The sequence below is a fragment of the Juglans microcarpa x Juglans regia genome, chromosome 3S (genome assembly GCF_004785595.1).
Source record: "Juglans microcarpa x Juglans regia isolate MS1-56 chromosome 3S, Jm3101_v1.0, whole genome shotgun sequence".
In the NCBI taxonomy this organism is placed as follows: domain Eukaryota; kingdom Viridiplantae; phylum Streptophyta; class Magnoliopsida; order Fagales; family Juglandaceae; genus Juglans; species Juglans microcarpa x Juglans regia.
Window position 1 is genome coordinate 3,318,873 of NC_054599.1, and position 117,630 is coordinate 3,436,502.

The window sequence follows — 117,630 nt, forward strand, 5'->3', positions numbered from 1 at the left end:
TTCTCAATTAATAGCCTTGTGAGGATTGTTGATGGAATTGATTGCATTTAGGGAATCTCCTTCAATTTCCCAAATAATAGCGCCTTGTATTTGCAAGTTGGTATAGAGGACACACTCTCTACAATACTAATATAATATGATTTGATTTACAAAAGAAGGCGCGGAGAGAGGAGAGGGTGCATCCTCCGTCCTGTCTTGTAAGACTAATCTCTAGCTCTCTCTCGACAAAGTACTGGTAAGGGATCATTGAATGTGGCATGCGGGTTCAATGTGGCATGTGAGTGACGGTGGTGGGTCTCAGAGGCTTAAAGCTATGGATGGATTGGCATGAGAATCAATTATTGAAGGTGCAAAGGGGGTCTGTACTCCTGTGAAGGAGTTGATTCTCTTGAGGATAGAGCATTCCATACTGAGTCATAAGTGGAGAGTTTCCTTCGTCACAGTACACCACCTTTTTTCTTTTCACATTAAAGTTTTAGATTGCTCAGACTTGGTTCTAGATAAAGTATATCTAAAATCTTGTGTCTAAGATAGGTGCGAATGACATTAACATGTTTGTAAATATGGCATAATTCTAAACTTAAAGGAGTCAGTTTTAAGTCTCTTTTTTTTCTTTTTTTTGATTAAGAAAAACATATATATTTAAGTTAGCTTCTGCACGTGTTCCTTCACAGATTCCCCATAAAAGATACCTTGTAGTCCCTGAGTTTTGTGCATGAAAAAGGCGAAAATAGAATAATTTTTCTCTTCTTTCTATGGAATTAGACAGATTCTCCTTAACGTGACTTTTCTTTTTCTTGGAATCCTACTTTGAAAATCAATGCAAAGGGCCAAGGCATCATCAGGAATTTTGAGAGGATATATATATATATATATATATATATAGAATGTTCTTCAGGAAGCCTTATATGCATGGGAAAATGGCCTTTTATTCTTGATCTCTTTCTCCATTTCAAGGAAATTGAATTGGGTTAATTTGATTTAACATTTGATTCCAAGCCTCCGTCATTGATAAAAGCACACGCATCCATGTCTGAATTATAATGCCATTTTCACATCGTGTAGTACTGCTGTGTTTACAATTGACTTCTTCCAATGGTGACCAAAGTACTGTGCTTTATTTGTCTCATTTGATCAGGACAAAAAACTCGGAATCATCAACAAAGTAGACTAAAAAACTTGATTTTATTAAAAGACAGCTCATCATCATCATATCCATTCATTATGTGTCTTTCCTTCTACCATTTGGTCAACAAAAGTGTTACTCTCACCAAAAGTTAGATATGGATTGGGTTTCAATAATTTTATTTTATTTTTATTTAATAATTAAAAAAATATTTTTTTACCAATGTTATAAAAAAATTTTAAAAATGTTTAAGAATATAAAAAAAAATGAAAAAAAAAGTTTTACTTTTATCGTGACCTGTCTTATCGAGACCCGTCTCATGCTGTAGCACTCCTTCTAACATTATTACGAAGTGCAAAGGGTGTAAAAACAAGAAATAATGACATTGTCGAGAAAATACTTCTAAAAATTGATTAGGCAAAACAAATTCAACTATGTTTTCATTGACTCATGAGGCCAGTTTGAAAAGTGCCAACCCCGCGCAAGTACCTGATCAATTATCGTTAGGAGGTCGAACCAAAAGCCTATTGTCCTAACTCTTCCATGTCTTATGTTTCCCTCCTTGTAGAACAATTGCAAACACTCTTTTCAAACGAAAAAAGGAAAACAAATCCAAGGCTCTTCCTGAACATGGTGGACTGGACAGCATGAACATCGGTGCCCATTTTATGGCATCATCTCAACGCCAGTTGGCTCATAAATCTTCCATTATACCAGTAAGAGATCATCAGGTGTTTGCTACAAAGGGACATGTAAGAACGATTGTTTAGTACTTACCAACAATTAATGTTTCCTATTCAGCAAACAAATTTTTCATATTGGCATTCATCTAACTGAAAGTGTACAAAATCGAATATTTAGTAGTTTGTGTTGTTTCCGAGTCATGCATTTGTTTTGTTGCCCACAAGCAAAGATAGTGTTGGAATATATATGTCATGGTGGCATGTGAATGTTCCTCAAAAGTAGTTTCGGTTTCTGAAACAGCTTAAATGTGCCCATTGTAACACCATACTTTGAGGCCTTTGGATTGAAAGTAAGGAGACAAGAAATAAGACCACAAAAGTAATGAGGATGCACATGTGTAAGTTTAAAACCTTATATCACCACACACACATAGAGAGAGGAGCAATGCATTCTAGATTCTGTCATCACTAGTAGTATTTGTTGATGTGGCATATTTTAAGCCACTTTACATATCAACCATTTAAAATATAACAATCAGTTAAATATGTCACAAAGCAAGTGTGACTGAGAATGACAACATTAAAGGATGCAAAACAACATGTCTCTTAAAGAATATAAATCCTCACTTATCTAATCACTACCATCAAGTGCATTCAAGTGTAAGTTGAGTGGTCAAGTAGCCAATGGTTTGGATGTTTGAGTCCCACATTGGAAAGTGAGTGGTAAATATAATCTTTCCGAACTAAAACTCGTTTACAAACCTTTGAATTAAAGCATTGTCCCAACATGTTATATCGAACCCTTCTCATGTACCAAATGGTATAGTCTGGCTTAACTGACAACTCGTGGTGGTGTTGAAAGGGAGAAATGCTAAATGAGTAAACACTAAACGACACTATCTTCCTACCCCTCGTCATGGTGCACATGAAGATAGTGTGGTGCTTCTACGCTATGATAGGAACAGAGAACAGAAACATCTATATTATCTTATGGCTATCCAATACTATTTAGTTACAGCCATGAACTAATAACATAAATGGTTTCTCCCAGCATTGAATGAAACTGTGCAGGGATTTCTCAACCCAACGTAAGCCCCATTGTCTCTGGTACCACAAAAAAATTATATGAAAAGAAGAGATAACACAGCAATTGCCCCAAATACGTAGAACCAAATTCCAGCTCCCAGCAATGCCTGCAATCAGATGTGAAATGATGGTGGTGGTGGTGGTGGTGGTTTAAATGTAAACAAATATAATCACAATGATATTGCTTACTGGTAGCACAACCACAAACAGACTCAAGGTTCGTCTACATTGGAAAAAATCTGAAATTCAAAACCATGGAGAGATGCTTTTTGCATGAACCCCCAGGTATAGGAGATAACAAGGTTTGGGAATAATGCTTCTATGTACGTGTTTCTGTGTGTGTCCATAAGACAGCACAATTTTTAAGGTAAAACATACAATTTGTATAATTAATGATCCCAACTAAAAGAGCATGGAAAGGCGGCAACGACAAAAAACAAGATTCTCTTTGGTGCCACTGGCTAAACCAGCTAAAGTATCAAAAACATGGTCACATTCTCAATCACATGCAGTAGATAGATAATCATGCAAGCCGACAAAGTGAAATCCCTGGTATTGCATCTTTTGGTAATCTTGATAACTGTATTTCTACTTATAGGATGAAGATATTAAAGGATGATGTTAACCCTAAAAGTCTAAAAGAGCTAATTTTGGCTAATAGAATAAAATAGGCACCTTCAAAGGGGAAAATGCAAATGTCTAGAGCATTTGCTCCAAGATCGACGAGCACTGCAATACTGAGCCCACGCCCTCTTAGGCATAAGGGGAAGATCTATGAAATCATTAGCCAACCAATCGGACCAAAGGATAAACTGCAAGACCAATTTCAAGAGTTGCATTGTTATGTGGTAAAGAATGAGAAATGAAACTTCTAAACCAAGAGGACATGAAAAGTTAATAATTGATTTTTTTTTGGATAAACTAAATGAAAACTTTCCAGATTTGGCTAAAAAATCAATAATCTGACTTGATCTACAGAAATTGTTAATTCTCCACCATACATGTGACAAAATGATATGATGGGTTTATTATCAAATAGTAGTTATTTTTCTTTTTGGCCCCGTCATCTTCAATCGTTTTCCAATTAAAGGAAAATTATACTATTATGTTACAATTGCAAGAATCAGCTCTATATCAAGGTACAATGGAGACAACTATGCAAGTTGTCAAGAGCAAAAAGTTAATGGCTTCTACCTAACTCGTATAGAACTCCCATTATCAACTATCTCATGATCATAAAGCTAATTAATAATTGCACTAACACCCAGTGCCAATCAAAAAATAAATAAATAAATAATGGCACAAAGTTCTACTTCACTGAAGGGCACACATCTCTCAATGCATGACCATTCAGCAGAAGGTGACAGATATGAGGATTGCCTTGTTACAGAGAGATGCATAAAGTGCTTGTGAACATAACCATCCTTTTAATAACACCCTCGTACGTTACATTTATATTGAAAATGCAAATGTACATCTCCCGGTTATGTGTTGTGACTCCACAGAAGGATCGCAGCCTTGATCAATATCAAATTTGATATTCTGTCCATATTGTCTTCCAAAAGTATATACTAAACCCACAACATCCAAGGAGGAAAGATGAAATTTAGACACTAGGAAATAAATAGTGTACCCTAGAGGCCTAAAAGATCATACTTCGATGCACTTTACTCTAATGAGGACATCCCTAGGTAAAATATTTGTGTTTCTATTATCTCTGCTTCAAAGCTGTTAAATAAAAATAAGTTGTTTTTAATATGTAAACCGGACAAACCTCCAAAGGCAGAAGACTAATGCAACTTTTTGAACCTTGAGCTTGGGGTAATCTTAATATTTGGAATGATGTTTATACATAATTCCAAACATTTGGAGGCAAAAACCTCCAAAGGTAGATTTTTCTACATAATTCTTTATGTGTTTGGTCTCCCAGTCGAGAATTTATGCACTAGGACCATGAGAGAGAAGACACCAAAAGTCCACTGTTGTTGAAGTGTTAAATAATATTGAAGAAATTTTGCATAACATTGGATAAATAAGGTTAACATGTAGATCCTGTTTCCTGGGAAGGGGAATTTCTAATATTGAAGAAATAGATTTATCACGACTTTGATGGAAGTTCAGGAAAGATTTGTACTACGAGAACAGTAAGGGGAATATGCCAATAATTTAACAGTAGCGGTAAGGACTGCACTACAATAACAGTCTTCACTGTTCACTAATGGAATCTGCCTCAAACAAATGCCAGGCATAAACAAGATCATGATCTGTATTTCAATTTTCACCAGCACATGTACACAAAATGATATTTTACACTGTGAATAGCATAAAACTGTTTCATCATGCAAAAGCACAAAATTTTGGGATGAGAATATTAGTAAAGAATAGAATAAATTTCTATTTACCTGGTAACACCCAACATACAAAAGCAGAGCAACTACAGCCTCAATGGGTACATCATCCAGGAAAAGGTAACATGACCCCAAAACGAATAAGGAGATCACCTGTTACAAGGAGTCTTTTTTTTTTTTTTTTTTATAAGCAAGCATTTCATAGATAAATTAAGTGGTTACTAGATACTAGATTCAATGGGGTGGGAGCTCCCAACAGTCATCCCAAAACAAACAAAAGCAACACAAGAAAAATAAAAAAAAGGGATCTAGAGCCAACAATTTGGCTCCCCACCCATTTCCCACAAAGGGGAAGCCGCTTGAAGCGGTTTTAATAGACTATAACACTAAGACTACAAGTCACAGTGGATTGGTGTGTGCTGCATTTTGCTAGTCTGGACTGGTTGAAGGAGACTTTCACGACCACTTCATCTTGATCCTTGGTTAGGGAAAGCAGGAACATAGAAAAGTAGCAACCGAAACATGGGTCGATTCGCTAGCGAACAACCGTCACTGGTTGTGGAGGCGCGTGTAATTCACGTGCCACTCTTGGCAAGAAGGTAAAGGTCGGATTTGAGAGATCCGAAGCTATTGGTCCCGATGGTGCCGCGTGTGGCGGTGTCAGACTCCCCATGGTTCGGCGAAGCGTGAGACGTACACGCCGCTCTTTTGGTCGATTTTCTTCTACCGCCCAACAGATCGGCTGCTGGAGAATCTAATGGTGGGGTCAGTGGCGGTTGTAGGAGGCCAGTAGGCAGTAGATTGGCACATCTTGGTGCTATGGACAGAAAACTAAAGAAAACTGGGAAAAAAACCTATGGACAGTTCTGGCGTAGGCCAGACAGAGGGAAGGAAGGAGGGAGGGAGGAGCCAAAGCTCCACCCCCCTTTGAGCGGAGAGGGCTGGGATGGTTGGGTCCTTTGGTAGAGAATACAATGCCTCTGGGATGGTAGCGAGTTTGTTGACTTTTATTTTCACTTGTAAAGGAGACTATGCATCATTGATGCTCCTAATAAGTCGCTCAGAGGTCCAATTTTCAAATAATTGGAACTCCCATGCCTTTTTCTGATTGGTAAATAAGATTTTATCGATCAATTGGAACTCCCATGCCTTAAACTCGCCTCTTTCGATTTTTCTCTTTTCTTTTCTTTTCTTTTTGAAAAGAAAGAGACCTAATTTTATCAAAAGGTTTAAAGGCAAGTAGTTTGAAATGGGGATCGCATGTGATAGACTGGACTAGTGATTTTCAGTATACAAGTCAAATGCTGCTTCCATTTATCTCAATGGTTTGGAATTGAGAATCGACGAACCAAACATTCATGTAGAGAAGTAAGGACTTACCATCCCAGAAACACCTCCAAGTAATAAAGGTCTCCTCCCAAGTCTATCAACAACAAGAACAGCTGCTCCAGTCATTATCAACTACACAACAAAAGAAAACATTTTCTTGAAAAAACATTAAGAAAAAACAATAACCTTATGTAATTTTTTTTTTTTTTTTTTTGGGGGGGGGGGGGAATGAAATATGATAGTGTATTCATAGATATGTTAAGAAATTCTAGTATAACCTCTCTCTCTCTCTCTCTAACATGATGTCTACTCATAACAGAAGATCAAGAGAACTTTTACTGTTTTCATATGATAAAAGAAAAATGTACAATAAATATCATCACTTATCATGTGATGAATGTCAAAATTAAAGAATTTACATATCTTCCACATACTAAGGGACAAAAAGTGGACATGATGAAAATTTATGGTAGTTTGAAATGTATACAACACCTCAATCATAAGTCAATGACTTATGGTTTCACCAAAGCTAGAGCCACTTCTACCTTGTATAAGCAACTCAGAATCCAAATTAATACATTTTTCTGATCAGTATAGAACACAAAATAAATCTGGATACTCCAACTTCCATTCGATATGGATTGAAGTATGAATAAATATATGGATGTTCCTACTTATCAAAAAAATAAATAAATATACGGATGGTCCAACACCTTCCAATTTTGGCAGAAATTCAGAGCTCCCTTGTATCTTTTACAATTATAATTGAATCCATGTCATAGGATTTTATCTGTACAAAGATGTAAATTAATGATTCTGCCCTTTTTCTTTAAACAAAATACTAGGACGCACTCCATCTTGAGAAAAAAAATAGAAATATAATTTGCACATGAGAAAGATAGAGGGTAATGGGTGGGCAGGGGCCCGTCTGCCCTGCCCCGCATAGAAGACACCTAGCGGGGGTGGGAGGCTGGCTGGGGAGCCTCCCCGGCCCCCGCTCCGCACCCCACTTATATATTTATTATTTATATATATAAATATATATTTATATTTTACAAATTGTATATATATATACAAATTGTATATATATATATAAATATATATTACAATTTGTTATATAGGTTGGCCTAGGAGGCCAATCCAATACATGTACAATCTTGTGAACAAGTATAACAAATTTAAAATTGATAACATAAAATTATGTTATCAGTTTTTAAATTATTTTTATATATTTTAATTTTAATTTACAATTTAAATTATATAATAATTTGGGTTTGGGTCGACCCATAAATAATTTTTCGGCCGAATGAGGCCAATCCCATCCCCCCCCCGGGGTGACCCCACCCCCGCATATGCGTGTATCACCCCTTCAGTATATGGATCTAATAGAAAAGACTTATGGTAATCTTGTAATAACAAAACTAGGGGTATTTTTTATATCTCATCTCTAATCATTCTAACAGTACCAATAACAACTTTCTCTACATCAGAAATGGATTGGACTAAATTGTATGCCAAATAAATCAAATGGGAAGGAGATCAATTTAGTTTATTTGGGCTATGCCTAATTAACCTTCTCTCTTGTATACTATCCATATACTTGGGCCATGCCTAATTATGAGGATCAATAAATTTTATTAATTATAAAAACTATATTAGATGATTAGCTATTGCAAGATTAATTCTAACATCATATTGTATTAGATAGATCCAAGTTCTTTTACCGCTTAAAAATCCACGTTCTTTTACACTGACAAAAAATTCATTGCGATTTTTCTTCTAAATACTCAACCAAATGGAGTTTTAACTAAAAGAAAATATGGCCACTTTCCCAAGCATCAAGATTTTCGTTTATTTTTGTTGAGAAGTCTCACACGGCTTAGAAACAAACTCATCCTGATCTTTATAAGGAGTTACCTCACTACTCCTATTAAGCCTTTTTGGGGAGAAATGAATGTTTCTATATAGTTTCAGAGCCAGGTTAACCTATGACCAATGATGGGCTTCTACGACCTACCCACGATGATGGTACTGGAAATACCAGCCCATACGTGAGGGGGCGTGCTGAGAAGTCCCACGTAGCTTAGGAACAAACTTATCCCGGTCTTTATAAGGAATTATCTCACTCTTCCTATTAGACTTTTTATGGGGAGAAATATGTATCTCTATAATTTCCCATGCAAAATTTTAGTCAGCACTCAGCAGATATCAATGTCATATTTAAAGGCACGAAAATTTTCAACTGCAAATCTCCAATAAAACATCTGTACAGAAGAGTAAAAATTGCGACAGAAGTCGAATGACTACTCACGGAAGGATTGTAGCAAGAACGGAATAGTGTTCAGAACCGTGAGCGCCATTTCTTGATGTTCTATCGTCTCATGCCCATTACAATGGAACAAGCACTTCGAATTCAGACAAGCTCCCAGTTTTCTCACACTTTGGGTTATTTTCTGGCACTTCTTTCAAGACACCCAAAACAAACCATAAATGAACAAACCCAAAAGAGTAATCCTCGAAACAAATTAGTGAAGGGGGTGGGGTTCTAGAGCATAAGGGAATTGATCGAAAACCTTTCCAAGAGACGTCAGCGTGAGCCGCTCAAGACCAGCCACCATGAAAATCCGATCTAAGAAATAGCGAGTAAGAAAGAAACTGAAAATTTGTTCGACTGAAATAAAATACAAGGAGTAGGAATTCGATACGAAAGAATCGAGAGAGATATTTGATGGCAAATAGTTTTACAAAGGAATGAGAAGAGCAGGGCTTTGTTTATGTACGTGGGATTTGACAAAGGGGTCTCATTCGAAAAAGAAAAGGGAGTTTGTATACGGTAGGCAGTTGGCCGTGGGGGACTAGCGAAGAAAATATGAAATGCGATCACAGAGAGAAGAGAATAGAGGTTAGAGGAGGCCATAAGAGTTCAGAGTCCAGACATGAGTGACTGAAGGATGTTTGGTTGGGTGACACATGTTTCGACGTTCTTTAATAATTTCAAACCAATTTATACACTGGTTTTGACCGTTGGGTTGAGATTCTTGAGATAGAGGGGGATTTATCACTGAGATTCTTGTGTAGATTTTTTCTTTATCATTACATTCCTTTTTACAATACAACTGTTAACTATTTTCATATATTTATTTTCTTTATAAATATCATTGAAATATAAAATATTTTTTAATTTTTAATTTTTTTATCTAATTATTATTTAATCATTATAATTTTTTTAAACTCTCAAATAAAATATAAAAAAAATATTATTTTTTTAAATAATTTTTTAATTCTATAATATTTTTATTCAAATTTTTCTCACTCATTTCTCACAACCTAATAAAATATCTACGTAAATTATTTTATTATTATTCACATATATACTAAAATCTTCTAAGTATCCAAACCGACTCTTAGTTAATTTATTATTTATTTTTCCAACTTGATTTGTCCATTAATTTAAATAAAATTACGTGTACTAAGCTTGTCCAATAAATTTTCTGTAGTTAATTTCTTGCCCGTTATATAGAAGCTCAAAATTTTGTTGATTTTGCTATGTAATTTTAAAACCATGATTAATCCAATCAATTGCCCTTGAGGATTTTAAATGATACTATAATCCAAATAAATTAACCTTGATTGTTGGTAATAGCACAATGAAAAATGATACACATTCTTGACAAAACTCCCTTAAAAAAAAAAAAAAACTATTACTGTTTAGTTGCAAACTAGTTGGACGGCTACCATTTTTCATGCTACACGCCTCAACAAAGTCATGGTGAGTGAGGTTCAAGCGATGCTGTACATGCACATTCTTGGCTAGCATATTCATGTTACGGGGTGGCCACACGGCAGAAATTGCAAGATAGAGAGAGATTGTTTTCATTTCTTGAAAAAATAGTTTTTTTTTTTAATATAATTAGTGTTCTAAGGAATTTTTACTTTTTGTCATAAAAGTTTATTCTTTCAAATTATTTTTCAACAAAAATAAATAATTATTCATCCCTTTTTGAGTTGTCATTTCGAAGAATATCTATTATTTTTCAGGAATAATAAAGGTAAAAGAAATTTGAACAAACAGATAAAGTAGTCGACATTTAAAGCCATTCCAGGTTTCCTGACTTCGATTTGCTTTAGGTTCTGGGTCATGTTTTATCCGAGAAGTCTCACCAAGGTTGGAGATCTTACCATAGGAAAAACCTTGTGCCTATTCTGTTACACATAAATCAGACGAATGCAATTTGAACAACATTACTACCAAGCTTGTCCTCTGCTACTTCACCAGCTTCTCTGTAACACTCTCTGGCATTCAACTTCATTTTCTTCTTTAAAGATCAAGGAGTAAAGCACATGGGATTTAATGAGACCCATACACTATTCAGTTAATTAGACCATTGGTTCGAATCTCTTGATTTGATATAATCGAATTTAAAAGCCTGGAGTTAAAAAAAAAAAAAAAAATAGATATATGCAGCTGATCCTCCATCTAATGATGTTCAGAAAATACTTACTTTACGCGTCTCTCTCTTTCATAATAACATTTTCAAAGTTCAAACGAGAACCCTTTGTCCAGATGGTCATTCAAAGTCACCATCTCATAGTCAAGTTTGTCTTAAAACAAAAATCAGAAAAGGGAATGTTTGGTACTTGACATTACTTTATGGCTGATAGAGCATGTACTAAGGTGAAAATGGTCAGAAGAACATTATTAATATATGAAAAAATCTATTCATCATCTATTTTTTCATCATCCCATGATGTGGCATTAGATGATAGGTTCACAAGTGAAATATAATAAATAGTATCCAATCATCTAATGCCACATCATGAGATGATAAGTAGCATTACTCTTTAGTTGATCTTCTGGACAAGGTCTTACCCTATTATTTCCTTTCACTAGAAATTGGACAATCGGATGCCTAAATACTATGAGCTTAGTCTCCTCATACAGCAAATTATGTTTCATTGGCACTTTGTTTATCTACTAGCTAAGTCTTCTCAGCAGACATACAAAACCTTTCTTCAACCAAGATTAAGAAAAGGACAACAAGGAACACAAAGGGATCCCACAATGACTTGCTCTATTCTTACTATGGAAAAAAATTAGTCATTTATTTTGGGCTAAGAATTAAAGGCTTATTTGATCTTTTTTTTTCTAAACAGTGAACATTCAAGGTAAAACGTCTGCCCTCTCATTGCTTCAGGAACAACCCCCCTCCCCCCACCACCCCCCCCCCCCCCCCAAAATAAATAAATAAATAAATCCATAGTCTACAATCTCGCATGTTTATAAAAAAGCACATGCGCGGATGTATATTGGTCTTCAGTTAAAAATATACTCAACAACATATGTCAATCGGTTCCATTAGTCAGAAAATGAAGTAAGATAGTTCACTGTCTTCAAATGAAACAAGTGCAAAAAGTTTCAAACCTTCCAAATGGTACAAGACATTTATTCAGGAACACGGGAGCAAGCAAACCCCCAAAGATTTCCAGGTTTTACTGAGAAAATGTTTTGTGTCGAAGGAATAGCTTAAGACTTTGTGGGTTGCCATGATTGGTACCTGGTCCACTCCCTCTGTCCTGGATTAAGCGCATGTCCCTTGGAATGGTAAATATATTCATCACCCTCTCCAGAAAAGTTTTCCTTGTGCTCAATCCCATACCTCTTTGGTTTTAGCATTAAAAGCTGAAAAAATGCATTCTTGGTTAAGTAAATGTCTCCATACAATCTATCATGTGAAGTAAAAGGGACTTGCCTCGTCCCCAGTGTGATCGGTTATGTAGTGGAGCCAACCATGCCATTCTGCTGGCACCTGAGAAGCATTGTAGCGACCCTTCTCTGCATATTCCACCCACCTATGTCGCCCTACAAAATCCCCCACAAAATCACAAGCTGTAGAAATGCATCGAGCAATAACATCGACTGTGGTAACCTATAAATGCCGGTACGCTTCAAATGCTTTTTTTTATACAAGTAAAACTAAAACTTTATTAATAGAAAAGGGCACAGCCCAAATACACAAGAAGTATACACAGAATACGCCTAAATACCACTAAGCACTAATGATGGAAGTATGCTTCAAATGCTTGTACAAAAAGATGAAAAGTTTCTTTATTACAGTACTAAATAAGCTCATGTCGACAGCGATAGCTCTCCCTAAATACGTGCACACCTAGATAATGCCAATGTTTTTGTACGATCTATGGGTTAAGGCATCATCCTGTAGGATAATTGCAAGCAACAGAGTAATTGCTCAAATTTCATACCCCTACTGCTTTTCTTCATTTCTTTCAAGGAGATCAAAGAAGCTTTAGTCCTAATACAATGGAAAAGGACCATATCCACAGTGATGGAATAGATGTTTGCCGTAAGAATGGTAATGTCGATATGGAGCTATAAAGAATATAAACAGCTTAAATCGGCTGCAGAAATATTAATAGCAAATAATACACAGCATAGTTCCCAATAAACCAAACCAGTTGAGAAATGGCTCCGTTTTTGGATGACCTACAAATACCAAGGAAAACACAATGCAAAGAATCCATATTCATGGCATAGCCATATGCACAGATGACTCTCTCAGTGGATGGGAAAAAAAATTCATGCTAAAATCTAAATTAGGTAACAAATAATAAAAAGAATAAATGCATGGCTCTTTCTTGCATTTGATTTCAGGTTAGCAACATAATAAAAAAAATGAATATGTGAGCTTCACAGGTTTGTGGCATATATATCCATGACATGACACAATATAACAACACCAGAAACAATCAGAAGAAACCCGTAATAACTGTGAAAAGGACCAATAGGTATCATAACTACACCAAATGTTATTGCAGTTTCCTCAGTATCTCCAGTGGTAATAATACTGCAATAGCAAGAAAGTGCATAACTGAAAGACTTAGAGAAACACTAACCACATTGAACATCAAGGTTCTCATAATACTTGTTACCAAATTTATCAACACCCACAAGCTTCGCCCCTATATTGTGGATTTTGGTTTGCCTGAATGCATTAAGTTAAAAAAAAAAAAATCAGACTTGCTGGAGATAATGACCTGTATTTTAATACAATTATATCATTTGACACATAGATTAAGAGAAGAAACAATATAAAAATGACAGCAATTGACAATGAGTTCTCAGGCTTCATGTGGAGATTATAGAAAAAAGAAGATAAAGACAACATTTTCAAAATAGATATCACAAATGTAATTATGTAAGAGAAGGCATAGTAGTCCATTTACTTATAAAAAAAATGTAAAAGAAGGCATAGAACTGCTGACAAGAACACATGGTGAAACTATGCCAAACAACTATGAAATCCTAGCACAAAATGGACAAGGCTGCCTAACCCGTGATTTCTCCTCATTCGTTAAGGCAGTTCATTGTTCATACAATCACCTTCTTGTTATAATGAACAATATCATATTGTATTTCAATCCTAAGACTGTTCTTGTGACAACTATTCTTGAACTAAACTTTGAAGAATCCTTACTTTCCCAAACTGCTTAGACAATCTTCCAGGTAGCACCACCCAAATAATGGAACTTATCAAGAGGCCAAGCATTTAGAGACTGAAATTCATAAATGAAATGTAAGGCCATATAAAATAAATAAGAAAGAAATAATTTTTCTTGTCAAGAAATGTTACGCCTCCCTAGACTAAGTCTCGTCCTGCAGCTCTACCTTCATAAATATTCTGATTTAGGGTGGTTTAAAAACATAAAACAAACTAAAATGAGTCGATGACTCGGTAAGAAACTCATCATAACGTAAACATACTTAACATAAGGTTTTCATAAAAAATACAAAATACAAAATTATGCTGAGAGCTTAAAATCATGACTGATCATACTGATGCTTATGTTATGTATGACTGATTTATCTGAATTAACTAACTGATCTGACTAGCCAACACACTTAACCCTATATACGAGGTTGTGCACCAGCCCCACGTCTCGCGGCCGTAAGAGGAGCCGCTAATAGTATTCTGGCATACTATGATAGATCACGCTTGAGTCCGTGGCTTGCACATCCACCCTAAAACTGCATTGTTATCATACATCTGAATGACCATCTAATTAATATTTATCTTACACTTGATTTTATGAAATCTTACGTGTCTTATGCAACGTGAGATGCATGAAATGCATAATACATACATAACTATAATATGCGGAATGAAACATGATGAATAACGTGCTTACAAATATCATGACATGCGTGGTACATAAATACTAACTTCCAAAGAAATTACTTTAACAATATAATATATAATTTGCTAACGTGTATTAATCCTAATTTATGATCAAGCTACTTACCTTGTAGTGTTGCTTCCTAAAATTTCTGACACAAAATCAATCATGGTGCTGATCTGGGAGGTTTATAGTTTTTTCCAAATGACATGCGGAATTGAGATATTTATAGAGAAATTTGGGAGAGGGTGACGATTAGTTTGAATTGGACTTAGTTAATACATGTAGTGACATTAGTCTGCTAAACACTCACTCGTAATCATCTACGAAGAGAGTTTGAATTTAAAAACATGATCTAGTAGTTCATTCAATATAGGATTGGCAGTGACTGAAACTGCGCAGGGGACTTCATTCAATGTAGGAATGGTAGTGACTAAGACTGCGTAAGGGATTTCAATTAGTGATGATTTTAAATTGAAATAAACTTCTAATGGCCGATACTTAAATTCTAAAAGGAGTCTGACTAATTCAATAAATAATAAATGAGATTTAACCTAGTTATTGAGCTTAATTAAAACTCATAATCAATCTCAATAATTTATCGTTCGTGGGCTTATCCAATATGGCCCATTAAATATAATTTAGGCCTCGGGCCCAATAAAAATTATTAATATCTCGACCTTAGAATTATTGGGCCGAGTCATTACAAGAAAGCTTCTTTCAAAAAGTTCTTCGACTCATGAAGATTCAGCTCCCGCCTTAACCCATGTGATAATGAGGGTACATCACCAGGTCTTAGGTTCAAAAACTTCAAATCACTGTTGCAAATGCACTATAGCCCAGGGAAATTCAGACAATAATGCTTCTTGGTCAAAATGATCTATTGAAGAGTGAGATAAGAATTTTGTGAACAATAGTAAGATAGTTTGTGAATGGTAATGAAATAGTTTGAGTTAATGTTTTATGGGGTTTTAGGAAATGAGAGAGAAAAAGTTGAATAAAAAATATTATAAAGTTAAAATATTGTTATAATATTATTTTTGTTTGGAGATTTGAAAAAGTTGAATTGTTTTTTATTTTTTGTTTGAAAGTTTGGGAAAGTTGAAATAATTAGTTTGAAAAAGTTGTAATGATTAGTTTGAAAGTATTTTTGTTTGAGTGATGTTTGGGAAGAAGATGGGATGAGAACTTTGGAATGGAAATTTTTTCCAAACAAGCCCTAAATAACTAATATGACCAAAGTGTTCCCAACAAAGATAAAAAGAGAACCATATTGAAATAGAAAGTATTCTATTAGTACTTTGTTTGGGGTTGGATTTCTCCAAATGACTGACTAGATCACATCCCCCAGCCCCAACTGTGAAGACCTAAACACTTGTTGTTTTCTAGCGACTTTTAATCTACAGTCAAAATAGGGCAGCCAACATTGTACAATACATTCCTCAACATGTTATAATCTCTTTTTGAAATTATTATATCTAATGCAACTTGGAATATGAAAAGTATAGTATGGCATTATTATGAGAATCAAACGAAATTTTCCTGACATGGTTCTTTGCTCCACTAAGCACAACAATCCAAGAAAATTTCAAACCACATCTAGGTTTATACTCCAAATAGTTAGGACACACCTTGTACTGAACATGGCTTTTTGCCTATTCTTTTATTAATATACTTTTACTAATTAAAAAAAAAGGTTTATACTCCAAAAAAGATTAGTCAAGGTTATAGTCAAGATTAGTCAAGGTTGGTCAATGTAAGACTTGACACTTAATGTACCTTTATCACATCTATTAACCTCTATCATACTTCTTCCCCCCAATGTGGAACTTAGTGGGGCATTACAGATAAAAGTTATAAGCAAAGACCATTCAATTGGCAGATCTCTACTTAAGAAATATTTATAGCTAATGATAATTAGGATATGAACAAACATTGTGCATGGGATTGCTAAATCCTTTAATTAAGAAAATAAATAAATAAATTTTATACTAAAAGTCCCGCAATTTAACTCACAAAAGGTTTCCATCTGAAAGGCATTTCCTGCAAAATAAAAAAATAACATAAGAAATCAGTCGGCGATTTCAAAGATGAATATTACAAGGGAGCAATCGAACAGCCAATCAAATAATTTAAACAAGCATTTCAAGGAAGAATGTGAGGCCTGAAGAATAGAACAAACTTGATGAGATAATCACTATTCAGTAATAATCAATTATGTTGATTCACTAACAGATGATCTCTACATCCACAAACAAATAAGAAAACCATAGTCATTCGATAGGCCTCCATTGGTTATGCATAGAATTGTGTGCAAGACTGCAAGTAAAATTTTACATTTTCAGGTTTCAAATTCTTGATTCCCAGGAATTGAAATGCTTACTCACAGCCAGTAAGCACTATAAAGTTACAATATTTTTATGTTTCATGGGCTCCCAAAAATACACAAAGCTTCAAATACTAGTTTCTTTTCATACCCTGCATTTACCAAAAAATAAATGGCAGACTAAGAAATTTTACTCATCGGTTTATCATTTTTCCCTATATTTTAGTTTCTTTTCCAATGATTTCTTAGCAAGAAAAAACTACTCATGCAGGAGAGTGAGGAGACCAATTTCTCCATTCACGCACCCAAAGTTTCGTAGCTGAGAAAATGCCGGGAAAAAACAAAGCTGACCGAAGTTTCCAATAAAAGGAGCTTCTTTCACGGCTCAATTTCTATAATTTAACCCCAAAATTAATCAACAACTCAAAAAGCCGAATTCTTATTCTCAATCTGTTCCGGCAACAGAAACAGAAACCATTTCCGCCAAAAGGTAAAGGCAGAGTAAGACCCAGATATTTCACATATAACAAAATGGATAGATCTGAAAACAAACAGATATTGGATTGGTACTGAAAAATAGAAAGAGAGGATTTTCAGACAATGAAGCTAACGACGAGACTTTTGTCACGGAAACTAAAGTGAGAAATCCTTACGCAATAGGATTAGATAAAAGAATGAAACACTTACAAGTAGCCTTCTTCCTTGAGCTCTCTCAAGAAGTTGCCCACTCCTTTCTCCCTGATCCCCTTCATCGCGTTCTTCACTACCGACCACGCCATCTCTCTCTCTCTCTCTCTCTCTCTCGCTCGCTCGTGTTTTCTTTGCGAGTTTAACATTAAATGGAAAATTGAGTGACTTCCTCAAATGGGCCGCTTCGGTTATGGGCTTGAAAGTTCCTGCCAGGGTCCGGCCCATCTTATATCAGTCCAAAATATGTACTACATTGACTTCGGAGTTCGGAGTAAGTCCAGGTTCGAGTCTCCGGATCCGGGCTAGATATGGCTTTTAGGCTTGAATAATGCTACTTTATACTCTTATTTTATCTCTTTATTTTGATGGATTATTTAATTTTTTTAATTTTTTATTAAATAATGACTATTGATTTTTTATTTTTTAAAAATATTAAAAAAATATAAAAAATCGAAAGAAAAAAATAAAAAGCATGAATTTTGCTAGATATTGCTGGCCGGCCGACAGCCTAGCATTGCGCTTTAGTTGGCTAAATATACGTCACGTGGCAGTTTCTAGTTGGCTAAATATACGTCACGCTAAGGTCCCTTCTCTGTTTCAATTGAATCGAATAAATAAGTCGATGCGAGATCTTCGTCCCAATCTGGAGAGAACGGTGCTTTCTTTAGGTAACTCAATATATTAAATTTTCGTTTATTTTGTTGTTATAATCTGGTCGTTTAATTTCTAAATATATTGGATTTGATATGTGCTTTTCTTGTGTGGGGCTCGAGTTCTCTGAAAATTCCCGAGTTAGAACTCGATTTAGGGTTTTGTGGATGCGTGTGGTTATTGAAAAACTGAAAGAAAGGTAACAACCAAATACTAGAAAGTTTTGGGGGTTTTCTGCTTTGTGTTGATGCCATGGGATTTTAATTGATTTCGAACTATTATGTATGAGCTTTGAAATTACTTTAAAAAAAAATGTATGAGCTTTGAAATTGTTTCTATTTTGGATGTTCCAAGTCTCAAGTGTTATTTTCATTAGCATTATTTCGCCTCGCTCAATTTTCCTGTACTTTCTCATCTACCAAACAGAGCGTGATCTAATTTTGATGCATGATTTGAATCTCTCCTGGTGACGCCATTAGGTTTAAAATGATTTTCCTGACCCCCACCCCTGCTCAATTTGCATATACGTCTTTGGAATTGCTGATTATTTGAGATTTTTTCCTCGTTTCAGGGTTTTTTTTGTTTGCTTCACAAATCATCTCTATTACCTTGAATGACACGTTTGAAATCACACCAAGGAAATATAGTTTTGTGTAACATTTCAGAGTATTTTATTTGCTTTTGTATATTGGTTATGTTATTAATCAAATGATATGGTTGAACAGTGTCAGAGGAAAATGATGAAGCTGCATTCTTATGCTGGGCTTAGTTTAATTGCGACTCTAGCAGTTATATACCATGCATTTAACAGTAGAGGCCAATTTTATCCGGCCATGGTTTATTTGTCAACCTCGAAGATCAGCTTGGTGCTCCTTCTCAACATGGGCCTGGTCATTATGTGTATCATGTGGCAGTTGACGAAACAAGTGTTCCTAGGTTCACTCCGAGAAGCAGAGATTGAGAGGCTAAATGAGCAGTCATGGAGGGAGGTCATGGAAATCCTATTTGCGATCACTATTTTCCGGCAGGACTTTTCTGTTACATTTCTTGCTATGGTCACGGCTCTATTGCTAATCAAGGCCTTGCATTGGTTAGTTCAGAAGAGGGTTGAGTACATTGAGACTACTCCGTCAGTACCCATCATATCTCATATTCGGATTGTTTCTTTTATGGGGTTCCTCCTTCTTCTGGATAGTCTCTTCTTATACAATAATATAAAGTTTTTGATGAAGGAAAAGAAGGCGTCAGTTTCAGTCTTCTTTTCATTTGAGTAAGTTATCTGTCTTTATGCTTCTTTTTTATTCTTTTCAGTTCCATTGATTTATGCTTAGTAAAGCCTTGCGTTGCATTGCACTCTCATGATTAGTGAAGCCTTTTTTTGCTAATCAAGATTGGTAAAGCCTTTTTATCTGGCCATCATTTCAAATGTAATGCCCATTTATGTCAATTGGAACTGGAAATGTGCATGCTTTAATGGAACGAACTGCTGCAGATGAGGAAATATGTAAATGTAAGTTCTGGTTATGCTTAAACTTTTTACCAAAGGCTTAGAAGTAGTATGGCCTCTTCACATAAGATGGTTGGTGCAGGATATAACATAACTAGTAGAGGTACCTATGAAAAGAACTAGTAGAGGTTTTCAATTATAACGAGTTATAATCCCAGAAGGAAAGTAAAAAAATAAAGCAGATGAAGAAACTCTAAAGCTGAAGAGAGATGAACCATTTCGATTTATCATCAGATTCAGGGGATCCAATAGAATCTGAATTCAAAACCAGGGATAACTTAGAAAGATCAATCTGACAAAAGAAGGATGACCAATATTGGCAAAAATATAGGAGGCAGACTCAAGAAACCACAGCTAAGCCCATGTTCTAGAACATGGTTTGCTTAACATGTACGAAGAGAAATCTCAATGCTCATTCAATGTTGGCGCAAAAAAGCTTTTACCAGGTATCAAGGATTTTTTCTACAAGATATCAAGGGTTTTTGCTACAAGGTATCAAGGTTTATATAGCCTATTTTAGCAACAATCAAAATATGGTTTTTTACTACTTGTGTTCCATTTAAAAAAATTTGAGAAATACTCCAAATGGGTACTTGTTGAACTCTTAGTGCATAAGTTGCAATCAACCAATGCTCGGACAACCCTAAAAAGTGTTGAAGAGAAACTCCTTTTTATTTAATAACGAAGAAGGTGGTAAGGATCAGTTCATTGTTGCAAAATTGTCAAATTGCCATATCGATATAATTGCTCCATGCCTTCTACTTTGTGGTCAAATTGATTCAAGATTATCAGTTAAATTAGTAACTTTATTGATGCAAATTGCCATTTTGATGTGATTGCTCGACATTACTCTCTCCTTCCAGATGTGAACCTTACGTATTGGACTAATTTCTATGGGCCTTCCACTATGTGAAGTCTTTTAACCTATATTTTTCCATCCATTATGTGTATCATCTGCATCTTTTGGTTAACCTAAAAGACAAGTGTTTACTTATCAAAAAAAACAAAAAATGTGTATCATGTGCATATTAAAATTTTCTGTTACCACATGAGCTATTAGTATATCCAATTGCAGTTCATTTGCTCATATATCATCGATGCCTGTTACTTGTACCACAGGTACATGATACTGGCGACAACAACAGTTTCAACATTTGTAAAATACGTATTCTATGTTATTGACATGCTTATGGAGGGACAGTGGGAAAGGAAGCCTGTCTACACATTTTACTTGGAAATTATCCGAGACTTGCTTCACCTGTCTATGTACTTGTGCTACTTCCTTGTGATTTTCATGTAAGTGATTTACTTACCCATTTATTTATCTACTCACCCGCACTTAAAATTTACACATTGTCTTGTACATGCACATAAGTGTTCCTAGATTAATTGTGTGTGCAGACACACACACCTTTTATTCTATCGGACCATACTCAAAGTTACATACATCCACTCGGGACTATTGTACCATATCACTACATGGTTGCACAGAGATTACACATTTTATTCTATCGGACCATACTCAAAGGCACATACATCCACTCGGGACTATTGTAACATATCACTACATGGTTGCACAGAGATTACACATTTTATTCTATCGGACCATACTCAAAGGCACATACATCCACTTGGGACTATTGTAACATATCACTACATGGTTGCACAGGGATAACATGTAAATTTAATTAGGATTTTACCATGTATGGTTATGCTTATGTATAAATGAAGAAAATGTTGCTACATCTGCAACTTTACATACTGAGCAATAATGATGTGTTTTCACTGTATCCTGATCAATAGTGTCTCCTTCTTTCTGTTATAAGCATATATTCTATACCCGTTCTTGTAGTAATCCCTAGGAGTGGGAGATTATCTAAAGTGGGTGAATGTCAGCCTTAACTCAAATTCCAATATTGTGAGATTAGTATGCTTGAGCTTAATTTGAACTCGGTTAGGCTGGGATCTCTTAGATGTGACAAGGGACCTTGTACGTTATCTTGCCCTAATGGTAAAAGTTGCCATGGCTGTTGTGTTGACTATTTTAGAATCAATTTCAGACGTATGTTGGAATGTTGATTTTTGTGCAAGAGAATAAAACCTAAGGTAGTGGATGGCAGCTTGGTTTTAATTTCCATGGTTAAGGTTGTTATAAATAACAGGATATGCTCCCTTTTGTTTACTTAGAAGAATTACTTCTTTGCTCCATTGACAACTTAAACTCAAACATAGTGGTCCAATACATTTTCCAAACGTTCAATCGCTATTAGGCTATGGCAGGTTTATGCATTTGTACCTGGTAAGTGTGTCAACATGGCAAAAGTCCAAAATATCCATGCCTGTTATATGTTTCATTTTTATTTCCATTGTTATCCACTCCATTGCTAGGTTCTTTTCATGTGATTCTTGTTTAGATGATAACGTCGATCTTTTTCATTATAATTTTTACGGTTGACCTAAATTTTAGTTAGTTTTGTTTTGTCCTGATTTGTTGATATTGTTGAATATTGCCTCTTGTTTATTTTAACCTTAATTACATTTATATATCATGGGCTATATCATATATGTGACTGACTTTGATTTGGTGTCCATAGGAACTATGGTGTGCCTTTGCACTTAATACGAGATCTCTATGAGACGTTTAGAAATTTCAGGATTCGTGCTGTTGATTTCATTCGTTATCGAAAGATCACTTCAAACATGAACGATCGATTTCCAGATGCAACACCAGAAGAACTCAATGCGTGAGTTTTATATTTCCGTAGTGTTTATGTTTGTGATACTTGGACACTGGTATTTTAAATTTTTCCTGATGGGCATGCAGAAGTGATGTAACATGCATCATTTGTCGTGAAGAGATGACGACGGCCAAGAAACTAATTTGTGGACATCTATTTCATGTGCATTGCCTCCGGTCATGGTTAGAGCGACAGCATACTTGTCCTACTTGCAGAGCCCCAGTTGTACCACCCGAAGATGGAACAAATACAGCTGCAGGGCATGGGTCACGGTCAGATGTTAATCAGCAAGGTAGGTACATAACTACTACTAATGTGATTGTGGTGAAATGATTTTGACAAATTGCTGCATGAAAACTGTGAATTGTGTATTTCTTTCCGTGTCGTATTATGAACAAGTCATTCCCTTTCCTGCCCATTTTGACCTTGTGGAATCGTTGGAAATTGTCGATGAGCGATACCTTCTTAACCAAAGAGAGACCAAAAAAAAAAGAAACCAACCGGAAGGCCTCTGTCCTTCCTTTACTTACAATTATTCAATGTTCAGATCTTCTCTTTGCACTCAAACTTGACTAAAAAAAACTAGTCTAGGTGTTGATCTGCAGAAATGAGATGTGGTACTTGTATCACTCTGGCATGAATGCTGTTTCTGTGAATTTGTTGTGATAGAATCATTGTTCTGTACGATATACTTTCAGATTCTCATGTGGTTATGTTATAATAAGTCACAAGTGTGAATATTCTAGCTTCAGTGATATCGTCCTTTGTTTTGATTGCGACAGTTGTTTGGACTTTTGAAATGATGGACTTCTTTATTGTAATATACTTCTACTATCAAAAATAAAAAAGAGTTTTTCACTAGACAGTTTTTCCCTCATTCAGTGAAAGCTGGCTTGATATCTTAAAAAGACATTGACAATCTATTTTAACTGGGAACAGGGACAGGCACAGGAAGTACGTCTGCTCAGGGTTCTATTGGTAGTGGTGTGGCAGGTGATAATTTGAGCCAGCATCAAGCAAGACTCCAAGCTGCTGCTGCAGCTGCCTCAATATATGAGAAATCTTATGTTTATCCTTCTGCAAATACGCTAGTATGGTATGCACCTTTGTGCTACAATTTTTTCTTTTTCTTAATTTGGTTCAATTTGTCTGTTGGCATTAGGGCTGGGCAAAACCTCCGCTGGTTCTAACTCTGGTGGAGTCAGAGTCGGAGTTGCTCCGAAAAAATTGATTGGAGTCGGAGTCAAAGTTGGAGCCGATGTCAGCTCCAAACTCCGACTCCGATTGTATTTTTCAGAGCAAATCTCTGTTGCGATCTCTGCTATTTGTTCACTGTCTCTCCCCCTCCCGCTGCCTTAAACTTTACCATTTGCTTCTCCAAACAAAGAAAGAAAAGTCTATATTTTTATTAGCTTGTTTTTCCGTGTATGTAAATCTGTCTGAACCAACTTTATCGAATTTGTTAATTCCTTTTTATGAGGTTGCTTCTTATCTGAACCAGTTGTCTTTCTTCTGAACCAACTTTATCAAGTTTTTTTTTTACGTGCTTTCACTGCTTTGGGTTCAAATCACCGTCGTTTTCGCCTTTTTCCTCCTTTATTTTTTTTTTTTTTAATTTTTGGTTCTAGGGTGAGTGTACATGTCTAGTTTTATAGCCCCGTGAGTGTTAGCTCCGAGGTACCAATCCAACCGCTCGTTCTTTTTCATCGACGACTTAACTTTTCCTTTTTGACTGATTGATTTATTTGATTCGGATACAGTCCACACACACACATATATATATATTAATCAGTTTTTGAGACCAGGTTTCTCAGTATTCGAGCTTCTCTTCAACCATGGCGGTTTATAAGTTTGTTAGAGGGTAATTCTGAATCTTCGTCTTGTCCATCTCAACTCCTCCGACACCAAGTTCCCTCCCATTTTCTTTCTGCTTTTATCAAGTCATCTTTCAAGGATGACACACTCCTCCTTCTCGAGGCTCCATATCATCATGGTGGCTTTAGCTGCGTTGACGATGCCACTGGTCTAACGGCAGCGGCCAACTAAGCCATCCCTCCCTCCCTCCCTCCCTCCTAGGGGTGCAAATCGGTCGGTCCGGTCCCCCTCCATTGCCGGACCGGACCGGACCAGTAGCTATTGGTCCGGTCCGGTCAGTCCATTCAGTCTGGCCGATTTTTTTTTCTTTTTTTAAATCAATTAATAAAAAAAATTATTTAAAATACTAAATTAAACTAAGTGACATATTAATGTGGATTATATAACAAACTTAATAAAAAAATATTTTATATGGTCAATGATAATAAATTAGATAAAAATTACATTATTAATTTATATAATTACTATATAATTAACTAATTGATATTATATATTAGTTAATTCATAGAATATTAATAAGTGTTAATAACATATTTACAATTTTATATTGTTAATTGTACAATTATTATATAAATAATATATATTTAATTTTTTTTTTCATTCAATCCAGTCCAGTCCGGTTCCGAAAAATCCTGGACCGTGGACTGGACCAAAACTTTTCGATCCTCTAAAACGTGGACTGAGACCGACCGGTCTTAGTCTCGTTCCATTCGGTCCGACAGGACCGTTTATCACCCCTACTCCCTCCTTCCCAAAAGTCGGAGTCGAAGTTTGGAGTTGGGCTTTCCAACTCCATCGGAGTCGGAGCCCAGCTGTAGTTGGCATGGTTTGTGTACTGTAAGGGCCTGGGGTATGTGGGTGGGAACAGGAGTATGCTTTTAATCTGGATCATGCAATTTTGAACATTAGATGCTTGAACTCTTAGGCCTCGTTTGTTTTCGCATATGAGATGAGATGAGATGGGTTGAGATTAAAATTAAAAAGTTAAATAAAATATTGTTAGAATTTTTTTTAATATTATTTTTATTTTGGGATTCGAAAAAGTTGAATTCTTTATTTTATTTTGTATGGAAATTTGGAAAATTGTAATAATTAGATGAATTGAGAAGTTTTCTGAAAACAAACGAAGCCTTAAAGGACAAATATGACAACTATAACTTATTTGTTAATTATGCCTTTAAATTCTCCTATTTTAGGATAGTTTAAGAAATAGTGCACTATTATTCATATAGTATATACATAAAGTTTTGGAAGAGGACTATTTCATATAGTGCACTATTTCATAGGCAACTGAGATATCTTGCGTCCATCTTGGAGTGCAAGATATCTCAGTTGCCTATGAAATATCTCGGTCTTCCGCTGGGGGCGGCGTTCAAATCGAAATCTATTGGGATGATGTAATAGAAAAAATGGAAATGAAACTAACTGGTTGGAAGAGGATGTACTTATCCAAAGGGGGCCGTTTAACTCTCATAAAAAGCACTCTTTCCAACCTACCAACTTATTTCCTTTCACTATTCCCTCTTCCCGCTAAGGTGGCTCATCGCATGGAGAAAATTCAACGTTGATTTCTTGTGAGGAGGGATCAAGGAAGAGTTTAAATTTCACTTGGAGAAATGGGCCACAATTTGCTCCCCCATCAAGGAAGGAGGATTGGGTATATGTAATTTGAGATCCTTCAATCAAGTCTTGCTTGGCAAATGGTTATGGAGATATCCCCATGAACGGGAGGCCTTGTGGCGAACCGTCATTGCCTTGAAACATGGGGAATCATGGGGAGGGGGGTGTTCTAATGAGGTGAGTGGACCCCATGGAGTAGGGCTTTGGAAACATATTAGAAGAGGATGGGACATCTATGTAGCACATACTTGCTTCAAAGTCGGCAATGGTGTTAAGGTAAAATTTTGGTATGACTTATGGCGTGGTGATCGGGCACTCAAGGATGTTTATCCACGAGTTTACGGCTTAGCAAGAAGGAAAGAAGCATCTATTGCAGATCTAGTTAGCTTTTCCAATGGCTCCTCCCAATGGAACCTCACTTTCAATAGAGACGCGCAAGACTGGGAGATGGATGACATTTCGGCCTTTTTTGACCTTGTGTGCTCCACTCGGGTGTCGGGGGAAGGCGAAGACAAGTTATATTGGCGTCCCTCTAAGAAGGGAGTTTTTACGGCCCGTTCTTTCTATCAATCCTTAAATGTGCACAACTCAGTCCCGTTCCCATGGAAGAGCATTTGGAAGACAAAGGCACCTCTAAAGACAGTTTTTTTTGTTTGGACAGCCTCTTGGGGAAAGATTCTTACCATAGATAACCTTAAGGAAGCGCGGCATTATAGCTATGAATTGGTGTTACATGTATAAGAAGAGCGGTGAGTCCGTTGACCATCTCTTACTACATTGCGAGATTGCCATGTCCTTAGGACCGAAGTCTTAGCACGGGTGGGGTTAGCATGGGTGATGCCGGAAAATGTACGTGATTTTTTAGCCTCTTGGAGAGGTATTAGGGGCAACTCTGAAATTACTTGGAGAGGTATTAGGGGCAACTCTGAAATTGCATCCATATGGAAGATGTTACCTATTTGTCTATGGTGGTGCATTTGGAGGGAGCGGAACGCAAGATGCTTTGAAGATCAAGAGAGATCAACGGAAGAGTTTAGAACTTTGTTTTTCAATACTTCACTCCATTGGTCATTTGTAATTGATTTTCAGGGCAGGTCTTTTCATGATGTCCTTGTATTCCTAAGCTAGACTTAAACTTGCTCATGTATATGTCCCGTATACTTGGGCATTCTTTGTCTCACTTTTGATCAATAAAATTTTGTTTACCAATAAAAAATAAATAAAGTTTTGGAGTGGGTCAGTCCAGTCACTTCAACCACTGTTTGGCTTAGTTGGCCTCTTCTGGGTTGCAAAACAGAGTAATATGGAAATCTGAATATATATATTAATATATATATATTATATTTACTTATAAAAATATATATATTTTTTTTTATGACGGGAAAACTACCCCACAGCAGAGCCCTTAGGACTCAACCATGGAACCTAAACCCCCAGGTAGAGTAGCACAGCAACCCACCGTCATGTCCTCCCACTTAAATCGCAGTTTGATCCCAAGGGGAATCGAACCTGCGGCATGGGGCTCATGCACACAAGTTCACCCTTACCACTTGGGCTACTCACAGGTGGGTTCATATATATGTATATGAAAGGCTTGAAGCAAGCCTAGGATTCAGAGGTTGTTCCAGATTTTGAGATGTTCTAGGTTGATCCCCCTTTTCTTCTCTTTACTGTTTGACCGGTTCAGATTTTAAAGGAAGTGGTGCAGATTATGATCTTTAGATAGGACAGAATGCTGGAAAAAAGATTCTGTGGATGATGGTTATCCTGGTTAGTTAAAAAGGGATCCATAGAGCCAACACCAATTTACTTGGGATTAGGGCTTAGTTGATTTGATTTAAAATTGATTTTTAGGACCAACTGTTCCACCAGTCCAATTGGTTGGTTGAGTCTTTAACAAAAATGTGTACACTTTTTTGCAGGTCCCCTGGATATGCTGTACTTCCTCAGGTTCAAAGAACTTCAGCTGATTCTGCCAACTCTGCTGCCAGGGAATCCAGTGGAGAAGAAGCTTCCATTGGAGAACAAGAACCACAGTTCACAACCTCTGGCGGACCTGCAAAGTCATCCTCTCCTCAATATCCACACTGTATCTTTGTTCCTTTTCAGGCACCTGGAACCAATGTGACTTATGTAGAGAGTTCTGGCGGCAATATAAATATACCAGACTCGCAGTTGGAAGCTCAGAAACAATTTCTTAGACATCAGATTGTGGTAAAATCGAAAGTGTGATGCAATTATCCTTAATGGTTTATACATGGGATGTAAATATATGTTGGTTGATATCGTGCATTAAAGTTTGAGGAAGTGCCCAAATATGCATATATCAGCAGGCGTGACATGCATATCTCATCAAAACCCTGATAAACTTGGGCGCCAGCCTTCTACTTTCCTCCAACTAGTTGCGATACATGACCGCCCTCAAATTTAGTTATAGATTGGTTTTCTTGAACCTTTAATTCATATTTTTTCACTTTCAAGATAAAATGAAAGCACTTGATTCTGTTGTAATGCTGTGGTTATACCGCCCCTTCTCGTGCAGGTAATGCAAAATCAGCTCCAACTTCTGCAGAAACCAAAAGCTAAGGAAAACACGGACATTGGTTCAACAACAACATCAGATAACAAAGGAAAGAATGTTGCAACAACATCATCTGTCTCAGACTGTGGTCGTCACGGGGAGATTGAAGAGGCTGATACATAACCTTCAGATACTTATAGATGTAACGCAAGTAGACTGCAGAATGTTGATACAGGAAAAATCGAAGATACGTTCCAGAGTTGCTTCTGTAAGAGCGGTTGATGTTAATGTCGATGTAGGAGGTCCCCCCCTACTTTGTTTCTTTCTTTTTTCTTTTCTTTTTTTTTTTTTTTTTTTTTTTTGAGTTTATTGATTTTTAGATCATGAAATATCAAAAGAGCGTTCCTTACATATGTCTAACATGTGTCAAATATTTTTTGGGCTTCTGATGTGAAAATTGTGCCTGGTTACTAGTGCGGACAAATGCATGTATCTTGTTCTTGTAGGAACTCGGATAAGACATTGCTTTCTTATGTGCGTCTGGTACAAACCGCAAGCAAGTAGTTTTGTCCATACTCGGATCTTAGTAAATAATAATGCTACTTTCTAATGTCTATCTTGTATATTGTTATTTTTAGTTACCCTAATTGATGTGATAGATTGATTAGAAAAAAATTGATGTGATAGATTTGGAGGAACAGTGATCTCTCTGGGTGGAAATGTTTTGATGATTTTGTGGATTTTTGTGGTGGAGCCTCTATTAGGTCTGTTTGAATTCGAAAAATTTTTTTATTTTATTTTATCATTATAATTTTCTCTAATTTTTATATAAAATATAATAAATAATTCAATTTAAATCTCAATTTAATTTTTAAAATTTTAAAATGATAATAATATTAAAAAATAATATTATAATAATATTTTTATAAACTTTTATTTTTTATTTAAAATCATTTTCTCTCATTTCTAATTTAAACCAGCCTTGTCTTCTGAAACAAGTTCAGATTTTGCTTAGTCGATAAATCATTGCTTCTATTTAGTTAGGGAATAAATCCGAAAAATAATGCATCTACGAAGGCGAGAAATAAACAACAAATACCTGCTTATTCCTTGATCCTTTCATATTATCAGTCATTTGACCCTCGGTTAGAGGGATTACGTTCGATGAAACTGGATCGAATCTGAGCTGCATGCCATTAGAATAAAATACATTTTTTAATTTTTCCTTTTTCATTCTTTCCACTCGGATTTAAATCCTTGTTTGGATATTGAGAAAGTTGAAATTTGCAACTCAGATTTAAACAACATCGCCCGTTTGGATACATAGGTGAGACCATCTCATCTCATTTCATTTCATCTCATATTTCTCCACATCTCATCTCATCTAATTTTAACTAGGCTTCATTTATTTTCGCATATGAGATAAGTTGAGATTAAAGTTAAAAGTTGAATAAAATATTGTTATAATATATTTTTTTAATAGTATTTTTGTTTTGAATTTTAAAAAATTTGAATTGTTTATTTTATTTTGTATAAAAATTTAGAAAAATTGTAATGATTAAATAAGATAAGTTGTGAGGAGTTGTAAAAACAAACGAGACCTAATAATCTCACTACTATTCATAAATCATCTCAACTCATCTCACTATCCAAACGAGCCCTTAAGTTATGGACGGGGTTTGTATCTTATTCTCCATTTGATGGTAGAGTAAAGATAGAGTATAAAAGTCTTTCTATTTGTATGGTTGTAAAATGGAAAAAGGAAAATGAAAATGAAAATAAGTATTATAGCTACAAAAAGACTATATAAAAATAATCTTACAAACTAACGTGACTTTATTTGATCGGTTAGGTCTGTTTTATAATAAAAGTTATTTTACAATCTGACGAATTACATCAAGTTATATCAGTTTGGAGAATCATACTAAGAAAATCAATCTTATCAATAATGGTCAACAGAAAATACCATTTGGTGCGGTCTGTTTGACACCAACAGTCTCCCCGTCAATGCATGCTCAATTAGATCCTATGGTGTAGAGAATAATTGATGTAGGACAACCAAATAAATAAAATAAATGAAAATAGAATAAGAAGCAAGCCCTGGGGAAAAAAAAAAAAAGAGAAAGAGAAGAAAAAATTAAGATTGTGCTTAGGTAATAGAGTGTTATTTAATATTTTATCATTATTTTTACCTAATTTTTATTATTTTTTATTATTATTCACTACTATTCAATATTCTATCATTACTTTTTTACTATTTTTTCATTACTATTCACATATTATTTGAGATCACCCCACTACTCAAACATAGCCTAAGGTCCCGTTTGAATGTTGAGATGAGTTGAGTTCTTTATGAATAGTAATAAATTGAGATTGTAGAGTGAGTTTTGTGAAGCTAACTTAAGATAAATTTAGATGTGTTTGGATGTTACTATGAGTTTATATGTATTTATGGAAAGTTGAAAAATGTTGTACGTTCCGCATGTAAAGAGGTATTGAGTTGAAAAATATTATGGGTCTCATATGTAAAGAGGTTTTGAGTTGAGATGGGTTTAGTGATTTGAAAGTTGGGTGTTTAGATGTTAAACTCAGCTTGAAAAGATTGATACAAAGCCTCCTACATCCATACCACACATGTTTTATTTTTAATTTTATTCCGACTAAACTAATTGAATTATATTCTACTCGTCGTCCCTACACCACATATTTGCTAAAAGAAAAAAAATCAAAAGATAAAAAATTAAAATAAGTGTGTGGTGTAAAGATGAATAGTATAATTTTTCAGAAACTAATATCATAGAACCCAAAATAAAAATAATACAACTGGTCTAAAAATAATAAAATTCTAATAATAATAAATAATAATAATAATTCAGTTCGGGCTCGTTTAGAGAGTGTGATTATATTAGAATTTTGTGAATGGTCATAAGATAATTTGTGAATAGTAATAAAATAGTTTGAGTGGTATTTTTGAGTTTTGAGAAATGAAAGAGAAAAAGTTGAATAAAAAGTATATAAAAGTAAAATATTGTTAGAATATTGTTTTATAATATTATTTTTGTTTGAAATTTTGAAAAAGTTGAATTGTGTTTTATTTTTTTATTTGAAAATTTGAAAAAATTGTAATGATTAGTTTAAAAAAAAGTAATGATTAGTTTGAAAATATTTATATTTAAATTATGTCTGAGAAGGAGATGAGATGATATAAGATAAAAATTTTAGAATTAGATCTATTTCCAAACAAACCTTAATTCCAGTTTGGATACTCATATGAGATACAAACAATCTCATGTGGGTTGGATGGCAAGTCTTGTCTAGGTATCCAAACGGCCAGTGGGATTTTTTATTTCATATATGCGTTTTCAACCTTCATTTGCGTTTTAAAATTAATAGCTGATATAAACAGTAAAAAGTTAAGTAAACAGTGCAAAAACTGATATAAACAGTCAAATGAACAGTACAAAACTGACATAAACAATGTAATAAACAGTACAAAACTGACATAAACAGTAAAATAAACGTTATAAAACTAACATAAACAGTGCAATGAACAGTACAAAACTGACATAAACAGTAAAATGAATATTACAGAACTGACATAAACAGTAAAAAGTTATGTAAACAGTGTACTTTTCTTTTTTTCCATCCCATTTCGAGATTATTCTTCATCTCTGTTCACACCTCTTCGCCTTTGTCGAAACCCACCATTTTAATTTTTTGTGGGAATATAAAGTAATTTCGATTAAAATATATATATTTTTAGATATATATTTATTTATGGCAGACTTTTTAATTAATTATAAATAGTAGTTTTTATTAATATATTCATAATTATTACTCAATAATTATAAATAATTTTCAATCATTTGTGGAACCCACACATTTATCAAATCCCAAAAAGTAAAACTATCTCATCCCATCTCATTATCCAAACACACTTTTGTACAAATCATCTCATATCATCTTAACTCTAAAATCTCATTATTATTCAAAAAACGTTATCTCATCCCATTTGAACTACGTAACCAAACGAGACCTAGTCACCCAAGTTCTCAATCTAGTTGGGCTAAACCTGTCTCTAACGTGCCATCTGCAGCCTATCTGCCGGTCCATCGATAACCCAATTAACTCACGTCTTCTTTGATTGAAAGCAAGTAAAATAACAAAACCATACAAAACACGGGGAACTATTTTTGTCAAGATATAACTAATCTAATGTAGATGAGAATAATCGTATATTATCTAAATTTTAGCTACAGCTAAATCACTGTCAATGTTCTGAGAGGGATGAGAGTATACTCTATCTTATAGTTTAAGAATTTAGACATTCCTCTTATTTCCCTTTCTCTTCCCAACATCAATGAATTTGATCAAAATTTTGTTTAAATGAATCAAATATGTTATGAATATGCTGGTCATATTATGTAACAACTCGCTTCCTTATGATTAAGAATGACATCATTTTTAGAAATTTCAAAAGACTGGAGTGCTACTAACCTTGCCTATAAAATTTGTTCTCTTAATGAAGCACCAGGTATAAAAGATTTTATAATTCAAAATAAAACATATTTCATTGAAATATAAAAGAGAGTACACGAAAGCACCTACTAAAATTTTTCAAACTTTGTACTATAATAATTATTAATGTAAAAGTTATGTACATGATCTAGGCCTTTGTCACGCCTTCCTAAGCCAAATCTCGTCTTGCAGCTCTATCATTATAAAGATCCTTACTTGTGGTGGTTAAAAAAATTAAAAACATACAAAAATGACTAGAATATTCAATAAGTAGTACATCATACAATAAACATAATAAATATATGATTTTCTTGAAATACGTGCATGCATAATACTTATACTAATACAATTCTTATGACATGCATGAATTATGTTATCATAACTCATTTGACTTATCTCAATTATATGATTGGCCAACATATCTTAACCGCGTGTGTAAGGTTGGTTGTACACCGATTCACATCCTGTGATCACAAGAGGAACTACTAATATAATCATAACATACTATGGTAGATTACACTTAGGTTCGAGACTTGTACATTCACCCCGATTGCATTGGTACCATGCATATCTTATGTTCATTCTTTAATCCTATTTCATAACTTGTCTTTTATATTTCTTATCATTATGCATGTAGAACACATAATGACATAGCTTATAGTAGCCATAAATGAAAACATATTATGATGCATATAAAACATATATTCACAAGACATCAAAACTCACTTCCATCATATCATAACTTGGTAAGTAAGAAGAGACTTCTAATAAAGGGCATATATAAATAAACTTTTTATAAATACGTGCCATTTACCGTACATACGTAGAAAGATGTGATCATGCTAGTTACCTCATAGCATTAATTCAATATTTTCAACACGTAATTGGTCACTTATAAAAATAGACACGTAACTTACGTCAAATTTCAATTATACATAAATCTCTAAGTAAGCTTGTACTATAAATTACTTGTATTTCCTAAAGGCCTAAAATTCTTATAACCCTAAAATAATTGCCATGCTCATTAATCGAGGACCACCATAATCAGTTGGTTTTATGGCAAGTGGAAACCCCTAATTAGAAATCATACTCAGTTCGTAACCTTTTTCTCATAGTTGAAATTATAAGTTATATTTTTTACAATCCAAAACATGCACTAATAGAGAATAACCTTAATTTTGTCCTTATTTTTTCAAATCTTTTATCTTTTTTAAAATGATTGAAATATTTTAGGGCGGTGGCCGTGCACCCATGATCATATAGGGTATTTATTTAATGCACCATTAATGTTTAGCACAATTTATTCAAATGGGCTATCTATAATGGTGTCATCAAATTAAAAACATTTTCATTCCAAAACTTCTATCTTCATTTTCCTACTCCACTTTTAACTGTGGGAAAATGCTACAACCACCGTTGTAGCATCCCGTTTTGCCTTCCCGTTTGACATGGATTTTCCATGTTGGCATTCTCATTTGTTTTTCTCTCTTTTTTGAGACTCGTTGACCTAGCTCGACCTCTCGCGTTTTGTCAAAATCCATTTCCCCCAAACTTCATCTCCTCGACAGATTCCCTCCCGTCAAGCTCCCCCCAAACCCCTGACGTTGTTCTGCATTTCCTCTCCCCTCCAAAACCCCTGACCCATCGGATGTCATCCTTGACAGATTCTCTCTACATTTCGTCTCTTTCAAGCCTTCCTTCAGTCCTGAAAACCCTCTCCCCTCTCCTTGCATGTTGGTCTGGGTTAAGCCATGTCCTCCCACCTGAAAATGCTCTCCACCACTCCTTTCATTTTGTGTCCTCCAAAACTTTGGTCTATGGGACTATGGACTCCATTCCAAACTAATTTGTATAAACCCCTACGCAACAAAATGATAAATCATAGAATGGTGCATCATAATTGACATAACGATGATCAAACAATTGAGAGCAAATTCCACAGAAACAAAAAAAATGTAGAGAGTGGCCGATGCATGGGAAATGGAAAAAAAAAAATCAATTTACCTTGAAATGCCGCAGTAGCTGCTCCACGTCAAGTGGGAAACTAAAATGGGATGACTAAACGGTATCCTTAGTATTTTCCTTAACTATGATTATCTTTGTTGACTTGTCTCTACCTTAATTGTAAAGATGCTACATTATAAAAGTAAATTGGGTTCCTATTTAATTATTTACTCAATTTGGATGGTCCAACTAAAAAAGAAAAATTGTAACATTAAATGTTAAGGTAGAGTTTATATCATTTTAAACTTTATATAATCATTATTAAAAATTATAAGACTAGCATATTAAGCATCTTTATTTACAGAGCAATACTAAAAACTATATTCATATTTTATTCTTATTCAATTATATAAAATGTGATATTTTTAATTTTTTAAATTTTTAAAGAAAAAATATACAAGTAGGTAGACGATCTCAATAAACTAACTTTTAAAATAATTTTTATTCAGATTCTTTCGTCCTTTCACTTTTAAATCTCTTTATTTCAAAACCTAACCTCAAAAGCATTTTCAAATATTTTTAAAATTTTTATAATCTTTGTTTTTCCTCCCCACCTTGCCAATCCCCACGAAACACTATCCAAAACGGCAAGACAGTTTTTAAACTTTATTAGGTCATCTCTAATAAAAACGACAGCAAACTCTCACTTATACGGGACTGAAGCTGTCAGATTTGTGTAAATATAAGTTAAATAACTATACATATATATATATATATATATAAAAACCCAATTTTCAATTCCCCTCCCCTCCCCCTCTTAAAACTCTGCTTCATTCTCAAGCTATCCTACGTCTCTCTTTCTCTCTCTATATAAAACCCCACCCTCTCTCTCCGTCTCTCTCTCTAAAATCCTCTAGATTCTGTCTCTCTCCCCACTCTCTTTCTAGAATCTTTCTCTATCCTAGGGTTTTCGTTTCGGGGGTCTCGGTTCGTTTTCACTGCGTAAAGTCCCTAGGGTTTATTGGCGAGCGAGTGAAGTGTCTGTGTTGTTTGGTTTTGCTAAGGGGCGATGGCTGCCGAGAAGCTTAGGGATTTGAGCCAGCCGATCGATGTGGCCTTGCTCGATGCCACCGTGGCGGCCTTCTACGGCACCGGATCTAAAGAAGAGGTGAGAGATTTGTTATTCCTTTCCCGCTTAGCTTTCTGTTTGGTTTCAGAGAAATTAAACTGAAGCTTTAGACTAGGGTTTAACCCGCTTTAGCGACCAAGTTTGAGTTTACTTCAAAGAAGCTACGCGACTACCTACCTTTATACAGTCGCTCCTCTCTCTCGCTCACACGCGTTCGGCACACACACACGCCACTACCTGTTTGGCTCCCCGGAATGTGGGAATGTGGAGGGAGTAAAATTAAGACTTTTATATTTTTAGGGTTTAATGCCTTCGAACTTTTAGTCGTGGTGGGTTTTTTTTATATGTGTATTCAGTATTTATTTTCGGTTACTTTTCTCGGGTGACAAATTGGGGCTTTAGGTCAGTGAGGCATTATGATCTGGGCTTCTTTTGTTCAATTTCCACGAGTACAGGATTATCCTTGGGGATTTATTATTTTTCCATCTTTAACCTTGTGTTGGTTCTCTGATTGACAAAAGTGAAACGATAAGTTTACTCGAAAGTCATTTACTTTTAACATAAATGTAGCATCTTGACCTCAGTTCCACCGTCCACAAGTCACATTTTCTTCCGTTGCAATTATTGTAAACGATCACTTGCTTAAATCTGACTGTTATTTCTTGCAATTATTTCGGCGGACCACCTTCTTCTTCATTGTGATGTGTTGAGGGCTTTGTGGGATGAGGTCTTTGTCAAGCTTGGCATTTCTTGGGTGACGCCCAAGAGTGCGGGGAATCTTTTGGTCTGTTGGAGAGGGATTCAAGGAAATCTTCAAATAGCGGCTGTTTGGAACATGATTCCTCTGTCTTATGTGGTGTATTTGGAATGAGAGGAATGGTTGGCGTTGCTGTTTCGACAATAGAGAACGCTCGGTGAATGGATTAGGGCTATCTTTTTTCATACTTTGTTGCTTTGGGCTTTGGTTATTGTAATGGATGGGTTTAGTTCCAATGACTTTTGGACTTTCGTTTTTTGTCAGCTCTAGTTTGTAATTAGGTGTTTTCTCTTGTATACTTCCTGTACTTGGGCTATGCCTAATTACATGGTTTTAATAAATTTCTTACTTATATATATAAAAAAAAAAATCCAGACTGTTATTTTTGCTTGCATGCTTGTCTTTAACCTGGCTGCGTGTATGTTGGTGATGCAGAGGACAGCAGCAGACCAGATTTTGCGGGATTTGCAAAACAATCCAGATATGTGGCTCCAAGTTATGCACATCCTTCAAAATACAAAGAACCTCAACTCCAAGTTCTTTGCCTTGCAGGTTGGGTGCCTTTTTGCATAACAACCTCTACTAGAAGTTGATATTGGTTATAGCAGCTCCTGTGATATGAGAAAGTGGTTTTCATTCACCGTTAGTAAAGACAATCCTTTTTAATTCATCAAATTTGCTTTTGAATTTTTACAATCACAAACAATATTATTGTTGAACAAGGGCATTAGATGGAATACCCATTCTGTGGTTGGGAATAAATTTATTTTATCTACCAACATGGTTCACTGACGCGAAGTTGTCTTTTGGAAACCATAAATGGTGTTTTATAATATCCACAACCCTGTCCAATACAAAATCATCGAGATAGTTACATGTTTGGATTGTTTAGCCGTGAATGCCTCTTCTGAAAATGCCTGCATAGGCTTCTGAAAAACTTATCATGCTAGATAAATTGAGTACCTGTTTAATTCTAGCCTCAATAGTAGACAAGGATGGGAGCTGGATGTGCACTTTTCTGTACATATAGAGCTATGTCTTTATAGAAAATGGTACTTATAGGTGGAGTGAGTTCTCTTCCTGTGCATGCCAAGCCAAATATTCTTCATGTGAAAGTGTTGGAAATGATAAACCTCTTGATTCCAGAATAATCTAAATATGGTCATCCTGCCTATGACTTGCGAGATTGGGTGGGTGGGTGGGTTAGCACTCCTCTTTTCTCTGTGCCCAAAACAGAGTTGGTATCATCAAACAAACTTTTGTGGTAATCAATTAACACCTATGCTTTTTGCAATGTGAATCATTTTATTTAGATTTTAAAAATAAACTTTTGTGGTTATTAAGGAGCTTCTTGCATTGTTTATACGGACGGAATTTAACCTAGACTGTCCATCTTATACACAGAAGTTGTATATCATTTTCCCTGCTTACGTAGACTGATAAGATGGTCTTTTGCTTCAAAACTAAACATGATCTTGTTCAAATGTTGGTTGGTATGCTGCTTGGTGCTATGTTATACTTGAATTTGTGCAAAGATGGGGTGCTGTGGGAACCTTCGTTTTGAGCAATTGATTGATGCTAGTTTTGTCTTGGAAAATCAAATGCGGTTGACTCTTGCGAGTGGAAAGATACTTTGATGCATAATTAATTGATTGATTGATATTGGTTTAAACATACATTTATTTCAGTTGCATAATTTAAATTTTTTAGAAATGTTTTGAATACCGTACCGGACGCCATACCGGTCAAGGCATTGGAACGAAATATTTCGGTACCGGTACCGTTTCGGGATAATCGATATATGAATAAATTATATATATAAATTATATTTCAAAATAATGGTCTATATATGAATAAATTATATATAAATACATATATATAAATTATAAATAGCCTAGTCTGAATTGGGGATCAAAAAATAAGCTTGTAGTTTGAAAAAAAAAAAAAAAAATTAAAGGCTGGTACAGGCTGAAATATAGGCCGGTACGGCCGGTATTTGGACCGGTACGAACCATATATGATACCTGTACCGGCCGTACGGTACGAGATTAAAAACACTGTTTTTTAGAAGAAACAAGCTTCTTCTTTTTATTTATTTTGTTTGAATGGGCTGAGTAGGGAAGTGCCTTTCCCCTGGTGAGAGGATAATCATGATTGGGTTAGTGTACTGCTATGGAACATGGGTGTGGGTCTTTTGTCGAAATGTAATGCCCCTTTATTTTTCTTATTTTTGAATGTTCTTCCCAAAATTGAACCTTAAACTGAGGAATGTACTATGTATGTGTTTTCGGTACATGATTCATGAAAAAAGGTGGTGTGAATGGTATTTTTATTGATTGGCCATTTCATGTAGGCTGGAGGTAGATATCAAACTGCTATGATTTTGAAGTATCTGTAAATTTCCTTTCATAATATATATCAATAAGACAGACAGTTGAACCCTTTTTTTTGATGCAAATGTGCTTATATTTATCAATGTTGGAATTGGGTTCAAGCTTTCCCCAGCCTTGTATCACTTGACAACTAATGCATATGGAGTGTGGTTTGTTATTTTTACTTTTGTAGAACTCAGAATTCCAAGTTCCCTATCTGTTGAATTGTACAGCTTATGAGAGCATATATGTGATGTGGCCAATTGTCCTTGGACCAAATGGCATCTCCCCTCTCAATTAAGGGCTTGAGGATGAGACCATGGGGGGTGTCTATCATGTGAATGTGCGTGAGCCGTATTTACATGTCCAAGAAAATTAGAGCATTTATTTGACAGGTCAAGCTGTATGCAAATTTCACTGACTTGGAAGTTTTTTGCAAGATAGAAATTTTCCTATAGGTTTGCCAGTTGTGTGCATGCAAATTTCAAATTGTTTACGTATGTAACTGAAGTGGCATAGACTCTTGCATTAAGCGAAAAATATAAAAAATATTCCATAGATCTTGTGATTGGACTTTAAAAGACAGCTTTAATGTTCAAAATGCTTGCCTTGGATGCAAGATTATTCTTCTTCCCTTTGTCAAATGCCTTCTGACACATTCGGACTGTACTTGCAAGCTTGGGCACATGGGGCAAAATGATCTCTTAGAAATGCCTCTATTGAGCCCATACAGGCTTAATTGTTCATGCTGATGATTTAGGAGCAGTTTCCACTTTTCATATTAAGGCCATTAAATTAGACTTTTGCTACTAGCGTATTAATGGTTTTAGTTTGATGCATGTGCCTTCAACTGGCTAAATTATGTTGTGCATTTATGTTTTTAAAACTACGGGCCTTTTAAAAAAAAATTATTTTGAAAATAAGGTGTTCTGGATGCTTGGCTGGGTCGATTTTTCTTTTGCTTTGACACTTTGAATGATAATTTTGGATGCTGATCTTTATTTGTTTTGGGCTTCCATCATAGGTCCTTGAAGGTGTTATAAAGTATCGGTGGAATGCATTGCCCGTTGAACAGCGGGATGGAATGAAAAATTACATTTCTGAAGTTATTGTGCAGGTATAACTTATGTAATGCTGTTTTCAGAAGGGTAGTTTAGTTGGCATTATAGCTTTTGCTGGTATTCGACGCTTTCATTACTACATATTCTATTACCTTTTTTTGTTGTTTTTGGTATAGCTCTCAAGTAATGAGGCATCTTTTCGACTGGAAAGGCTGTATGTCAACAAACTCAACATTATATTGGTTCAGGTAAAACCTGTTTTATCTTGTCAACATAATGTTTGAAGGAGTTGATTACTGTTGTCTTTGATGTTTCTTTTTTGTAGTATTGTGGATGAGGTTTCATGACTAGCAAGGGATGCTTATGGATTTCTATTTCTTTTTCTGGGTTTTGTCTGATGGGACTTGCTTTGCAAGTTTGTATCTGAAGCTGAACAATACTAACTGCAGCTCCCATGCTGTTACCTTCTAATTGAGTTGTAGATGTTTTTCTTGAATTATAACTTTGCCTTTTACAAATGTTTTCTTTAATTAGTTTACTTATATAAAAAAAACTTTCTTTCTAATTAGTTGTAGTTTTTTTATTTGAAAAAAAATTGGGCATTGTTTATGTTCTTTTAACAAGGTGTACTCAATATACAGATATTAAAGCATGAATGGCCGGTCAGATGGCGAAGCTTTATTCCTGATCTTGTTGCTGCAGCTAAAACTAGTGAAACAATTTGTGAGAATTGCATGACTATATTGAAAGTAAGTCTATTGTTCTATCCTACTCATTTAGTTTGTGTTTGGAACATGTAGGTAACATAGTATGTTGCTTTTCAGCTTCTAAGCGAAGAAGTTTTTGATTTCTCAAGGGGGGAGATGACTCAACAGAAGATCAAGGATCTTAAACAGTCATTGAACAGGTAATGGTTAGAGTTTGACTTCATGTTATTATTTGCTACTAGGTGGTTGTTTCACAGGGTTCCTCTCTGTCCTGCATCTTCCAGTATAAGATGTGCTAGATAGCTTAAGTGGGTCATAAAACAATCTTTACCGGGAAGATTGTAAGATGAGTAGTTTAAAAAATTGTAAAGATTATTTTGCCACAAAGGCTATTGCACCGTAAAGGAAATCCAAATACTATACTTTGGTGGCTTGACCTTGCAACCAACCACAAAAGTTTTCTTTTGAACGGAAAACAAAATTTTATTGAGAATAAGAATAGGCAAGAGCCCAAGTACATGGTCCATATGCAAGAGCATCACCTATGCATGGTAATCTGAAACTAAGGTGGAATTGATATGCTCTCAAAGTCCCTAAGAGTAATAAACCACAATAAAGTCCCCATGTAATTAAAATTTGATGCTAAATGTTACCATACAATTTAAAGATACAATTTTCTTTTTACCTATATAAAAAAAAAATTTAAAGATACAATTGAGAACATCACATCACTATTTCTGGCATCATGAATTTGTAGGATAATTTTTCCTTATATGGCATCAGAAGTGGTAATTTTCCTTTCTAATTTTTTGTTTGTTTTTATAACTTATAAAACTTTATGAAACTACTTGAGATAGATCCAAGATTCCAAGTACACATGGTTTATGCAGAGTCACACATCTAGAAGTTGAAAAAGATACAAGAAAATAACTAGAAGTTAGTCCATTAAAGTCTATAAAGGCTGTCCAAAGGTAGAGAATATTAAAAAATAAAGTTTTGAGCTCCTCGATCATCTGTTCACAATCCTCAATATTCCTGTTGTTCCTTTTTTTGTAAATACACCATACCAGAAAAGTAGGAACCATCTTCTGCATTGCTACAATTTGTTGGTTTTTTTAACCTTTCCCCAAGAATAAAAAAGGTCCACTACTTATAAAAAAAAAAAAAAAAGGAATAAAAAAGGTCCATTACTTTTCTGGTCATGACCCAAGCCAAATCAAGCTGACTGAAGAAGCCACTCCACTAAGCACTAGTCGTCTCACAATGGAGTAAGATAGGTTCACCTCCTCGGCCCTAACTAGTGTAATATGGCTGATTAAAGAATGCAGTGATGGCATCTACCTCCCAGTCTACAGTAGCTTTGGTAAAGCTTACATTCCAGTGCAGGAAATCTGTTTAATACCATATGAAGATGATTTACTTTCTTTTTAAATCGGCTTAATACTGCATGAAGATGATCTTTAATGAAAGCGTCATTTAGGGGGCTTGGCCATCCTTCTTTGTGATTTATATGATACCATTAGACTTGCAGCTCACTAGATGAGAATCTCTTTCTAACACCTATGCTTTGGTTGTTTACAGCGAGTTTCAACTTATTCATGAGTTATGCTTGTATGTACTATCAGCATCTCAAAGAGCTGAGCTTATACGTGCTACATTGGCCACATTGCATGCTTTTCTTTCGTGGATTCCCTTGGGTTATATTTTTGAGTCTCCATTGGTATGTTCAATCTTCTATCCTTGTTGACACTTCCCCATATAAGAAATTAGATTTGTACTTATACATTCTTTACACTATTTGTATTAGCTTGAGACTCTCCTAAAACTTTTTCCTGTGCCTTCATATCGGAATCTTACCCTTCAATGTTTAACAGAGGTACGCCATTCTTCCATTGTATTAAATGTTGCTTTTAAGATTACATTGTTGAGTGCTTTTGATGAATAAAAATTTGCTTACCGATAAAAAAAAGATTAAATTGTTGAGTGATGACTGTTTATTTTGGTTTTGGCAGGTTGCAGCCCTTAATTTTGGGGACTTTTACAATGTGCAGTATGTTAAGATGTACAATATATTCATGGTGCAATTACAGGTCTTTCTGAGCATAACCACTACTCAGATTTTATTTGCAATTGAATTTTTTTATGTTGGAGCTTTGTGGATATATTTTTATGATTATCAGCTGTTAGGTTACTTATAACACAAAATTAGTTTAAATAATGAACATTATGCCGTGGGGGTCCCCCCGGACCGCCTGGATCCCAGGAGTGAATAGAAAGTTGATTATCACTCATCAGATTGTGCTACCTAGTGGCCAAAGGGCTGATTTGGGATGACCTTGAGGATTAGGTGTGCTGCCTTGGGTTCGATTAGTCACTAGGACTTCCCCTGGATTACCTAATATACAGTTATGGCAGGTGGGGTTGTGTATCTGGGTTTTCTCCCTAGTAGTGGGTCCAAAGTGCTTTGGTTTGGTGTGGTTCTGCGTCATAGAAAGAGAGAGATTCTTAAGATTTAGAAAACAAATTGTTTGAGCTTGTAGATATATTCTTAAGATTATTCCTAATCATTTCACTCTTCCAAGTTTTTAATTTTTAATTTCACTTAATTAGCCTTTTATTTTCTTGGGATTTTTGTGATGTTACAGGCCATTCTCCCCCCTGCAACAAACATCCCTGAAGCTTATGCACATGGATCTAGTGAGGAACAAGTGAGTGTTTTGAACACTTGTTAGGACTAAAAGCCTAATGCTTCGTTGTGCTTATAACTGAGTTTGTCTTTTTGTTGTTACTTCAGGCATTTATTCAGAACTTGGCACTGTTTTTCACCTCTTTCTACAAGGCAAGTGTCTTCCCTAGTCACCGGGAATAATATCATACAATGATTAAACTGGATAGATGTGTGATGGTAATTTGAAAAATCAATGGTGATAATGGACATGGTTTGTTTTGGGTACCTTTGCAGTTCTTCCCTTATGGTTGGGATGAGGCAATCATGAATTACTGACATTTATTACAGTGGATGAGGCTGTCATGAATGACTGACATTTATGGTTGGGAGAGGCACAGGGCCACACACAACCACCTTTACTTATATAAAAAAAAATCATATAGTTTCCGATAGAACTGGTTTCAACGGGCTCGACTTTCATGATTTTCTTGTATCTTTTTCTAGTTCCTGACTATATCTCTTGTACATGTCATGTGTACTTGGGCTATGCTTATTTTCATTTTTATTAATGAAATTTCTTTTACCTATGAAGAAAGGAATTGATTTCAACTGTCAAGTGTAACTTTTTTTTTTATAATTGTGTGCTCGTATGTATTTAAATGCTAGTGTTAATTACTTTTATAAGGGTCATTTTTTGGGTGCGTTTCATTTCATCTCGTTTTAGATAACCTGATTCTGGTATCATATTGTGATGAACCTGTAGGCTGGAACATATAAAAAAAAAAAAAACCTGTAGGCTGTAACTATACTTGGACTTCAACTGCTTATATGATTTAGTCATCAGCCTATTCTAATGATTCTTTTGTTAAAAATTTTCTAGTTAGATTGATAACATTGGTGTGTCGCATGAGTTCTGCCTTTTCTCGTACAAATTGCACCTAGAGCCTTTGATAAGTATGTTGCTTACAACCTCTATGCAGTTTCATATTCGAGTGCTGGAAGCCACTCAAGAGAATATAGCTGCCTTGCTAATGGGTCTTGAGTATCTTATCAACATCTCATATGTGGATGACACAGAGGTTTTTAAGGCATGTTTCTCTATCAGCCTCTCTCTCTCTCTCTCTCTCTCTCTCTCTCTCTCCCCCCCCCCCTCCCTCTAATATACAAAATCAGACATGCATATCCGTATGCACACTGAATTTCCAAAGTTATAACATCCTTTCTACTTCACTGTATGGTTTGATCAGGTTTGCTTGGACTACTGGAACTCCTTGGTTTTGGAATTGTTTGAGGCACACCATAATCTTGCTGAGAATCCTGCAGTTGTTGCTGCAAATATGCTGGGGCTGCAGGTATTTGTAGATATGTTCAGATGAATTTTGCCACTTTGGCATCTGAGGTTCTGCTTCTAAATTTGGGAGAACTACTTTCTTGATCCTAATTGAAGTTTCACCTTTTAATGTGTTTCACTAGCATTTCAGGATTGGATTGCCATTTTGAAAGTGATGCAAACATTAGTAGATGTTTTCTTCTCTATCCTGATTGTAATTACTAGTGGATGTATCATCCATAGTGTATAATTCTGACTTGTTCATGAGTTTTTATCTTCTTTCTAGCCTAATAGAATGTAATTAGGTGTCTCACTTTGTATACTTTCCGTGTACTTGGGCATCGTCTAATTTCATTCACATCAATAAAAATTATTACTTATAAAAAAAAAAAAATTCCGCCTTGTTAAACTTCAAATTTATAAGCCATTGGATTTGTATTCTAGGTACCTACTAAAAATAGTTTCAGTTTCTTAGTGCTCGTTTGGGGAGTGATATTAGAATTTTGTAAATAGTAGTCAGATAGTTTGTGAATAGTAGTGAAATAGTTTGAGTTAAGTATTTTTGGATTTTGGGAAAGGAAAGAAAAGTTGAATAAAAAATATTATGAAGTTAAAATATTGTTAGAATATAGTTTTATAATATTATTTTTGTTTGGGGATTTGAAAATTTTGAATTGTTTTTTATTTTTTGTTTGAAAGTTTGAGAAAGTTGTAATGATTAGTTTGAAAAAGTTTTTTTTTTGATAAGTAAGAAGTTTTATTGATCCATGTAAATAGGCAATGCCCAAGTACACATGAAGTATACAAGAAAAAAGCCTAATTACAAACTACCCGCTACGAAAAGTAGCATAAAAGTCATTAAAGCTCGCTCCATTCCATACTATGGATGAAGCCCAAAGCAACAATGTGTGATAGAAGAAGGCCCTAAAACCATCCGGGGAACGTTCCCTATTTTCAAAACATCGACCATTTCTTTCGATCCATGTACACTACATTGAAAAAGTTGTAATGATTAGTTTGAAAATGTTTGTATTTGAATTATGTTTGAGAAGGAGATGAGATGAGATGAGAATTTTGAGATGAGATCTATTTCCAAACAAGCCCTTAGCTTCAGTGTGGCTACAAAATAATTCTTGCATGAAAAAAAGAGAGGACATTGAATTTCTTTCGTAGTTGGTTTTTTTGCTTTGCACTACATTCGTTGTTGCAGTTTTTATCTGTTTGTGATTTCAATTTACCCATATGCTGTGAACAGTTGCATGCATGTTTGTGCCTATGAACTTTTTTACTATTTATTTATTTATTTCTCTCTCTTTGATTTGTTAGTATATATTGAACTTGATAATTATGTTATCTTGTATCTTTGTGATAATTTGAGCAGATGCCATTGCTCCCTGGTATGGTTGATGGCCTTGGTCCACAACTTCTGCAGAGGCGGCAGTTATATGCTGGTCCAATGTCTAAGCTGAGAATGCTTATGATCTGTCGAATGGCTAAGCCTGAGGAGGTTCTCATAGTTGAAGATGAAAATGGGAATATTGTTCGTGAAACCATGAAGGACAATGATGTTCTTGTTCAATATAAGGTAACAGACCTGTTTTTTGATGAATATAACATTAATTTCTGGGCTTTGAAAATATGTGGGTTTTTTGTTTTTTTTTTTTTTAATTCGAGTTCCATGTATCAGAATTGCCTGGTTGCTGGGCCATCCTTCCCCATCCTCCTTAAAAGAATTAAAATTAAAATTAATATACATTATTGTTATGATTCCCTTTGGATGAATGGCATCTTTATTCTTATGTGTGGTGCTTTAGCAGGATGTGGAGTATAGTTTCTATGTACAACCACTTTGACTTCTTGGAATGCTAACTAATTATGGGATTTGCCTATTTTTTATTGGTTGGCTTCTGTGAGGTGGCATTTAAACTCAAGATAGGCTTTGTTCTTTTATGCTTAATGCGGAGTTTTTGGAAGAAGCACAACACCTTCAACTTTGAAGATTGTGAGAGAATGTTACTGGAGTTAAAAATTTCTATGCTTAAATCTCTGCATAAGTGGACTACAGTACATAACAATACCCCCTTTGCGATAGGCATTTTCTCTTGTATACACTGTGTACTTGGCTACGCCTATTAATATTAATAAAATTTAACTTGTAAAAAATGCCCCCCTTTCATCTTTTGTATATTTTACTTGTGCTTGCTCTCTCCGTCCCTTAAACTAGGCGTTCGCCTAAGTATATATGTCCAGTGTACTTGGGTTACACCCCTAGTGCTTTTTAATAAAATGTTGTATCCTTACTTATAAAAAGAAGATTTCTTTTTCTCTTTATAAGATTCTATGGTTGATGAAAGTTCACTGGTGCAGATCATGAGGGAGACCCTTATATATTTGTCACATCTTGATCATGAGGACACTGAAAAACAGGTAAAGTATCAGTTTGGCAGATGTTCTTTCTGTGTTTATCTGAACAATAATTGAAATATACTGTGATGCTCTGTCCTCCTCAAGATACTTTTTGGCACATCTATACTATGGTTGCACTGATAATGAAGCTGTGTGCTTAAAAATGCTGGTTTGTTTTAGTTTTTGTTTCTATGCTTAGCATGAACTAAAAAAAAGGAAGCACGAACCATGTTCAAGCTTGTTTTGTTTGTCATTGTTGAATAGATATCTGTTTGCGATCTGTAGTTTTAAAAATGATAGATGGACCATAAACTGGGTGCATCAGGTTTTATAACTGTGTAAAAGTTTTTTTTCTTCCATCTATCTGGCACACAAGATAGAAAAATACCCTTGGTCTACTGGTTGAGATGTGCCCCAATAAACTTGCGTACATTTGACCATGAATCACGTCTTATATGATATTCTAAAGTTTGTGATTCTCTGTCTTTCTGCTGTTTACATAGATGTTGAAAAAATTAAGTAAACAACTAAGTGGCGAGGATTGGACATGGAACAACTTGAACACGTTATGCTGGGCAATAGGATCTATCTCTGGCTCCATGATGGAAGATCAGGTATATTTAACTTCGTATTCCATGACAAGAACAGAGTTGCCCTGACTATTTTTATGATTTCTGATAGATGAGAGGTTGGGGAGTATTGGAGTGATGATGTGGCATTTTATGAACTTTTACTGACTCCTCTCTTCCTAATTATATGAGTCCCTGTATCGTATCTTTGTGTGCGATCAAATTTCAAATGGTAATGAAACGGGGTAGTTATACCTTCAGGTACAACAGTTATGGTTGTACATTCATATAAATCAAACTTTCATAATTGTAGCCTGTGCGCTAATTTTTTTTTTTTTTTTTGACATATCAGGAATGCTTTAAGTTTCTTTCAGAAGGATAAGTAGGAGAAGGAAAATGTAGAAATGTTGGGATTGCCAAAATTTGTGGTGTTGTGTTGTGTTGGAACAAATGTGTACCATGTTTTGTGATCCTTGACCTGGTTCATTTGGCTAATTATTTATTATCTTCATCATGATCATTACATTTACGTGTCTTATCTTTTTTGTCAACGCTGTCATTGGATTATGCGTACTCAATTCCATTATGCATTGGGTATATCACTGATCAGCATCTTGGAACTTTCAAGCCAAAGTCGTACTTATATAAAAAAATTTCAACCCATAATTGCATACTATTTTTCCAAGAATAGTATAAACGTGTGACACTTTATGGATGAGATTCTCCTAGTATATGTTGAAGTTGTTGTTTGACGAGTGGCATGAAGAGAGCATGGGGCCTTGTAATCTTACTTTGGGGTTGGCATATATAACAAATAAGCTTGTTACGGTTCCAAGGTTTAACCAGTAAAAGACATGTTGTGTTTGCACGGTCTTTAGGGTTCCTCGTTATCAAAAAGACAATAAAGTTTTCACAGTACTAGAATAACATTAATACAAACTTCATAATTTTTCTAACACGTGTATCCATTTTGAAGATGAATTTATCCACTGCTTTGCTTCTACAATTGTTTGATTGGTGCTGCAATATGTCTTTAAATATCTTACCTTCGTATCTTGGCAGGAAAACAGATTCTTGGTGATGGTGATTCGTGATTTACTAAATTTATGTGAAATTACTAAAGGGAAAGATAATAAAGCTGTTATTGCAAGTAACATTATGTAAGTATTCCCAATGTCAAGGTTATGAAAAAAAATATCCCCAATGTAAAAAGGTTATGGGGGCATGGCTACTGGCTCATACCTAGTCCTACATTTACCAATCGAGCATGCCACATTTTGGTGCTTCCACATTTTTAATAAAATATTCTAGGGAATATTCTTTAAAGCTTGTCATGGCCTTTGGTGCAATAGTACTCACGTGTATCTTGGGGGTGATATTCAAATGTCAAATCCTCCTCCCTGTTTTCTAGAAAAGAAAAAACTTCTTTATCACTTGCCTTTTTATTAGTTAATGGTACAATGTCTGAGTACATCCACATGGTATGCTTGCCTCAATTGGAAATTGAGAAACCTAAGTTAACCTGATTGTAGGGACATTTTATATATTGTTAATATAGCTATTTCCCTATTTCTCAAATTTGTAATTGTCGTTTTTTGGCAGGTATGTTGTTGGACAGTATCCAAGGTTTTTAAGAGCGCATTGGAAATTCTTGAAAACTGTTGTGAACAAGTTGTTTGAGTTCATGCATGAGACTCACCCAGGAGTTCAGGTTAGATGCTATTGCACCTAATGATAGAACTATGTTTTGTTAAATCTTTGTTGGTAAGTTATGTACTTGCTCAGTTGCTCAAAGTGCTCTGTAGAAGTCATAATATTAGGAAGTTTTATTTAATGCTTTAAGACTTGTTAAAAAGTACTTCTTTTGTCCCAAAATAGATGTTTTGGTGCTAAATCAGTATAGTATTAATGAGAAGTATAAAGCCTAAAAACTACCTTAATTCTCTATCAGAGGCAAGCCTGACTTTTAATAGGAATCTTGCTTACTTTTATGAAAAGGATGTGGGTACTGTTAAGCAATATCAAAGTAGTATGTTCTCACTTTTGTCAAATGGACATCTCTATTTTGAACATCCTAGTAAGACATTTAATTTAGTTGGCATTGAGGGATACTTTGTAAATGTCGCATCCTGATTTTAAATTTAAACCTTGTAGAGTTTGTAGGCTGGTATTATGGACCATCAGTTCTTTAATATATGACAAACTTTTTTATAAGAATTTATTAAAAAGTGCAAAAGGTGCAACCCAATTACATGGGATATATATGAAGTTAGATGCTTATCTAGAAGGGAAAAAAGATGCCAGAAAGTCATTAAAGTCTAGAAGCTGTCTAAAGGAAGAGATTTCTGATAAAAAGGTTTTAGCTTATCCGGCTACCTTTTACCGTCCTTAGAATTTCTATAATTTATTTTGCTTCAAATACACCGTATGAAGAAAGTATGAACCATTTATCCGTGGCTTAAGTTTTCCAGTGCACGGATTTTCCTCTAAAGCGGCCATGCAAGCAAAGAATGCCACTTTTAGTGGAGTTTTGCTCCTTTACTGATAAATAAAAAGTGGAGCTTTGCTCCTCCAAATGCGAAGGAGTTTTGCTCCTTCCACCATGCCAATCTCCTTTCCATCTTTTGTATTCACTCTGAAACATACTTGGTCTTAAGATAAGCAGCCAACGGGGTGCTTATCTTAACACCAGAACACCTGCGAAGCTCACCAGAACACATGCTTAGGATTTGCTTCATTAAACGATCAGTGTATAATCTGCAAATAGAAAGGGTGGGATTGGAAGCCCATCATCATTACAATTTCCCCTCATGTAACAACCCAAAGGAAAGCTTAACCCAAAGCTTTTACCCCAAAAGGCTAGTCCATGTTACACTTGTAGTCTTTTGGAATCATTTTAAACTGTAAGAATGGCACCCTTTCATACTAAATTTGGGGTATTACAACCTCCTCCTTAAATCCCGGACGTCCTCATTAAGTCATACTGTTATAAGGTTTTTTTTTTTGATTGGCACCGGTTGTCCAGAAATAGTGTCCTAACTAATCCCGGGGGTGCACAGGCCCTTGGCAAGGAGTTTCCCGTAAGTGCACCTCGGGTAATTCAAGGAAAAAATCCCCCAAGCCCAAGGGCTTTACTGCTCGAGCCCTTATGACACAGTTCAAGTCTCACGCTCGAATTGACTCATATCATTTGTAAGCACCTTTCATTCACCTTCTCCACAAAACCTTTTGAATGTAGGTGGATGTTTTTAGACTTAGAATAATGTTTGCCCCCTTATTTACCACAATTTAACCTAATCGGAAAATGATTAAAACAAATCTTGGTAGTCTCATCCAGCATGCTTCTATTCATGCCCCAACTACAACCGATTACTGGAGATCCTAGTGAATTGCATTGAAATATCCTTATGATGAGATTGACTACGAGTTTTTCTTGTGTAGAGATTCTTGTTGTGGTATCAGAGGCTAAGCCAAGGGCTAGAAATAAGCAAAAAAGATCCCCTACATGCTTTCACTTGATCTTTAAAAACCATTAAGGAGATGTTGCCAAGATGTTTTACTAAAAAACTAACGTTATAATTGTTTACTTTCCTACGTTCTAATCTCTTATTTCATGTGTTTTATTTTGCCTGGTCATGCTGTATTTTACCTTCATGTCGAATCTATTTCAGGATATGGCCTGTGACACATTCTTGAAAATCGTTCAGAAGTGCAGGCGTAAATTTGTAATTGTACAGGTACACTTTGTTTCAAATTTTTTCTATTTCAATTGGCAATAAGAACCTTGTATAATATTTTTATATTGAATATTATATATTGATACGGCATGTTCCCCCATGCTGTACCAACAAGAGGAAAGGTGTGCAAAAGCTTCCTGCACAATGATGTACTTCTCCTATTCTCAGGTTGGAGAGAATGAACCATTTGTATCTGAACTTCTAGCAGGCCTTGCAACAACCATTGTTGATCTTGAACCTCACCAGATCCATACATTTTATGAATCAGTGCGTATTTTTTGTCTCTAGTAATTCTGTTTAGAGTGAACTTATGCTGTGCTTTAACACCCCCCCGTTCTTTCTGTTCAGGTTGCTCAAATGATACAAGCAGAATCTGATCCCCAGAAACGGGAAGAATACCTTCAGAGGTTGATGGAGCTTCCAAATCAGGTTTGTTTGGAATTGGAATTTGACTGTTCGATAGAAATGTCTGACTGGCTTTCATTTATGCATATGTTGAACACAAGTCTTTTTGAAGTCTGTGGCTTATGGTTTACCCTCGCCATTTTCTTTTTGGGTGCAGAAATGGAGTGAGATCATAGGTCAGGCACGCCAGAGTGTTGATTTTCTGAAGGATCAAGATGTAATCCGGACTGTGCTTAATATTTTGCAGGTATTGCTTTCTAATACACTTAGAAACTTCCATTGGATCTATTTGAATGGTACCTGATGTGGTATTTTCCATCTAATGCTCTTGTGAAGTGAGGAATTTAATTTTTTATGTATACATGAATTTATGATTGTTTGCTTTGTGGAGCTCTAGTTGTAAAGTCTAGAAAGTACAGTCCAATTTAACGGAGGCCATGGCACTGTGCTTCATGCTAACTAGGCGGGGTATTCTTAATAAGGCATTAGATCTAAAGAAAAAAATTCTTAATCAGGCATTGGGCCGGTACAGGCTTGAGAGCAAAACCCATCTGGGGTTTGACTGGTACCCCACTCCAACTCAATACTAAAAATTCTTACCCTTGATGGATGGATGCATGCATGTACGTACTGATGCATGTTGTCTTATAAAAAAAAAATGTACGTATGCATGCATGCATGCTAGCTAGCTGTTTTATTGTATAATTTTTGTTCGATTTGGTCATAAGTTTCTTGTGGAATCCAGTATGTTTTTTTTACAAGTAATAATATTATATATATATATCAATAGGAGTAACCAAGTATACTGGACGTATACAAGAAAAACACCTAGCCCATACAGGAAAGCCCATAATGACCCAAAAGCCCTTGAAAACTTACCCAAAATACACCAAACCCGAATTGGAAAACTATCATTACACCTCCCCGACCCCATCCCCCAGATTCGGTAAAACTAATCCTCAACTCGAACATCACAAAGCCCTATCTTTAGTTTTCCCTCGACTTGAGCTACCTCCCTTAGCATTGTAGTTGATTGCCCATGAAAGTTTCTTTAACTCCCTACTCTTCTTAAACTTAGATTTGGTTTCAAGCGTGTGGCTCGCCTCAATTGAAGTGAGTAGTGTTTTAAATTGGTCTTCATATTCTCCTTGTTCTCCATACGAAAGTCCCAAGGTTTGTAGAAACCCGTTATCTTTCTTTAGAATCCAATCCGATGTTGAACTTGCTATATTGTTGATCGGAGGAAGAGAAACCAGGGGGAACGACATTATCCCCAGGCACAGTACCCGACTACACTCTCGACTCTAAACCTTCCCCCACAAGAGGCACCAATGAAAAATCGATAATTTCCTTCTTGCCAAATGGTTGCTCGACATCTATATGGTTGTTGTCCCCTCCATCAACATTATGTGTATTTGCTCCACCCCTCGACGATCCTTGCTATGTCACTTTGTTTGACCCTACTGCTTCCTCAAGAGGGGAACTGTTGCCCCGTTTGCATCTTCTAAAAGAGGCTCAACTGTTTCTTCCAAAATACCCGAGACCTTGGAGGGGCCCCATCTTCAACTACAAATGAACCCTGGACAAAAGGACCAATTTCATCTGCAACTGGTGCCTGAGACCCTACAGCCCCTTGGAAGGCATAGAGACATTGGCATGAACAAAGATGCGAGCGTTCAACGACCCTATCGTCGACACACCCTTTGCTTGCACACTTTCTGGCACACTTGTACACACACTTGTACCCACGACTAGATCTAGCCCCTTATCCACTTTAATCATTAGATTTCATACATAATCCATAACTCCCTTCAATTGAGATTTGACATCCCACAAGACTCCCTCCAACTCTCCAATGTCACTTGAGGTCTTTTGTCTCTTACAAGTGCATTGCCCTTTCTTTCTACCGCTAAGCTAATCTCGGCCTGACTGCCTGCCAGTGACCTCAACACCGCTGCGTATGAAGCACCTTTGATTGAGGAAGACCTTCCCACTGTTATTCCATCAACAAACTCCCCACTTCTAGTCGTGACTTTGGATTCAGTGACACTTAGAATGGACTGCAGAAAGCCTTTCCATCCAATGCCATTTTCGCCCTTTGGAATCACCAACAAACCTTTCCTCAATCAAGTATGTTGAAATCTGGTTTTCATGTGGTTGCTGTGTTTTTTCAGTTTCTATTATCTTTGAAAATTATGGTTTGAAGCTGGACTATTTGGATGTGGTGAGACCTTCAGATTAGGAATTTTGGTTTGAGTTTTGCCTGTATAAGTCTTGGTCTTTTACGCTGGAACAGGGTGGGGAGAGCTGGGTATATCTGGTTGGCATAGTGATGGGTAATTATTTAGGGTATTAAGTGATGCCCACCTAGATCAAAAGCATGAGTGGTTGGGGCTGTGGATGTTTGCCCCGTCCTCTCATGCTCTTGATCTTAGTAATTCTTATTTTCACATTGTATCAATTACATTGTATCAATTAAGGAACTTGGCATCCCATGAAAAGCAAGACATAAAATAACAAAATCATTTTTTTGACATGGTTTTCTATTTTGATGATTTTTTGAAACAATGTTTGAGTATTAATGATAGTGCTTTTATAGATTCTCTAAACTAGAAATGCAAAAATTCCTTTGTTGTTTTCAGAATCTTCAAGTTGTTTGTGTTTATAAAGAAAGTGGAAATGCTGTGAGAGGTGCATGTTTCCTTGGAAAGACTTATTAGTAATATAGTGTATGTCTTAATCTTGATGGAACAGACTAATTTTTCTTGGAGGATGTTCCTTTCATTCCTGAAGTATTATTGTATCTTCCTTTGACGCCATGTCTGTTGTTCCGTTATTAAGTTTGTAATGCCCCAAGGGAGGCCAAGTCACATATGGGCCTATACTCTAAAAAGACTAGTTAATACAATTGGGGTCCCATTAGAACCATTATAAAGAGTAAGGACTATTTTTCAAGCAATGTGGGATCTTATACACCACCTATCCTTATCGATCAATATGCGATATCACGATCTCCCCACTTCAATTCCCGATGTCCTCGTCAGGCCAGTTCGTCGTAAGTAGCACGGCTCAAGTCCCTCACCTCTGCTTGGGATAAACTCAAATACCATTTGAAACTCCCCAAGGGAGGCCCAAGCCACATTTGGGTGTATATTTCAAAATGATTAGTCAATGATACAATTGGAGCCCCATTTGAACTATTTTTTTTTTTTTTTTATCCGTAATCAAGAAATTTTATTGATAATAATAGGCAAAGCCCAAGTACACATGGAGTATACATGAGAATTACCTAACTATAGTTTAAAACTGAAAGTAGAAAGTCATGGACATAAAGTCCGTTACAAACAATGGCCCCCACCCAAGAAAACAACATTTTCCTTTCAGCTCCTCCATTGTTCTCTTGTGGTTTTCAAAGCTTCTATCATTTCGGTCTCGCCAAATACACCAGCATATACATATGGGGACCATTTTCGGGATTGCTGCAACTTGTGAATTTCCTTGTAGGCCTCTCCAGCATGCTAGAAAATCCACCTATCTACGGGGCATGACCCATGATAATCCAAGTCCTATAAAAAATCAGCCCACACGGTCCTGGCCACCTCGCAATGTAGAAACAGATGGTCAACTGATTCACCATCTTTCTTACACATGCAATACTAGTATAATACCATTAACCGACGTTATCTTAGGTTATATGTGGTGAGAATTTTTCCCAATGCTGTCCAAACAAAAAAAAGTTGCTTTTGAAGGAGCTTTGGTCTGCTAGATGCTCTTCCATGGGAATGTGGGCATGCCTGGGCTCGGGCTCCAAAACATCCTGTCCATAGAACCCTTGATCATACATACGAAATACAATGCTGCATAGAAGTCTATGATAACCTCCAACTCCCAATCTTGGGTTGCCATAGTGAAGTCCATATTCCATTGAGGGGAGCCACTAGAAAAAGCCAAAAGATTTGCTATCGCTGCATTCTTTACTCGTGCTAGCTCAAATATCGCGGGGTAAGTGTGTTTGAGACAATGTTCACCGCACCATTTATCATGCCAAAATCTGACGCGAGAGCTATCACGTACTACAATATGTGTATGTCTCCTGCAAGTCTCCCAACCCTTCATAATGTTTTTCCACAAACCCACCCCATGTGAGTTGCGTACCTCATTCGAGCACCAACCACTCCATACTTCCCCAACTTGTGCAACTATGACAGACTTCCACAAGGCCCCCCTTTATCGTTGGTACCGCCACAACCATTTACCCAATAGGGCTTGGTTGAACTTCGTCAAGTTATGAATTCCCAATCCACCCCCAAAAAATGGAGTGCACACCATGAACCAATTGACCAGATGGAACTTGAACTCGTCCCCCAAACCACTCCACAAGAAATCGCGTTGTAGATTCTCAATACGGTTGGCAATCTTTGCTGGGAGTGGGAATAGAGACAAAAAATAGGTGGGGAGGTTAGAGAGTACTTTTAATCAACATGTGCCTACCACCTTTCGATAAATACAACCTCTTCCAAGATGCCAACCTGCGCTCTACCTTTTCAATCACATCATCATTCCAAATCTGCTCTATTTTGAAGGAAGCACTCAAGGGTAAGCCAAGATACTGAAGAGGTAAAAAAGATACCTTACATCCCAAGAGAGAGGCTAGAGCCGCTGCTTTGGGAGCGTTCCCCACTGGTACCAATTCAAACTTTGAGAGATTAACTCTCAAATCCGAAACGGCTTCAAAACAAAGAAGTAGAGCCCTCAAAGATTGGATATGCATAAGGTTTACTCTGCAAAATATGAGTGTCATCAGCAAACAACAAGTGAAAAATATTAAGAGAGTCATAATTACCATTTCCCACCGAGAAACCACAGAGAAAACCACATTCCACAAGGCCTTCAATCATCTTACTAAGAGCTTCCATGAAGAATAGGAAGAGTAAGGGAGAGAGCTGATCGCCTTGTCTCAAGCCACGAGAGGTGTCAAAGAAATACAAGGGCGAACCATCCACCAAGATAGAGAAGCGGATTGTTGAGATGCAAAACTCTACCCATTTCAGCCATTTCTCTCCAAAACCGCCTCTTGCAAGTAAATAAAGCAAGAATTTCCAATTAACATGATCATAGGTTTTTTCCATATCTAGTTTGCAAATTACTTAGGTTCACGAGATTTGAGTTGTACGTCTAGCACTTCATTTGCAATTAAAACTGAATCTAGAATTTGTTTGCCTTTGAAAAATGTGTTTTGTGGCTTCGAGATTAATTTCTCCATCACCATACTCAATCGGTTCACTAGCACTTTGGAAAGAATCTTGTAGACCCCAGTCACTAGGCTAATGGGAACGATAGTCTCGAACATCCACTGACCCCACCTTTTTTGGGATGAGTGCTAGAAATGTGGCATTGAGACTTTTTTCAAAGCTAGCATAATTATGGAACTCTTGAAATACCCGCATAAGGTCACACTTGATCACTTCCCAACAGGTTTGGAAGAAACATGGCAAAACCATCAGGGCCTGGGGCCTTAGCACTAGCCATGCTTCAAATGACTTTGCATACTTCTTCTTCAAAGGGCCTCTCAAGCCACCCTGCACAGCTGATCTAGTACTGAGATAGTCAACCCATCTACCGTCGGTCTCCATTTGAACCATTATAAAGGGTAATAACTTCTCCTCACCAAGCAATGTGGGATCATATACACCGTCTACCCTTATCAATCAATATGGTGTATCACAAAGTTGTTCTCCCTGGTTTACGTGATTGTTTAATGATTATAAGTTCTATTGTCTGATGGATGCTGTGTTTGGGTTCATACGTTTCAAATTTCAAGGGCCTCTATGAGACCATCAGATTTATACAAAACTATGATTTCTGCTATGAGCCTTCTCTATGGAATGTTTCATGTTCTTTCAGTGAGTTCTAAATTTGCTCTGGTGGTGACAATTGTCTGTCTTGTTATATCTGTTGATATTTGTGCCTCTTGAAGGATGAAATTTGTTTTGAAGAAGTGATTTATGTCTTTTTTCAGACGAATACTAGCGTTGCCACTTCACTTGGAACACATTTCTTATCTCAAATTTCTCTGATATTTTTGGACATGCTTAATGTGTACAGGTATTGTTCCCTACATTTATGTTTATAAATGTAATTTATATTGCCCTTCTTTTGAACTGGTACGAGTTATCCACTCTTTGATATTTTGTAACAGAATGTACAGTGAGCTTATATCAAGTAGCATTGCAGAAGGAGGACCCTTTGCATCTAAAACATCCTATGTAAAACTATTACGGTAAACATAAATAACGTGTGGATTGTCCTTCAGTTATGCCATATAATTTCTAATTATTTTGTCTTTAATATGATCCATGAATCAGGTCAGTTAAAAGAGAGACTCTTAAGCTCATTGAGACATTCTTGGACAAGGCTGAAGATCAACCACAGATTGGAAAACAATTTGTTCCACCAATGATGGATCCCGTTCTTGGTGACTATGCCAGGAATTTGCCTGATGCTAGAGAGTCGGAAGTTCTATCACTTTTTGCCACAATAATAAACAAGTATTGTATCTTCTTTTATTATGTTGGTCTTCCACCTTTTTCTTTTATATTGTTAGCCGGAGGCAAATGTCATGCTGTTACAAATGAAAACCTTTTACTCTATTAGACCCACACCAGATGATGCAATATATATATTTTTTCTTTTTTATTTTTGGTGGGAAAAATATTCTTCTTCCAAGTGCGGGATAACTCCAAGGGGTTGCAGGTTTTTTTCTACCAATTTGGGCCCTCCCTCTACTTCCATGGGGATAGTCTACGGGGTTCATAACTAGTCCCTTTACTACAGGACGCTTACCTAGCCAACATTTAGTTTAACACCCCCTCTCCCCCATCTTATATAGAAGTGAATTCCAATCACCCTTGGAATCATGTCACTTTTGTGATCCCTTGTTATTCAGAGGCTAGCATCCTTTCCACTTCAATGCCCCATTTGGTGGAGTAAAAGAGATTATTCGGCAAAGCATCTTTTCTTAATGTTTCATTTTTCCTGTCATTTTGTAGGTACAAAGTTGCAATGATAGATGACGTGGCTCGTATATTTGAAGCGGTTTTTCAATGCACATTGGAGGTGGGGATTTAGCTAGTATTTTATTTTTTTAACGTTTGATTAAACTAATGTGTAGAAATTAGGCATTACAAAATATAAATAATTAGCGTGTATGAAAGTTTCCATAAAACTATATATTTTCCACTCGGGATATTAACTGATTAAAGATTGGACAGCATTCTAGAGTTGCTTGAAAGTCTGTCCAGCTGGTTTAACAGTATGGTGCCCATGTGATAAAATGTGGTATTCATCCATCTGCTTTTCCAGATTATGTGGTTGTTCTTTTTGGAAGTTTTTAGTTCCGTCATTTGAAATCTTTAGTTGGCTTCTTCTAATTGATTTATATATCTAGCTATTTTTTTGATAAGTTATATGTATCTATCTATCCATCTATGCTCGAGTTTTTGTAACCTTGGTGTCAAATGTGTTTCAATAGCACTGGACGTTCGCTAGGTTAGGTTGTGAGTGAATATGTATTAATATTGTTTGTAAACGCCTGATGTTTACCCCTTAATAACCAAATGAGATATGGAAGAAGCCTGTGTTGTGTGATTTGATGATATGTATAATAATGCAGACTACTTGAAGTCTCATTTATTTTATGAGTATAATGTGATTTTAAACTACGCATGTATTGCTTCGGTTTTTTGGCTAAAATGTACGGCTTGGTTTTCCCTGCAGATGATTACAAAAAACTTTGAAGATTACCCAGAGCATCGCCTCAAGTTTTTCTCCTTACTCCGTGCAATTGCTACACATTGTTTTCCTGCATTAATTCGTTTATCAAGTCAGGTTTGTGTTAAAAGAAAATTCCCTCTTCTTACACCTGTCGTTTCATGTTCTTTTTCCAAAGAAAGAGCATAATATGTTTGGTTTTATTTGATATATTTTTTCATAAAAGCAGTTTTTTTTTTTTTTTTTAATATTCGATATTATTCTGTTGTTTATAGTCATTCCAGTGGGCTTACTGTTTGTTCTGGGTTCTCCTGTATTTTTTCTTGCAGCAACTAAAGCTTATCATGGATTCCATTATATGGGCATTTCGGCATACAGAAAGGAATATTGCTGAGACTGGGCTGAACCTTTTATTGGAGATGTTGAAAAACTTCCAGGTGTAATTCATTTGTTTTATTGGTCAGATTGTCAAGGTTACACACGATGGGATGCTAACAGTATTTTTTATACAATGACAGAATTCTGAGTTCTGTAATCAATTCTACCGGACATACTTCCTATCAATTGAGCAAGAAATATTTGCTGTCTTGACAGACACCTTTCATAAACCTGGGTTCAAGTTACATGTCTTAGTGCTACAACACTTGTTTTGCCTGGTAATGTATCTTATAGCGCCTTCACTTGTTGGGAAATATGCCATTCCTATTGATTGACATTTCCTTTTTCTTTCTGCAGGTTGAATCTGGTGCGTTGACGGAGCCTTTGTGGGATGTTGCTACAATTCCTTATCAATATCCAAATAACACTGTGTTTGTTCGTGAGAACACCATAAAACTATTGAGTACATCATTCCCTAACATGACTGCGGCAGAGGTATTTCAAAAATGAAATTCCATTCCTGTCCCTTTCTCTCCCTTCCTAGGTTGCATACTAATTTTAAAGGAACTTTCAGGTCACTCAATTTGTGAATGGACTATTTGAGTCGAGAAATGAGCTCTCCTCATTTAAGAATCATATAAGAGACTTTCTAGTGCAGTCAAAAGAATTTTCAGCTCAGGTAACGCTCGAGGCAGTGTCACATAAGATGCCTTGTTAGAATAATTATTATCTTCTTCCCTGAGATGTTTTTTTCGTCCTTTTAAAGGTCAAACTTCCATCACTTGTTGAATTAATAGTTTATTGTTACGCATTGTGGGCAAGTCTTGCTCAGTTGAAGTGGTGCTTGTTTGGGATTTTTAATGATAGGATCAAGTTTCATGTATTTAACTTATAGTTAACTTGTTTTACCTAGGTTACTTATCAAAAAAAAAAAAAGTTAACTTGTTTTACCTTGGTTTACATTTTTGTACCCATCGAAAGGAAAAGTAGGTTTTCATTTTCAATTGAGTTTTATTTTGTGTTTACTGTGTTCTCATTCCAAGGATGATGGAACTGGGAAAATGGTGTATGTGTTACAAATGTTGCTGCGTTACGAAAGAGAAATGCTAACTATATGCACAAAAAACGTACATATCCACGTGACTTTTCACGCTTTTTTTTTTAAATGAAAGTTTTATACATGTGAGAAAGGCACGTGGATATGCAAGTCTTCTGTACGTTTTTTATTCGTACAAACATTGTTCATTACTAAATTAGGGACTGTTTGTCAGTTTGTGGGTACAGATATGTAGGATTTTTTTTGTTTATTTTCTATTGAGTTTTTGTAACCTAATCATTGCACATAGTGACACTTGCTAAGTGAATGAACATCTATCGGGTTAAATGGAAACGCTTAATTGAAGGGTCATTCTGGGTTTGATTCATCCTATATTGATTTTTCAATTCAAGATTAAGGCTGTTTGGCGTATATAGGGTTGTAGTTTACATGGTGTTTGAAATCCTTGGCTGCAGGCCTGGAATGTTTTGAAGTGTAAAAACTGACTCACTCGTCTTAACATTTGTTTTAGTTTTAAATTGTATTGACAATTTGTGCATGTACTGTGAATGCTCAAAATCTTCTACAGGACAATAAAGACCTTTATGCAGAGGAAGCTGCTGCTCAGAGAGAAAGAGAGCGGCAACGGATGCTTTCTATTCCTGGGCTTATTGCACCCAATGAGATACAAGATGAGATGCTGGACTCATAGAAGATGATGTGGGATCTAATCTCTTAGAATTTTATAACTCAGTTGCAATGGGCACCTTGATTCCTGTACCAGATTCTGTAGATGTGAACAAAGAAAGCGCGCAATTTTCCCCAATGTGTCCCTTCTGTTCCCCAGAATTTTCTTGTCAAATATGGTATAAATCTCTAAGGTGCTCAGGCACAAAGGTTAGGCTGCTGGCGATACTGCCTATATATGTCCATTGGCTGGGTGTAGATTATCTAGTTGCTAATGTAGGGATGAATTGAATCATATAGTACGGGTTTTTCTGGGTCCAGCTTGATATTGTATTTGCGGGATGAGATGCATACTGTTTAAATGACTCATCTTGAAGTATTGATGATTCATCTTAGGTGTAACTTATACTGACCGTGGAGGCTTGTGCAGAAACTCCTTCGGTTCATAGAATGTGATATGTTTTTGTGTTTGGTAAAGGACTCTTTGTCTTTTCAACCCTATAGCTTTTAGTGAAATTTAAGCACTGCTTGCAGTTAATACTCGGTGTTCTCTTGTGTCTATTTGTTAATACTAATTTTGGTTTATAATCTGCCGGCTACCGTTTTCTGCATTACTGTCTCTTTTGTGACTCAATGGCTCCTGGGTTGTTCTCATGTGGTTTGGCATGTATTAGGTCCTCCCTCGGCTTGAATCCGAATATCGGCTCGATATTCGTCTTCGACTACTAACATTAGCCCGATAAGAATTTTTTGAATTTCCTAGTGGGGCTAAGGTCTAGGTTATGGCTCAAATCTAACTTGAGGGAATGCTTGCGGGTTACTGTCTAGGTATTATTTTCATTCATAAAAGTGAACGAGGCAAATAATTTTGTTAAACCAACATCTGTTTAATTGCAATCTTCAGAAGTTTAAGTGGCATGGCTTGTAAAGCCTATACACGTCTATTATTTGTGAGAAAACCAAGTGGATTTGTAGCAAATGTTTCCAATTTATTAGGTTAGACTTTGAGCATTGACCACCTCAATTAAAATTTGAGGATCTGAGCCCAAGGGAAAGATTGCCTGATGATCTTCAGCGTCTATTTCAAAAGAAAATAGATATCTCCTTAATTGCTTTTATTAGACTGGACCTACAATGGACTTGTTCCTACATTCTAAATATGTTTTTTTTTTTTTTTTTTTTTTTTTAAATGTTCGAATGGACATAATGTACAAAATTACTTTTGGAAAATCCCAAGGGGTCGATGGTTTTGACCGAAGATATGGAGTAATGATACACACAATGCTTTTCACAATACATGATGTAAAATGAGGGTATTTTTATAAAATTATGTTACTTTGTATGGTATTTTACAATAATACTCCTCATTTTAAAACATGATTGTAAAATATGTTGTGAAAAATATTGTGTTTATCATTTTTCATTGTTCTTACCCTTAAAAACCGTTACTTTTACGAATGAATGGACATAATTTGTACAAATTTGTTACTTTTATGTTTGAACGGATATAATTTGTACAAGATTTTATGATTTCATGCGTGGAGGACGAAACAGACGTATTTAAAAACGTTACTTTTATGTTCGAACGGACATAACTTATACAAAAGTAGTCACTTTTTTTTTCTTGAGAGATATATTTTTTTTTTCTAATGACAAATGAATATATTATAATTAAAGGATACAGAAATAAATGAATAAGAAGTAGAGGTCCCGATAAATACTCTTTCATAACTAGTGTAGCACTAAAGAATTATAAAAAAGAAATAGACACTAGAAACAACCTTCCCTGTAAGGAGCTGCGTTAAGTTGCATTTTTGTACAATTCGAGATTAGGATTGTAATCGCATGACCAAAGGTCATGGTGGTTGAAGTGACTGTATTTTTGTCTTGAAGTGGTTGTTGGGGAGACCCTATGGCAAAGTAGGATAATTCTTTTAATAAAAAAGCTAGATAGAAAATTATAACTTCATCACGTTATAGGTCATCGCAAGACTCCACAATATCTCAAAAGAATACATGTGATTCTTGCGCCGAGGGCAAAGGTAAAAATTGTGGGACTTGTGGATTGTGGCAGAAAGAGACCACCAAGGGACTAAAGAGAGAGTGGTGATCATTGGGTGCCAACGGTTCGAATTTTTTACTAAACCTTTTGGATATAAGAGTATCCTAACAAGATTTAGAAAAAACAATAAGGAAAGCAGTAAGATATAGGGGAAGGTGAACGAATTGCAATTTGGACGAATTTTGATAGACACTAGAATTTGAGCTGGCTTGTGGGAACCACCTGTCTACCTTTGTGTAACCACAACGGTCAGATTTGGAGGATTTGATGTGGCGAATCTTTTAATCCGATACATGTGACGAGAAAGACTCTAGGAAGAAGAGGAGCACAAGCCCCACGCATGCGCACCTGTGGGCGGCACATGAGTGTCACGTGTGGATATATTCAACACTGTCGCTTCCATCTGAGACAGCCTGAAAAACCTTCTTATACGGCGTGTCTCTCAGAGGTTGCCATTCTTTCATCAATTTACTCACATGATGTACATCGCCTACAAATTTTTTTGATTTTACATGTGGAGTAAGAAATCTACATCAATTTACTCACATGATGTACATCACCAACAGGTTTCAAAGCTTGTGCAAGTGCAAAATCAGCTAAACAATAGTACAAAGTTCCAACCATAATATGGTTTAAGATACATTGTTTGCAAAAACTTTCATTGTTTGTTCAAAGAAACAGACCAAAAAAAAAAATACAACTTTTAAAATTAATAATGCATTACACATTTACCGAAGGAACAAGTATCAATTTTTTTTTTTCTCTAAAGGAAGATAAGAGGTTGATATTCTTTCTTCGGGCGTGATCATAATAACATTTTATATTTATAGGAAAATTTCTTAAGAGGCCTAGAGAGTGATGAGTTGTTACCATTCTTTCATCTCAAACTTAATCACACAGAGACTTTGATCTCCCTTTCAAAAAAAAAAAAAAAAAGGTGGTATAATGTCAATGGTCAACATTGATAACATGTCTCTCAAAAAAGAAAAAAAAAAAAAAAAAACATTGATAACATATGACTATTGAGACCCAAAAATATCCTACCCCATCAATTTTTACTCGTGCCCACCACAGAACTAAAGTTTCAAATTTATCTGTATAATCTTGGGAGTTTGCATTTTGCATTCTAGAGTGTGTAAACTTATCCCATTTTTAAAAAAAGTGGGATTTATATAAAAAAAGTTTTTAATAATAGATCATATTTTTTTTAAAAAAACAGAATATGCAAAACTTTCACATACGTAGCATTATTAAAAAAAAACATAATTGCGATGCGACGGAATTGGAGGATAGTCAACACAAGTTTAGAGAGTGAGATAAGATAAGAATTTTGTAAATAGTAGTAAGATAGTTTATGAATAGTAGTTAGATAATTTGAGTTAAAACCTCATTTTATGGGATTTTGGGAGAGGATAGAGAAAATGTTGAATAAAAAATATTATAAAGTTTAAATACGGTTAGAATATAGTTTTTTAATATTATTTTTTTAATGATTTGAAAAGGTTGAATTATTTTTTTATACTTTGTTTAAAATTTTGAAAAAATTGTAATGATTAACTGTAATAAATAGTTTAAAAATATTTTTGTTTGATTGATGTTTATAAATAAAATGAGATGAGGAAAGAAATATTTTTCAATATAAGCCCCGGTTTTTCTTAGAAGCAGCATAAAGAGAGGAGCATATAAAAACAAACGACTAGCAGAGAGAGAGAGAGAGAGAGAGACCGAGTAATAGAGGAAAAAGCAGACGCAACCTTCATCCAACCAAATCAAAGGTAGACGTTTCTTTGTGATCGACGAGAGCTTTCAAGCTTTGGGACAACTAAGAGAGATACTCACACACAGAGAGAGGGCAAGAGACAGAGGGTAGATTGAAATTTCTAATGGGCCAAGCTTTTCGCAAGCTCTTCGATACCTTCTTCGGCAACACCGAGATGCGGGTACACACACTCCCTCCCTCTCTTTCTTGCTCTTCTCTTCTGCATTTTGATTTCGATTTCAATTGTTTTTGTCATTCGGACATGAGAATCTTATCAGCAGGGGTGTGGATTAGCGCTCTTTTTGTCTTCTTTTGTTATCTGTAGGGTTATTTTTATTTCGATTTTTTTTCCGTTTATACATTTTTTTATTGAATTAAAGATTTTTATTATCATGGGATTGCTGTGATTGGCTAGTAGTCTTGCGTTTCTTGACCTAATGCTGGGTTCTTATGGTTTTTGCCATTTGGTTTCAGGGACATTGAAATTATTGCTATATTTAGGCATTATCTTTTTTAATTATTGTCTTCGTGTTTTATGAATTAATCAATCGTTCACTGCCCAATAATTTCAGTCTAGGGGTAGGTGCGCACTTGCTTTGCCTAGGGCTTAGAACAATATATTTATAACAAAATTAGACTCAGAAATTTAATAAAATAATCGTATCTAAGGTTTTTACATCAATCTGTTGTAAAGCACATGATTGAATGCTCTGAGAATCATGCAACACGCAGATAATTATGATGCAGAAACTGTGGACAAGAGGACAGAACTCCCAAGAAAAGAAGATCGTAGACGTGACACATCTGCTTTCATCCATGCTAGGTTGGAGTATGATGTTTTGAAGTTTTTAGAATGGATAATCTAGTCCTCCAATTAAAAACATCCATGCCGCCTAGACTTTCATTCTTAGTAAAATTCTTGTAAATAAAAAAACAACCCCTAGGGGTTGGCTCAAGTGGTAAAAGTCTTGGTCTTGGTGGTATGCCCCCTCCAAATTAGCATGAGAGGCGAACACTTTTATATATTATAGTAGATAAGTAGTTAGAAAATAAAGCACATTCTTACTTGTAAAAAATAAAGCACAATCTTATCAGAGATTACACCCAAAATATATTGTCATATTAACTAATCTGATTTATATTTGCTAATGACCTCTAGATTTTAAATGCAGTTTTTACTTCCGAAATGCTGTTTTTTAGAAATGAAAACAAAATTGGTTTTTGCGGTTTCCCATTTTCCATCAATAGCTACTTTTATGCGCTGCTTTCAAGTAACAATTTTGAATCATCAAGGGCAATGGCGAGTGTTCTTAATCATGTTTGACTTACTTGAGTGCCTCCTGTAGAATCCTTATTAGTCCAGTTCTTGAACTTGATCGTTTTTGTTCTAAGAAATTTGCATGAGATTAGTTATTTGTTGAGTCAGAGTTTTAGGTTGCGTTTAGGTAGTGAGGTGATTTAAGATATTCTGTCAATAGTAGTGAAAAAGTAATGATAAAATATTTACTAGTGAATAGTAGTAAAAAGTAGGTGAAAAGTAATGATAAAATAACTTTCCAAGATCTGATTTGGATGGGGAATTCTAGTTCTCTTAGCTTCAGCTTCATTTTTTTTTTTTTTTCACACAACTCAAAAGAAATTTGTTTCTATTTTTGGTAGGACAAGAGAGCCAAGCTGCCACTCTTTGGATGTATCTGTGTTTGCTAAATATCAAGTGTGCACTGCCTATAATATGGGTCTAAATGAAATGGTTCTTGTATCACTACAACATCACTCCTAGGCATTGCTCCTGTATATGACCCGTGTACTTGGGCTTTGCCTATTCTTATGATCAATAAAATTTTATTTACCACTAAAAAAAATTCTGGGCCTACATGGTTAAAATGTGACTGCTGTATGATCCCATATGTACTCAAGATGTATATGAGCTCTTATTTTTTACTATAAAATAGAGATAAGGAACGGAATCATTCCTATGTCATATTTGTTTCTTTTGTTTGCTTTCTCTTTATCCAATGGATATCATCTGAGATCCATTGAGTAAAGAGTGCTAGTAGAATGCAAATTTGGGAGCATGATATCAGCAGGAGGCTCTGAGAGCAGCTAACACAGGTTGGACACAGAGTAGCATTCACTGACATACTTTACGAGTTTGATAATAATGAGCTAATCACAATAGATGATCAGGATAGTAGAGTAGACAGAATGTTTTTAGTTTTAGAGGGATGGGCCAACGTGTTTGGATAGGCTTGGTAGACAGTTTGTACATACATAGCTCAATATTAGTGTATGACTTGGTTAACAGGACAGAAAAATATTTGTTTGAGCAATATATGATGGTATCAAGGAGGGAAGTATCATAATGAATGTGGAGCAAAGTGTTCCTTGTTTGAGTCTTTGTTTCTAATCCCTCCAAAAGGGGAACCTATTTGCTCCAAAAGAGGTCCACCTTCTGCGTGAGAGTATTTATTTATACAAGGGTACTGATTGTCAGTCTAGACAGGCTTTTGTAGTATACCTAGATCAGAATGAGACAGCTATCTGTTAATAAATCACATACAATGGCAATTTGTCTGTTCCTATTCAGATTTCTTTGTTATGAAAGTTGAATATTTTGGCAACTTTTTGAAGTTACCTCTAATATATTTTGATTGTTCAGTCTATAGCCTGTAGGTAAAGGGTGGGAATAGTGAAATTTACTGCAGAATGGTTTTGTAGATTTGTCTATGCTAATATTTTCCTTGTCGATACGAATATATTTGTGTCGCAACCATATTTTAACTCTTGAATCCCTGGTTATATATGTGTGCTGTGTTTTTCCCCCTTCTCTTTTAAATGATTACTTCTCTTACAAAATCATTTTCCTTTAAATCTGCTCTTGTCCTGAAGGACAACTAGCCATACCCTGAATACAGGCTTAAAAAGTATAGAAAATTTCTGTTAGTATGTCTATCCTGTATGCCTGAATTCTAGGTGTTTACTTTGTGGTCAATTGCATGATATGAACACATTTATTATGTTGCATACTTTGAGCCTCTTCTTATTTTTAGTAATTATTTGAGCTGGCATAGGTTGTGATGCTCGGACTGGATGCTGCTGGCAAAACAACTATACTGTACAAGTTGCACATTGGAGAAGTTTTATCAACTGTTCCTACGATTGGTATGTCACATTGTTCATGAAAACATGAATTGGTGATACTTTTATATGAGGCTTGATGCTTTACTGGCTTTTTATTTTTTATTTTTTTATCGGTAAACAAAATTTTGTTGAGCATAAAATATGAAATTACCCAAGTACCCATGTATTGTAACGCAATGGAAATGTCTACCAATTCACTCAACAAATGGGTTAGTCGTTAATCATGCAATTATTTAATAATTAAGCAATAACATAAAATAAATTGTATAACACCAAGATTGGTATCGAAGGAAAACCTTTTAAAGAACTCTTTAAAAGGTAAAAGTCTACGGGGTAGCCAAATCCAGAAAAATCAATTCTATTATTTGAAAATCAATTTACAAGTAAAGCTCAATTACAAACCTTTGTCCATTGACACTCTTATTTGACCAGACAAATGACCCATTTGTTTGCTACCGCAGTAGCAGCCAGAACTTCTGACGATCTTCAAACATTGACTTTTCTCCTAGAACTCCAGTGGCTAAAACTCGACCAATCAATTTTCCAATATGGAGCACGATCACACTCTTTGAGAGAAATAATATGAAAATTCTTCAAGGAATTTTCTTACCAAAATATTCACTAAAAAGTGCTTTAGAAAATATCTAGATCTAAATCTCTACAGATCCTAACCAGCAGGATCCTTTAAATAAATAATCTGAAAGCAGTTTTAGTTTTAGTAGGATTCTGCTGACAGTCGCGAAGTCGTCTTCTGAAGGAATGCTGACATTTCGCGATAACTCTTCACTGCAGTAACAGATTTCAGATAAGCCTCTTTTCTGGATAAGTGCAGATTCCTTGGGACTCGATTTTTCCACTTATGACTTATCTAAACAAACTCTAATGTCTCCTAAATAAATTTAATATTGTTATAGATAAAGTCAATCAATAATTTACATTCATCCAAAATTATCAACTTAATGATAGGATAAACTCTATCATTTTAGTCATCTAATTTTATCAAAACTTATCAACTTAGTCACCTAGTCCTAGCCAAACTTTTACATGTTCAAAATAGACAAAAGCCCGAGTATACGGGACATATACAAGAGCATCGTCTATGCATGCAAGTTTAACGATACAAGGAAGTCAGGAAAGACATGCCACTAAAATCAATTACAATCAATCAATGGAGTAAAGTACTGAAAAATAAACCTCTAAGCTCATTTATTGACCGCCCTCAATCTTGAAAGCTTCTTGCATTCCTCTCCCTTCAAATACACCACCATAGACAAATTGGAACCGTCTTCCACACTCTTGCAATCTGATGGTTGCCTCGGATGCCTCGCCAAGAAGGTTGGAGGTCGATTACCCTTTTCGGCATCACCCCAGCTAAGCCCATCCAAGCAAAGAAGCCATTCCTCAAGGTCGTAGCAATCTCACAATGAAGTAATAGATTATCTACGGACTCTCCATTCTTTTTGCACATACAACACCAATCCATGACTATGATGTGGCGTTTCCGTAGGTTGTCTATTGTGAGGATCTTCCCTAAGGAAGCTGCCCATACAAAAAAAATTGCCATCAGGGGTGCTTGTCTTCCAAATACTCTTCCATGGGAATGGATTTGTGTTATGTGTGGTCATGGCTTGATAGTAGGCTTTTGCTTTGCTGGTGTCATCTGTAACATACATTTTAGTTTTTTACAGCACGTATCCCTTCAGACGAGTAGTATCATGCTTTCTTCCCGCCGCTCCTGCATACCTGCATAGGAAAAAGGAAAGATTTAATGGCAATGTTTCAGATCATTTTTGCCCCACCCCCCCTCAAAAAAAAATTTGATTAAGTAAAAGTGAACTATGCAATTATATATTTTTTCTCCTTGATAAACCATGGGATAATGAAGAAAAAGAAGAAACGATAGAAGTTGAAAATATACAGAAGGCCTCATTTCTTGGTAAGATGAAAAGAACACTACACTAATCTATCTTTTTTTTCTTTAAGTTTACTAATCTATTTTCTTCCTCTCAGTTCAAGGAAGTGAATTTTAGTGAACAAACCCTTCTTGGCAATGGTGATTGTCATCCATGAAGGGTTGTCTGTAAGGTAAATAATAATAGTGCAAGAGAGCGCAATCCAAGTACACAAAAAGTATACAAGAACAAGTACCCAATTCGGGAGAAGAGCAAAGTTGTAGAAAACTCAATATATTTTAGACAACTTATTGTTCTCATGGGGATGTTTCCATCAGTTGAGTCAAATATTGATATTGCCCTTCATGTAAAGAAGTGATACTAGGTTTCTACCTTTTGTTATTTGTCGATAAGCTATTTTATTCTTTTTTGTTGGTGCTAAAAATGGATGACCTGATTTGTATTTTATTACTAGTTATCACAAGCTTAGATTACTCGGGAAGATAATCTGGGGAAGCCTGGTTGGTGTTACCATCATTCTGAGAATTTCATGTTTTTCCTTTGAATACATGATTTGGTAACAAATTGTAGCCAATTGAGGGAGGCAGTCTCTTCTGCACCAAACAGAATACCCTGTTAGGGGCCACCATTGCTGCGGGAAAAGCTGCCATCTTGACATACTCTTTTTTTTTTTTTTGATAAGTTAGAACTTTTATTAAGCACAATGAAATAGGCGAAGCCCGAGTACACAGGAAGTATACACAAGAAACACCTAATTACATTCTAAAACTTAGAAAAACGAAGAACAAGAACTCGTTTACAGCCCCACCCTAGAGTACAATAGCAGAGAACCAGCTAAGTAGAGTGCTTATAAAAAACTTCCATAATGCATCTCTATTGCGTTCCCGATCATTAAAGCACCTCTCATTTCTCTCCAACCAAATACACCACATAATACACAAAGGCATCATTTTCCATGCAGCTGCCACTTGGGAACAAGTATGCATTTGAAAGTTGGTCCAGCTTGTTAGGAAATCGACCACTGCTTCTGGCATAACCCAGCACAGCCCAACCCTTCCGAACACACCATCCCACAGCACTTTAGCCATTTCACAATGAAGTAGTAGATGGTTCACTGATTCCGCTTCTTTCTTGCACATAAAGCACCAATCCAAAACAATCATTCCGCGCTTTCTCAAGTTATCTATAGTCTGAATATTCTCTATTGCTGCTGCTGTCTATACAAAATAAGCCACCCTTGACGAAACATGAGCCTTCCAAATCCTCTTCCAAGGAAAGCCAATGTGGTGCTGATTTAGTATCACCTTATAAAATGACCGAACTGTAAATTTTTTAGAGGCTGTTTGTCTCCAACATAGTTGGTCCCTGCCCTGTCTTCTTATCTCCACTGAATACAACTGTCTAAAAAAATCAGTAACCTCCTCTACTTCCCAATCCTGGGCAGAACTGGAGAAGCCTACATCCCAAAGCACCCCTCCATTGGAAAAACCCATCACCTCGGAAACTGAAGCTTGCTTATTAGTCGCCAATCTGAAAAAAACCGGAAATGCTCGAGACAATTCAATATCCCCACACCAAACATCAGACCAAAATCTGATTTTTGAACCATCACCAACCGAGAAGTTAACTTGTTTTAGGAAGCAACCCCAACCTTTCCTAATAAACTTCCATAGACTCACTCCATACGAATCCCTGCTCCTTGGTACACCATCCTCCCCAATCACTACCATACTTACAATCAATCACCCCCCTCCACAACGCTTCCTCTTCCCCATGGTATCTCCATAGCCACTTCCCCAACAACGCCTTATTAAAACTACATAGACTATGAATACCCAGTCCTCCATCAGCAATCGGGCAACAAATTTTTTTCCAACTCACTAAGGGAGTTTTAGTCTCCTCTCCCAGGCCACCCCATAAAAAATCTCTATACAATTTTTCAATACGGTTGGTCACACCAACTGGTAAAGGGAATAAAGAAAGGAAAAATAGGTAGGGATATTAGAGAGAGTACTCTTTATAAGAGTAATCCTACCCCCTTTAGATAAATAAGTCATTTTCCAAGCTGCCAACTTCCTCTCTATCTTCTCGATCACCCCGTCCCAAATGTGTTTGGCCTTAAAAGATGCCCCTAGCGGTAGTCCCAAATATCTTATGGGCAAAAATGCAACTTTACACCTCAGAAATTCAGCCAAGTGATGAATATTATGGACCTCTCCCACTGGTACCAACTCCGATTTACTTAAGTTCACTTTTAATCCCGAGACGGCTTGAAAACATAGCAGGACAGCCCTCAAAATTTGGATTTGTTCCCCAACAGCCTCACAAAAAATGAGGGCATCATCAGCGAAAAGCAAGTGTGATATAGTAGAAGGGCCATTAGAATTAGTTCCCACTGAAAAACTCGAGATAAATCCTGCTCCTACCACTGCCTCCACCATGCTACTCAATGCTTCCATAACAATATCAAATAAGAAGGGAGATAAGGGATCCCCCTGCCTCAAACCTCTAGAACTCGGAAAATACGCACAAGGCTGCCCATTAACAAGTACAGAGAAGCGGGTAGTGGAAATGCAGTGACTTATCCAGCCACACCACTTATCACCAAAACCGCATCTTCTAAGCATATACAAAAGAAAATTCCAGTTTACATGATCATATGCCTTTTACATGTCCAACTTACAAAGGACCCCCAGAGCCCCTTCCCGCATGCGGCTATCTACACATTCATTTGCAATCAACACCGAATCTATAATTTGACGTCCTTTAACAAATGCGTTTTGATATTTGGAAATGATCTTCCCCATCACTTTGCTCATTCTATTTGCTAACACCTTTGAAATAATCTTATAGACACTACTTACCAAACTAATTGGGCGAAACTCCTTCAACTCCGTAGCACCCACTCTCTTTGGAATCAAGGCAATAAAAGTGGCATTCAAACTCTTCTCAAACTTTTGAAACTCATAAAATTCATGAAAAACCTTCATCACATCCTCCCGCACAATCTCCCAACAATCCTGAAAAAATGCCATAGAAAAGCCATCCAGCCCGGGAGCTTTGTCTCTCCTCATTTCACACACCACCCGATGCACCTCAAGCTCTTCGAACGGCCTTTCCAGCCAACTTGTTGAAGAAGCATCCACCGCTGCAAAGTTCAATCCATCTATCTTAGGTCTCCAATCTTCCATCTCACTAAGGAGGGAACTAAAATACTGCACAGCATGCTCTTGGATCTCAGCAGGTAAGGTAAGTGGATTATTTTCAGTTCTTAACATCTCAATTGCATTGCTACGTCTATGAGAATTGGCCATTTTGTGGAAGAAGCTAGTACACTTATCACCCTCTTTAAGCCAAAGAACTCTCGACTTTTGCCTCCATGATATTTCTTCCCTCAAAAGAACCCTCTCAAGTTCTATTTTTACTTCATTCATCCTAGAAAAGCTCTCCTCGCTATCCCCATCAGCTTCCAAGGATTGAAGCTCTTCCAGGGCTTTTTTCTGCGGCTCAACATTCCCAAAAACCTCCTTATTCCATATCTTCAAATCAACTTTTAAAGCTTTGAGTTTCCTAGCCAAAACAAAACTAGGAGTCCCCTCAAACTGGTACGACAGCCACCAACTTTTTACCTTATCAACGAAGCCCTCCACTTCTAGCCACATATTCTCGAACCTAAAGTACCGTTTGTCCTCATGAATACCCTCACACTCAAGAATAATGGGGAAGTGGTCCGATCCTATCCTTGGAAAACGTTTTTGGCACAGCTTCGGATAATGAGCTTCCCACGACGATGATACTAAAAATCTGTCCAGTCTAGAACTGCCTCTAGAATTGGACCACGTATACTCACCCCCCACCAACGGCAAATCCAGCAGTTCCAAGTCAAAAATCAGTTGTGAGAAAACCTCCATTGCTGTAGTTATTGAAGAAAGACCCACCCGTTCACTTGGGAATCGAACTATATTGAAATCCCCACATATGCACCAAGGAAGATCCCACATAGAATACAACCCTGAAACTTCATCCCACAGCAGGTTCCTATCCCGATCCCTATTGGGACCATAGACACTTGCTAATGCCCACGACCACCCATCTTCCACATTCCTTAATACACATGCCACCAAGTAATTTCCAATGCACTCTTCTACCATCTCGACAACTCTACTATCCCACATGACTAGTACTCCACCAGAAGCACCGGAAGAGGCTAAATAAGTCCAGCCTACAAACGAACCTCTCCACAAGCTACTAATAACATTCCTGTCAACACTTTCCAATTTTGTTTCTTGGAGGCATACAACATCGATCTTCCAACTATGAATAATGGACCTAATGCGAAGGCGTTTATTGACATTATTGATCCCCCTTACATTCCAAGACATAATTTTAGGCTTTATTAACTGATATAACTTCCCTCCCCTTAGATCTGTTCCTCCCCGAAGTACCATCCTTATTGTCATAATTAATAGAACAATGCAATCTTCTCAACTCCCGCTTCTTTTTCACATATGACTACTCGACCGTCGATCGACCAGCTTCAATAGCAACTAAAAGTGCCCTCAATTGTTCTTCATAACCATCATAAAAGAGACCCACACAGCTTTGAATTTTCTCCACTCGTTTAAAAACCCAATCTGAGGTTTCCTCCGACACAATCTGAAGAGGAGTCATCTGTAATGGAGATGAACTATCCATCTCCTCCTCATAAATAGCTACTTCGAGCTTTGGATCCGAGACCATCATATCCTGCTCTTCCATTTCAAACCGTACAAACTCAGCCTGCTTGCTTCCTTCTAAATTTAAGAACTGAGACAATAAACAATAACCCCCTGCTTCATCTTGTCCCTCAGCAGCCTCGACAATTTCCCTTGCCTCCCTCGTGTGAGTGACCATAGAGGTCAGAACTTCATTTTGAAGCATCTGTGCTAATATCGACTCCGATACATTGTCTCGGGACAGCGCTAAAACTGTCTTGCCTTTGCTCATGAGAAAATCACCTATACTCCTCTCGATTGACGTCGGGATCTCCTTATCTACTACCGTCGACCAAGTCTGTGCAGGAGCCGAGACGTTTGTTTCTGATCTTACGGCAAAACTGCCTGAGTTCATCCCTCCATGCTTCACGGACCCTGCTGTCAGTGGCTGTTCTTCCGTCGAAGTTTTGAGGACCTTCGACATCACCGTCTGAGGCTTCGCCGGCGACGGTGGCACTAACCCACCCACCTCTGAGTCTGGCTCAACCTGCGACTTCGTCCTCCATGCCAAACCTTTCATCTGGTTGGGCTCGGTTCCGAAATTCTGTTTGGACTGGGCCTTACCATTAGGTCCCCTCTCCTGGCCCACACCCAAAGCCTCCGACCCCATAACTTCTTTACCCAAAACGCACCGTATCATTCCTTTGACTTTAACGACCATCTCCTCCAAAGCAGCCTGTATATCCTGCAAATCCTTACATCATTTTGCCTAGCCACGCCTCTGCCATCACCCTCCTGCATCTGTGCACCAACCAAAACAGGAACTTCACCTACTCTATTCAGGTCTGCCGAAGCAAAATTTCTCCCATCTCGAGGTGTCTGCACAACCTCCATGTATGACCGAGCCAATGGGAGTGCTACTGTCAACGAAGGTGGTAAACCTCTCCCCTGAGCACATTTGTTACTCACCTCCCTCACGACCACTGCAAGCTTCCTCCACCCCATTCCATCTCTTTCCCCAGGGATAAAGATGAAACTCCGGCGCCCCCCTCCACTATACTCCACTAGAGCTAAGAAACTGCCACGGGAGTTGAGCTCTTCTGCGCGATGTATCCCCTGTTACCATCCCTATAAGCTGAGTAATACACCTTTCTTCCATGCTTAGAACATTCCTCCAAAGCTCTTAAGACCCAGCGTGCTGTGTCCCAACCCAACCTCAAAGTATGCGATCCTTTCCAACCCCTTTCCGTGATAAGCACTTCACACCCCTCCACTCGTATCTCAAACACTTTCGATTCAATTGCTAAACTACTCATGGAGGACATATTCTTCCAAAGATGCAACAGACACCCCACCGTCAAGAGCCCTCAAACTTTCCAAGAATCGAAGGTGTGCCCTCAAACGTATTCTGGATTTATATTCTTCTTTAAACGATTAAATGAGTTATCTCTTATATGCATCTAGTGTACTAAGGTTGTGCCCCTTTGCGCTTCTTGTGGGCTCCTTTTTTTTTTTTTTTTTTTTTAAATAAGTAGGCGACTGTTGGTTTTTCATCCTCAAACTTTCCAAGAATTGAAGGTGTGCCCCTTTGTGCTTCTTGTGGGCTCCTTTTTTTTTTTTTTAAATAAGTAGGCGACTGTTGGTTTTTCATCTTGGAAATTGTTTTGCTTATGTGATTTCTCACACTTTTCATCTGTTTTTCCATTTGAAACTCATATGGTGACTATCATGTTAAGGTGGATATACAATTTGATTTTTCTGGTTTATTGTAGGCTTCAATGTGGAGAAAGTTCAGTATAAGAATGTAATATTCACCGTTTGGGATGTTGGTGGACAAGAGAAGTTGAGGCCACTCTGGAGGCATTACTTTAACAATACGGATGGGCTGGTAATGATTAACTTCTGTGATCTTTTCCTGGTTTATGATTAGTTTTGGAGTAATGTTAGATGCAGTCCTAGGATGTGCAAGTCCATGTACTCCCTTTGAAAAAGGTGGGGTCCACTGTTAAAAAGTGATTTTTTTATGTGGGTCCTAGATTTATCCACTTTTTCCATAGAGAGTGCGCGGGGCATGCATACCCTAGGACTACAAATATAATTTCTCTTAGTTTTGGGGGGTAATCACTCCCTTCCCCCTTCTTTTTTCTTTTTGCACCATGCAACGAAGGAACATGTTTCTACTTCAAGATTTTTATTTATTTATTTATAAGTAAGAAAGAATTTTATTCATCGAATGAAATAAGCGAAGCCCATGCATACAAGAAGTATACAAAAGAAAACACCTAATTACATTCTATAAAGAAGAAAACGAAAACAAGAAATCATGAACAGAATCTCCATTAAGCACTATAGCTGAAACCATTGACATTAAGAAAACACAAAGAATTTCCAGATTTCCTCCATAGTTCGCTCCTTGTTATTAAAACATCTCTCGATCCTTTTCCACCAAATACACCACATAAGACACAAAGGAACCATCTTCCACACAGCAGCCACTTGAGGAGAACTTTGAATTCCGGTCCAACACGCAAGTAGATCCACTACTTTCATAGGCATCACCCAAGCCATCCCAAGTCTACTGAAAACACATTCCCACAGTGCCTTTGCCACCTTGCAGTGCAGTAATAAATGATCCAGTGTCTTCCTGAGTGATGCTGTCTATTACCCGTATGCTTCAATAACATTCTATCCTTCTCATTACCCCCAAACCCCAGTGAGTGTAAGAAGCTGAAAAAATAAGAGACCTTGTCAATTTCCCAGTCCTATAAAGCTCTAGTTAAACAAACATCCCAGTGCAATATACCATTGGAATGATTAAACAACTCAGCGACAGTAGCATTCCAATTGGCTGCCAAACGAAAAATAACCGGAAACGTACTAGAAAGAGCCCAATCTACTTCAAGTTAGTTTCTGATAGCCTTATTATGTTCACTTTTATATGTTATTCCAGTTATTAGTCAGTACTTTCAACTACGTATTCAAGCTGAAGGCACATGGAATGATATAATTATCTTCTGCTTCTTTTACTCGGTTTTTCTGTCTGGTCTTGGTGAATTTTATTTTGGGTTTAGGCGAACTAGTTGTTCTAATGAATTAGTACTTAACAAAATAAAAAGTAGTCATTAATTCAACCCCAATATATGTACACACACACAGATTTACATATTCATGCTTATACATTGGTGAAATTCATACTTGTCTCTTTGCAGATCTATGTCATTGATTCTTTAGACCGAGAGAGAATTGGAAAAGCAAAGGCAGAATTTCAGGTTATACATTCAGAATGATATAATACAACAAAAAATTTTGGGTAATGGATTCTCAGTTGACCTGATAATTTTCTTTCAGGCCATCATCAAGGATCCATTTATGCTCAACAGTGTTATTTTGGTGTTTGCCAATAAACAAGACATGGTAGGTTTTATTATTGGTATCTGATATTTCTTGTACTTGAATGATATAAGATTACGTTTTTGCGTGGCTTGTGCTTGTATGTATTAATTAAAGACATACCTACTAGTGACTAGTGCCTTGCAGAAAGTGTTTGGAATATTTTCTAAAGCAACCATTTTCTCCGAGTAAGAGATCTGTCTCATTTCTTGGTTTCTATTTATATAAAGAATTTAGATTTCATGGGCCTGCAACTGAATTGAAAACTAAATAATATATATTGCTACAATCAGCCCGGTGATGGCATGTTTAGGTTTCTCTAGTTTCAGAAACTAAAAGCCAAAAAGGAGAGCCAAATGAGGTCGATGCTCACAATTCATAATAGGTTAGAATTGGTTTTCCTTACTTTGTCATTTGTATTGAATTGATCCTGTTGACTTGTCTTATCGTGTCTCAACCTCTCATTCTTGTAATCTCAATCACAACTTGAATAACACTGGACAGATGCTTTCTCAATTGCCATCACCTTTCTTTTTCAATTGGTGATGCCATTTTAATTCCGTCTTGCTCAAATGTACTGATTCAGTGTACAATTCCCCCACCCCCCCCCCCCCCCCCCCCAAAAAAAAAAACATAGAGTAAAGCATTAAGAAAAGGTGATGATATTGTAATTTGCTCGTCAGAGCTGACCTAGCAATTTTATTTTGTTAACAAAATAAAAAAAATTGGTGCTTTTTTAGACTTCATTCTTCAATAACTTTGTCACTAATGCAGACCACAAAGTATGGATATATAATATAAATATATAATAAGAAGCATGTTTCAGACTTCCATAGCTGGAGGCATTATCCTCGGACCTTATCTTCTGATGCAATGATTTTTACTAGCATAGAAATTTCCTTGTACGGACCCAAAAAATAATTAAAGGAGAAAAATAGCAGTTATATACATCATGTTTTCTTGATGATCTCTCTTTTTTTCCTGTTCAGAAAGGAGCAATGACACCGATGGAAGTAAGTGAAGGACTAGGTCTCTTCGAACTAAAGAACAGAAAATGGCACATACAAGGGACTTGTGCGCTTAGGGGAGATGGGCTTTATGAGGGCTTGGACTGGTTAGCTGGGACTTTAAAGGAGATGAAAGCTGCTGGATACTCTTCAGTCGGCACATCCTCTTTCTAATTCTCGAGGTTAAACTCCCAACTTACTCTTTCAAAAGAGGCGAAGCATAAATTTTATATTCTATTCTCATCCCCCTTTTTTCAGCAGGGTATATTGCGTTGCCTCGGTTCTGTTGATAAAGCTGAAGCGTACGCCTTTTGGACATGGAAGATCCTGACCTGTATCAAATTTTGGGCTGTTCTAAAGCAAATGAAGTTTAATAGGACATTCTTACTTCTGGCCGTGACATTTGAAAACATGTGATTTTCCTCCAATGTAAATTGCATATACAGGTCTCGCCATTGATAAAATCTAATTGGAATCAGGGGATCTATGTATTGTTTGAATGTCCCCTAGAATACTGTCTGCATATATTCTTAAAAACCAATAGATAGTTCATGACGTTTCTCCCCTCTCTCTCTCTCTCTCTCTCTCTTACACACACACAGGCAATCCAGGAATGCTTTGTGGTATGTGCTAATTCGTGTATTATGTGTATATCAAAACACGTAAGTTCTTATTTAATCAAGGGTTTTGTAACGATGGACGGACACCGAATGTATTCTAGAATGAAATGATGTGAAGTTAAAATGGCTGTCTTGACTCTCGAGTGTTCTCTGCATCCAAGCTTAGCTCTTGTTTTTTAATCCCTTGATTGTCGTGGTGGTTTTTAAAGACTTTGGATTACTTTCAACTTGGGCATTCTGTAACATTGTCTATAATATGGAGACAGTTTCTATTACATTTTTTGTTTTATCTCATCTAATTGTAAAAAAAAAAATATTTGCAACGAAAATTTGTATGGAATCCTCATCATTGTTATTTTGCATTTAAAACAAAAGATATATATATATATATATATCTCCTTATACTTAAAAGCATTTATCGCTCAATGAACAGTATGAACAGTAATGATAAACAATACTCTTATTTTAAGCTTTTCTTCTCCGTCCCTCTCTACATCCTCAAATCAATATTCTTAACAAAATACTACAAAATCACTACAACAGATCACACAATCACCACAAAAATATGACAAAATCACCACAATATATATATATATATATATATATATATATATATATATATATACATTTCTAAGCATTCTTATTGACGCACTATATATAAATAATTAATAAGTACTACCATAAATAGTGTTTACAACTTTACACATTGATTTATATGTAGTAGAACTCAGATGAAATAACTCTCCCAAAACTGACTTCCAACTCCGATTTGGCCAAATTTGACTAATTCGAATTCCAAGTCTTATCAAGAGTTTATAATTTTGAGAAATGATAGTTGCAGTCGTAAGTGCTTAAGCGCCGTGCAATCACTTTAAAGAAAATAAATAAATATGAGATCTATATGAAAAAAAAAATTAATTTTCTTCACTCTTTTTTAAAGAAATTGCATGACGCTTCAGCACTCCACGATTGTATATAGAATTACTCTTATATTTTCTGTTGTTAGCTATATGTAATAAATATATAAATAACTTGAGGACCGAGGACAATTTTATTGACTCTTCCTTTCCTTTCCTTTTTTTTTTTTTTTTTTCAAGACAACTTCTTATGGGACAGCACATCAATCATTATAGTTTCAAACAAGAACACCATTATTGATTTTTCTCTTGTTTATTATTTTATTTTATTTTATTTTTTGGGTAGGCAACTTTGTATGGGAGGCCATCACAGTTCCAAACAGTAGAGAGTCAAATGTCTAACATAAAATCACATCCTCTAGAAAGCGGATCAAATTTGTGTCATTAGTTTTTAATGATATAATAACATCTTACATGATAAGAAAGATAAATATGTTCTGATTTTTTGTAAGTTTCTAGCTAGTCGAATTATCTGCGATTTGGAGAAACATATTATATATGTGAGAGAGATGCAAGCTCCACCTCTCGAACAGATAATCCGTCACCTGCTCTAACAAAAATTGACAAAGAATGAACAAAAATGGTGAAACTACTATATATATATATATCATATCCCCGTTTGTTTTCGCAGATGAGATGAGATAAAATGAGATGAGATTAAAGTTAAAGTTGAATAAAATATTGTTAGAATATATTTTTTTAATATTATTTTTGTGTTGGGATTTGAAAAAGTTAAATTGTTTATTTTATTTTGTGTGAAGATTTGAAAAAGTTATAATAATTATATGAGATGAGTTGAGAGGAGTTGTGAAGACAAACGAGGCCCGTCAAATTTCACTTGTTTTCTAATTATAAGCACGAGTACTATTATTCGAGCATGATTCACAATGGATTCTTTATTCTATCATTTGAAATACATCGCCAAAACCTAATTTTTCTATTTTATATATTGCTTTTTACAATATACCATACATCAGCTTATCTATTTATTCTCTATATCATTTAAATATTATATTTTTTTAATATTTTTTTATTCATTTCAAATATTTCATTTAACTACCAATGAATTTACAATATCTCTTATATATAATATCATACAATTATGTCCTATACACATAAAATAAAGATTTATAAGCCAAATAAAAAATATAAATAAATTCAAAATATAAATAAATGAGATTATAGCACATTTGCAACGTCTTTACATCTTTCAATATTTTTAATATTCCTTATTAATATGATTGTAATGTGTCTATCCACACTCTAAATGATAAAAACAACCTAAATAAAAATCAGAAAATGAAAACAAAATGAGTGTATTAAGGATTTTTTCTCACACACTGGGCTTCTTAAACATTGATATAGGATGCCACTATAGCAGAAAATAGTAAAAGAAAAATAGCAGAAAAAAACTGGAAATAAAGAAAGAAGGAGAGAGAAATAATGAATAAGAAATTTTAGATAGATTAAAAGTTCACTCTGTAACGGATTACTGTAGCGAATTGTATTTTAAATTTCCTTTTATATAATAGGATGAAACTCATTTCTTAAGCAATTTTTCAAATAATTTACATTTATTGTATAATACATAAGCCATTAAGAATGCTCTTAGTTCACGTGGGCGTATACTAGGAAGGCAATAAGCGATTAACCCTTTTGTTTTGTTTTTTGTTGTAGTTTTTTTTCCACATGAACCCTAACATGAGTGTGCTCTTTCTTCTTTGTGCCATCACCTACTTATATATAGTCTCATTTTCATATTTTTTAGAACTATTATATTTTTTTTTTCCTTAGGAAGGTGGATCGAGGAGATCAACATCTAAGCGTATCCACCCAAAATTACTATGCACACACCTCACTAGAAGACTTATGGAGTCCAGTCGATCAGGCCAATTACCAATTACCTCAATTTTTGTTAACATATATAAGAGTAATGTTACTCATCATCTATTTTCTCAACATCCTCTCATCATCCTATGATGTAGTATTAGATGATCGGAGACTATTTATTATGTTTCAATTATGAACTTATCATTTAATGCTACATCATGGAATGATGAGAAAAATAATGATGAATAGATTTTTTTCATATATAATAGACCATATCCACCTCATCGGAAGACTTTTAATTAGTGTCCATCTTCACTAAAATGGCCAACCAAATTTCCTTTGTTAGTGCATGCATGCCAGGTAGGCGGATATGCATACCGCTACATGGTCTCCATGAATGATTTGTTGGAACAAAAGGGGTTGCAAAACAAAAAATAGTGAGAGAAAAGCTTGCTTCAAGGCGCGTTACGAATGTCGCTTTCCTTGAGACAATATTCGCCCCACCAATAACGGTATGCACACGGGTTACAAACAAATTTGCCTCCAAGATACAATGAAACACAGAACAAATCTGTTTGTCTAATTGCGTTATACACACACGAAATTAAACCCCAAATACCTTCAGATTTTGCTATTCAATCAAGAGATTAGAAATTTTTTCTCTGCAGAATGAACAGATCCTAATAACAAGTTTTGAAGAAATGAAAACTTTTGGAAGAGAGAGAATTTCGAAATTGCCTTCTTGAACTCTATCATTATCTTTTTCATACTAAAATTCGCAGGCCAATGAGTATATTTATAGAGAGCCAAAGGATGTGAATGAAAAGTTATAACTTTTCATTTTCTGAAATCTGATCCGAACAGGTATATACATAAATAGGAAAACTTATACATAAATGAATGTGTCTTTTGGACTTGAACCTTCACATAGTGAAAATACATCAAAACTAACCAGAATGGCATAGTAGACATGCTTTGAACTAGCGATTCTATACGATTAGCCGGATATATATCACATATAAATTCTTTTCTCTTTGGGTAGTTCATAAAAGCCGACACATGGATTGACCTTGTGTCTATATCCTGGTTTCATGAGCGCTCTAAAGACAAAGCTTATTCGCATAGGAGACGACACCACCCCCGACACTCATATAGGTAGACTTATCGAAAGTGTCTTGTAACTAAATACTTTAACATAACCATGTTATAAGTCTATTAAGAGCTTATTGCTCAGCCTCTCATTTTCATTACAGTACCAAGCACTTAAAACCTTGGGATAGTAATTTAGTTTTCAAACTAATTTTGATATCTTAGTGCTTGCAAACCACGAACATATAATGTACTTTACTCATTGAACTCAAGTCATGATATGTTCAAGAGTTGAGTTGAGTTTCCATTATTGATGATTTTATTGTTTTGGCTTTAAATCCATCCATTTGATGTCCCACATCAAATCACTTGCAAGTTCTTTAGTTAATGGATATGCCAGTTTCGACAATACTTCGTAAAATCAATCGTAATTACTCTATCTGTGAGTAATTACCTTGATATGCCTTGACTTGCCATTATATATATGGTTTAGGCCCGTGACAATGTAGCTTGACTGTCATAATGCAAAGACATTAGTGGCATTGATTTTTGCCAAATCCGAGATCTCTATTAATAATTTCTTAGCCACTTTACCTCTTTGTTTCAAGAAGCCAATGCTATAGACTTAATCGTCATGGTTGAGTAAGTTATGCATGCTTGCTTCTTTGATCTCAGGAGATTACTCCTCCACCAAGGGTAAATATTCACCCACTGGTTGATTTGATCATCATGCTCAATTCCCAACTGGCATTTATATTCCTTCTACAACCAAAGGAAACCTCCATCTATAACCGAAGGAAACCTATTGTACTCAATATCATAATCCATGATATTTCTCAAATGCCATAAAATGCTTTGTACAACTATTCAATTAACTTGGTTCTTTGAATGCATTATATAAACATAGCAATATATAGAAAAATCATATGTAGAAGTCACATTTCTATTATTTGTTTGCATGCATATTCATAAATGAAATCATATCATTTCTAGGCATCTACCATTAATGTTTTCTAAACAATAATGTCATAAATAATATAAATTAAGAAAAAATATTAATTTAATTATTAATATCAAATTTGAACATGCCTTCACTTAGATATCACTTCCCCACGAAATTACCGTTTTTGGTCAGTACAAATTTATCTGACACAAAATCAATTTAAACCCAAATTTATTCAGAAGACTACCAGACACAAGATTCTTTCTAACTTCTGGTATATAATATACTTCTTTGAGAGTAAGAACTTTTCCAGATGTAAACTCCATTTTTATTGTCCCTTTGCCTTTAACTACGGCAGTGGACAAGTTCTCCATGTACAAAACATGGTCATCTTCCATTGGCTCGTACCACTTGAACAGACTCATGTCTTTACAGACATGCCTTGTTGCTCCTGAGTCAATCCACCAAGAGTTATCTCCTTCAAGAGTATTAGCCTCAAAGATCATGGCCTCATAATTATTTGTAGAACTAGAGTCTCGTCTTTTATTTTTAAGAAAATGACAGTCTCTTTTGTAATGTCCTTGTTTGCCACAATAGAAGCAACTTACTCCCAGATTCTTCTGATTCTCATTTTGGAAGTGACTTTGATTTCTTCCAAAATTATTCTTTCTCTTCCAGTTTTCATATCCGGATTCATTGGGTTGTCCGGGTTTGTTGGTCTTTCCTTCCTCTACCATGTGCATGTTGGAAATCAAAAAGTCACACTCTTCATTAATATCTCTAAGCCTAATCTCTTCTTCTATACGAAGATGTTGGCCTAATTCTTCTAGAGACATTTCCTCTCTTCTATGTTTCAAACTTCTTTTATTGTTTTTCCATGATTAAGGAAGTTTATCAATAATGGAGGAAATCGATATGGATTCATCCATTTTCATCTCATGTTGAGAGAATTGATTAAGAATATGCATAATCTCATTGAATTGTTCAACAACAGGCCTGGAATCTACTATGTTATAATTGAAAATTTTGTAGCAAAAAATTTCTTACTTGTAGCATCTTCTAAAAGATACTTAGCCTCAAGTGCGTCACATAGATCCTTGGCAGTTGCTTTGTTTTGGTACACGTCAAACAATGTGTCAGATATTGCATTGTAAATATGTCCCTTGCAGATGTAGTCGTCTTGTTCCTATTTGATTCTTGCCCGAGTTTGAGCGATTGTCTCGTCTTCATTTATAAACGGCCTAGGAGTGGTTAGAACATACACTACTTTGAGACTAGCCAAGAGGAAGTGCATTTTCTTTTGCCAGCGTAAAAAATTGGCTCCATTAAAGCGTTCGAGTTTTAGAAAATTTGAAGCAAACTCTCTCGAACTATGCACCATTAATAATCAAATATTGTCTTAAGATTGTTGGAACAAAAGGGGCTGCAAAACAGAAAATAGTGAGAGAAAGTTTATTTCAAGGCGCGTTACGAATGTCGCTTTCCTTAAGATAATATTCGCCCCCACCAATAACGAAATACACATGGGTTAAAAGCAAATTTGCCTTCAAAATACAATGAAACCCAGAACAAGTCTATTTATCTAATTTCGTTATGCACACATGAAATTAGACCTCGAATACCTTCATATTTTACTTTTCAACAAAGAGATTATAAATCTGTTTTCTGCAAAATGAACAGATCCTAATAACAAGTTTTGAAGAAATGAAAACTTTTAAGAGAGAGAGAATTTCGAAATTGCCTTCTTGAACTCTATCATTATCTTTTCATACTAAATTTCGAAGGCCAATGTGTCTATTTATAAAGGGTCAAAGGTTGTGAATGAAAAGTTGTAACTTTTCGTTTTCTTGAAATCTGATCTAAGCAGGTATATATATTATGTCTGTTACAAAGTGACATAATTGTTGGACCTAGTCCAACGGTCACGTTGCTTCCCACTATCCAATTTGCCTAGGTTTGAGTCCCAAGCAGTGCGACTTTTTGCACTTTTATTTGCAAGCACTTGTGTGCCAAACGCAAACGCCGCATGCACACAAGCTAGCGCGCTACTGCACCTTGTGCTATTGGTTCGCACGCACAAATGTATGGGCTGACTGTGTTTCAGCCTGTTTCCCACAATAAACATTAAAAATCGCCACACGCACATGGGCTAGCGCGCTATTGCGCCTTGTGCTGCTAGGCCGCACGCCCAAATATATGGGCTGACTGTGTCCCAGCCCGTTTCCCACAATATACATTAAAAATGGTATTTTATTATGTTTCGAACCTCTACCCACTTGATCAATTAAAGTGTTCTATACCACTAAGTCAAATATATAATTGGCCTTGTACTACAAACCCAAAGTATTATAAGCATAAGCTTTCTTTAATTTCTCTCTTATCAAAATAATTCATAACTTCCAAAAATAAATCTTCAAAATATTATTAATAATAAATATTATATATATTATTTTAAAAATATTTACAACACGATTGTCTCCGCCTACAAATCAATGCCTTAATGGGAGAAGAGTTCCAAGTACAATGATAGTTTCGATATGATTTATTAAAAGGTGCAATCGATGGCCTTCAAGAAGGTCTCGAGAACGCATGGATCTCAATTGCAGTACCTGTCGCACTGGTGCATGCTTTTTTTTTTTGTCACAAATCCAATGACTGAAGAAGCCTTGGACTGCTTGGAAGAGTACTACCCGAACATAATCCGCTGGTCTTCAATGATCCTACGGCTTGCAGATGATCTTGGAACCTCTAAGGTATGAAAAGTACCACACTATGTATCCTAATTATGAGTTTATTTAATGGCTTTGAATTCTTCACACAAAAATATACAGAGACTTTACGAGTCTTTGGCCGCCGCGAAAGACTTGATTTCTTGGAGTTGAGGTGGGCATTTCCTAAAATAACAACTAATTTGGCTGATTCGTGGCCGCCTCCAAAGACTTGCTTTTTCTAGAAGAAAAAATTAAGAGTTCGCTTATGTCCTTAATTGCCAGCCATTTGCATCGTGCAAATTGTCCATATCATCTAAAGACATGCAAATTGCATGCAAGTACAGCTTAAGCTGTCATCTATTCTGTTCTTTTAGATCATCGACTATGTCCACCTGATCGATCTCCATGAACTTAATATTTCATGGGTTCTTCCTTCCTTTTTTTCAACTACTTTGGAGTCAACATAGATTATCGATCTAGATCAGTCGTATCGGCCCCTTTATAAAAATCTTGTCTTCATGCTTATATATATGTAAACACTGTAACTCTCTCTCTCTCTCTCATATAATATGTTTTGTAATACAGGACGAGTTAAAGAGAGGCGATGTTTCTAAATCAATATTCCAATGTTACATGAATGAGACTGGAGCTAGTGAAAAAGATGCTCGTAAATACATAAGCTCTTTGATTAGTGCAACATGGAAGAAGATGAATGAAAAACGAATTTCAAACTCTGCCTTCTAAGTAGCCAAGCCTTGGTTCGATTCGTTTATTAAACAACATCATTGTAATTAACGTATAAATATATAGAGGTAAGTTCAAAATGCGATTGATTCATATATATATATATATATATATATATATATGCAGATGTTTGTGGGTTTTCTTATAAACAATTTATAATTTTTTTTCTTAATCTAATTACCCTAATTATTTTCAGTTAATTATGTTATAAAAATAGGATATTGATCCACGTTAAGTTACCTCAAAATCAAAAAATAGTATTCGATCGAGTCAACATTAATTAATACTACTTTTGAGTTAATTGTGTAATTTGTGTTGCTCGATTTGCAGGACATGCAATGGTTCCACCGCTTGCTAACTCTTATTCAATTTGAAAGGAAATATTCATCGTTTGTTTCACAAGTTTACATTGAAAAAATTAAATCTTAATCATTTATATTAAACCAAATTAGTTTGTAGATTTACTTTTGTGTGAGATCTTTTTATAGCTAAAGTATTTCTCATACATATAATAATATTTATTGATTTTCTGTAATAATATTAGACAAAAAAAAAAAAAAAAGACCTTCAAAATCAGGGCGCCCCTATGGTCATTGGCCAGTCACCCCAGCCCCCTTTAATCAACATGATTATAATTAACATATAAGTACGTAGAGGTAATTAGTCAAAAGTGATTGATTTAATGAATGAGAGATCAAAACTTCTAAATTCGGCATGCGCCACTTGTTCAACCTCTTGATTGATGAGGTCAAAGTTTTGGTTCTGTATGCCTGATCTGTGGAGATATGGTTACGTTTGTTTTCACAACACCATTCAATCTATCTCATTTCATCTCATCTAATTATTACAATTTTCTCATCTCAACTCATCTATGAAAATAAACGAGACCGTCCATCATATTTATTAATTATTCATATTATATACTATATATGATGAGTATAATAATTATACTCAAAGTATGAATAAGTACTAATATATACTTGTAATTAGTATATTAATATAAAATAATTATAATTTATAAATTGATTATTCGAGTGATTTTTTAAACAAAAGTTGAAAATGAGTAATCTTTTATAAACATGTTTAGATAGTAATACTTCTAACCAATTAGAGATATTTTTGTACGTGAAAACTATATAGTACGTTACTGCATGGTTAAGCCCATAGAAGGGAATGAAAAAACGTGTAAGTGTGTGTGTTTTTCTTTTGAGTAATGATATACACACAATACATTTTCATAAAACATTTCACAACAATGTTATTAGATAAGAGTATTTTTATAAAATGATATTATTTTTATAAGTGATAGGGACCTACATACTGTCTGAGAAAATAAAATTATGAGACATGTTATCTTTTTTTATTTATGTAAAATTGATTGTGGTTTTTTGTGTTTTCTTTCCGAAAAACAAGCCATGGGCGCCAATGTTTAGAAGAGATTTTGTCTTTGGGAAGATGAGTTTTTTTAGGCTGAAAAATCTTTTAATATTCAAAACATGCTTGGATTGACAAAAAAAAAAAAAAAAAAAACCCTTCAAGAAACTAGATTTTTGTTTAAATATCAAAACTTAATTTTTTTAATAGATAAATTTTCTTTGTATAATATATAATTTATTATCATTAATTAGTAGAAATAAATATAAATAAAGAAAAATCCTATATCAGCATCCTTATACTGTACACCACACTTGATTTTTTACTTTTTTATTTTTTTTTCTTAGTAAATATATAGTGTATGGATGATGAGTAGAAGAATTCTTTTAGTTTATAAGCAGGAATAAAATAAAATAAAAAATAAAGTATGATATATGATGTAAGGATGATTAATAGAAGAGCTGGTCCTAAATAAAGAAAAACCCTTCAAGTTGTGTTATTATTAGCAATCTTATTCCGCTGTAGATGGTAGGCTAGCTACCATGCACCTAACACATCTAGTGGAAGAAATGCATGCATGTATGTACTATGTGTGGAATAGCCGACTTTTGGATAATGCAATTTACTGTACGTACATTAAAATTAGAGTATAAGATGGGGATCAATTTTTCTTTTTCTTAATATTATGAAGTCAGCTGCCTGTAGATCTTCCCTTCCACTTGATCTACTGCGTGGGCTAACGAGTGGTTTAAATTTAGAAATGAGTTAAGATGGGTTGAGATGATTTGTGAACAGTAGAATAAAAGTTAAATTATTTATTATATTTTATGTAAAGATTTGAAAAAGCTGTTTTGGGATTTGAAAAAGTTGAATTATTTATTATATTTTATGTGGAAATTTAAAAAAATTGTAATGATGAGATGAGATGAGTTGAAGTGAATTTTGAATGCAAACGAAACCCTAATTGTTGAGAACATCGTAGGACCAGACACATGAGGATGGGGCTGCATGCCTGCAGTCTGCGCTAGGAAGCAAGCCAAGAGGACATGATAAGATTCAAATATGTACCAACGAGCATGTCATTTCATGATGTAGTTTGTCAACCTTTGGGAGATGTTATAAAATTCGAGTATGTACCATCTAGCTAGCTAGGTTGGTTTACTTTTAGTTTAACTAGCACATAAAATTTGCCTAAATTAGAATGAGACATGACTTCTGAGTTAAGAGGTTCTTACTAATCTTAGCCAGCCAACTAGACCCCCTTAGGCCTTAGCCTCCCTTGTCTACTTGATAACGCAATTCTAGAGATTTTACAGTGACAGCCAGCCATGGATATCTATATAACTGCATGCATGCATGTTCCATACTCACCCATTCAATCGAAAAACCAAGCTAGTTGACTAATAAAGGCCTGCGCAATTCTTCTCAATGTCTCTCCAAATTCTTGATTCAGTCCGAACTTGCAATCCAACTAGAGGATTGCTCCCATCTAAAAATCCCATCTCACCTATACCATCAGGAGCTGTCAATGTTTCTGATCATCATCCTTTCCAAAGCACGACAATCCTAAACAACTCGAGCACCGACTCCATTACTGTTCGACGATCAGCAGATTACCGGCCTACCATTTGGTCCTATGATTATATTCAATCACTGAGAAGTGAATATGTATGTGGTACATGCATTTTGTTACTTGTGTTTAATTCTTATTGCTGGTTTTAGTAGTAGTAGTAGTAGTACCACTGTTTGTAATTGTTGTTAGATTTAGTGGCGTGATTGGTGATTAATAATGCGAAAATTGAATTTCCAGGGGAGTCATGCACCAAACAAGTAATTGAGAAGCTGAAGGAAGAAGTGAGGATAATGTTTAAGGAAGTTGTTGATCCTTTGAAGAAACTGGAGCTGATTGATGTATTGCAAAGGCTTGGATTATCTTACCACTTTGAGGACGAAATAAAGAGCATTTTGGAAAGTATATACAATACTACTCATGGTGGTGGTGATATGCGCAAGGAGAGTTTATATGCCACATCTCTTGGGTTTAGACTGCTAAGACAAAATGGATATAATGTGCCTCAAGGTAAACGACCAAACAAAAAATTAATAAATGTGGGATCAGTCATAATCCATTCTTTATAGCTAAAACTTGTGAGCTTTGTTAATTGCAGAGATTTTCAATAGTTTCAAGGATGAAAAGGGAAGTTTCTTGACACGCCTTTGTGACGATATTGAGGGAATGTTGGGTTTGTATGAAGCCTCATTCCTTTTAATAGACGGTGAAGGTATCTTGGAAGAAGCAAGAGATTTTTCAATCAAGCATCTTACAGGCTACTTGGAGAAAAGCAAAGACCAAAATCTTTCTGCCATGGTGAGCCATGCTCTAGAGCTCCCACTCCATTGGAGGATGCTAAGGTTGGAAACAAGGTGGTATATTGATGTATATAGGAGCAAAGAAGGCATGAACCCTTTCTTGCTAAAGCTTGCAGAAATGGATTTCAACGTGGTACAAGCAGCCCATCAAGAAGATCTAAAACAAGCATCAAGGTAAAAAAAGCATGTACTTTTTCATTCAAAAGGTTCTAAAAAAACACTCTGTTATTACTCTAAAACTGATAATCCCTTATTAATTGATTCTCATTAAGGTGGTGGAAGAGTACTGGGTTGGAAGAGACGTTGACCTTTGCGAGGGATAGGCTGATGGAGAATTTCTTCTGGACAGTGGGAGTAATATTTCAGCCTGATTTTGGATATTGTAGGAGAATGTTGACAAAGCTCATCACACTGATGACAACAATAGATGATGTTTATGATGTATATGGTTCTTTGGAAGAACTGGAGCTCTTCACGGATGCCATTGAGAGGTATGCACTAAATGGCAATACACAATTAGTGCTAACTATTATATATATAAGGCCATCTTTGACATAAGAAGTACTATATTCTGTTTGATTTCCAGATGGGATACCAATGCAATGGATCAACTCCCATATTACATGAAGATATGTTTCCTTACTCTCCACAACGCCGTCAACGAAATGGCTTTCGACGTGCTGAAGGAACAAGGATCCCACATCATTCGATACCTTAAGAAAGTGGTATTGAATTGGCTTCTATACTCTTGAATATTAATATATGTAGTTCAAACTCTTTTCTTTTCTTTCTTTCTTATATATATACTGATCACTCACTCTTTTGATCTTCATTGCTTGCTCCATTATAAATGTTTTCAGATGGTAGATTTGTGTAGATCTTTTATGTTGGAAGCTAAGTGGTTCTACACCGGATATAAACCAAGCTTTCAAGAATATATAGAGAATGCATGGATCTCAATTGCAGCACCAGTTGTATTGGTGCATGCATATTTTCTTGTCACGAATCCAATAACAACAGAAGCTTTGGAGTGCTTGGAAGGGTACCCAGATATAATCCGTTGGTCATCTCTGATAGTAAGGCTTACTGATGATCTTGGAACCTCTAAGGTACGTATGCTGGCTGCAAATTGCATCATCTGCATGCATCCAATACATTACACCAAAATATACACTACATCTAATGCCTGGCGGCCTGATCCCCGGCCTGTTTGAAAACAAGCTGTGATGATCATTTGCAGTCAGCTCCAAAGACTTCTATATCTTCCAAATTCCATTATTGAGGTAAAAAAACAAAAAAAAACAAAACAAAACAGACGACTTAGTTATTGTGAACCCCACACGAACAGCATTAAAAAAAAAGTTAATAGAATTATATAATTTAATCTAGTCGTAAAAAGAAAGGTTGTTCCATATTCTAGATTTTGTTGTTTCTGGTCATATATGCTGACGTGGCATATAATTTAAGTACCTGTCTAATTAAGTAGTAGACATATGAAATCACTTAAAATGTGTCACCACAGCAGGTGTAAATTGTAATTAAAGAATGAGAATAATCGTTACTTAAAGAATAAAATATATTTGTTAGAGATTTTATTTAAAGTTATATGTGTCCCTTGTTTAAAGATCGTGGCGGAACGTAACATTCTTATATATATATATATATCATGTGTATTTTGAAACACAGGATGAGCTAAAAAGAGGCGATGTTCCTAAATCAATCCAATGTTATATGAACGAAACTGGTGTTGATGTTGATGAAGATGATGCACGTGAATACATAAGATCTTTGATTAGTGCGACGTGGAAGAAGATGAATAAAGAACAACTCTTAACTTCTCCCTTATCTAAAATATATGTTGAAAGCGCTATAAACCTTGCAAGAATGGCCCAATGCACATACCAGCATGGAGATGGACATGGCGTTCAAGATGGTGACACCAAGGATCGTGTTTTGTCATTACTTGTTCGTCCCATTCCTATAGATAAAGATCATTGATATGATTAATAATTGTTATGAGTGGAATATTTTAAGCTAAAAGGACTCGGGTAGGGACCGTGGGGCCTCTAATTACTCTTTAAATAATTAGTTGTTTTATGACAATCTTTTGATGTAAGTTACTTGAAAATAAAAATAAATAAAAGTTTTCATTATGTTATAATCACAAGTGGGTTAAATTTGGGGACACTCTGGCCGTGCCGTTTCGACAGTGAGTTGAGATAAGATGAGTTAAAATAAAAATTAAAAATTAAATAGAATATTATTAAAATATTATTTTTTAATATTATTATTATTTTAAGAATTGAAAAAGTTGAATTTTTTATTATACTTTTTGTGAAAATTTAATAAAATTATAATGATGATATGATATGAGATGAAATGAAACACTTTTACAATCCAAACTAGACCGTTCAATGATGAAAAAGAACAAGGAGATGAAAAAGGGATGATTAGTCCCAAAATCATATAGGTTATGAAAGTGAAATAATAATCTTTTATATGCACCAAGTAAATTAAAATTTCCATTTTATTGTTGAATTTATCAGAAACTTTCATCAAACGCATTCCCATCAATATGACTTATAATTCGTTTTTATAATATCATCATCATAATCTCAAATAGACCTTCAAGATGGACAACATTCTCTAATCAAACGTTCTGTTGCGATTTATCTGTTGAATTGGATCGGAGCATTGAATTGAGAATAATTTACACTACAAATAAGAGAAAATGACAACCATAAACCTTGACAGCCATATACCACTTCACTAAAAATAATTTCAATTTTACATAACTACCCTTCGTAGGCTAAGAATTAGCAGTTGCTTCGGATGCAGTTACTTCGGGTTTTGCTTCTGCCTCTCCAACTATTTCTTCAAAGGCTACCATGTCAATGGTCATTTCATCATCTATATCAGCCTCTTCTACATCTGTCATTACTTCATCCTTGTCTCCTCCCACAGGTTCAGCCCCATTTTGCACTGAATCGGTATGACCCTCGGATGCCTCGCTTGCTTTCTCTGGCTCATCTGGCTTTTGCATTGTTGATTGTGGATACCGATCAGTAGAGATGGTCATCATAGATGTCACCAACAAGTTCTGCAAACACGCCAAGATAAAATATGGTTGTAATAATAAGCATTAAAAATAGTCCTAATTTATTAATTTAAAAAAAAAAAAAAAAACCAACAAACTATATTGAACAAGAAGTATTTGTTGAATGCTAAAATCTAAATGTGGTAATACATTAAGCTTTATGGTTAGGAACAAGTGTACGCGGTGAAAATGTCAAGAGTCAAGCACCTCCAACTGCGTGGAGTACACATGCCAAACATAACAAACAAAAAAGAAAGAATAATAAACAAATTTGACCGAGATATATTTAATGCACTTAGATGTGACAAATCAGCCAAGTCCCAGGATCCCAAGATCTGGTGATTCGATGAATCTAGCACAGAGATACACCCAAACCCAAAAAACTTAGGACACATAGTGTAGCATCACCCATACAAAAGTCTAATTAGAAAGTAGACAAAACCAGAACAACGAACTAGCAGCCGGCAGGACCTTGAGAGCTTGTATGTGTTGATAAATCATCCCATAAATGGGTTCATTACCCAGTGCTAACACGTAAGTGGGATCCTGGAGCAGGAGGCTTGGATGTGGTCCTACTCTTGAGTCTTCAACACTCTTATTGCATTGAATTCCCGCTCTCAAGACTGGAAGCCATGCACTTGTGCTCGACAACCCAAAAAGAAAGGGCATGATGTTAGCGAGACTATGAGTAGCATACCTTCTCTAGTGCTAAAGCAAGCTTTGAGAGACTTGGATAAATACTCCTCCCTTCCAATAGAATCTGTCCAATGCAAATAAAAATATAAAATAAGATAACAGCTATGAGATAAAATTAATGTGCTCTACCCAGCAAAGAACATGTCAGAAATTACTTAAAGATGTGCATTTATCCCTATCTTCCCAGCACCAAAGATATCCACCATTTTGTTCTCTTCCTTTGTTTTCTTTTCTTTTTTTTTTTTTTTTTTGGGGGGGGGGGGGGGGGGTGTTGACAAAATAAAAACCAAAAACTCAGGAAAATATCACTAGAACAACATATCATGCAAGACACGAAATGAAGTAATCATCACCTCACAGAGCCTCTGCAGGGTAAATGGCGGACCTTCAACAAAGCTAAGAAGAGCTGCATCGCATAGAAAATTAGTCATAAAAACCCATCTTAGTTTTTGCATGAAGTGGCTGCTATCAGTACTCAAATCCAAAAAAGAACAAGAATCATGAAACGAAGACATAACAACAAAGGCACCGGTTTTGGCCATCTTGCGTGCAGCTTACAAAGCTGCTAAGCACTGCTAAGTGAGTATTATCATTATTCAGGGGCCAACTAAACAAGAGGCCTTAATACCTCCCTAATAATAAATCAAACAAAAACTTTGATTAAATATTCACCCAACCATTTGTGGGGTCAGTAAGACTGCAATTTATTTCTTTCTCACAAAATCAGGTTGAAATTGCAACCTCCCCCCCAGGGGATTTTCCACTTTTGAAGGGAATACTAACTTCATATTTCTCCTCAATTATGAGAAAGATTTCTGTTTAGAACCATTAATTCAAATACAGGGCATCAGAGAGACAAAGAGCAACTAAATGAACTCAATCCAGTTTCCACACGTCCAATTAATCTCCGAAATTATCACAGCATTAAAGCTTCAAGATGTAAGACCGTGATGTGTAAAACTGATTATACTTTTGAAAAATATTTTGATCACTTGAGCTTCTCAACCACCCACTTTGGTTAAGTAGGAAAAGTAACTTTTTGGGTCCACTTCGAGAGCGGGGTGAGTATTCGTTTGAGTTCCCTTCTAGGGAAAAGGATAAATTCTCCACTTCCTCCATCCCAATAATTTTGATGATCCCAAAACAAAACATTTTATTGTTTGGAAACAAGTTCCATCCAACAAAAATATTAAAGTGCACACCTAAATGAATTTGATAACATAAAATTATACAGCAGCAGAACAATATTGATCTCCAATATGAGACAGATAATAAAACTCTTCAAGTGCACAACCAGACATGACTAAGCAGATACCTTCATCCAACCTTTTTGCAAGCTCAGGGTAGGTTTCTCCTAAAGACGCATTTTGCTGCTCACTAGTCATTTTTGACTCAGGATACTCCGACAAGACCTTTATTATAAATCAGAGAGAAAAAGGTAAAGGACATTCTGGGAAGTGAAGATAAGGATGCAATGATGCACAATAATTAAAAGCCATAAATGATTACTGTGAAATAAAAAGAGGCCCACAACGGGTATGCCTCCCCATACCTGCTTCAGCTGAAAGGATAGCACGCTCTTCAATTTGTACCAATCATGCCTGAGGTATAAAATATAAAACAACAAATGATTATGACTAAGAAACAAGTGTATGTAACAATCCAAGAAAAGCACTAGTCATATATGTGCCATAACCCCCCAATTTGAAGTTTTCCTAGATTCACTTATAAAGCTCAATTTCAACTAATAAGCCAGCCAATATGAGGTTTAGCACCCACGACTACCTTTATAAGTCATCCCCCCCCCCCCCCCCCCCCCATGTGGGCTATCCCTTTTCCCAATGTGGGACTGGGGTGTTGCATATATGTTATTGCTTACTTGCATTGAACACACCAACATCAAAATATACATTAAGCACTACATCTAACCATACAAGACTTGAAGAAGGAAAATTTGATATGAAATCATACCAGAATTTCCCAGTGGATGCAATAACTTCAAGTATGCCTTTCACTTCTTCTTCAGCAACCTCACACTCCAATTTCGTGCCTCTACAATCTCAAGTTTAACACAGCTTTAATAAAAGGAAAATCGTAGAAGATACATATTTTTTATGATGGCGTGCCTTTCACTTCTTCACCAAGGTAGGGAGCAAAGCCCAAATCCATGAACCCATCTACCAAAATCGAAAACCTAGTAATCCAAGAGAACTCCTATTGAGGAATCGAACCCAAGATGTCTGAGTTACAGCTCATCCCAAATTCCAATTCACCCTTTGACCACTAGGCTACACCCTAAGAGACTAACAAATAATAAAAGATAAATATCTCAAAATGCATACCAAACATCAATATTAGAACCACTCCCCAATTAAAAAACAGCAAGCTAGTCAAGGAACCTTATAGTGCTTTTTTTAGCAACCTCCTATTACTTAATAGCCTGTGGAAGATGAAAATTTTGCAGTACTCTTTCATATCCCATCATCTTTCGTCCTAAGACACCAACCACAAAAATGTCTACAGAAGTCTTTATTGAGATAACAGTTACTTCGATTGAGGTTACATCCTCGTTCAATTGAGCTAGAGTTTCTTGAAGCCCTCAATGTAAGAACACCGAATTGAGTATAGGAACGGTAGTGAATGAGATCCTACATTTTCTGAGACGAATAAGCTTCTGTGTTAATAACAATCTGAATGAGGTCCGATCGTAACTTGACTGTTAGTATAAGCTCACGCCTTGGACTTTCTTAGGGTTGTTATTTGAGTCGTACGACGGAGCTTCTAATTTAAATGATCCCTCAGCATCCTTTTTTTATAAATAAAAGAAATTTTATTGATATTAAAATGGGCATAGCACAAACACAGAAGTATACAAGAGAATGCACCTAATATGATCCCTCAGCATTATTAACCACGGAAACATAATAGAATTTGGAGGGATATTTTTACGAGGATAGTGCGGATCATTTTTTATACAAGACTTGCTTGTGATAAAGAGGCTACCTCTCCAAGAAGGTGATGATACTTAGTGAAGCCAAATAGTTGTATCAAGTTCATTGGATGAATCACTCCACTCCCTTAGCTCCCGGGTATTGAAAACGAAACTACTTTTTCCATTAATTTTCGCACAAAAAATATTCAAAAAATAAAACAGCATAGGGTAGAGAACTGTGAATCAACCATACGTAGGAAAAGCGGAATATACCCGTGATTTATAGAAGCAGGGGCCATGCTATCCTGGTCATGAACAGCATCATTGGAAGGGGTTGTTAAGTGCTGCGAATTTTCATCCGCCGGCTTCTCCATTAAGACCATCCACCTGCTCAATATGATAAAGATTAGAGTTAAAGAAGCAGTGCAGTAATGCAACTAGCCACTGCGGTTTGGAAAACTAATCCGACCGACAAAGATCTTTATATACGAAAGAAGGATAGCAGTGTCGATGGCGGAGAAGCGGCGTCGATGAAATGAGAGCAGCAGATCGAAATAATTGCGCCCTCTGGTCAAAAGAATTAAAAAAAAATAAAAAAAAAGGACGAAGACGAAGTAGGAATGCTTACTGCTTGGATTAAAAGTAGGCCTTTAAAACAAATAAGCCCAAAAATCCGTTCCAAGCCCAAAATCTATATGCCTTCTCTTATGGGCAATAATCACCGAAGAATTGCCTTCTCTCTTTTTTCCCTTCGAAAGTAGCTTTCTCATTTGGGCGTGCCCGTACTATTATCCTACCAGTTTGAAAGTATCCTAAGTTTATTCCCCTTCCCACTTTTCTTCATCTCATTTTTATCTTTGCATGAATTTAAAAAATCTAAATTTTTTCTAGAATTCATGTTATCAATGTTGGAATCAATATGCTTCATTAATTACACACAAAATATGCTATACAAGGTGGCTTATATATAGAAAGTCAAAGACTATACAAGAGACATTTTTTAGCAACGTAGGATTCTAACACTTGACTATTCTAACAATCCCTCTCAACCTCAAGGTGGAGTATGCGAAACCAACTATAGTTTGTTAACAAGATCAAGAAACCTCCCAATGAATGTGACTTGGTAAAGATATCTACAAGCTAATCACAGGAAGTAACTAAAAGAAGTTGCAGCGAGTTACGAAGAAGGTGATGTCGGACAAAATAACAATAAGTCTCAATATGTTTCGTCCGTTCATGAAAAAAGTCATTACGAGCTATTTGAGAAGCATTCCTGTTATCATATTATACAGGAGTGGCGGTGGAGATAGGTATGCTTTTATTTTGTAGTAGCCACCACAACCAAAGAAGTTTAAATGTGGTGTCAACAAAAGCACAGTATTCTGTCTCAGTGCTAGAATGTGCAACTACGATTTGTTTCTTACTACACCAAGAAATAAGAGATGTACCTAGTAAGAAACAATAACCAATAGTAGAATGTCAATTTGTGGAGTTACTTGCCCAATCAACATCTCTATAGGCAATCAACTAAAAAGGTGACTAGGAAGAGAAATGTAGACCATGAAACATTGTCCCCTTGAGGCATTGAAGAATGTGAAGCACAGCGGAGAAATGTGTGTATTATGGAGCAACTATGGATTGACTTACTTGATGAACAATATATGAGATATTAGACCGAGTGACAGTAAGATGGACAAGACTACCAACCAAATGTCGATACAATGTGGAATCACGAGGATGATCACCATCATTCAAATTGAGAAGAGCATTAAGTTTGGTCGGTGTGTCAGTAACCTTACAATTGGTCAAATTAGCACGTGAAAGCAAATAAGATATATATTTGGCTTAAGTCAAATAGTAGCTTGTAGAATAAGAGGAAAATAACTAAGGGCCTAAGATCCTTCATCTCAAAATGTTGGTGAAGATATTATTTGAGCTCCTAAATGCCAATAAATTCATCTCCAATAATAATCAAGTCATCTACATATAATAGAAATAGAATGGTGACTTAGTCTATGTGACATATAAACAAGGTTGAGTCGTAGGAGCTGATGGGGTGGCCAAGACTAGATAGACATGGTGATGTTGAATCTGGCAAACCAAACCTTAGGAGCTTGCTTGACCATACAAAGCTCGATGAAGACGAAGAACCTTGTATGGAGGGTGGGGAAATCTAGGAGATGGCTACGTATAAATTTCATGTTAAGAATGGATACTTCTTGGTGTTTGCCAAAATTTTGACTTTTCATTGAAGACGCCATTAAGGAATGTATTTTTGACATCCATCTGAAATAGAGATCACTGACGAGATGCAACAACGGCTAGAAAAGCATAGAGAGAAGAGAGACGAGCAACAGGAACAAAAGTCTCTTCATAATCAATATCATATTCATGAGTAAATCCCCTAGCCACAAGTCGAGTCTTGTATCTATCAATAGTACCATCTAAGCGAGTCTTAACTTTGAAGACCCACTTAGACCCAACAACATACTTTCCTAGAGATAGGGTAAATCAACTAGATCCTAAGTATGATTCTTAGATAATGCATCAAGTTCATCTTTCCTTAAAGTATACCAAAGGGGGTTATGGAAGCCTAACCATATGAGTGAGGTTCATGCAAGGCAATTGAGGCATGAAAACAATGAAAATCACGAAGATATGATGATAGAGATCTTACCCTGGTGGAACGTCAAAGGTCTAAAGGTAGATCGTCGACATGACCTAAGACAAGAGTGCCAAAATGAAAGTAGGGATGTCGAAGAGGAGGAAGCAACAACAACAACAACAACAACGTCAGAGTTAGAAAGGTGAAGGGATGAAAGCAATGACATTTTAGGGATATGAAAAACCTTGGAAACAGAAAGATTAAATATAGGAACATTGCCTATATTTTGAACGATCATAGTGGAGGCATTAGTTGTGTATTGAAGATCAAATGTAGATTATATTTTGAATGTGATGACAGTGTAGGCATGGTAAATGTAGATTGGTTGAGTGTCATGTGATTGCAACATGCAGAGTCAAAGAGACAAGGAGAAGTTTTGCTTGGCAAGATTGAAAGGGCAAAGGAAGATGCATTACCAAAACGGGTGAGAGCCTGGTCAATTAGATCCTCGAGTTCAGCTCTGGAGAGGGTGAAAGTAGGCTCAAAAGTCTCACTAAATGGACCAATAAGATATGTGGGAATATAATGAGCAGCAGCAATAATGGGTTTGGGAGCTTTTGGGCAACACCTACAATTCTCAATAGTGTGCCTGGACGTCTGCAATAGCGACAATATTCCTGATTCTTGGAAGGAAGGTGACAAAGGCTCGCCTTGTCAAGAGGCTCCGGCAGAAAGATGATGAACCAAAAAATGTGGTAGCCAAGACTAAAGTGGTATGATGGAAATGTAGTTTCCGCAAACGAGTCGCTTCTCGAACAAGCTAAAAAAATAGTCGTGTCCAATAATGGAAAAGGAGTACAATACAAAAGTTGCCTACAAATGGATTCAAAATCATCACGTAGTGCCATTAAAAATTGATAAATTTGAGTCTAACCTCTATGTATAACATATAATTTAGCATCATATGAATCCCTTCAAGTTGGTTCTGAAGAGAAAACTGATCCCATAACAATTGCATGCAGGTATGGGTGTAACGGGTCCGGTTTTGGACTTTTTTTTTTAAATCTCTGTATAAACTAATTTTGAAAATTTAAGAACTCATACTGGACCAATTAACCCCTGAAACCGACATTTCTAATTTTTTTGATTTCAGTCTAATCCAATCTAGTTTTTCCGGTTTTACGGATAAATAAAATCACACTCCACAAAACTTTAACAAGTGGTTGGCCCATATCCCTCATTTTATAATTTTGGGCTAAAAAGTTATAAAACTAAAATTTATATATTATATCAAAGTCCAAATATTATATTAAAAATTATAAGATTAATTTATATTATATCATAATCAACTTTTATATTAAAATTTATAAGATTAATTTATGTTATATCACAATAAAATGTTATATTAAAATTGTAAGATTAATTTTATGTTATATAATAAAATGTTATAAAATTAATAGACATGAATAATAAGATTAAAATTTCATATTATATTAATTAGCAATTAGCATGTAATATAATATCAAAATATATCTATCTATCTACTAGTTCGGTTCGATTCGAACCATTGTTCTAAATATCAAAACCGAACTGGTTCCTAACCGAACCAAACACACTAATTCGGTCAATTCTACAGATTCACCATTTTTTTTTTTTACAACCCTACATGCGGGTAAAAAAGTCACTGTGCTCTGGCCTAGTTCTTGCTTCAGCTGATAAAGATCAAGCATCAATTAGTACTCTTAAGAACCATTAACTATGAGTAGCATGTGACAAGCATATCCTAAGTAGATTATGAATCAATGAAAAGGCCAGACAAGACACTAATTGATGGAATGTTAGTATTATAAAACCATGTCAAAATCTGATTATGATTACTCTCACAATCAATAAAAGGAGTATAAAATAAAAGTAACTATATTAAATCAAAGTTCTAGAAATGCCATTGGATTTGATAAGAAAACTAAAAATATAATTAGATTATTAGGAATGAGATTCTATTACTTACAAATATGTGTTATTACGTTATATCTTATGAAACACATCATATTTATAAAAAATATTAATATTTATTCATAATTATATATATTCTTTTCGATATGTCATCAATATATATATATATTCTTTTCAATATGTTGAATGTATAAAAAAATAGTAATGATACACGTACAATATTTTGTACAATTCTTTGTATAATCATGTTTTAAATTGAGAATATTTTTATAAAAAAATATTTTTTTTATTAGTTATCTTACAAAAATATCTCTCATTTAAAGTAAAATTGTGTAAAAAATTGTGAAAAATATTGCATATATATATTTTTTATTAAAAAATAAACTTATAAATAAGATTTTTTTTATGAGTTTTTTAACGCGACTAAACAACTTAGATTTAAAAGTAAGAGTGTAATTTGTGTTTTCGAATCTTGTTCGTGTCATATCAAGTCATGAACAATAGACTATATGGGTCAATCTGAATTCAACCCATTAAGCTAAACGTGTCAAATCCTAATCCGACCTATTTAGATAATGGGTCATGTTATGTCACTCTTTTTCATCCATTTAATAGTTAATTAGAAATAGGTCAACAATACAAGACTCATTAAACTCGTTTCATATAAATGAGTTGAACAAACACGCATAACTCATTTAAACTGATTAACATAATTTAATATAAAAGTTAAAATATATATTTATTAATAGCCACGATATCTTATAAAAAAAAATAAGACCACCTACTAATTAAAAAATGTCATTATTTTTAAAATTTTAAAATATAATAAAACCAATATTACAAATCATAATAAATATGAGCATAGATCTAAAATTACAATTTAACAATAAAAAGATAAGCATACTAAGAAATAATAATATTTAAAATTCAATAATAATAAAATTGTGATTTTGAAATAAAATCGAAACATATCAAAACAGATTGATTTCAAATTAAATGGGTAAAATTAAACGAATTGAGTCAATTGACCTATTTATAAACCGTATCTTAAATAATAAATTTGTGACTCATTTTAATCCAAATCTATTAATATCAAATCCAAATTCCTTAATTTTATATTGTCTTCGTACAATGATAGTGTGGCGTATTGTTATACTTCTAGAAAGTGATAACTATATGTTTAAAGAAGAGAGTGAGCCTTTTCCCACGCGACTCGGTATCGTTTGCTTTTATAATTATTCTCATTTTATCTCATTTAATTATTACAATTTTTTTAAACTTTCACATAAAATAAAATAAACAATTCAATTTTTTTTTTTTAAATTTTAAAACAAAATAACATTAAAAAATATATTAATAATATTTTATTTAGTTTTCAATTTTTTAATTTGTATTTCAACTCAACTCATAGTGCAAAATGTAAGCACAAGTTGGAGCAGGTGGCAAGTATTGGTCTTCTTCGTTTAGCAGCTAAATTGAAGAGAACCAATGTGACTTTTAAAAGCTAGAATCGCATGGGTGTTTGGCCATGTTTCGAAAATGATCAAGGGGTTAGACGAGAGGATAGAACAATTGGAAGGAGTTTTGCAGGAGGATTTCAGTAGTGATGTTGAAACTGATTATTTGGTTTCTAAAGCTGAGTTACAATTTTGGGAAGATAATGAAGAAATCAAGCTAGTGTAAATTGCTAAGAAGAAGTGGCTTATAGAGGGAGACCAAAATTCTACATTTTTTTCATGTTGCTGCCAATTTGAGAAGAAAGCAAGCTGCTGTTTCTGTGATGACGTTAAATGAAGGAGAGCATTTGCCCTCTCCGGAGGAAGTTCATTTAGGTTTTGTAAGGCATTTTCATTTTTTTCTTTCTAGTGCAGGTGCATCTATACATGCGAATTTATCTCAAATGTTATCTAAGGTGATAACTGAGAAGGATAATGAGTATTTGTGTAGAGAGCCGACAGAAGCAGAGGTGAAAGTTGTGCTCTTCTCAATCCCGAAACAAAGTAGTCATGTTCATGATGGCTTTGGGTCGACTTTTTATTTGTCTTGCTAGGATATTGTCAAAGATGATTTGGTGGAAGCGGCGAGGGATTTTTTTTGCAGGGAGTACTCTGCATTGGTTTTATTCCTCTTCATTTATTGTTCTTATTCCAAATGTTCAAAAGCTACGTAGTTTTGATAAGTTCAGGCCAATTAGCTTGTGTTCAGTAGCCTATAAGATTTTTTCAAAAATATTGGTTACTCGTATGACAAGTTTTCTTGCTCGTATTATATCTCCTGAACAATGAGCTTTTATTCCTAACCGGAGTATTTTTTAGAATATCTCTCTTGCTCAAGAAATGATGCATTTGATGAATAAGAGTGCTAAATGGGGTAACGTGATGGTGAATATTAATATGGCTAAAGTTTATAATCGAGTAGATTGAGATTTTCTTTTAAATGTATTGGATGATGTTGGATTTTCACAAATATTCTGTGGATTAGTGGAAACTTGTGTTAAATCGCTTTGGTATTCTATTATGCTTAATGGAACGTATAAGGGCTTCTTTCAGCCATCGAAAGGCCTACGTCAGAGAGATCCTTTATCGCCTTATTTATTTATCATTATGGAGGAAGTTCTTTCTCAATTGCTAAAAGAAAAGTTTGTTGATTGTAGTATTTTCAATTTCTCGCATCCTAGGGGTGCTCCATTGATTTCTCACCTTTTTTATTCTAATGATTTATTGATTTTTACTAATTGAGATAAAAGGTCGATGAAGAATCTTTTGAGAACATTGAATTTATTTGAGCAATGGTCAGGTCAAAGAATTTGTAGTGAGAAGTCAGCTCTCTTTATGTCTAAACATATTAATGTGGCAGTTAGAAATAAGTTGTTGTGTTTGACAGGTTTTGTGGAGGGAAAATTTACAGTTTGGTATTTCGTTGCTCCACTTGTAGTGGGAAGATTATCGGCAAGGATTTTGGGTCCTTTGGTGGAAAAATTTCAAAAAAAATAGCGGGATGGAAAATGAAATTATTGTCACAAGGTAGAAAATTAATTCTTATTAGGTATGTGTTATTTAGCATGGCAACTCATTTATTAGCTGTGCTAAATGTTTCAAAGCTGGTTTTAAAAAAATTAGATTCTATTTTGGCTACGTTCTTTTGGGAGGAAGGTGGTGGATGTGAGAAATTGAAGAAAAAATGGTTAGCTTGGAAGAAAATGAGTTTACCTACTATGGAAGGGGGTATAGGTGTGAGAAAGTTTTTAGATGTACAGTGTGCGATGCACATGAAATTTGTTTGGCGATTATTATATATGGATAATCTTTGAAAATATTATAAAGGGAGACATGTTATGTTTATTCGTTCAAAGATGTCGGATTCTAGGCTTTGGAAATCTATTGTGCAGGTTATGCCAGTGGTATTTGAGAATATGAAGGTGCGGGTGAGAGATGAACGTGCTTCCTTCTGGTTTGACAAAAGGCTATCAATTGGTCCTCTTGCAATAGACGAGTTGGGAGTCATTAATCCTAACTTGTTAGTGCGTGATTGTTGGCTTGAGAATGAATGGGATGTGCAAAAACTGAAGGAGTTAGTGGGTCAATCCAGGGCATCGGAGATTGTAGCAGAGGTGATATATGGTCGTGTGGGTGCTAGTATGCTAGCCTAGAAACCAACTAAGGATGGAATATTTTCTATAGTTTTTACTTGGGAAATAATTTGAGTGGAATGTTTAAAAGTTGAGGGAATGGAGTGGATTTGGCATAACCTACTGCTGAAAAGAATTTCTTTGTATGTTTGGAAAGCAAAGTTTAATCGTATGCTTGTGGATGCACGAGTGCAGGGATTGGGCATTTCTTTGGCTTCGAGTTGTGACTATTGCGACCTGCGTAAGGTTGAAACGTTGAATCATGTCTTGTGTTCAAGGGAAGTGGCGTAGGAAGTATGGAGAAAAGCGGCACACTCTTTGGGCGTGAACTTTATGGAGGCTAGAACATGGGGCTCGATTTTGGCATTGGTTATATTATGCCAAAAGGTCTTCCCGACGTGGGGTATTGATTGGCTTAGTCCTAAACTTAATAACATGGAGATTGTGATATAGGTGATGCAAGGCTCAAATGGAAGGCAAAAGGGAGTTGGTGGAAATGGTTTGGCGATCAGTGAAATACGGGTTATGTCAGTTGTTTGGAAATATTGATAAAGTTGGCAAATTATCTTATGATGATCAGCATCTGCTGCATTCTGTTGAAGTATCGATTAAACAACCTTTTGTTAGACGTCTGCAGTTAGTATCATGGAAGAAGTTAAATGAGGGATGGGTGAAACTAAATGTAGATGGTTCTTGTCGTGGAAATCCAGGTTCGTGTGGTGGGGGAGGTGTTATTAGGAACCATTTTGGTTGCTTCGAAGCAGTCTTTTCTTTTAAATTTGAGTATAAGACTAATAATGAGGTGGAACTTGGGGCCTTCATGTGTGTTTTGTTGCTTTGCAAGGATTTGGGTTTTCAGTTTGTTGAAATTGAATATGAGTCAAAACTACTTATTAATTGGATTATTAATAAGAGATGCATGGTTTGGTATTTGTGGGATTTTTGGAAATAGTTGTTAAAGTCTCTTCAAGGTTTTACTTACATGGTTTCGCATCAGTTTAAAAAATGGAATAATGTGTCAGATTTTTTGGCGAGATAAGGGAATTGGGGGATAAATTGTACATATGATGGTTTACTCCGTTTGGATTTTCTTGGTTTACCAAGTATTTAGTTTTAATGATAGTTCATAATTATTTTATTTTATTTTATTTCAAGAAATAAGCATATTTAGCTTTATTTATACTAGTTATTTAATTTATTGCTTTATTTGTTTAGATTATTGTATAGGTTGGTTATTTTTTTATTAAGTTGTTTTTTATGCCTAGGATGGTTTTTATTAAATATGTATAAGTCTTAAGTGTCCTACTTGTTACCACGGTATTCATCCTCCATAAACAATGACAATCAATAAAATTGGACTGTCCTCTTCTTAAAAAAAAAACAAATTGTTGAAAAGAAAATAGTAAATGGTCATAATTGGTTTTAAAAGGTGATAAGACATCATACTTATCACTTATGCCCATACTTATGGCCAGCTATTGCGCACTCCATCATAACAGCTTAATAGATTTTGTTTGTTCTTTTCGAATTTAATATCTTTTTGAAATAAATTTTGCAAAGGTGTAAGAACTTATATTATATATATATATTTTTTTTTTAAAAAATAGAGCTCATTAAAAAGATATTTAGATAGAAAGTTAAAAATTTCACCTTTTTTTTTTTTTTTAACTTCTGTTATGCTATTTCGATTTATGTTTGTAATAGAAATAAATGTAAGATGTTTTTATAATGGGAGAAGCTCCCAGCTGGTCGGGTGGGAATTTAACTTTAATACCAATTAATACTGATTTGCCACGTAGGAGGCATACCAAACTAAAATTTATACTCACATGCACATGATTTCATTTTAACTCACAAAATTACTTATTAATTGGATTATTAATAAGAGATGCATGATATGATATTTGTGGAATATTTGGGAATAGTTGTTAAAGGCTCTTCAAGGTTTTACTTATACGGTTTCGCATCAGTTTAGAGAAAGGAATAACGTGTCAGATTTTTTGGCAAAGACAAGAGAAGAATGGGATAAATTGTACATAAGTTGGCTTTTATGAGTTACCTTGCCGAGTGTGTGGTTTACTCCGTTAGAATTTTCTTGGTTTACCTAGTATTCAATTTTAATGATAGTTCATAATTATTTTATTTTGTTTCAAGAAATAGGCATGTTTAGCTTTATTTATATTGGTTATTTAATTTATTGCTTTATTTGTTTAGATTATTGTATAGGTATTTGTTTAGATTATTGTATAGGTTGGTTATTTTTTTTGATTAAGTTGTTTTTTATGCCTAGGATAGTTTTTATTGAATATATGTAAGTCTTAAGTGTCATGCTTGTTACCATGGTATTCTTCCGCCATAAATTGTCCTCTTCTAAAAAAAATAAAAATTGTTAGAAAGAAAATAGTAAATGGTCATAATTGGTTTAAAAAGGTGATAAGACATCGTACTTATCACTTATGCCCCTACTTATGGCCGCTACCGCGCACTCCACCATGACAGCTTAATCAGTAGATTTTGTTTTTTCTTTCCAAATTTAATATCTGTTTGAAATAAATTTCACGAAGATGTAAAAACTTCTATTATATATTTTTTTAAAAAAAACAAAGAATAGAGCTCATTAAAAAGATATTTAGATAGAAAATTAAAATTTTCACTTTTTTTTTAAACTATTTCGATTTATGTTTGTTATAGAAATAAATGTTAAGATGTTTTTATAATGGGAGAAGTTCCCAGCCGGTCGGGTGGGAATTTAACTTTAACACCCGTCAATACTGATTTGCCATGTAGAGGCATACCAAACTAAAATTTACACTTGCATCATGCATGCACATGATTTCATTTCATTTTTCATCTCTTTCCCTTCTCTCTCCCTCCCTTCCCACCCCGCCTGCAACACCCCTCTCTCTCTCTCTCTCTCTAAAATACACTATTTCTCTCTCTAAATCCGCCAGCCACCTTCTCTTGCTTGAAGCTTCCCTTTACCCAATGCCTCATTTCTACATCTAAATGTTTAGATCATTCTCTGCGAGTGGGAGAGGGTTGCAGAAAATTATCTAAATGTAAGAGTTTATCTAATGTTTCATAACAAAAAATCATCTAAATGTAAATACTTTGCGAAAAGATGAACTTTTCTTTGAAATAAAACCTATTGGTGCTTCTCTCTTAAGCTTCTCTGTCATTGTTCCAGACCAATTTAGGGGATGGTTGCAACCACTTTTTTTGCACCTTACATTGTTTTCCTTCAGCCTTTTCCTCAGCTCAGGTGATTTGCATTATCTTTCCTTCGTCTTTTTTTTGCGTCTTACATTATTTTTATAGCAAAAAATCATCACTGTATATACATCCTTGAGAGAGAGGGGTTGCAGGCGTCGGGGTGGGAGAGAGAGATAAAATGAAATCATGTACTTGTGGGTGTAAATTTAAGGTTGGTACACGGCCTATGTGACAAATTTGTATCGGCTAATGTTAAAATTAGATTCATATCCGACCGGCCGAGAGCTTTTCCCATTTTATAATAGTTAGCTTTTAGATTGTTGGGGTATAAAATATTAAAATTGAGATAATATATTTTAAAGAATTTAATAAAGAACTTTTACCCAAACATTACCTAAGATTTTGTCCCAATATTCCACCTAATTAAGAGCCTTTTTCCAGATAAGATGAGATGAATTGAGATAAAAGTTAAAAGTTGAATAAAATATTACTAAAATATATTTTTTTAATATTATTTTTGTTTTGAGATTTAAAAAAATTAAATTGTTTATTATATTTTATGTGAAAATTTAAAAAAATTGTAATTATTGAGATGAGATGAAAAGTTATAAAAGTGAACAAGACCAGAGAATGAAAGACACAACATATAAATTTACTAATAGCCTTAGTTTATATTAAAGGGTGAATATTTTAGGCCATATTTGGATATAGAAACGGTTTCATCTCATCTCATCTTATCATTACAATTTTCTCAAATTTTTACACAAAATATATTAAACAATTCAATTTTTTCAAATATCAAAATAATAATAATATTAAAAAATAATATTTTGACAGTATTTTATTTAACCTTCAACTTTCATCTAAAAGCATCTCATCTCATCTTACTATTCAAAATAGGGCCTTAAAATTAAAAAAAAAATTGAAGAAAATTAAACTGTCACTCAATACGTATAATGTTTTACTTTTAATTTTTTGGTTCTATTCTATAGATGGATTTATTTTGGATCTTTAGTATACAATTGCAATAATTTTACCCCTTTTTTTTTTTTGTAAACCAATAATTTTACTTATTGAATCTGTTGCATAGTATCTACAATCTCATTATAATATATACTTACGATATTTTGATACTCAGAAAAAAAAAATACTTCCATATTTTAATGATTTAGATCTTATAATGAGTTTATTCAATACAAATTCAATCCGTTTTCACTGGTGGTAAGACCATAAATCTGGTCAACTGTCTTTTCCATCTTCTTTTACTTTCATCTCTACCAAACATCAAATTAAGGTGTATTAAACTTGGTATTAAATTTGTATTTTTTTTTTATTATTATAAGAAAATGTTTGAACGTAGGAATGATTGTTTTCAAGGATAAATAAACAGATTAACGGAAGAAAGTATTTGATATTTAGGATTGGATAATGATATTCTTACATCTTATTTACAATTATTTTACTACTTAATTATTTCTTTTCTTTTTGCTATTTGAATTTGGATTAAAATTTTAAAATATAACTTTTTGTATAATTTAAAAGAAAATAAATTCAATCAATCAATGTAATTATGTAATTTAATTAAAAATAAATTCAATATTATTACTTTGATTGATTGAATTTATTTTTTTATAAATTATATAAAAATATCATATTTTAAAATTTTAAATTTAAATTTAAATAAGAAAAAGAAGAAGAGGAAGATGATGATGATAAAAAAAAATAAAAAATAAATCTGTGGTAAACCAATAATAAAAGATGTACCATTACCGAACAGTGGCAGGGAGGGGAGTAAATGCGTACGAGGTGGTAAAGGTGCCCGTGTCGAACTGAGAAATCAGGCGTTTCAATGAGATGACAGAAATGCCCCCTATATTTTGGCCAAAATCTGCCTGTGTCTGTCAATTATGAACCACATGCAGATGCGACGGACCGCAGATTTTATAGACCACACAGTCTTAAACACATTACAATGTCACGTCACTTTCGTGCCCCTTTTTCCCCTGAAAAAAGAATTAAATGACCGAAATTAAAAATGCACTTTCTTTTTTTCTCTCTATTTATGAAGTGCCAGTTTGTAATTACGGTAGAAAATAACTTTCCGCATTATTCAAAAATTCTAAAACGTGTTTTTTAATTTATTTGAGATTAAAATTATTTTAATACGTAACACAAACAACTTATTTTTTTCATAAATGAGTTTTTAAGATTATTTAAGTACTTTTTAAAATTCTTTCAGCATAACCCAAACATACCCGAAGTAAAAATTCTATTTATCATTTTTTCGCCACATATTAATATATAATTTGTTATTTTTATTCTTCTATTTAAACATATATATTTATACATTAAAAATTAAAAATAGACTTTGTTCTTCTCTTTATGAAGACGGAAGACCCACTCACAAATGTTTAAAAAAATAAAAAAGTAAAAATATTGGGTTTTTGTTTGAAATTTATATATAATATAGGAAAAATCTAATTGCAAGCGATTCTGCATACTAATACGCGTACTCATTCAATATGATTGGTCAAAAAATAAATTTTATTGAAAACAGTGCTAATTTAAATTTAAAATATGAAGAAAATAATATTAGTACACAGATTGATACGTAAACTTACTTGTATATAACAAAACTCTATAATATAACCGTCCTAGAAAAGTCACTAATTTAAAAAGATAACAAAAATTTAGAATAATTATAGCATATAAATGATTTTCGCTTCCCTGGCCCAAATTAATTTCGTGTAATTATTTCCTCAAAGTTGAGTTTTGAGGTCGGCATTGTCTTCATGAGTTATCCAATCAAACTTCTTTCGTGATTTATAAGCAGTGCAAAAAGGTACATTAATTGGTTATTTGATATTGAAATTAATGGATGGACCAACCTCATAGTCCCACGCATTTACATTTACGTGAAAAGCAACTTACTAATTATATTCATTATTCTCATTTTTTATTATTTACAAATATAATTATTCTTAATCTCAATCTTATCGGATATAACATATTTCTTGTCATTTAATGCAGGTTCTTTATATATAGAATTACTATAGTTACAAAAAAAAATTATATAAAAATAAATTTATAAATTAATATAACTTCATATAAAATATCTTTATGATTAAATTATTATTTTTATATATATCGTAGTGACTGTATTTAAGATGAGTCAAGTGGTCGCCTCTCGCTGATTGGACACTATCTATAATTGTATATATGCAATTTACTGATTGGGCATGTCAATAGTTAAACGCCTAGTCTCGATCTTGTAAAATTAAATGGATATATCATATTTATTTTCATTTAATGCGGGTCCCTTTCATTTAATACACGCCTCTTACTTATAATCATTGTATAATGTATTGTATTCAAAGAGCCGTTCGTCTGTACACCTTGACATTTACGGCAACGACGAGTAAGTAAGAAAATAAGAGAAATGATTGTTACAGTCATGAATATTTGAGTATTATATAATTATTTTTAAAAAAATAATAAAATGTGAGATTTAAATAAATAATAATAAATTTTTTTTTCAAAACGATTATATAATATTTATACACTCTATATATATCATTATTTGAAAAATAATACCAACAAATTAAGATTGGCAAGTATGATGAAGCGTATGTTTTGGCCGCTCCTTTTCGCACCCTTTTTTTTTTTAGAGCAAAGCATAACGTGAACCGAAGTAGGTACCTTGGATGTGGCTGTCTTTGCACTATAATTTCTTGTAAGAGGAAATTCGTCTCAATCCTAAAAATGAATCAAACCAAAAGCTTCTAACATGAAACTCAGCATTGATGGTAGCTCTTATGCCCTAGGGGGGAACTCAAGTGGAAATCATCGGGTTTTGTTGCAGGTTTTTCTCCTTTGGATATGAAAGATGATCCTACCCGGAAGGTAAGCATGATAGCACTATAAATATGTTAAAAATATCTCCAATCATATGTGAATAGTAATAAAAAAAAAAAGAATATTAATAAAAATAAAAATAAATAATTTATAAATAATAATAAATAGTACGTAGTGAACTTCACTTACCAAACATTAAATGCACCTATCCTTTATCTTCGACCACCGACTTGGGCATTGAAGGAACTCTCTGCACGCAGAAGATCAATGAACTCTTGTCAAGCCTTTCCTTCTCTTGCAAATCCTTCAATTCCGATAGTTTAATCAGAAGTGAAGATAATATTTTTCTAACTCAATGAATTAAAATCCCTAAATTCCCCCTCTAAAAAATAATAAAAATAAAATTGAAATAGGTGTTTCTCTCCATGAGGCTCAGCCATACTGTGAAGCATTAGATTATTTTAATTGTAACGTCTTAATAAAATGTCCAAATTATATGACTTAGATCTTATATTTTAAAAAGATTAGTCAATAATAAAATTAAAGTCTCATTAAAAAATAATAACTTCTCATTTTTAAATAATACGAGATCTCATACACAACTTAACATTAACCTACTATTGATATTACACCAATGATTACAGAGAACAGGATATTTGTACCATGTCACACTCTTAAGTGGCAATCACTATCATACAGTTGCCTTGGTCCTTTTATATATATATATTTATAAATCATAGAGAAAATTTAATGTGCATAAGTTGCCAATTCATTAATGGTGCCAGATGGGTTGGTGGAGACAATGAGGTACGGGTACCTACCTGGCCCCATCGTCTTTTTTTCGAAACTATTAGGGAGATTACGATACACAAGCTTACTGGTCCAAAGAGGATCGCACAATTTTCTGATCAGGTGGGTGATCAGCTGTACTCTATTGTAATAATGTTAGAGGGTTGTACACAATTGGGTAAATGGTAAAAAAGAGAAAAAAAAAAAGACTGCTTGTTTGAGAAGAAAATGGTTTCTTTCCTTTTACCCACCATCTTTTCTTGGAAAGTAAAATTGATTGGATCTAAGATAAGGAAAATAATTTACCAAGAAATGAAGAAATATATCTCACAAAAATAAATTTTATAAATTGAAATCATATTAATTTATAAATTTATTTTTATAAAATATTTTTGTATCTGTAATATTTTATTTATATATATTATATTATTTAAGTAATAAATAATTCAACTTTTTTAAATTTCAAAATAATTTTATCAAATTTTCACACAAAATATAATAAATAATTTAATTTTTATTCTACTATTCATAAATTATTTTAATCTATTTCAATTCATTTTTAAATCCGATCCACTCGTCTTTGAAACATGTTTGAGTTCATTCTTTACCGGTTGGACATGATAATGAGATTTTATAATTGCTCAGGAAGGAAGGGATGGTTTTAATTTTATAAGTAATAAATACAAATGTCTTGAAATTATTATTTTTATTTTTCTGATGCATTTAAATGCGTCACGTCAATTACAGTGATTAGGAATGAAAATAAAAGATAAGAAATAGTATATTACTACATGATAAAACTACTTTTATTTATTTTTTAACCATCACAAAAATCTTATCCTTTTGGTATTTAGAAAGAATGAAGTGTTTTTACGTGTAATTAACATGTAAGGAAATTGGAGTTTGAAAAAATTAAGAATTCGTTTGTTTTCAGAGATGAGATGAGATGAGATTAAAATTAAAAATTTGAATAAAATATTATTAGAATTTTTTTTTAATATTTTTTTTATTTTAAAATTTAAAAAAGTTAAATTGTTTATTTTATTTTATGTAGGAATTTAAAAAAATTATAATGATGAAGTGAAATTAGATGAGATGAGATAAGATGTTTCTTGAAAACAAACGACTGTTCTGCTACTTATACCGATAAAAGGTATTGATAGCTAGATCGATAATGGTAATTTTTTTTCACATATTTTTTAAACATTTTTCACATATTTATTAATAAATACTTCTTTAACCAACATTTATTAATAAACACTTTTTTAATTATTATTATTTTTTAATAAAAAATTAAGTATAGTCAATTTGGAGGTCGAATTCATATTTTCCAAAAATTAATTTGTGTTGAAGAGCAAAAGTGGGAGAAAATGATTAACTGATTGTTTGATTTGACTGGTTAAGAAAGTGCGTAGTAACCAGTGACAGTCGGAGAAAAAAATTAAACTAATAACCCACGCATGCCATGTATACTTAGGTGTCATTTGGTTCAACAAATGGTTTTAACTCATTTTATCTTATTTTAATATTATTTAAATATAAATATTTTTTAATTTTTAATTTTTGAATTTTTTTTCTAATTATTATAATTTTTCTAAATTTTTAAACAAAACATAAAAAATAATTTAACTTTTTCAAATTAAAAATAAAAATTATATTAAAAAATAATATTCTAACAATATTTTAACTTTATACTATTTTTATTTAACTTTTTTACTCTTATTTCTCAAGATTTTAACTCAAATCATTTAATTACTATTCACAAACCATCTCATTATTATTAATAGATTTCTCATATCTTTTCATCTATATAATCATAACCAAACAAGGCCTTTCAAGACTAATAATAACTAGGTTCTGATCCATGTTTAATAAATAACGAGCCTATAACCCGCGCAATACGTGGATTGTTATGTATGTTGTGTATGAGGGAGAGAAATTTAAAGAGAGATTGGATTTTATAGTGATGAAATTTGAAACGGTTTATATGCTGGTTTATTTAACGAAACAATATAAATGTTGAAATAATGTTTTTGGGTAAATACTTAAATCGGTTTATATTTTTATATGTAAAAATAGAAATGAAACTTAAAAATTATAACAATTCATAATGAAACATTATTTTTAAAAG

General features: G+C 34.9%; 6 protein-coding genes and 2 long non-coding RNA genes across 16 annotated transcripts; 4 read left to right on the forward strand and 4 right to left on the reverse strand.

Annotated features, from left to right (window-relative positions):
• Positions 1-2,578: 2,578 nt before the first annotated feature.
• Positions 2,579-9,585, reverse strand: LOC121258576. 5 transcript variants are annotated; one of them, XR_005939428.1, is made up of 4 exons: positions 9,146-9,585; positions 8,884-9,034; positions 3,571-6,704; positions 2,579-3,002 (listed from the first exon to the last, which is right to left on the reverse strand). It is a non-coding gene; the product is annotated as an uncharacterized LOC121258576 (long non-coding RNA). The 5 variants fall into 5 exon arrangements; XR_005939427.1 differs by having other exon boundaries at positions 3,571-3,707; positions 6,624-6,704; positions 8,884-9,585; XR_005939429.1 differs by having other exon boundaries at positions 3,571-5,396; positions 6,624-6,704; positions 8,884-9,585.
• A 2,264-nt stretch (positions 9,586-11,849) lies between these two features.
• On the reverse strand, positions 11,850-17,919 carry LOC121258137 (probable NADH dehydrogenase [ubiquinone] 1 alpha subcomplex subunit 12). Its single transcript, XM_041159511.1, has 5 exons — positions 17,779-17,919; positions 16,782-16,808; positions 13,485-13,573; positions 12,323-12,432; positions 11,850-12,252 (listed from the first exon to the last, which is right to left on the reverse strand). Exons 1-5 carry the CDS (start codon positions 17,868-17,870, stop codon positions 12,097-12,099), a joined length of 474 nt encoding a protein of 157 aa, XP_041015445.1. The 5' UTR covers positions 17,871-17,919; the 3' UTR covers positions 11,850-12,096.
• Positions 17,920-18,295: 376 nt separating this feature from the next.
• On the forward strand, positions 18,296-29,304 carry LOC121257697 (ERAD-associated E3 ubiquitin-protein ligase HRD1B-like). Of its 2 annotated transcripts, none has more exons than XM_041158858.1 (8): positions 18,296-18,449; positions 19,158-19,702; positions 21,059-21,235; positions 22,534-22,683; positions 22,764-22,969; positions 23,617-23,773; positions 28,095-28,386; positions 28,715-29,304. In XM_041158858.1, exons 2-8 carry the CDS (start codon positions 19,170-19,172, stop codon positions 28,874-28,876), a joined length of 1,677 nt encoding a protein of 558 aa, XP_041014792.1. In that variant the 5' UTR covers positions 18,296-18,449; positions 19,158-19,169; the 3' UTR covers positions 28,877-29,304. The 2 variants fall into 2 exon arrangements, with proteins under 2 accessions (XP_041014792.1, XP_041014793.1); XM_041158859.1 differs by lacking the exon at positions 18,296-18,449 and adding an exon at positions 18,797-18,911.
• Positions 29,305-34,658: 5,354 nt separating this feature from the next.
• LOC121257982 lies at positions 34,659-51,386 on the reverse strand. The gene is made up of 3 exons (XR_005939302.1): positions 51,375-51,386; positions 47,165-47,170; positions 34,659-35,070 (listed from the first exon to the last, which is right to left on the reverse strand). It is a non-coding gene; the product is annotated as an uncharacterized LOC121257982 (long non-coding RNA).
• LOC121257977 (protein EXPORTIN 1A-like) lies at positions 35,952-62,705 on the forward strand. Of its 3 annotated transcripts, none has more exons than XM_041159286.1 (32): positions 35,952-36,323; positions 37,477-37,593; positions 40,438-40,530; positions 40,651-40,722; positions 41,098-41,223; positions 41,299-41,381; positions 42,763-42,901; positions 42,989-43,057; positions 43,194-43,271; positions 43,827-43,889; positions 43,976-44,020; positions 44,830-44,937; positions 45,097-45,201; positions 46,561-46,764; positions 47,547-47,606; positions 48,089-48,199; positions 49,217-49,314; positions 49,757-49,865; positions 51,826-51,891; positions 52,060-52,158; positions 52,240-52,320; positions 52,454-52,543; positions 58,316-58,401; positions 58,496-58,576; positions 58,662-58,844; positions 59,346-59,412; positions 60,073-60,183; positions 60,396-60,503; positions 60,585-60,722; positions 60,802-60,939; positions 61,019-61,123; positions 62,070-62,705. In XM_041159286.1, the coding sequence occupies exons 1-32, from the start codon at positions 36,225-36,227 to the stop codon at positions 62,190-62,192; spliced, it is 3,255 nt and encodes a 1,084-aa protein (XP_041015220.1). In that variant the 5' UTR covers positions 35,952-36,224; the 3' UTR covers positions 62,193-62,705. The 3 variants fall into 3 exon arrangements, with proteins under 3 accessions (XP_041015220.1, XP_041015221.1, XP_041015222.1); XM_041159287.1 differs by having other exon boundaries at positions 35,953-36,323; positions 41,116-41,223; XM_041159288.1 differs by lacking the exon at positions 35,952-36,323 and adding an exon at positions 39,647-39,756.
• A 3,147-nt stretch (positions 62,706-65,852) lies between these two features.
• LOC121257981 (ADP-ribosylation factor 1-like 2) lies at positions 65,853-80,688 on the forward strand. 2 transcript variants are annotated; one of them, XM_041159292.1, is made up of 7 exons: positions 65,853-66,169; positions 69,060-69,150; positions 77,509-77,624; positions 78,946-79,005; positions 79,085-79,150; positions 80,116-80,315; positions 80,392-80,688. In XM_041159292.1, the coding sequence occupies exons 1-6, from the start codon at positions 66,113-66,115 to the stop codon at positions 80,305-80,307; spliced, it is 582 nt and encodes a 193-aa protein (XP_041015226.1). In that variant the 5' UTR covers positions 65,853-66,112; the 3' UTR covers positions 80,308-80,315; positions 80,392-80,688. The 2 variants fall into 2 exon arrangements, with proteins under 2 accessions (XP_041015226.1, XP_041015225.1); XM_041159291.1 differs by having other exon boundaries at positions 65,892-66,169; positions 80,395-80,688.
• An 11,006-nt stretch (positions 80,689-91,694) lies between these two features.
• LOC121257978 (myrcene synthase, chloroplastic-like) lies at positions 91,695-94,874 on the forward strand. Its single transcript, XM_041159289.1, has 7 exons — positions 91,695-92,030; positions 92,172-92,441; positions 92,530-92,905; positions 93,004-93,222; positions 93,318-93,456; positions 93,592-93,840; positions 94,418-94,874. The coding sequence occupies exons 1-7, from the start codon at positions 91,790-91,792 to the stop codon at positions 94,727-94,729; spliced, it is 1,806 nt and encodes a 601-aa protein (XP_041015223.1). The 5' UTR covers positions 91,695-91,789; the 3' UTR covers positions 94,730-94,874.
• A 656-nt stretch (positions 94,875-95,530) lies between these two features.
• LOC121257979 (serine/threonine-protein phosphatase 4 regulatory subunit 2-like) lies at positions 95,531-100,051 on the reverse strand. Its single transcript, XM_041159290.1, has 8 exons — positions 99,926-100,051; positions 99,730-99,843; positions 98,496-98,576; positions 98,077-98,125; positions 97,840-97,936; positions 96,878-96,930; positions 96,526-96,588; positions 95,531-95,831 (listed from the first exon to the last, which is right to left on the reverse strand). Exons 2-8 carry the CDS (start codon positions 99,837-99,839, stop codon positions 95,541-95,543), a joined length of 744 nt encoding a protein of 247 aa, XP_041015224.1. The 5' UTR covers positions 99,840-99,843; positions 99,926-100,051; the 3' UTR covers positions 95,531-95,540.
• Between the last annotated feature and the right edge of the window lie 17,579 nt (positions 100,052-117,630).

Bases quoted from the DNA above. Each gene is read 5' to 3' on its own strand.
- LOC121258137 (XM_041159511.1), bottom strand. From the start codon at position 17,870: ATGGCGTGGTCGGTAGTGAAGAACGCGATGAAGGGGATCAGGGAGAAA. The intron at 16,809-17,778 runs GTAAGTGTTTCA...TTTATTTTGCAG, and splicing joins CTCAAGGAAGAAGGCTACTT to GAAATGCCTTTCAGATGGAA. The intron at 12,253-12,322 runs GCAAGTCCCTTT...GCATTTTTTCAG, and splicing joins CCGATCACACTGGGGACGAG to CTTTTAATGCTAAAACCAAA.
- LOC121257697 (XM_041158858.1), top strand. From the start codon at position 19,170: ATGATGAAGCTGCATTCTTATGCTGGGCTTAGTTTAATTGCGACTCTA. The intron at 19,703-21,058 runs GTAAGTTATCTG...CTTGTACCACAG, and splicing joins TCAGTCTTCTTTTCATTTGA to GTACATGATACTGGCGACAA. The intron at 21,236-22,533 runs GTAAGTGATTTA...TGGTGTCCATAG, and splicing joins TACTTCCTTGTGATTTTCAT to GAACTATGGTGTGCCTTTGC.
- LOC121257977 (XM_041159286.1), top strand. From the start codon at position 36,225: ATGGCTGCCGAGAAGCTTAGGGATTTGAGCCAGCCGATCGATGTGGCC. The intron at 37,594-40,437 runs GTTGGGTGCCTT...CTTCCATCATAG, and splicing joins CCAAGTTCTTTGCCTTGCAG to GTCCTTGAAGGTGTTATAAA. The intron at 61,124-62,069 runs GTAACGCTCGAG...AATCTTCTACAG, and splicing joins CAAAAGAATTTTCAGCTCAG to GACAATAAAGACCTTTATGC.
- LOC121257981 (XM_041159292.1), top strand. From the start codon at position 66,113: ATGGGCCAAGCTTTTCGCAAGCTCTTCGATACCTTCTTCGGCAACACC. The intron at 69,151-77,508 runs GTATGTCACATT...GGTTTATTGTAG, and splicing joins ATCAACTGTTCCTACGATTG to GCTTCAATGTGGAGAAAGTT. The intron at 77,625-78,945 runs GTAATGATTAAC...GTCTCTTTGCAG, and splicing joins TTAACAATACGGATGGGCTG to ATCTATGTCATTGATTCTTT.
- LOC121257978 (XM_041159289.1), top strand. From the start codon at position 91,790: ATGTCTCTCCAAATTCTTGATTCAGTCCGAACTTGCAATCCAACTAGA. The intron at 92,442-92,529 runs GTAAACGACCAA...TGTTAATTGCAG, and splicing joins TGGATATAATGTGCCTCAAG to AGATTTTCAATAGTTTCAAG. The intron at 93,457-93,591 runs GTATTGAATTGG...AAATGTTTTCAG, and splicing joins TTCGATACCTTAAGAAAGTG to ATGGTAGATTTGTGTAGATC.
- LOC121257979 (XM_041159290.1), bottom strand. From the start codon at position 99,839: ATGGTCTTAATGGAGAAGCCGGCGGATGAAAATTCGCAGCACTTAACA. The intron at 97,937-98,076 runs GTATGGGGAGGC...TTTATAATAAAG, and splicing joins TATCCTTTCAGCTGAAGCAG to GTCTTGTCGGAGTATCCTGA. The intron at 96,931-97,839 runs GTATCTGCTTAG...TATGCGATGCAG, and splicing joins TGCAAAAAGGTTGGATGAAG to CTCTTCTTAGCTTTGTTGAA.